At 41.8% G+C, this 144179-nt stretch overlaps 2 protein-coding genes across 4 annotated transcripts; one reads left to right on the plus strand and one right to left on the minus strand.

Moving 5' to 3' along the window:
- The first annotated feature begins 15567 nt into the window (after positions 1-15567).
- Positions 15568-26759, plus strand: LOC139417287 (serine/threonine-protein kinase SBK1). 3 transcript variants are annotated; one of them, XM_071166549.1, is made up of 4 exons: positions 15568-15719; positions 18911-19094; positions 24530-24732; positions 24952-26759. In XM_071166549.1, the coding sequence occupies exons 2-4, from the start codon at positions 18932-18934 to the stop codon at positions 25615-25617; spliced, it is 1032 nt and encodes a 343-aa protein (XP_071022650.1). In that variant the 5' UTR covers positions 15568-15719; positions 18911-18931; the 3' UTR covers positions 25618-26759. The 3 variants fall into 3 exon arrangements, with proteins under 3 accessions (XP_071022650.1, XP_071022649.1, XP_071022651.1); XM_071166548.1 differs by lacking the exon at positions 15568-15719 and adding an exon at positions 15810-15893; XM_071166550.1 differs by lacking the exon at positions 15568-15719 and having other exon boundaries at positions 18973-19094; positions 24517-24732.
- A 22540-nt stretch (positions 26760-49299) lies between these two features.
- LOC139417288 (A-type voltage-gated potassium channel KCND1-like) lies at positions 49300-109412 on the minus strand. The gene is made up of 7 exons (XM_071166551.1): positions 109242-109412; positions 106235-108131; positions 57191-57353; positions 56827-56910; positions 51905-52000; positions 51101-51348; positions 49300-50537 (listed from the first exon to the last, which is right to left on the minus strand). The coding sequence occupies exons 2-7, from the start codon at positions 107347-107349 to the stop codon at positions 50336-50338; spliced, it is 1908 nt and encodes a 635-aa protein (XP_071022652.1). The 5' UTR covers positions 107350-108131; positions 109242-109412; the 3' UTR covers positions 49300-50335.
- Positions 109413-144179: the final 34767 nt, after the last annotated feature.

Below are 144179 nucleotides of genomic sequence, written 5' to 3' on the forward strand. Positions count from 1 at the left end.
CAGAGCAGTATTTGTATTCTTTCGTTGTCCATTTCAAAAGTGCTCAACACACATATATATTGACTACGCCCATCTTAGCTTGCTCATTAATGTCTTAATCGAAATTACAGAATGCCTCTTATCCGGGCATCATTCCCTTACACCATAAGGTGTATGTTTGTACATCTCAATTATCAGTAGAAGCTACATTTGTTTAAGCAAGTCAGCCATATCAGCTATGTTTTTTAATAAGGCAGGAAAACGAGGCTGAATGAATTGTTTCGCTGCCAGACAAGGCTCCGCTGATAGCCAGGTGTACGGTGGTAAGGATTCACTCCATGATGCTGAAATGAAAGCTCTGCTGAAGGGACAGCTTTATGTAGGCCCTAACAGTTTGTGGGAACCGCTTGTTGCCATTATAGTGCAAGTAATGTATTATTTAGTGTTGTGTTGTTTTGTGGCTTTGCTGGCATGCATCTAAAAAAAAACAATGTTTTGTTTGCCCCACCAAGATTTGCTTGCTAAAATCGACTGTCACAGACTTTGTTTGCTGAAATGAATAAAAGGTAGCAGTGGAGTGGTTTAATAAAGAGAAGGTTGTAAAGAGAAGATAAACTCTTGTGAAAACTTCCTAGTTCACTTCCTTGGCTGTGACCCTGTTGAATCCCACCCACAATGCCTTGTTGGAATGCTTGACGGGTGGGCGGAACTCTGCTGCCAGCAGCATTCCTTGGTTGGGATGGTTAGGCAGGCAGCCCTGAGAGATGAAAGGTGGAGGGGGAGGTGCTTCTGGGCTGGGTTTCATACATCTTCTCATGGCCTCTCTGGACACGGGAGCCCACCAGGCCCCACACTCACACGCATTGGAGAGACCATCCGTCACTACCCATTACTGGTGATGGGGGGTTCCCAAAGAAAGCTAGATTGCAGGATGAAATTGGGGTCACAGTGAATTTAGAAGCATGTGGTGAAGGCCATGAGGTTATGGAGTATATTGTAGTGCACAAGACTACTGGAGACTGTCTGTCTATTGCAATGGCACTTGTAACGAAACCTTGTGCTGTAGCATATGAATTAGCTTGACAACATTATATTTCAGATGAAGCATTTTGAAAAGGAGCTTTTTTTTAAAGGCTTTGGTACATCGCTTCCATGAAGCTTAGCACATTAAGTTCAGTTTGTTTCCTAAAATACAAATGATATCAGAATCGGAAGGCTGTTATTTTTTTAAGCCCTCAGAAAGCAAAGCCAGCAGAGGAGAAAGACATGTGTCTTAGGCGCAGTTTGGGTAAGGGGGGCCTCCTGCACGTGGGGGCGACCATGTGGCTGCTATCTTCTTCCCTGCAGAGCATGGCTGCAGACTTGAGGAGACTTCAAAAAGCTCTCCAGAAGAGACAGGCCTCACAAAAGAGCAAAGCTCACATTCAAACGGAATACCAAATCATCCTTAGCGTTACACATTTTTAAGATCTCAGAGGCACTATGATGTTTTTAGAATGGTAATAGATTAGTAACAGGGTGTATTGTGGTATGCTATAGCACTAAGGCAGTCCCAGAAACTACAGTGTTTCTGGGCAATTAATGCTCAGTCGACTCAGGGGACTTTCCCTGCTATGGGCCTCACTCGCAAGGTTTACAAAAGGTTGTGAAACCACATAATGCACAATCTGAGGTGGATATGCATCCATGGCCATCAATGCTTTAAATTACACGTCCTAATTCATGTTTGTAGCCAAAACCCTGCACAATTCCATGCATCATCTATCCATAGATAGCAGAAACAGAACCCATGACAGAAATCTACAAGGTGGTTACATTAATTAAACATTCACAATGAAGAGAAGACATGTTATGTCGTTTGTACTTTTTAATTCCTTTACTCAGGCAGTGGCACCACAACTGTAGGCTAGGTAAAAAATGTTTTATTTTGGGCTGTCCATATTCAAAATTAATTAATGATGCTAACTCACGCTGCGTGGCAATCTGACTCCAGCTATGGCATCAGCAGCACACAACCCCACAACCCCAGACCTTCATTGCCCCAGATATTATAATTACTCCCTGTGTCCGCTACATTATTTTATATCATATAAATTATGATGTCTGGACCACACAAGATGAGAAGAATGCATAAAGTGTGTGTGTGCGTGTGTGTGTGTGTGTGTGTGTGTGTGTGTGTGTGTGTGTGTGTGTGTGTGTGTGTGTGTGTGTGTGTGTGTGTGTGTGTGTGTGTGTGTGTGTGTGTGTGTGTGTGTGTGTGTGGTTGATAATGGATGTGAATGTGTTACGTTGAAGTAAAGTGTGTGGGGATATATTTAAGCTGGTTTCTATGCAGTGGCACTCTGCACTGCAGGGTCTGGTTTCAAGCCAAACTCCTCTGTTACCTTGGAAACATGCTGAAGCATGGCATCAGTGGAGATCAACCCAATTTTAAATAAAATGTGAGTCTGGCTCTGACTCCAAAGCACATCACAGAGCACTCTCCCTACTACACAGCCAATCCTATTAGTACTGCTCTGCTTACCTTACAAATCAAAGTATGTCATTATGTCATTGTAAGTGGATCAATTCAACAAATCAATTCCTTGCTAATTTCCTTAATTTTTCATCCTTTGCCAACCCCCCTTAACCGCTTGTACCTACAATGGAATGTGTTATTTTGTCCATGGGGATGCACATTGGAAACAAGTTTTCAATTAATAAGGGAACAGACTTCTATGTAAAGACAACTGACTTGGAGAAGACTACCATTTAAATTGTATTTTATAGATCAGGAAGTTCTGTCTCCACCAAAACACCCCGGATCTCAGTGCAGAAAAAGAGTTACCATTATCAGTGTTAACGATACAGACAACTGAGTTGCAGACATTATAGTTTTTAGTTCAAAGCCCTGTGGCAAAATGTATGGTCAGAATGAGTTCCTAGAAAATAATGTGACCAGTCCTATGGCTAAATAGGAAGCACATTGCTGACCTTTTAAACAACAGTGACTGCTGTAGCCACTGAATGAGTGATAAGAGGCAAGTTGTAAGGACAGTGGTGTTGCTGACTTCCACAACATGACAGAAAGAGTGGATCACAAGATAATTGGATAGAATCAAATCATATGATGTCCTCAATAAGTCTGCTATTGTAATGGTTTTGATTAAAATGTTGATGATTATGTTACATTCATGGGGTGTATTTTGTAAGGGGGAGACCAATTAGACCTGACTGCACACTGGTTTATGTTGTTAATGAATGATCTATTAATGCCCCCTACTGGCTACATTTGACTTCCACACAGCCCCACACAGCCCCACACAGCCCCATAGCATTTTTTTCTTGTTCATACAAATGTTTGATAGAGGAAATCCTACTGAAAGTTATTCTGGTCTTTGGTTTTATGAATGTACTAAGTACAAGAAAATAACAAAAAAAGAGGCACTATGAGGAAGCAGGCAGACCCTTTCCAGTAACCGGCTCCAGGACTTCCTCATTCTTGTTAAGACAACCCCTCATATTTCACTTTCCAAACATGAGCAACCTACTTCCTATTTTTGCAATGTCTCACGCAAACACACACACACACACGCACGCACACACACACACACACACACACACACACACACACGGAAGGTCAGTACAGGTTAACTGTTAAAGATGATTGTGGTGAGGTGATAGTGGCAAATGCTGCACCACCCATAAAGCTGTCACACCGTAGTCCATGTGTCAGGGAACTGAATGACAGTCCATTAGTCAGGGAACTGAAGGACAGTCCATTAGTCAGGGAACTGAATGACAGTCCATGTGTCAGGGAACTGAATGATAGTCCATGTGTCGGGGAACTGAATGATAGTCCATGTGTCAGGGAACTGAATGACAGTCCATGTGTCAGGGAACTGAATGACAGTCCATGTGTCAGGGAACTGAATGACAGTCCATGTGTCAGGGAACTGAATGATAGTCCATGTGTCAGGGAACTGAATGACAGTCCATGTGCCAGGGAACTGAATGATAGTCCATGTGTCAGGGAACTGAATGACAGTCCATGTGCCAGGGAACTGAATGATAGTACATGTGTCAGGGAACTGAATGACAGTCCATGTGTCAGGGAACTGAATGACAGTCCATGTGTCAGGGAACTGAATGACACATGTGTCAGGGAACATGTGTCAGGGAACTGAATGACAGTCCATGTGTCAGGGAACTGAATGATAGTCCATGTGTCAGGGAACTGAATGACAGTCCATGTGTCAGGGAACTGAATGACAGTCCATGTGTCAGGGAACTGAATGACAGTCCATTAGTCAGGGAACTGAATGACAGTCCATGTGTCAGGGAACTGAATGACAGTCCATTAGTCAGGGAACTGAATGATAGTCCATTAGTCAGGGAACTGAATGACAGTCCATGTGTCAGGGAACTGAATGACAGTCCATGTGTCAGGGAACTGAATGATAGTCCATGTGTCAGGGAACTGAATGACAGTCCATGTGCCAGGGAACTGAATGATAGTACATGTGTCAGGGAACTGAATGACAGTCCATGTGTCAGGGAACTGAATGACAGTCCATGTGTCAGGGAACTGAATGATAGTCCATTAGTCAGGGAACTGAATGACAGTCCATGTGTCAGGGAACTGAATGACAGTCCATGTGTCAGGGAACTGAATGATAGTCTATGTGTCAGGGAACTGAATGACAGTCCATGTGTCAGGGAACTGAATGACAGTCCATGTGTCAGGGAACTGAATGACAGTCCATGTGCCAGGGAACTGAATGACAGTCCATGTGTCAGGGAACTGAATGACAGTCCATGTGTCAGGGAACTGAATGACAGTCCATGTGTCAGGGAACTGAATGATAGTCCATTAGTCAGGGAACTGAATGATAGTCCATTAGTCAGGGAACTGAATGACAGTCCATTAGTCAGGGAACTGAATGACAGTCCATGTGTCAGGGAACTGAATGACAGTCCATGTGTCAGGGAACTGAATGACAGTCCATGTGTCAGGGAACTGAATGACAGTCCATGTGTCAGGGAACTGAATGACAGTCCATGTGTCAGGGAACTGAATGACAATCCATGTGTCAGGGAACTGAATGACAGTCCATGTGTCAGGGAACTGAATGACAGTCCAGGTGTCAGGGAACTGAATGACAGTCCATGTGCCAGGGAACTGAATGACAGTCCATGTGTCAGGGAACTGAATGACAGTCCATGTGTCAGGGAACTGAATGACAGTCCATGTGTCAGGGAACTGAATGACAGTCCATGTGTCAGGGAACTGAATGACAGTCCATGTGTCAGGGAACTGAATGATAGTCCATGTGCCAGGGAACTGAATGATAGTCCATGTGCCAGGGAACTGAATGATAGTCCATGTGCCAGGGAACTGAATGAAAGTCTGTGTCAGGGTGGGCCTCAGCGAGCCAGTCTTTACCTCTGATCCTCACAGCAGAAGACACAATCAGGGACTAGTCTCCAGCCAAAGCAGAAAAGCTGTTGTTTCACGGGACATCGCCTCAATCAGCTCAGAATGGAACTCAAGAGCCACTCAGTCCCCTGAGCGGAGATGGGATTGTCAAGGAGAAAGGCCTCAAGCAGAGGTGTCTTTGCTGGAGGCAGGGCAAGGCAGCAGGCCGTGTCACTCCCATCACTGTGACTCCTTTTGATTGAGCTGAATATGGGCACCAGCCAACAGACACATGCTGGCACAGCAGCAATTTACCAACTAGGATGGTCCCTTCCAGGGCCCCCTGCCTAGACCTCACTCAGCATGGGGCCTACAGTTTATCATAAGGCTCACTGGTGGTGTGTATGACCTCAGCAACATCAGGGCCAGACAAATGACAGGTCGAAACAGTGGAGTGATTTTTTTTCTTATTTTTTTATTTTTTATTGAACCTTTATTTAACTAGGCAAGTCAGTTAAGAACAAATTCTTATTTACAATGGCGGCCTACCCCGGCCAATCCCGGTCAACACTGTGCGCCGCCCTATGGGACTCCCAATCGCGTCCGGATGTGAAAAAGCCTGGATTCGAACCAGGGACTGTGATAAACAGCACATGTCCACTTTTTATTAACACATAATAAATGTGGATAACATACATCAGAGATGTTATAAGCCATGCAGAGCAAAACATCAAATGTACTTGTACCTAGCACAACAGCCACCTTTTTCAAAGTAAGAAACTATAATTACAGTGTGTAAACTGGTGATTTTTAGGGAATTCAAAGCTGTGGAATGCAGCTGACGAAACAAGACAATGTCGTTGAGCACATCATCACTGGTCATGGAAATAGAGCAGCTAGATAGAAATGTAGACCTATAAGCCTAGAACAAAAAACACACATAGGCCTACTGAATGTACTGTAGGCATAGGCTTCCTGCTTGTTCAGAAGCCTAGAACAAAAAACACACATAGGCCTACTGAATGTACTGTAGGCATAGGCTTCCTGAAGAACATTTTGCTAGGGAACAAGACACTTTTTCAATCTTCAGTTTTTGGACCTCTTGATTCTTGAAGAATATAACTTAGAAATGCCTAATGAACTTAGTAAACTGTGGTCCCATCAGAACACAACATAAAAGCTTGTTTTAATCCAATGTTTGTAAATGAAATAAATGTACACAAACACTATATGGTTAAAACGATCATTTTGACACATGGATGGTCAGCTCTTTTTATGAATTTGAGAGTGATTACATCCTTCCAGCCCCACCCCTCAGTTTTTTACCAAAACAGGGGCAGGAATTGCGCTTGGTTATTGTTTCGATGCGGATTGACCCTTTATGAAATCTCTTTCCACAAATTGGAAAAATATGATATTACCTGCTTATGTCAAGATTCCGTGCCCTGAATCAGTTTAGGCCTAATCAGCTCATTTGATCACTGGGAAGTAGCCTAGCCAATTGAGCCAACGCATATAACCTACTCATTGATTTATCCCCAAAAAATGGAGCATGAATGCACCCTAAATCATACGTTTATTTGGAGCCAATGATGAATTTAAACTTTGACATTGATCCCTATGATACTCTTGTCTCATACTGTGTTGGGGGGTCAGAGAGTGGAACCTCAATTATAATCAAAATGATGACTTAACAGAGGCTGAATACAGGAGCTCATGAAACGTGACTTTGTTCTCTTGAAGAAGTACCATTGCAAACAGTTCACGTGACATGCAGGAATTTATTGACACAGGTCAGACATTAGCCTACCAAATCAATGGTCATCAACTCCAATTTCCACATCATAAAATCCTGTATAGATAGATAGGTCGGTAGCTAAATATCCTACCCACACACCAAATGCTGAGTGCCTGTTATGTGAAAAAGGGTTATATTAGCAGGAAAAATATTAGTGTAGCACAATCTTATGATCAAAACATGTTTCACAGGGTGAGATGATAATCCCTTTAAAAGTGTCCATAACGACACAAATCTTAATGCTGCAGCAGACATTTTTTTTATAGCTATATCTCATTTCTGTTTTAATGCATTGCCGTGTTCAACACGTTAAGGAGTGTAAGAATAGCACACCAACTGCTCCCATTAAAATCATATTACTGTAGTCTTTAAATCAAGGATAGGTTCAATCAAGGGCCTCAAGAGACTAGGGTCAAACAATGATGTATATAAAACAGGGGAGAGTGACTGTCCCCTCTCACTGAAGCCACGGAAGTTCAAGGCCGACCACAGTACTGCAGGCACTGATTTGAAAAACATGATCTCCCGTTACAGTGAATGGAAAAATATCAATGTTCATGTTTTTTGAAGACAATCATGGTACCAATAATTGATTTGAATACACCAGATGTATGTCCTTTATCTGATTATTTTACAATCACATAGAAGAACTTGAAGATAATGATGAAGATAATTTTGTGGCAGCCTGCAGTACCCCGGTTGGCCTTCAACTTGATTTACTTAATAAGACGGGGCAGCACTGAGCTAGCATACAACTTGCTAGAGTAGATCAAACTGCAGATGTTATGTCTCCATGAGACACCATCTTAACTGACTTTTTGACATTTGGCTTCAATGCGCTATTGAGTCTTCACATAGGAATGCATGGTGTCACGTGATAGGCAACAACACATCTGCCACGCTGATCCTCAACACGGGGGCAGCTCAGGGGTGCGTGCTTAGTCCCCTCCTGTACTCCCTGTTCACCCAGGACCAAGCACGACTCCAACACCATCATTAAGTTTGTCAACGTCAAAATGGTGGTAGGCTTGATCACCGACAACGATGAGACAGCCTACAGGGAGAAGATCAGAGACTTGGCAGTGTGGTGCCAGGACAGCAGATCCTCAAAAAGCTATACAGCTGCACCATCGAGAGCTGGTTGTATCCCCGCCTGGTACGGCAACCGCTCAGACTCCGACCTCAAGGCGCTACAAAGGGTAGTGGGTACAGCCCAGGGCCAAGCTTCCTGCCATCCAAGACCTCTATACTAGGCGGTGTTAGGGGAAGGCCCTAAAAATTGCCAAAGACTCCAGCTACCATAGTCATAGACTGTTCTCTCTGCTACTGCACGACAAGTGGTACTGGAGGGCCAAGTCTATGGCCAAAGGCTTCTTAACAGCTTCTACCCCCAAGCCATAAGACTACTGAAAAGCTAATCAACTGGCTACCCAGACTATTTACATTGACCCCCCCCCCCCCCCCCCTCCCCATTTGTACACTGCTGCTCCTCGCTGTTTGTTGTCTATGCATAGTCACTTTCACCTACCTACATGTACATATTACCTCAATTTCCTCAACTAACCTGTACCCCCACACATTGAGTCAGTACCGATAGTCCCTGTATATAGCCCTGTTATTGTTATTTTATTGTTACTCTTTTTTATACTTTAGTTTATTTAGTAAATCTTTTCATAACTCTTATTTTTCTTAAATCTGCATTGTTGGTTATGGGCTTGTAAGTAAGCATCTGTTGTATTGGGCGCATGTGACAAATAAACTTTTATTTTATTTTATTTGACCGATGGCTTTGTCCATTCATATATACAGTCATTGATATAAACCCTGGATTGCTGATGCTATGTATTGACCAATGAGAGAATTTGAAGCCACTCCTCAGAAGAAGTACTCCTCCATAGGAATAAATGGATTTCTACAGTATTTCAATTAAATGTTTCAAGGACAAAACTACAAGTATTTTTTGTTGTTGTTGTAGTACATTAGTACTTTCCAAAAATATATTATATATTTTAACGAAAATGTCTTGAAAAAGTATGCATTGATGTGCCTGTAATGGAATAAACAGATTTAGATAAAGATGTTAATAAATACCTTTCTATAGCTTCCAAAATATGTTTTTCAATGGAGAAGGAGAGTACCAAGATGGAGGCGCTGTGACTTCAAAACAGTGCCCTCTGTCAGTCATCTAGTGTATATATAAATCATTGGGGTCAACATGGTTATTAAGACCACATATATTGAGTGATGTTTTGATCAATAAGTTTTGCCCCAGAATACAGTAATATGTCTTCAGTTGGCACTGTAGAGATTACAAGTTCAAAGAAGGGTTAGTTTCACTAGATGGCAGCATTTACTGGCAGTCTGGCATCGCCAGTCTGACATCGCCTCTAAGCAAGGGGAACTGCCCCTTCCTACCTTCAGGCTATGGTCAAACCCTACACCCCAACCCGAGCTGGTTGGTCTCTTGGCCCTAACACCCAAAGGGCAGTTCCCGCTGGGCCCAGTCAAAGATTTTCTCTGTCCTGGAACCCCAATGGTGGAACAAGCTTCCCCCTGAAGCTAGGACAGCAGAGTCCCTGCCCATCTTCTGAAAATGAGAGTCTTAGACATATTTCATTAGCTTTTCCAACTAGCACTGACTCTGATAATAAAATGTACTTGCTACGACTTTTATATGTTGATGTCTCACCTAGCTATCTTAAGATGAATGCACGAATGTAAGTTGCTCTGGATAAGAGCGTCTGCTAAATTACTCAATTATAAATGTAAGCAAATGCTCCATGAGTTTGTGTTCAAGTGTGTGTGTGTTTGTACTTGTGTTTGTGTGTTGTATCTGTAAGAGAGGGAGGGATGGAGGGAGGTCACTACTTTGCCAATGTCATCTATTCAACAAAGAAAGACTGAGATAAATGCAGGAATCACCACTGTAAGGACTACAGTAAATACCTTTGTTGTCAACATGTCATCATGCCATAGGTTACAGCACTTTGCACATCATTACCAAAGCTTGTAAACTGCAGCAGTCCAATGCTATAAATATTCACTGGAGCCACTGTGCTCTAGAAATGTGGATTCAGTGACTTCACAGTGTAATGACCATGGAGTTTATATGCATATAATGCTTGTACTGTAAGTAATAAAAGCATTTCACAATTGTTTGTGGGCTTTGTAGTAGTGAGGATTGGGGCCGGGGTTGAACAAATTCAGATTCATCTACTGGTGAGCTAAAAATAAAAAGATCTGGAATTGAGAACCAGGAACTTTCAACCCATTCCAGGTATTTAGAAATCTATATGCATGATTTTAAAAGTGTCCTGATACTACAATGGAGCAACTTGGGGAAACTCCAGAATCACCATTACATTTGGATTTGTAAAAATTAGCACGAAGATGAATAATTGTACCCTGCTGTTTTTAACTTACATGAGAGGATTAAAATTGTCTGCTCCACTAGTTTGTAGTACATGTCATTGAACACGTTGAGAGAGTATTGCCAATTTGACAAGCTATTCATAGACAGGCCAGTGGTAAGACAAGTCCCTGCCATAACGCTCTTTGTTGACAAAACAAAACACTGTCTCTGTCACATGGAAGACAGAGAGGAAATGTTTCAGATACCCTCACGCCCCTGAATCCCCCAAGGAATCCTACTGCCACCCTGTTACTCCATTATAGGAATAACTCCACAAGGCCCGGCAGCAGGCAGCCTCATGCCTCACAATTACCCCAATTAACACTGCTGCTACGACTCCGACTGTAGCAGGATTAGGGCTGTGTGGATACTGTAGGGGCTGGTATTAAATAGAAACAGAGCGTGATCACCAGCTACATAGCCTTACTAATACCAATGTCGTGCCATGTGCCACATAACGCAACCCTGGTTCCTGCTCCACTGATATTTTCCTTGGCTGTGCCAGGCAATAATAAAACACACACACTGAGCATTTTGATGACCATTTATTAACCAGCATGGCTAAACCCACCAGTCAACTTTTACCCTCAGTCACCTGCAACTACTGTACAGCTCCATTTCCTACACCAAAAGGTGCAAGGCATTGCCAGACAAATTGATTGGACTAAAATAATGATATCTCATTGATGCATGGACGTACATTACTATTCTAAATGTGTCACATGGGACAGATCCCTCAGATCCCGCATGGGCCATGCTCACTGAGATGAGTGGCATGCCAGGCTGAAACGATATCTCACTCGCCTGTCTTCACCCACTCCATCTGCAGCGGGCACTGTGTAACCCATCTCCTTCAGAATGACTCTTTATTAATCTTTCTATATTAAGCAGCAGTTTCCTCTGTTCATTCCCTTACTTTGTGTCAACCAGCAACAATTTATACTGCAGACAGGTATTACAAATATGCTTTCGTACACGCATGCCCTTGCCTGAGCATGCTGCTCTGCTGCCCTCTTCCAGGAAACACTGTTCGTCAGTCCCCATTAGGCGCTACTTGATAAGTAGCATATTATTTGTCTTTAAGACAAAAGTAATTATGTGTATGGGTATTTGATTATACAACAAAGCATGTATGTGTAAATAAATGTCCCGCAGGCATATTTCAAAAATTGCCAGGAGCTCGATGTCAACATTCGTTGAGGGTTTTTCTCACACTTTGTGTGATGTGATGATGCTGAGGCCTTGGGTTCAGTAGTTCCTGTGGCAGGCAGGCCAGACCAGGCCAGGCAGCAGCTGAGGGCACAGAGCGGTGAGGTGGCTAGTGGAGCTGTCAAGCAGTATGGCCTATATAAGAACATGTGTCACTGAGACTTGGACAGTAAAGCTGCAGTTTATCACGATCAAGATACCTGATACCCTGAATAATTATAAACAATTAATACATATTTTCTCTTAACAGCAGGTGGCCTGGAACGGGTGTGTGTGTGTGTGGTTTGAGATGAATTGTTTCATTCTCTGAATGGAAAGACACTCAGTGATCCCAAGGTTTGTTACCCATGTACAAATCTGATAGCTAGCACACATTGTTGATCTTCTGAAGAATCATGTACTGCATAAGTAAACTCAGTGCGCATGCAAAACTATACCTCTATCTTTCTATGGGACTAATGTCCAGAACAGCTGGGAGTTATTAACTTTTAGTGTAGCACCTATTTGGAAATGTTAGCCTAATTGCAGCTGTGTTGAGCTGGTTGCCTTTCTACACCACTCTGTAATTCCATTCCTGACAGACTCTGGGGACAGGTTGGAAGGGAGGGACACCAGGACCTCTGTCCTACCATGTCATAGTTCCAAAACATGACAGCCTGGGTCAACTCTGACACTGAAATATGATGAGCAACATTTAGACACTACACAATGTACACAAAATCATGCATGGCTCAAAGTAGTTTGTCATGGCCCACAAATGAGCTATTATTGATGCTGTTCAAAATGACAGTACATTTAAATGATAAAACAGTTGTGCAGACAAATAATATTCAGTACCTGACCCAATACACTGATAGGAAATCAGGAATTCACATTGAAATAGACATAACATTAAACATAACCAAACTGAATAGGATGCACAGACACAGTATCTGTATCTGAGCTGGGGCAGCCTGGGACAACATATCGGCCCTGACACTTTATCCACACACATTACTGCATGCTCTGCCAACTCCCTGTCAAAATAGGACTCCATAATTTCCTTATTATTATATATCTTTAATAGAGATTAATTACATACATCTTTATGTACATTAATATCATAGGCTAATTTGTTTGCGGTTCAAAACCTGAGGAAGTGGAAAAAACACATTAACTCGATTGTTAACTGTAAATATAATACCCACTGCTAGTCCTAAAAAACACGTTAACTCGATTGTTAACTGTAAATATAATAGCCACTGCTAGTCCTAAAAAACACGTTAACTCGATTGTTAACTGTAAATATAATAGCCACTGCTAGTCCTAAAAAACACATTAACTCGATAGTTAACTGTAAATATAATAGCCACTGCTAGTCCTAAAAAACACGTTAACTCGATTGTTAACTGTAAATATAATACCCACTGCTAGTCCTAAAAAAAACGTTGCAGTTGTAGGCACAACACTCAATATCTCAAAGCCATATTAAATATTTTGTTTGCAAAATAGTTGCTATTAAGTTGATTATTAAGAGTTGAGAAATAAACATATACCTACAGGAAGCTGAGACCCTCCTCTCTTCAACAGGGACAAAGGGACGAAGCTTTCAAAGCTGTGTTTTTACTTCAATTGCATTTTGAAATGTTATATGTTCAGAACGCATTTCTCTCTCGAACGCATGGGAGGAGAGGAGAGTGGCTCGCTTATCACAGCAGCAGGCCCCAGCGAGGGCACAGGCACAGGCACAGGGGCAGGGGCAGGGTAATGCACCAGATCATGGTCAATTATTTTTAAGTGAGGTGACAATGTAGAATGTGCTTTTTCTACGTTTATAGGCACCCTTTCCATTTCTTACGATCCATGATCTTGATTTTCTGATGACAGAGTCAGAGCAGGTCTCTTTGCTGATGCTGAATTTACATTTGAATTTGAGTTTGTGTGACCTCAGCTCAGAAAACCAGGCTGGCCCATCTTGGTAGGGAGGCCGGCTGTTGCTCCCTGATCAGCCAAAGGCTCATTATAGATTAGTATAGATTAGTAATTGCCCCAAAATGTATCTAAAAACAATCTTAAAAGGCCCATGGGCCACCGGCAATTTCACCTTTTTCATTGTTTTATTTTTTGATATATATAAAAAATATTCTTGTGTGTGGCAATTTCGACCAGCCCATCCAAGCAAAATAATCGTCCAGCCGATCTGGCAATTACCAGAATTGCCAGATAGCCAATCCACCCCTGTATCTGAGCAGCCTATAGACCCCAGAATAACTAGGGTCAGGGGTGATGAGTGAGGACTCTGAAGACCACCACTCTAGTCCAGGTTGCTTCATACATATCCCTGTGGATATGTTTGTGTGTGTGAGTGCCACTGCTTGAGTGCATTCATGGCCGGCACTTCGGGCTCTGCAGATAAGCCCCCTGTTGCACTGGACCTGGATCCATTTCGGCCTGGACAATCTAGTAGTGACCCAGCTGGCCAAAGGTCAATAGAAAGCTGGATGCAACAGGCTGGATGCTGGATGCAACACCAGTAGCTATATATGGTTTGCCAAATTGAGTTTTAAAAATCTGCTTTAGATTCTTTAATGAGATAAAGAATGCTTTCCTGAGTTCTTATGAGTTTTCTTCATCTCAGCTTAACCACATGCTGTTTAACTCAGTTGTGGTGTTGTGTGGTGAGGTAAACGTCATACAAATCTGATCCATAATTATTGGCACAGTTGATAAAGATGAGCAAAAATGACTGTATAAAATCAATACTACAAATACTAAGCTATATTGCATGCAACAAAAAAAGGAAAATTATATTATTTTATACCAATGCAATTGTTCAGAGAAAGAGTTTTTGTTTAACAAGTAATACAAAAAAATACAAAAATGTATAGTGTTTCCAGATCCTTGATGTCCTTCGTCTACCCTTATGGACTTCCCTCTTCAATTCAAACCACAGGTTTTCAATGGGGTCCAAGTCCAGAGACTGAGATGGCCATTTTACTGGACAATTAACATTTCTTTGTGGAGTTTGATGTGTGCTTGCGGCCAAGAGTCAGCCTCCTGGCAGAGGCAACCAGGTTTTTGGCTAAAATGTCCTGGTACTGGGTAAAATGTTTACTTGTTAAACAAAATATATTTCTCTGAGCAATTGTATTAGTATAAAATAATATAATTTCACTTTTTTTTTGGAGCATACAATATACTGTAGCTCAGTTTTTTGTACAATTTATTTTATACAGTCTTTTTGCTCATCTTTATCAAGGGTGCCAATATTTATGGAACTGACTGTATGTGGTGTGTTCAATCAGCACATTCTCAGGGTACATGGGCTTGGTTACAGGGCAAGGAGGACGTAAATACAATGTGGTTGAATTAGGAAATATCAGGAAACAACTTTTATCCCCTTTTACATTTGTGACTGGAGAGATAATACACCATACTACTGTATCTTCACTGTGCTCAACTCTTTATTCAAGATAAGCATGCATGACTGTATGTTTAAACACACCTGCACATTTGTTGTTTAATAGACGCAGTCCTGTTAGCACTGAGAACATTGGGAGGTTGTAGTGGTATTAGCACATGTACTTACTCATAGTTCCCTAGGGGGCTGTATTCGTGTGTATTTGTGTGAGGGTGCGAGCGTGAGTGTGAGTGTGTGGGCATGTGCCCATATTGGTACATCCAATAGTGACAGAACCTTTAATCTTCCAAGAGCAGTTAAGGTGCTTCTGCTTTATAAAGCAGCATGTGTGTCAGTGTGTGTGTCAGTGTGTGTGTCAGTGTGTGTGTAAGAGTGTGAGTGCCCTTTGCAGCAGCCAGTTTTGTAATCAGCTGTCGAAGTGGGCTCCGAGTCTTAGCTGTAGCCGAGTGGTAGCACTCTCCTCTAACCCTGGTCCACTCAGCCAGCCACACAGCCCTGTGATCCACAGCACAGCTGCAGTAAGGTGATGGAAGGACAGAGGGACACTCGCTAAACCTGAGCTTCACCACTACGCTAACTGGCACATGCATGCAACTTGTGCGTATGGGTTTGTGTGTGTGTGTGTGTGTATTGTGTTTGTTGCAACATATGTGTGCATATTTATTGATCGAGACCCTTGTGATACTCTACTATAAAGGTAAGATAACCATCAGTCAGTTCTCTGATCATTTTGGTTGATGCAATGTTTTATGCTTGAGTAAGATCAATGTCGATTCAAATTGTTTTTGTTATGCATGTCATATGGGTATGAGATTTCTATATGTACTTAAACACCAATTGTATAGTTTATGTACACCTACAAAATGTGCATTAATACATATTGCAGAGAAGGCTTGTGGTATTGCAAAAAAATATATATTTGTAATGATAATGCGTGATACATCATATGATGACAAAAAACCCTAAAATTGTTCTAAATTGATCAGTTTACAACTGATCAATATTGAATGTTTACATGGAAAAACAATCAATAGCGATTGTGAAACCCACATTGCTTCCTTTTGCTAACTATTTTATGATTGAACATTTCTGTAAATATAATTACATTGGAAATGAGTTCCAATGTAATTTACTTGTGTAAATTCATAGCGAGATCTCGTTTAATGATGAAAGTTCTCGTTAAAATAAACTACTGTATACATACATCCACTCCAGAATATTATATTATACAGTTATTCCAAATAACTAATTTCGGGAACTAATTTCAAGTCCAAAGGAATTAGATTTTTTTTACTGTAGTAGTTGACGTCATTCAAACAGGAAATTATGAAAGAGGATGTTTAAAATAAATGTTGGAACATTAATTCAATGTAGCCCATCTTTATTGTCAACATTTTAATTATGCATTTACACTATAATGTTACTGCTACAATTACAGCAACATGTTCTGTCACTACACAGTACTTTGTGGGATAATAACACTGATTGGGTATGTTATTAACCCGTGATGTTGTGTTTTTAGCAGTTTGTGTGATTATTTGCTATTTTATTTGACCTCAGCCTACACAAACGTAACAATCTTTGAGAAGTATTTAAGCTGTCACATAATAAGATAACCAGGCCATACAGAATGCATGTTCTGACTCCAAGTAGACCACCTTGCCATACAAATGCGCCACGGATAATTCAAAACACCTGCAACATGTCTACATAACATGTCATCTAATGCCGTCAATGTGTTTCACGCCATGTGATACTGTAAAATGTTTGGTTTTGCAGTGAGTGCTGAGTGTGTCGTATTAGTGTGTATGAATGACCGTGGTACAGAGCGAGTGCTGGGTGGGCCGGTGCTTCTCAGCTGAAACGAGTCGACCGAGGTAGAGGGGCATGCATAAAGTTACAGTAGTAAGACTGGTTATGGATGGATCTCTTTTCTGGAGATTGCGATTGTGATTCACCCTTTATTAACTGTCAGATTCATTATTAGGAATGGCTCGATAAATACATTTGTATTGTGACCACCAAAAACGGTGACCTCAAAATGAAGCTCTGTTGCCTTGGTACAGTATAATGTTGGTACAGTGCATTTGGAAAGTATTCAGACCCCTTCCCTTTTTCCAAATTTTGTTACGTTAATTAAAGCCTTATTCAAAATGTATTAAAAAATTCCAACACCTATCTACACAAAATACCCCATAATGACAAAGCGAAAACAGGTTTTTAGAAATGTGTGCAAATTTACTGAAATACCTTATTTACATAAGTATTCAGACCCTTTGCTATAAGACTCAAAATTGAGCTCAGGTGCATCCTGTTTCCATTTATCAACCTTGAGATGTTTCTACAACTTGACTGGAGTCCACCTGTGGTAAACTTAATTGATTGGACATGATTTGGAAAGGCACACACCTGCCTATATAAGGTCACACAGTTGGCAGCGCATGTCAGAGGAAAAAACAAGTCATGAGATCAAAGGAATTGTCCGTAGAGCTCCGAGACAGGACTATGTCGAGCCACATATCTGGGTACCAAAAAATGTCTGCAGCATTGAAGGTCCCCAAGAACACAGTGGCCTCCATCATTTTTAAATGGAAGAAGTTTGAAACCACCAAGAATCTTCCTAGAGCTGGCCACCCGGCCAAACTGAGCCATTGGGGGAGAAGGGCAATGGTCAGTGAGACGACCAAGAACCCGATGGTCACTCTGACAGAGCTCCAAAGATCCTCTGTGGAGGTGAGAGAACCTTCTAGAAGGACAACCATCTCTGAAGCACTCCACCAACCAGGCCTTTACGGGAGAGTGGCCAGACGGAAGACAATCCTCAGTAAAACAGCCCACTTGGAGTTTGCCAAAAGGCACCTAAAGGATTCTCAGACCATAAGAAACAAGATTCTCAGGTCTGATGAAACTAAGATTGAACTATTTGGCCTGAATGCCAAGTGTCTCGTCTGGAGGAAACCTGGCACCATCCCTACGTGAAGCATTGTGGCGGCAGCATCATGGTGTGGGGATGTTTTTCAGAGGCAGGGACTGGGAGACTAGTCAGGATCGAGGGAAATATTAATGGAGCAAAGTTCAGAGAGATCCTTCATGAAAACTTGCTCCAGAGAGCTCAGGACCTCAGACTGGGGCGAACGTTCACCTTACAGCAGGACAATGACACTAAGCACACACACAATCTCAAGGACAATCTGAATGTCCTTGAGTGGCCCAGCCAGAGCCGGGATTGAACCCGATCAAACATCTCTGGAGAGTCCTTAAAATATGCAGCAACGCTCCCCACCCGACCTGACAGAGCTTGAGTGGCTCTACAAAGAATAATGGAAGAAACTCCCCAAATACAGTTGTGACAACCTTGAAGCGTCATAGCCAAGAAGACTCGAGGCTGTAATCGCTGCCAAAGGTGCTTCAAAAAAGAACTGAGTAAAGGGTCTGAATACTTATGTAAATTTGATATTTGTGCTATTTATTTTAAATACATGCTCTGTTATTATGGGGCGTTGTGTGTAGATTGATGACGGGAAATGAGGCTGTAGAATGAGGCTGTAACGTAACAAAATGTGTAGAAAGTCAAGGGGTCTGAATTCTTTACGAATGCACTGTATAGACTGTATACTGTGTTTGCATCCGTGCATCTCCAATAATTGTTTGTTGTGAAGTGTGCAGAGGCATTGGATCATTACATTCATTAACCCATGTCTTTCTGACTGTCAGATTTGAGACAGAGAGAGAGAGATGATCGAGCTGGGCCTTGCAGATGGCAGTCTGATCGATGAACTGATTGCGCTGACGGCTCAGAGCCTAAGCCACTTGGAGATCAAAGAGCACTTCAACATTATCAAGGAGATCGGCCGGGGGAAGTATGGCAAGGTTCTGCTGGTCACCCATCGCTGCAGGGGTAAGAAGCCAACTCATAGTTTACAAGGCTGAAATACTAAGGGCTTTCCTTTGGTTCAATGACACAATAAAATGTTTTATTGATTTCACGTAGCTTGAAAAGTGTCAGTTTTTGGTATCAAATTACCCTTAGAATTATTATTATTATTATTATTATATTTATTTAACCAGGTAGGCCAGTTGAGAACAAGTTCTCATTTACAACTGCGACCTGGCCAAGATAAAGCAAAGGAGTGCGACAAAAACAACAACACAGAGTTACACATGGTATAAACAAACGTACAGTCAATAACACAATATAAAAATCTATATACAGTGTGTGCAAATGTAGTAAGATTAAGGAGGTAAGGCAATAAATAGGCCATAGTGGCAAAATAATTACAATTTAGCATTAACACTGGAGTGATAGATGTGCAGATGGTGATGTGCAAGTAGAGATACTGGGGTGCAAAATAGCAAAAATAAATATTATATGGGGATGAGGTAATTGGGGCTATTTACAGATGGGCTGTGTACATGTGCAGTGATTGGTAAGCTGCTCTGACAGCTCATGCTTAAAGTTAGTGAGGGAGATATGTCTCCATCTTCAGCTATTTTTGCAATTCGTTCCAGTCATTGGCAGCAGAGAACTGGAAGGAAAGGCGGCCAAAGTAGGAGTTGGCTTTGGGGATGACCAGTGAAATATACCCTCTGCAGCATGTGCTATGGGTGGGTGTTGCTATGGTGAGCTAAAATAAAGCGTGGCTTTACCTAGCAAAGACTGGAGCCAGTCGGTTTGGCGACGAATATGTAGCGAGGACCAGCCAGAGAATACAGGTCACAGTGGTGGGTGGTACATGGGGCTTTGGTGACAAAATTGATGGCACTGTGATAGACTACATCTAATTTGCTGAGTAGAGTGTTGGAGGCTATTTTGTAGATGATATAGCCGAAGTCAAGGATCGGTAGGATAGCCAGTTTTACGAGGGTATGTTTGGCAGCATGAGTGAAAGAGGCTTTGTTGCGAAATAGAAAGCCAATTCTAGATTTAATTTTGGATTGGAGATGCTTAATATGAGTCTGGAAGGAGAGTTTACAGTCTAGTCAGACACGTAGGTACTGTATCTGTAGTTGTCCACATATTCTAAGTCAGAACCGTCCAGAGTAGTGATGCTAGTTGGGCAGGTGGGTGAAGGCAGCGATCGGTTGAAGAGCATGCATTTAGTTTTACTAGCATTTAAGAGCAGTTGGAGGCCACGGAGGGAGTGGTGTATGGCATTGAAGCTCGTCTGGAGGTTTGTTAACACAGTGTCCAAAGAAGGGCCAGAAGTATACAGAATGGTGTTGTCTGCTTAGAGGTGGATTAGAGAATCACCAGCAGCAAGAGCGACATCATTGATATATAGAGAGAAAAGAGTCAGCCCGAGAAATGAACCCTGTGGCACCCCCATAGAGACTGCCAGAGGTCCGGACAAGAGGCCCTCCAATTTGACACACTGAACTCTATCTGAGAAGTAGTTGGTGAACCAGGCGAGGCAGTCATTTGAGAAACCAAGGCTGTTGAGTCTGCTGATAAGAATGTGGTGATTGACAGAGTCGAAAGCCTGGGCCAGGTTAATGAAGACGGCTGCACAGTACTGTCTTTTATCGATGTCGGTTATGATATCGTTTAGGACATTGAGCATGGCAGAGGTGCACCCATGAACAGCTCGGAAACCAGATTGCATAGCGGAGAAGGTACGGTGGGATTCTAAATGGTTGGTGATCTGTTTGTTAACTTGGCTTTCTAAGACTTTAGAAAGGCAGGGCAGGATGGATATAGGTCTACAACAGTTTGGGTCTAGAGTGTCTACCCCTTTGAAGAGGGGGATGACCGCGGACGCTTTCCAATCTTTAGGGATCTCAGACTATAAAAAAGAGAGGTTGAACAGGCTAGTAATAGGGGTTGCAACAATTGCGGCGGATAATTTTAGAAAGAGAGGGTCCAGATTGTCTAGCCCAACTGATTTGTAGGGGTCCAGATTTAGCAGCTCTTTCAGAACATCAGCTGAAAGAGCGTGAAGGGTGAATGAGAAGCAGGGGAGGGGGGCTTGGGCAAGTTGCTGCGGGGGGTGCAGAGCTGTTGGCCAGGGTTGTGTGGTAGCCATTTGGAAAGCATGGCCAGCCGTAGAAAAATGCTTATTGAAATACTCGATTATCATGTATTTATTGGTGGCGACAGTATTTCCTAGCCTCAGTGCAATGGGCAGCTGGGAGGAGGTGCTCTTACTCTCCATGGACTTTACAGTGTCCCAAAACTTTTAGGAATTTCTGCTACAAGATGAACATTTCTGTTTGAAAATGCTAGCCTTTGCTTTCCTAACTGCCTGTGTATATTGGTTCCTAACTTCCCTGTTGCGTTTCACGGGGGCTATTCGATGCTAATGCAGTACGCCACAGGATGTTTTTGTGCTGGTCAAGGTCAGGCAAGTCTGGAGTGAACTAAGGGCTATATTTGTTCTTAGTTCTACATTTTTTTTAATGTGGCATGCCTATTTAAGATGGTGAGGAAGGCACTTTTAAAGAATAACCAGGGTACCCGGGCCAGGTTGATTAGAAAGGCCTCCTCGCTGAAGTGTTTTAGGGAGCGTTTGACAGTGAGGGGTGGTTGTTTGACCGCGGACCCATCACGGACGAAGGCAATGAGGCAGTGATCGCTGAAATCCTGGTTGAAGACAGCAGAGGTGTATTTAGAGGGCAGGTTGGTCAGAATGATATCTATTAGTAGGTAGGTCCTCCCCAGACATCACCGGCAACAACATTGCCTATGGGCACAAACCCACCATCGCTGGACAAGAGGACTGGCAAAAAGTGCTCCTCACTAACGAGTTGCGGTTTTGTCTCACCAGGGGTGATGGTCGGATTTGCGTTTATCATTGAAGGAATAAGCGCTACACCAAGGCCTGTACTCTGGAGCGGGATCGATTTAGAGATGAAGGGTCCATCATGGTCTGGGGCGGTGTGTCACAGCATCCTCGGACTGAGCTTGTTGTCATTGCAGGCAATCTCAACGCTGTGCGTTACAGGGAAGACATCCTCCTCCCTCATGTGGTACCCTTCCTGCAGGCTTATCCTGACATGACCCTCCAGCATGACAATGTCACCAGCCATACTGCTCGTTCTGTGCGTGATTTCCTGCAATACAGGAATGTCAGTGTTCTGCCATGGCCAGCAAAGAGCCCAGATCTCAATCCCATTGAGCACGTCTGGGACCTGTTGGATCGGAGGGTGAGGGCTAGGGCCATTTCCGCCAGAAATGTCCAGGAACTTGCAAGTGCCTTGGTGGAAGAGTGGGGTAACATCTCACAGCAAGAACTGGCAAATCTGATGCAGTCCACGAGGAGGAGATGCAGTGCAGTACTTAATGCAGCTGGTGGCCACACCAGATACAGAATGTTACTTTTGATTAATTATGATCCTCCTTTGTTCAGGGAAACATAGTTCTATTTCTGTTAGTCACATGTCTATGTAACTTGTTCAGTTTATGTCTCAGTTGTTGAATCTTGTTATGTTCATACAAATATTTACACAAGTTAAGTTTGCTGAAAATAAACGCAGTTGACAGTGAGAGGACATTTCTTTTTTTGCTGAGTTTATCTTATATTGTAGGACGGCCGGGGTGTTAAGCATATCCCAGTTTAGGTCACCTAACAGTACGAACTCTGAAGATAAATGGGGGGCAATCAATTCGCATATGGAGTCCAGGGCACAACTGTGAGCGGAAACATTGAGAGACTTATTTCTGGAAAGGTGGATTTTTAAAAGTAGAAGCTCGAACTGTTTGGGCACAGACCTGGATAGCATGACAGAACTCTGCAGGCTATCTCTGCAGTAGATTGCGACCCCGCCCACTTCGGCAGTTCTATGTTGGAGGAAAATGTTGTAGTTGGGGATGGAAATTTCTGAATTTTTGGTGGCCTTCCTAAGCCAGGATTCAGACACGGCTAGGACATCAGGGTTGGCGGAGTGTGCTAAGGCAGTGAAACAAACTTAGGGAGGAGGCTTTTGATGTTAACATGCATGAAACCAAGGCCTTTACAATTACAGAAGTCAACAAATGATAGTGCCTGGGGAATAGGTGTGGTACTGGGGTCTACAGGGCTTGGCTTAACCTCTACATCACCAGAGGAACAGAGGAGGTGTAGGATAATGGTACGGCTAAAGGCTATAAGAACTGGTTGTCTAGTGCACTGGGAATTTCTGGGTGTGGTAGAATACAGTAGATTCAGGGTATGATGTACAGACAAGGGTATGGTAGGATGTGAGTACAGTGGAGGTACACCTAGGCGTTGAGTGACGATGAGAGAGGTTTCGTCTCTGGTGGGACCAGTTTAGCCAGGTGAGGTCTCAGCGTGTGTGGGGGGTGGGACAACAGAGCTATCTAAGGCAAGGTGAGCGGGACTGAGGGCTCTACAGTGAAATAAAACAGTAAGGACTAGCCTAGACAGCAGTAGACAATGCATATTGATTTTAGAGAGAGGCATATTGACATTAGAAAGAGGCAAAAAGCAGTCACAGGTGTTGATCAGGAGAGCTAAGACAACAACGGGTAAATGGTGATAAATGGGCAGAGCGGGTCAGTTAGGAACATACAGGACCTGAGTTTGAGGCTGGGGCCAACAGATAAACAAAATTAGGTACTGTCTTATTGAAACTGTCCAAGGGGCATCATCTGTGTAGACGAGTGATCATAGGGTCCAAAGAATAGCAATATTGGCAAAAGAGATATTGTAGCTCTAGAATTAGCTAGTATATGGGCCTAGCTCGTGGCTAGCTCAACGCTAACTGGTGCCTGCTTCGGGACAGAGGCGTTAGCTAACAGTAGCCACTTGGTAGCAGCTAGTTAGCTGCGATGATCCGGTGTAATGATCCAGAGTGGCAGGAATCCAGTGATGTGGTAGAGAGAAGCAGTCCGATCTGCTCTGGGTTGATATCGTGCTGTGCAGACTGGCATGTATTGTCCGAGTTAAAGCTGGCGGTATCCAAGCTAAAAGGTGAAGACCGCTAGCCGTGTCTAACAAAGACTAGTAGCTAGTTAGCTGGCTAGCTTCTGACGGAGGGTCCAGTTATAAGGAATAGAAATAGCAGATCCGTACCACATTGGGTGAGGAGGGTTGCAGGAAAGTATATTTAGTTCATAGGTAGAAAGTGAGATTAAAATGTATACGGGAAAAAAACAGGCTATTTACACAGGATAAGACATGGGATAAGACAAAGACAAACACAACACACGACCGACTGCTACGTCATCTTGGAACAGCAAATTTCATAGAGTACTGCCAATACTGGATCTAATGCTGCTGCTAATATCATTTATACCGTCTGCTATCTCTTGTGTTTTCTGGTAATAAACATCTCTTATGGTCATAACATTTTGCCAAGTTGTTATAAAACATAACAAATAGGAATGTTTTACAGGAACACCGATGGCTCTTAAAGTGATGCCAAAAGCCTCCACCAAGCTCCAGGGATTCTTACGGGAGTACTGCATCTCCTTGCACCTATCCTGCCACCCCTGCATCGTAGGTCTCTTCGGAATCGCCTTTCAATCTAATGAGCACTATGGCTTTGCCCAGGAGCTTGTTATTGGAAGGGACCTTTTTGCTGTCATCCAACCAAAAGTAAGATTGTGTTTGATTTTGATATAGTAAAACTGTGACCTAAGTACAAAGTGTTTAATCAGAGGATTGGTGAATATTGTCAATCTATACCATTTTGAGTGTCCATAAGCGCAATGTACTGTTAAAAATGCTCCAAATGCACTGTACAGTCTTCTAAGTCACCTTAGACAAGTCTCAGTGACCACAAAGCCTTAACAGTTTCCAATCCTCTGCTCCCAGGTGGGTATCCCAGAGAATGCAGTGAAGCGCTGCGTCCTACAGATTGCCAGTGCCCTGGAGTTCATCCACGAGCACGGCCTGGTCCACCGCGACATCAAACCTGAGAACATCCTACTGCTGGACAGCCACTGCTGCCGGGTAAAGCTGGCTGACTTCGGCCTGGCTCAGACGAGAGGCACTCTGATTCGCTTCATCTCCGGCACGCTGCCCTACATGGCCCCAGAGCTGTGTGCCGTTGCCCTGGAGGAGGGCCAGAAGGAGGTGACGGCGCCCCCGCTCAGCGTGGAGCCCAGCCTGGACACCTGGGCCTTCGGAGTGGTCATCTTTTGCATCCTCACTGGCTACTTCCCCTGGGAGCGCTGCGTGACCTCAGATGACTTCTACCAGGAGTTTGCTGATTGGTGCCAGGCACCCACCGTGGAGGAAGTTCCACCCTTGTGGAAGAGATTCACCCCGGCTGCCATGGAAATGTTCAGAAGGCTGTTGGAGCTCAATGCTAACAACAGAAGCACAGTAGGGGAGGTCAGGTCCTATGTGGAAAAGGACTGGTTGATGCCGACGCTAGTGGACACAAACGGATTGCAACCGGAGAATGGCAAGGTCAGTGCCACCTGCTCCACCCCTAGTGTGTGTAGGAGTAGTCCTGTCCACCAGGAGGTGGAGTAAATGTCTTCAGTGGAACGGTGTCTGAGGTATCTGTCTACACCTCCAGCTCATGGTATCAACTATCCAATTTACAGGGAGCAAGCACAAGGTGTGCATTCGACCCCACTCTTACCATGCACTGATAGGTAGGGTAACTGAATTATACTCAACGTCAGTCCAGAGAGCCACACAAGGGGAAAAAGCTCTGATAGGATACGAGTGTACTGTAAAAGCAGCACTATTTGAGTGTGAGTGAGCTCGTACTATTCTGTGTGTATGTACACAATATTGGTAACCTGATAAATTTAGCAATGTTACGAAAGAGTTTGTATCTACTGTAACACAGGAGCAGCTTATGCTATATTGTGTGTAACTACACAACGTTGGTGACCTGAGAAATATACTGTAACATAGAACTTGTACCTTGCATAGGAGCAGCTATTTTCAGAACAATGATTTATATTCTGTGTTTTAGAATCTCTCACTGCACAGAAGACAAGCATTATAATAATTTCATAGAGGGAGAGTGTGCACTGTGCGTTCAAGCTGGCTTAGTAGCAGTGTTCACTTTGGCAGTGCTCAATGTTCTCTCAAATGTTTTTGTAGTGTGTCACACTGTACAGGCTGTTCCGTGAATGAGGCTACCTCAGTTTGTCTATTTCTGTGCATACTCTCATTGTTCATGAAAGATTCATATTCAAATACAGACATACAGAAATACATTAACTGTATAATGAATGTAATGTAATAGACTGAATATGAAATGGGTATGGGTAAATATCCAGAGTGTAATTTTTAGGTATTCCACAACTGACCCCAGAAAATGACTGTCACACTGAAAGCTGTTTCAAGTTCACATTGTTTCAAATCAACTTAATTTAAAGCAAAGGCAACAAATTGGGAGCTGCTGCATAACAATTAACTCTGTCTCCCTAAATAGAAATTGAAGTTCAAATCATCCTTTTTGTGCACTGTAAAAAAAGAGAAAGGTTGTTTTTACGGTATCTTATTGGCAAACAGGTACAGTATGTTACCGTAAATACCGTAAACTTTACAGTAGTATACTGTTAAACCAAAGTTTCTTTGAAATTTATGGTAACATATTGTAACTTTGTTTTATTCGAATCAAGTACATAATTATTGTGTATAGGATGCACGTAAAGTTTTTGACACAGTGTTTGAGTATGCCTTTTGGTATGAACAAATAAACATAATCCATCTCTTCTGTCTGCTTCTTTTCATCCACTCTCGAGGGCATATCATATTTCCTTCTTTGAAGCTCCGTCCATAAGTGATTCATAGTCGCACCTCTCTCCCTCTCCTAACCCAACCCTCACTCCTCACCACTCTCCCTCTCCTGCCACAACCCTCAACCTTCACCACTCTCCCTTTCCTACCACTCCCTCACCCCTCACCTCTCTCCCTCTCCTCACCTCTCTCCCTCTCCTACCACAACCCTCACTCCTCACCACTCTCCCTCTCCTACCACTCCCTCACCCCTCACCTCTCTCCCTCTCCTACCACTCCCTCACCGCTCAACTCTCTCCCTCTTTTACCAAATTTAATCAAATAAAATGCTATTTGTCACAAGCTTCGTAAAACAATAGGTGTAGACTAACAGTGAAATGCTTACTTACGGGCCCTTCCCAACAATGCAAAGAGTAAGAAAATAGAGAAATAATAGAAAATAAAAACACACATGTGCAGGGGTATGAGGTAATTAAGGTAGATATGTACATATAACTAGGAATAAAGTGACAGACAATAAACAGTAGCAGCAACATATGTGATGAGTCAATGCAAAAAAGTAGCTATTTGGTTAGCTATTTAACTAACTTTATAGTCTTATGTCTTGAGGGTAGAAGCTGTTCAGGGTCCTGTTGGTTCCGGAATAGGTATCCTGGTAATCTGTTTGGCCTTGTGAATGTTAACCTGTTTAAAGGTCTTATTCACATAGGCTATGGAGAGAGTGATCACACAGTCGCCTGGAACAGCTGGTGCTCTCATGCATGGTTCATTGTTGCTTGCCTAGAATTATTAAGTTTGTCTGGTAGGCTCGCTTCACTGGTTAGCTCTCGACTGGGTTTCCTTTTGTAATCTGTGATTGCAAGCCTGCCACATCTGACGAGCATCAGAGTAGGATTCAATCTTAGTCCTGTATTGACGCTTTGCCTGTTTGATGGTTTGTAGTGGGATTTTTTACAAGGGTACAGATAAGTGTCTCGCTCCTTGAAAGTGGCAGCTCTAGCCTTTAGCTCAGTGCAGATTCTTCCTGTAATCCATGGCTTCTGGTTGGGATCTGTACGTACGGTCACTGTGGGGACAAAGTCATCGATGCACTTATAATCAAGCCAGTGACTGATGTGGTAAACCCCTCAATGCCATCGGATGAATCCCGGAAGATATTTCAGTCTGTAGCAAACTAGTCATGTAGCTTAGCATCCGCTTCATCGGACCACTTACACTTTTACTTCCTGTTTGAGTTTTTGCTTGTAAGCAGGAATCAAGAGGATAGAGTTATGGTTAGATTTGCCAAATGGAGGGCGAGGGAGAGCTTTGTATGTGTTTCTGTGTGTGGCGTAAAGGTGATCTAGATGTTTTTTGCTTATTGTTGTACAGGTGAAATTCTGGTAGAAATTTGGTAAAATTGATTTCAGTTTCCCTGCATTAAAATCAATGGTCCCTAGAAGCGCCACCTCTGGATGAGCATTTTCTAGTTTGCTTTTGGCTCTATGCAGCTCGTTGAGTGGGTTCTTAGTGCCAGCATCACTTTTTGGTGGTAAATAGACAGCTACGAAAAATACAGATGAAAACTATCTTGGTAAATATTATGGTCTACAAATATTACAGTTCTTCAGGTTCCGTTCATAAGTTAGTCTCGAATGGAGCTAATCCAGTTTGTTCTCCAGAGATTGTACGTTCTCTTTTACGTTGCCTTTTTTTCCTGAGTCTCGAAGATTAGGGATTACCCCTTAACCACTCACCCCGCTCCTACCACCCCCCCGCCACTCACCACTCACCCCGCTCCTACCACCCCCTCGCCACTCACCACTCACCCCGCTCCTACCACCCCTTCACTCACCCCGCTCCTACCACCCCCTCGCCACTCACCACTCACCCCTCTCCTACCACCCCCTCGCCACTCACCACTCACCCCGCTCCTACCACCCCCTCGCCACTCACCACTCACCCCTCTCCTACCACCCCTTCACTCACCCCGCTCCTACCCCCCCTCACCACTCACCATTCATCCCTCTCCTACCACCCCTTCATTCACCACTCACCACTCATCCCGCTCCTACCACCCCCTCGCCACTCACCACTCACCCCTCTCCTACCACCCCTTCACTCACCCCTCTCCTACCACCCCTTCACTCACCACTCACCACTCATCCCGCTCCTACCACCCCATCGCCACTAACCACTCACCCCTCTCCTACCAACGCTTCACTCACCACTCACCTTTCATCCCTCTCTTACCACCCCTTCACTCACCACTCACCATTCATCCCTCTCCTAACACCCCTTCACTCACCACTCACCCCTCACCTACCACGCCCTCACCACTCACCCCTTTCCTACCACACCCTCACCACTCTCCACTCACCCCTCTCCTACCACCCAGTCACCACTCACCACTCACCCCTACACTCACCCCTCACCTACCACCCTCTCACAACTCACCACTCACCCCTCCACTCACCCCTCTCCTAGCACCCTCTCACCACTCACCACTCACCCCTCCACTCGCCCCTCTCCTACCACATCCTCACCACTCTCCACTCACCCCTCTCCTACCACCCCTTCACTCACCACTCACCATTCATCCCTCTCCTACCACCCCTTCACTCACCACTCATCCCTTTCCTACCACACCCTCACCACTCTCCAATCACCCCTCTCCTACCACCCAGTCACCACTCACCACTCACCCCTCCACTCAACCCTCTCATACCACCCTCTCACCACTCACCACTCACCCCTCCACTCGCCCCTCTCCTACCACACCCTCACCACTCTCCACTCACCCCTCTCCTACCACCCAGTCACCACTCACCACTCACCCCTCCACTCACCCCTCTCCTACCACCCTCTCACCACTCACCGCTCACCCCTCACCTAACACCCCCTCACCAACCACCCCTCTCTAAGCACCCCCTCACCACTCACCCCTCTCTTACCACCCCCTCACCACTCACCAGTCTCCCTCTCCTACCCCCCCTCACCACTCAACACTCACCCCTCTCCCACCACCCCCTCATCACTTACCCCTCTCCTACTCCCCCCCCCCACACCACTCACCCCTCTCCTACTACCCCCTCACCCTTCTCCCTCTCTTACCAGCACCTCACCACTCACCACCATCCCACTCCTGCCCCCCTCTCACCACTTTCCCTTGTCTACCACCCTCTCACCCCTCACTCCTTTACATTGAATAAACCCCTGGCACCTGCTGCAGCTGGCCCTGTACTGACGGACGCCCGGCCTTTGTTAGGTTAAGAGCGGCGGGCGCAAGCACGGCTGTCTCAGGGAGGGAGAATGTGGTGTCCTGTGAGCTGGTGGCAGGAAGTTACTTGGCACTAGGCATGAACCTGCCTGCCCTCATGCTTTGCAGCATATTTAGGGTGTTACACTAACCAGGGTCATCTTTCACCAGATCCCAGGGCCCCTGTCACACAGAAACACGGCCAATGTAAACTCACACTGCGGTGCACGCTATGACATTTGACTCCTAAACAATCCAAGCTGCAATTTTCTTCACACTGAAAAGCCTTTAGAAAAATTCAGCCTTCACATTATATTACATTAGTGGGCAAATTCAGACCTATGTGCCCTAATCTAAATGTTGATTTTACTATTTTAAAACTCAACAGTTTTGATTTTCCTGCACATTACATAGCAACCTGATAGCAACCCATGTGTCTTCAGAATGTTATTTTCAACCTCGCAATCCAACTGGTACAGTAAGTATATATACAGTGCATTCGGAAAGTATTTAGACCCCTTCCCTTTTCTACATTTTGTTATGTTACAGCCGTATTCTAAAATGGATTAAATAAAAAAATGACATTAAAAAATCAGTCTACACACAATACACCATAATGACAATGTGAAAACAGGTTTTTAGACATTTTTCCAAGTATTCAGACCCTCGAAATTGAGCTCAGGTGCATCCAGTTTCCATTGATCATCCTTGAGATGTTTCTACAACTTGATTGGAGTCCAACTGTGGTAAATTCAATTGATTGGACATGATTTGGAAAGGCACACACCTGTCTATATATGGTCCCACAGTTGACAGTGCATGTCAGAACAAAAACCAAGCCATGAGGTTGAAGGAATTGTCCGTAGAGCTCAGAGACAGGATTGTGTCGAGGCACAGATCTGGGGAAGGGTACCAAAGCATTTCTGCAGCATTGAAGGTGGCCTCCATCATTCTTAAATAGAAGAAGTTTGGAATCACCAAGACTCTTCCTAGAGCTGGCTGACAGGCCAAACTGTGCAACTGAGGGAGAAGGGCCTTGGTCAGGGAGGTGACCAAGAACCTGATGGTCATTCTGACAGAGCTCCAGAGTTCCTCTGTGGAGATGGGAGAAACTTCCAGAAGGACAACCATCTCTGCAGCACTCCACCAATCAGACCAGACGAGTGAGACGGAAGCCACTCCTCAGTAAATGGCACATGACAGCCCGCTTGGAGTTTGCCAAAAGGCACCTAAAGGACTCTTTGGTTCATTAGATTCTTTGGTCTGATGAAACCAAGATTGAACGCTTTGGCCTGAATGCCAAGCGTCACGTCTGGAGGAAACCTGGCACCATCCCTACGGTGAAGCATGGTGGTGGCAGCATCATGCTTTGGGGGTATTTTTCAGCGGCAGGGACTGGGAGACCAGTCAGAATCGATGAAAAGATTAACAGAGAAAACTACAGAGAGATCCTTGATGAAAACTTGCTTCAGAGCGCTCAGGACCTCAGACTGGGGTGAAGGTTCACCTTCCCACAGGACAATGACCCTAAGCAAACAGCCAAGACAATGCAGGAGTGGCTTCTGAATGTCCTTGAGTGGCCCAGCCAGAACCCGGACTTGAACCCTATCGAACATCTCTGGAGAGACCTGAGAATAGCTGTGCGGCAAAGCTCCCCATCCAAATTTGACGGAGCTTGAGAGGATCTGCAGAGAAGAATGGGACAAACTCCCCAAATACAGGTGTGCCAAACTTGTAGCTTCATACCCAAGAAGAGTCAAGGCTGTAATCACTGTCAAAGGTGCTTCAACAAAGTACTGAGTAAAGTGTCTGAATACTTATGCAAATGTTTTTTTTTTATAGGCTGAAATTTCATAAAACCTGTTTTTGCTTTGTAATTATGGGGTATTGTGTGTAGATTGATGTGGGGAAGAAACTATTTAACCAATTTTAGAATAAGGCTGTAATGTAACAAAATGTTGACAAAGTCAAGGGCTCTGAATACTTCCTGAATGCACTGTATATTACATGCAAGAACATGAATCTTCGTGGCAAACAAGCTTTGCGGTGTCACTTCCAGGAAACTACAGAGATGAATCATGTCTTTTAATCAAATGACAAGTACCTCAAATGGTATAGGGGTTCATCTGGTATTGATGACACTATGCCCATATATGCGTTCCGATACATTTTATCCAAATGGTTGTCATGTTTGTAGTACTACACAGCATATATAAAACATCATGTGAAATGACTGGTCAGCTCATTTATGTTCTATAATAATTGGATTCTAATGGAGACAAGGCGTTGCAAAAATGTAAAGCGTGTTAAGCCAGTCTTTCCATTTGTCATCTGAACACGACATAACAGTACAAACCATTTGGTCATTCAATACTTTGGCAGATTCCTCAACCATTAGACAACATATATCAATTTACTTTACAGCATGCCACTGATCAATGATTGAACCAAGCAAAAGTTGTAATAGGCAGCAAATGAGGAGTCTTGTCAGGGATATAGTGTAGACATTACTGTAAGTAAGTAGCCTGGCTCGAGCCTTGGCTTGTGTGAGCTGGAACGGCTCATGGGAGCAGGAGCCTATCTCCTGTTTCTGTAGCGTGAGGCAGTTGGATGTAGAAGTACAAACCCTGAACAGAACGCTAGTCTATCGCATGGCCCCAATTCATTTCCTTACTGTAATACTTAATACATTGATATCTGAATACCCATCACTAAAACATGCATATACTCTTAATTAGTTAGTAAACAGTATCTCCTATGATGCCTGGCAACCATTTTTTTATTATTATTACTCCAATGGCATTATCAAGACCATGTGTGAATATGGTAGAAGTCTGTCTGTCATATGATTTGTTACTGCCATGTGTGTGGAAACAAAGGAGGGCTTGCATTAAGATGTCATGTGTTGTTCATTGGAATTACATCATTCTCCAGGGTCCCACTGAACATTCAGTCCAACAGATGCTTTAGATGTACAGTAACACCAGCAGGCCAAGATAGGGAAGATAGGGCCATCTTAATGGAACCAACCACTGGGGAGCAATACCTATTAATACACCTCCGCTGTTGTGGAAAATCACCACAACTGGGCCTTTCCCACAGCTACAGTCTGCCCCATTACACCAATCAAAAGGCACGTGTGTGATGAGGTAAAGAAACATTGGGATTTCACAGCAGTTCGCTCCACCAACCTCGATCCACGGCAAACAAAGCTGTCTGTGAAAACCACAGCAAATGGCCATGGCAGGCTAGTGATGTCAGAGCTGTTGTTTTGAATATCTAGTAGATGAGGTTATGAACATTTGTCCAAGGTTCCAAGGTTAGGTGGTTGACAGTGCCGCAGTCAGTTTTAGAAATGTCAAGTAAAAAGATGAATTGTAATCAAATTCAGGAAAATAAATTATATTTACATTTTTTATAATAGCGTTATTCATAAGTTGAATTATTCAATTCACTCTTGTTATTCAATTCACTCTTGTTATTCAATTCCCTTCCAGACTCTAAATTGACTCTAATCCCCCCCAAAAGTTTGATAAAACACACTGTTGATGTTAGAGCTGTCAGAATGACTATTTACTATCAACAAGATAGTGATAAACCATGTTATCTTGACTATGGCCTCATTGCTGTTAGACAAAGCATTCATTGTAAAGAGATACCCTGCAAACTGTTGATATCTTTAAGAGCATGATTATATTATGCAATCAAAAAAGTCCAATTGAGATCCATGCCAAGATGCATAGGTAACAGGGATTGCTGTAAGATAAATTCCTCTTTGTATTATGGAACCAAAATCAAACCCAGAGTGAACATTTTATCCCCTCTCTTAAATATTGGTATGTACTCTGTTCTATTTATGTCTCCATCCCTGCAGACTTTTTAATCCTGCGTCCCTACCCTTACAAGAGCCTCCTGGTAGAGTGGGAGGCTGGGTGTGAGGTTTACATATAACACTCAAACCACAACTTACAAATTAGTCCCGCTGGGTATATCCTCAGTCCTGGGACCGCAATTGGCCCTGAATAACTCCTGGCAACACATAAAGCTCTCTGAAGGTTGACATTCATGGTCACGGGATGATGCTGTACTGTATGTTTCTCCCGTGAAGGGACATTATATCAGTCTTCTCATAAGAAACAGCATATTTGGAAATATTTTTTTGTTGGTGTCCCATAATTATTTTAGTTTGCCTGAGAGAATGTGATGTGATGGTAAATGGCTTTTATGCTGAATATCAAACTATAGACGTTTAATTACATACAGTTTAATACACAACACAAAAGAAATCTCCTGTGTCTCGAGCAACTGATCCTGTTTGCAGTCAGTGTGCACAGTAGAAAACAATATAAATCTAACACAGATTCATTTATTGTTATTTTTCACAGTATTGTTAAATTGTATTTATTTTATTTATTAACCTTTATTTAACTAGACAAGTCAGTTAAGAACAAATTCTTATTTACAATTATGACCTACACTGGCCAAACGGATGACGCTGGGCCAATTGTGCACAGCCCTATGGAACTCCCAATCACAGCCGGTTGTAACACAGCCTGGATTCAAACCAAGGTGTCTGTAGTGACACCTCTAGCACTGAGATACCGTGCCTTAGACCGCTGTGCCACTTAGGAGCTCTTGGGAGCCCTGGTTAAAGGTCCAATGCAGCCGTTTTTATCTCAATATTAAAATCATTTCTGGTTAACAATTAATCACCTTACTGTCATTGTTTTCAATTAAGAGAGTCTAAAAGAAGCAAAAATTGATTCTTAGCAAAGAGTAATTTCTCAAGCAAAATTTTGCTGTCTGGGAGTGGTCTGAGTGGGGAGGGGAAAACTGAAAAGTAGTTGTTATTGGCAGAGGGGTTGGGAACTCTATGTTATTTAAGTGATAATGATAGAGAAGCCAGTGTTTGGAAGATAGATTGGCACAGGTGTTGTTAGGGCTGAGAAAAAGTCAATTTTTTCATTAAAAACTATATTTTGAAATAGTATGAATATTTTATTCATACTATTTCCTCCTGCCACAAGATATAGTCCCGACACAAATCTAGGGTTGCTACGCAAGCCAGCTGGTCGTTTGTTCTATCGGTTCTGTTGCCATGATGGCTGGCAACGTTCTCATCCCTTCTTTGCTAGCTAGCCAACTTTGGCTAACACCGTCACATCAAAGAGTGCAGCCAGAATAACAGCAAAGTAGCTGCATTTGCGTTTGTTTAAGCTGTTTTATAGTGATTGTTTTGGGACACATCCATAACAATAAGCTAATGATGTGCGATTTCGCCTGGCATAGAACATTTGCCTTCTCGTCAGGACACTGTTGTTCAGAAGAGATAGCCAACTACACAGCTAACACAATCACTTCAAGCTGAAGTTGGAATGACTGCAAACTAGCTGCATTTAGTGTTTTTCTATTGAAATTTCTTTGTATATATCCATAAAATGATGCTGATTCATGATTTCGACAGGCTGAGAAAAGCTGCCAGCCTGTCTGTCTCATCCTGACTCCTGACACGTTCATTACCACATAGGACAGCTGGAGATTGAATGAGAGACAGCAAAGTTATTGCTGTTATGCTGTTGAAAACCAAATGCTAGTCTAAAAGAAATGGGAGAAAAGGTCTAAATGCTTTTCATAGTGTAGATCAAGTTTATAAATTGCCTGGCTGAGCTGATGAGACAATGGATTGCTCAGTCAGATGGAACAGAGTAAATAGGCATTTCAACATCATAGATTTAGCCGGTGGTAACTTGTGGTATAGACAAAGGCTGGAATGCGGTTTTAACCAATCAGCATCCAGGATTAGACCCACCCGTTGTGTAATGATGTCACCATGCTGGCTATAACTCCATCCCACCAAAACAGGCAGACATTTCAGGCAGTTCTTACACTAAAAGGGCATTATCATAATTTTCACTATTTCACAGTATTGTTCCAAACTCATAGTGTGAAAATATATATAAAACACAGGAAAATCACATTTTTGATTGCACTGCACTGCATACTGTATGTGCATAGACAGTTTAACCTTCACTGTTTTTACTTGTCTAAAATGTAATATTGTTAGGCATTGTAAACCTTCAAAATATGCAGATCAGTATTATTATTTTTGAATTACCATCATTTGAATAATTTCATAATCTAAAATGCTACATTAACACAACAGCATCAATAGAGCCAATAATTGAGTCTCCTTACAAAAAACATTACTGACAGCACAGTACATTATTAAAGCAGTATATTTTTTATTTTCTTCAATTGCGAATTACATAATAAAGAAAATCTGACACTGTACATCAAATAATCATTGGAAGTATTCTTAATTGTCATTCATTTTATACCTCTCATCATCATCTCAATTTTGTTTCATTTTCCACATTTAAGTTAGTTTTCTAAATTACACTGATTGTTTTCCCCACTATTGACAATATTCTTCAAATTCCAAACACCAAATCTCAAACATGATTTCATAGAGGAAACAAAACTCTAAACAAACATGTTTAAACAAATAAAATACATAGCTATGAGATAAACCCTGTGAACTACTACTTTCATATTTTATAAACCGTCAAATCTAATCAATTCAAAAGGTAAAAAATCTAACATTGAAATTATTATTGTGTAAAATCGGAATAAGAACTTTCATGAACACATAAATACTGAGAAGTTGAAGAGGAGAATAAAAGCAACATCATTTCAGTGCACAATGTTATTGCATTTACAAATAAAAATGTTGCATTTATAAATGGTAAAAGTAGCAACAACAAAAAAAACAAAAAAACAGCTGTTGGCTATGAGCTTTGACGCATAAAGAGCAATTAAGAATGTTCACATGCTGTTCTTTATGGAAGGAACTACCACATAGCAAGATCATGTTTCACTAATACCTGTTGTAAGACAGACACCATTGATTATGTTCTGTGTCAATCAGTTCTGCTTTATACAGGCCATGGCACAACAAACATGTCAAATGGATCAAAACATTTGAAACAGTATCAAATGTTAGAGACAGAAAAGGGTCAAGTAATTGTAATAATTGGATCCTCACATATGAAAAAGAACCAGCAATATTATAAGTGAACCGATGAAAAGGGAACGTGAGGTTCTTAAAGCAGATACCCAGATTTTTGACGCCAACTTTGGGATCCTAAAAAGAGATGTCACAAGACATTTGAAATGGCAAGTTTAATGAATACAAAATATTCGAAATAATTTGATGCGATAACATGTTTTCTCTATTTTGTAAAAATTAATAAACCATACCGTACTAATTTTACATGACATGAAAAAAGTGCCAAATTGCTAGGTAATTACTAGATACGGAAAAACGTGTATTTCTCAAATGCGTGAGAACGGTGCAAAGTGCCAACGTAACAACATCATCAAAACACCCCCTCTCATACTTCTGTTTGACAACAGATCATGTCAAGCCTCCATGTTGCTCACCCCTGTCCATTAGGCTCCAGGTCACCCTCCTCATCATCGTGGACATCCAGGTCCATGGGTTTGGGTCTCTCAGTGACTTCTGCAACCTCCTCTCTGGTCTCCTCAGCTGGCGTGGTCATCGACACCACATCATCGCAGCTCTCCTGTGGATCTTCCTCCACCTCGTAGGTTGCATGTCCTGCAAAACATTTAGTTCAGAGCAGCATAACAAGGAACAACACATTAATGTATGTACTGTATATACACTGCATGTTTGGACCTGAGCTGGGACTTTATCTTACCGTGGTTAGCAGCAGCTCCTGCCTCTGGGCTTCAGGCTACTGGTTCCATATCTTTCACTGGTTAAGGGTTGAGCTGGGACGCTCTCCTCCTCAGCAATGTCATCGTAGGACAGAGAAGACACACAACATCGCTGGCAATTTTCCTTGTCTCCACCACTCTCTGATCCTGTTGGAACGACGATACAAAGAACGTTGTGATGGTACAGTACAGCAAGACTGCCCTGCACAGTGGCCGGGCTGGTCTAGCAGTAATGCCGCAGCCTCCAGCACACGTCTATGGTGTCAGCGTGAGTCCAGCCTACTACCCTTTGACACAACTTCTCTTTATCTTTCCCCACTGTCGTCCACTATCTGTTCAATTAAGTCTGAAAATACCTTTAAAAAAGTGCACTGCACCGACAATTCTTCTCTTCTTATCATTACTATAGTAATACTTTCTGTCATCTATCTATCTATCTTTTGACAGGGTACTCTCTCTGCTACACTAAGCAGTGAATATAAATACTTGATCATGTTTAATTGATATATATATATCGAGTTTTCTTAATAAAAATGTTGATCATTTCAATGGGTGACAAGCACGTTTGTGGTGTTGTTTTAACAAAAAAGGATTGCACTCACTATGTTTATTCAAGTCTCTCGTTTCCGTTGGTCTGAACATTTCATTTCCATTGGTCTCAACATCCTCAGTCTCCACTCTCAAAAGCAGACTCTTTTCTCACTGAGAATCTTGCTGTATCCAAAATATGACTCTACTCAAAACCTTCTCAGTGTCTCTCGTAATGCACACATATTACGAAAACATGAGTGTTTGTTTTCACATATTACGGAACATTTCATTCAATGCCACAGGATGCTACTATTGCTGTCAAAGTGTTCACTGACTGCCCTCTGGTGGCGGCTCAATTGTACAGACACATTTGTCATGTGTTTAGGATCTCCAGGGTATACCACTTTAGGGTAATTTCATATTTTATTTACAAAAAACGTTGTTGCGACATAGACACAGATAATTGCAAGTGTTTACAAAAGTGTCCTTCGATTTGGCTATTGTACCTTAGTGACTTAAGTCCCTACAGTATTATTTGTAGGTGTTGAAATGACATACGTGCAGTTACTCTTGACCCTGTTTACAAAGTGTCCTCGCAGTAAGAGAAAGAGAGCAACAACCATGAGCTGAAATGAACAGAGACAACGCGCCAAGGGACAGACAAACAATCAAGTTGATGTGATGGGGATCTGAGCAATGGGCTGTTTGACTAGATAACCGGCAATCATATTAAATTATTGGGGAGAAATACACTATATATACAAAAGTATGTGGATTAGTAGATTTGGCTATTTCAGTCACACCCGTTGCTGACAGGTGTACAAAATTGAGCACACGGCCATGCAATCTCCCTAGACAAACATTGGCAGTAGAATTGCCTTATCAAAGATCTCAGTGACTTTCAACATGGCACCGTCATAGGATGCCACCTTTCCAACAAGTCAGTTTGTCAAATTTCTGCCCCGGTCAACTGTAAGTGCTGTTATTGTGAAGTGGAAACATCTAGGAGCAACAATGACTAGGTCACACAAGCTCACAGAACGGGACCGCCTAGTGCTGAAGCGCATAAAAATCGTCTGTCCTCGGATGCAACCCTCACTATCAAGTTCCAAACTGCCTCTGGAAGCAATGTCAGCACAATAACTATTCCTCAGGAGTTTCATGAAATGGGTTTCCATGGCCGAGCAGCCGCACACAAGCCTAAGATCACCATGCGTAATGCCAAGCGTTGGCTGAAGTGGTGTAAAGCTCGCCGCCATTGGACTCGGGAGCAGTGGAAATGTGTTCTCTGGAGTGATGAATTATGCTTCACCGTCTGGTAGTCCAACAGACAAATCCGGGTTTGATGGATGCCAGGAGGATGCTACCTGCCTGAATGCATAATGCCAACTGTAAAGTTTGGTGGAGCCGGTATATTGGTCTGGGGCTGTTTTTCATGGTTCAGGCTAGGCCCCTTAGTTCCAGTGAAGGGAAATCTTAACACTCTCTGGACACAAACCTCCAAACAAGCTTCAATGCCATACAACACTCCTTCCGTGGCCTCTAACTGCTTAAACGCTAGTAAACCTAAATGCATGCTCTTCCACCGATCGCTGACCGCACCCGCCTGCCCGACTAGCATCACTAATCTGGACGGTTCTGACTTAGAATATGTGGACAACTACAAATACCTAGGTGTCTGGATAGACTGTAAACTCTCCTTCCCGACTCATATTAAGCATCTCCAATCCAAAATTAAATCTAGAATCGGCTTCCTATTTTGCAAAACAAAGCCTCCTTCACTCACGCTGCCAAACACACCCTCGTAAAACTGACTATCCTACCGATCCTCAACTTCGGCAATGTCATTTACAAAATAGCATCCAACACTCTATCACAGTGCCATCCATTTTGTGACCAAGTCCCATATACTACCCACCAATGCGACCTGTATGCTCTCGTCGGCTGATCCTCGCTACATGTTCGTCGCCAGACCCACTGGCTCCAGGTCATCTATAAGTCTTTGCTAGGTAAAGCTCCACCTTATCTCAGCTCACTGGTCACCATAACAACACCCACCCGTAGCATGCGCTCCAGCAGGTACAGTATATCTCACTGGTCATCCCCAAAGCCAACATCTGCTTTGGCCACCATTCCTTCCAGTTCTCTGCTGCCAATGACTGGAACGAATTGCAAAAATCGCTGAAGTTGGAGACTTATATCTCCCTCACTAACTTTAAGCATCAGATATCTGAGCAGTTTACCGATCGCTGCAGCTGTACACTGTCACGCCCTGACCTTAGAGAACTTTTTATGTCTCTATTTTTGTTTGGTCAGGGTGTGATTTGGGTGGGCATTCTATGTTATTTTTTCTATGTTTTTGCATTTCTTTGTTTTGGCCGGGTATGGTTCTCAATCAGGGACAGCTGTCTATCGTTGTCTCTGATTGGGAACCATACTTTCCCACATGGTTTTTGTGGGTAGTTGTTTTCTGTTTAGTGTTTTGCACCTGACAGGACTGTTTCAGATTCGATTATTCACTTTGTTATTTTTGTTTAGTTTTCAGTTTAAATAAAAAGTAATGAACACTTACCACGCTGCGCTTTGGTCCGATTTCTCTTCTTCAGTATGTAACATACACAGCACATCTGTAAATAGCACATTCAATTACCTACCTCATCCCCATATTGTTTTAATTTACTTTTTTGCTCTTTTGCACACCAGTATTTCTACTTGCACCTCATCATCTGCACATCTATCATTCCAATGTTAATTTGCTAAATTGTAATTACTTCACTACTATGGCCTATTTATTACCTTATCTCCTTACTACATTTGCACACACTGTATATAGATTTTTCTATTGTGTTATTGACTGCACTTTTGTTTATCACATGTGTAACTCTGTTGTTTTTTGTCGCACTGCTTTGCTTTATCTTGGCCAGTTCGCAGTTGTAAATGAGAACTTGTTCCCAACTGGCCTACCTAGTTAAATAAAGGTGAAATTAATAATAAAATACAGCATATAATGACATTCTAGACGATTTGTGCTTCCAACTTTGTGGCAACATTTGGAGAAGGCCATTTCCTGTTTCAGCATGAACATGCCCCCCTGCATAAAGGTCCATACAGAAATGGTTTGTCGAGATCAACCCCATCGAACACCTTTGGGATGATTTGGAACGCCGACTGTGGGCCAGGCCTAATTGCCCAACATCAGTGCCCGACTAATGCTTTTGTGGCTGAGTTGGAAGTAAGACCCTGCAGCAATGTTCCAACATCTAGTGTAAAGCCTTCCCAGAAGAGTGGAAGCCGTTATAGCAGAAAAGGGGGCACCAACTCCATATTAATGCCCATGATTTTAGAATAAGATGTTTGACTAGCTGGTGTCCACATACTTTTGGTCATGTAGTGTATTATAAGACATTGACAGTACACTATTTAAAGTCCGTAGAAAGATTTCAGAAAGATGACAAAAGCATTTCTGCCAAGTGAGAGAAATCTTTTGCTTTTCAATAGCTAGATAGAGCCCCACAGTCAGCAACATATCTGAAAACAAGGTTACCTCACACATCCAGCTATAGCTACTTACAACATGAAACATTGGAAATGAGTACTTTTAACAACTACAGTACCTTCACAATAGATTTCACCAGTTTTGGCCTTCTTATGTACAATGACGGCCTAGGAACAGTGGATTAATGGCCTTGTTCAGAGACAGAACTACATATTTTTACCCTGTCAGCTCGGGGATTCGATCTAGCAACCTTTCGGTTACTGGCCCAACAATCTCACCACTTGGCTACCTGCCGCCCCCATATCATATTCACTACTGTATTAACAGAATGAACATCTTCAAAGTTAACATTTAACTCTTACCTGCACAGGACACAGAAACCAATCCTCCACAACACATTCCCTTTGTTATTTTGCACTGCTGAAGTTTCGACTTGGAGCCTATGCGTCTGGCAAAATGTGTGTCATCAGGACTTATTCTGTTGGTTGCTTTCATTGAGATGCTGTTGCTACACTCCTGCTCTTTACATGCTAAAGAAAGTATTCACACACCTCAACTTTTCCCACACTTTGTTGTGGTATAGCTTGAATTTAAACGGATTAAACTGAGATGTTTTTTTCACTGGCCTACACACAATATCCCATAATCTCAAAGTGTAATTAAGTTTTTCATTAATTTTGGAAATGAGTCAAAAAGGAAGAGCTGAAACATCCTGAGTCAATACGTTTTCAACCCCTTTGCTGTGACAAGCCTAAATAAGTTCAGGAGTAAAAATGTGCTTAACAAGTTGCATAGACTAATAGTGTTTAACAGTTGTTTTTTTTACTACCTCATCTCTGTACCTCACACAAACAATTATCTGTAACGTAACTCTGTCGAGCAGTGAATTTCAAAAACCGATTCAACCACAAAGATGAGGGAGGTTTTCAATTTCCTCGCAAAGAAGGGCACCTATTGGTAGATGGTAAAAATAATGAAAAGCAGACAATGAATATCCCTTTGAGCATGGTGCAGTTATTAATTACACTTCGGGTTGGTGTATCAATACACCCAGTCACTACAAAGATACAGGCGTCCTTTCTAACTAAGTTGCTGGAGAGGAAGGAAACCGCTCAGGGACTTCACCATGAGGCCAATGGTGACTTTAAAACAGTTACAGAGTTTAATGGATGTGATAGGAGAAAACTGAGGATGAATTAATAACATTGTAGTTACTCCACAATACTAACTTAACTGACAGAGTGAAAAGAAGGAAGCTTGTACAGAATACAAATATTCCAAAACATTCATCCTGTTTGCAACAAGGAACTAAAGTAATACTGCAAAAAATGTGGCAAAGCAATTAACGTTTTGTCCTGAATACAAAGTGTTATGCTTGGGTAAAATCCAATATAACACATTACTGAGTACCACTCTCCATATTTTCAAGCATAGTGGTGGCTGCATCATGTTATCGGTATACTTGTAACCATTAAGGACTGGAGGGAGGGTACAGGGTAAATCCTAGACAAAATCCTAGACGATCAGTCTGATTTCCACCAGACACTGGGAGATACATTTTCCTTTCAGCAGGACAATAACCTGAAACACAAGGCCACATCTACACTGGAGTTGTTTACCAAGAAGACAATGAATGTTCCTGACTGGCTGAGTTACAGCTTTGACTTAAATCTACTTTAAAATCTATGGCAAGACATGAAAATGGTTGTCTTGCAATGATCAACAATCAATTTGACAGAGCTTGAAGAATTTAAAAAATAATAATAGGTAAGTGTTCCACAATCAAGGTGTGGAAAACACTTAGAGACTTACCCAGGAAGACTCACAGCTGTAATTGCTTCCAAAGCTGCTTCTACAAAGTATTGACTGAACAAAGTCACTTATATATGATTATAGTCAACTAAATCATGGATTGCTGTTATATCTTGTCCATAGACTGCTTACAAGGCAGGGAAACCAATATGTAATCTTGTAATTTGGCTGAACTATCGTTTTAATGTTGGGGAAATTAACTACAATTTTAGCATGACTTTTTTTAATGTATTGGCATTTTGCTCTAGTTAAGGACAAACTTAATTGTTAAAAGCTTCTAGAAACGGGTTAGGATTAGTCCCCAAAACCAAGCTTTGATAACAAAATCCAATACAATAACTCAAGAACTATTAATAACATAACTTTAGAAAAATAGAATATATTTACAAATTTAGAACTAGACCCAGAGACATTTGTGATATTTACACAAATACATTGTAGGTCTATGAAGGGATATTTATTGTGTGACAATTTACTTCCAGTAATGACTAAAGTTAAACCATGGTTTTCATATGCTCATAAAATCTGTTTTTCATGACTGTTTCATGACTGCAATGTAAGATGTAGTATAGCAAGGTTAATATATTTACAGTAAAGGCACATGTATTAATGTCACATCGCTTGTAGCTACTAAAAGAAGAATTAGAAGAGTACAGGTTATTATCACGTTTCGTAAATACCAAATACAACTAATATTATTCTCAATAACTGTTAACACACACTTGACATATACAGTAACAAATGGCAACCTTCAACATGGTATCATATATACACTAAATTAGTTGTACTTAACAACTATGTTTTCCATGAGCAAGAAGTTGTTCTGATGCCTGCAGCTAGATGACAGTGTTGGCAGTCTGTGGCTGAGATAGGAGATCTGCCAGCTTAGCGGAAAAGTTGAGAGAGCTGTCTGTGGCTTTGTGGTCTGTACACTTACTGAGAAAGATGCAGCATGTTGTCTTATCTCCCACCATCTCAGGAGAGAGAAGGGTAGGGCCACTTATATAAAGTTAATCTTTGCATAGGCATTTTCAGTAGTACACACTATCTGGATTTCTTGGTATCCGACTGCAAGACTCTTCAGGGGGTAATGTGTATGGCCCAGTACATCACTCCCATCACTCCCACTCCCTGCCATCCAGGACCTCTATACCAGGAGGTGTCAGAGAAAGGCCCTAAACATTTTCAAAGACCACACACTCACAAATACTACACTGACACTCCAACACACACACACACACACACATACACACACACACACACACACACACACACACACACACACACACACACACACACACACACACACACACACACACACACACACACACACACACACACACACACACTCTGTCACTTACTTTTACTCCTATCTACATGTACATACACTCTGTGTACAAAACATTTGGAACACCCCTTTTGCCCTCAGAACAGCCTCATTTGGTTGAGGCATTTGACTCTCTATAAGGTGTCGAAAGTGTTCCACAGGGTGCTGGCCCACGTTGACTCCAATGCTTACCATATTTGTGTCACGTTGGCTGGATGTCCTTTGGGTGGTGGACCATTCTTGACACACACCGGAAACTGTTGAGCATCAGCGTTGCAGTTCTTGACACACTCAAACCGGTGCGCCTGGTACCTACTACCATACCCCAAAGGCACTTAAATCTTTTGTCTTGCCCATTCACCCTCTGAATGGCACACATGCACAATCCATGTTTCAATTGTCTCAAGGCTTAAAAGTCCTTCTTTAACCCGTCTCCTCCCCTTCATCTACACTGATAGAAGTGGATTTAACAAGTGATATCAATAAGGGATCATAGCTTTCACCTGGATTCACATTGTCAGTCTATGTCATGGAAAGAGCAGGTGTTCCTAATGTTTTATACACTGTGTATTACCTCAATCACCTCAACTACCTCGTACCCCCATCACATTGACTCAGTACCGGTACTCCTTTTATATAGCCTTGTTATTGTTATTTTACTGTGTTACTACTTCTTTTTTTTGCGTGCAAATGTTCTTATTTTTTAACTCTGCATTGTTGGGAAAGTGCTTATAATTTAGAATTTCATGGTAAAGTCTACACCTGTTATGTTTGGCGCATGTGACAAATACAATTTGATTTGATTTGGAAGGGGAAATTTGACCTTTCTGAAGAGGGGCCCACTGGGCACAGATGCCAATTCAATGTCTATTCCATGTTGGTTCAACGTCATTTCATTGAAATTACGTGGAAACCACGTTGATTCAACCAGTGTGTGCCCAGTGGGAGGACACGTCATCAGATTATGGGTAGGCCTATCAGTCATCAAGTGTACTTTTAAAGAACAGATGAACTCTGCAACTTTCCCCTTTTGCAATCAGGTGATTGATGATTTCAATGAATGCATCATGAGTACGTTAATTCATTATTCACTTTTGATGTAACATAGTGGCCAACGTGTGTAAGAGAAATGCTTGGACGTCTACTTGGATGATTATCTTAGTACTCTTGTGCAATGAACAGTTTGCTTACATTTGATGAGAAAACACAGACCACAGAGGGATATCTTTGCTAACAGAAAGCATAGCTTCCATCTTAGTAAGCCGACGTACTGACAGTTTATTTCACATACACTACCGTTCAAAATTTTGTGATCACTTAGGAATGTCCTTGTTTTTTGAAAAAAAGCAATTTTTTTGTCCATTAAAATAACATCAAATTGATCAGAAATACAGTGTAGACATAATGTTGTAAATGACTAGTGTAGCTGGAAACGGCAGATTTTTTATGGAATATCTACATAGGCGTAAAGAGGCACATTATCAACAACCTTCACTCCTGTGGTCCAATGGCACGTTGTGTTAGCTAATTGGGGCGGCAGGGTAGCCTAGTGGTTAGAGCGTTGGATTAGTAACTGGAAGGTTGCAAGTTAAACCCCCGAGCTGACAAGGTACAAATCTGTTGTTCTGCCCCTGAACAGGCAGTGTTCCTAGGCCGTCATTGATAATAAGAATTTGTTCTTAACTGATTTGCCTAGTTAAATAAAAATCCAAGTTTGTCATTTTAAAAGGCCGATTGATCATTAGAAAACCTTTTTGCAATTAAGTTAGCACAGCTGAAAACTGTTGTTCTGATTAAAGAAGCAATAAAACTGGCCTTCTTTAGACTAGTTGAGTATCTGGAGCATCAACTTTTGTGGGTTTGTTTACAGGCTCAAAATGGCCAGAAAGAAAGACCTTCTTCTGAAACTCGTCAGTCTATTCTTGTTCTGAGAAAATGCTATACCATGCGAGAAATTGCCAAGAAACTGAAGATCTCATACAACGCTGTGTACAATTCCCTTCACAGAACAGGGCAAACTGACTCTAACCAGAATAAAAAGAGGAGTGGGAGGCCCCGGTGCACAACTGAACAAGAGGACAAGTAAATTAGAGTGTCTGGTTTGACAAGTCCTCAACTGGCAGCGTCATTAAATAGTACCTACAAAACACCAGTCTCTTTGTCAACAGCGAAGAGTCAACTCCGGGATGCTAGCCTTCTAGGCAAAGTTCCTCTGTCCAGTGTTTGTGTTCTTTTGCCCATCTTAATCTCTTATTTTTATTGGCCAGTCTGAGATATGGCTTTTTCTTTGCGACTCTGCCTAGACTCTGCCTTTTCACTGTTGACATTGAGACTGGTGTTTTTCTTTTAAAAACAAGGACATTTCTATGTGACCCCAAACTTTTGAACGTTGGTGTAAGTATTGTAAGTCCATAAATTGAACTTGTAGTTTAGATGAACTCTTATAATAAATATGTGATACGTCTCGATCTTTCCATGTCTTTTTTGTTTGTTATTGATTTACTTCATTTAAAAGGTTTAGGTGTAATATGAAATATGAGGATATATAAAATAGGCTATACTGACACCACAGTAAATATGGTGGCACTGAGAGTCTAGTTGTTAAGAGCGTTGGGCCAATAATCCTGATTGCTTCAGTAAATCGCTCTGCATCTGCTAAAATGTTTATGTAACGAGGGCTGACTTTAGGGATAAGAACTTGAGGCTTAGACTCTAGCTATTGTGAGGGCTAATACTGTGGAGCAAGTGCAATATGAGTGAAGCCGTAAATCCCATTCAGCCATTCTCTAGCTAGCTATCCTCTGATGTCAATACCACAAATCAGATGAATGATGTCATTTTACACAGGTTAGTGCCACTACAAAGGTCAGATTCAATGTCAGGAGGATTAAGTCAGACAGACATATTAAACATACAGAGACAGAACGCTGTTCCGGTCCATACACGCAGAGATGGACAGGGTTACTCAACACAAGTCATGTATTGGTCAGATCACACAGTGGGCTAAAACTAAGCATACCGTACTTGAGATTTTCACCGCAATGTATTTATTCTGCACTATCTATGAAAACAGACTGTTGATAATTGAAATGAATCAATTAGAAATAAAAACATTGCGGTAATGTCATCATTGTCTACCGTCATTTGAGTGTAAAGGTGAAAGGGGATATTTTACGTCATATGTTGTAGCCTCCCCTACTGGTGACTTCTCAAATGAAATCTTACCATAGAGGGGATTATGGATAACATAGAAAAACACCACCATTATTCAGGGGAAGAAGCACCGGAACAAAGCGTCTATCCCTTCTCTTTTTGGGAGACTGAAAATAAAAGGCGACACAATTGTCTGAATTCTAATTGCTTTATTTGTGGAATAGAATATAGACAACTGTGCTTTTGATCTGTTCTGCTCGTCGTCCTCTAGGGAATCAGTGCATCTCTATCGCTGACTGAGTACCGGCTGGCGCCACCTCTCCTGAGCCTACACATCCGGTCACTTATCATTGGGTCAGGTAAACACTTCATTAGGAGTGGTATGTATAAGCTTCTTATAATTACTATATAATCTTCCCATCAAACGTGTGTTGTATTCATACAGCATACACGTATAAAGCATATGACACGACTTTACTCATCTGTTGTCACTTCCATGAGAAAACGACATTGTGTAAATAATGTGAATCATATCGCTATATATGTTTGGAAATGAATGTCAGCAAGTATGTGTGAGGTCGACATAGTGGTCATTCTACTCCTATCGGCATTATATGAATAAATACTAAAGTAACTTTAGAACAGCTGTAGTGCACAGTTACAGGGAAGTCTTTCATTGCAATATTATGCAAATAATAATCATCAGAGAAAAAAAGTAGGATTTGCCAAAGTTTGCGGTAAAATAATTACAACGGTTATTGCAAACACCAGATCTCATAAACAGAACTGGAGCCATGACAACAGTAAAGTCCAATGAAGTACAGTAGCAGCACCGATATGTTAGCATGTTTAACAAAAAACGTTGTTTGTTAATTACACAGCCATCAACGGGCTTGCATACACTTAACCCTGTAACACAATATTACAATAAGAGAAGTCAACGAAAGGTAACTGTGAACTTTTCTTACTGGTAACCTCTTCTCCCGAATATCTTTCTCATTGACAATGGATGCTGTTGAATCCCTCCTCTACATTTTATTTCCCAAAAGAAACAGGTAAAATACCTACAACGGTATCCATGCATATTTGTGATCAATAAACACAAGTCCTCCCAACCTACCACACACAGACCACACAATCATACTCACCCACTTCGCATTCTGGTGAGGAACATGCCTCAATATTTTTATTTCATTCATTTTATTTTTTTTTACCTAATGTACACTTCTGGTGCAGCACGTGACATCATTATTACTTCACAATGTTGTCAGGAGAAAGAAATAAAACTAACTGTTCTGCGGGAAAGAATAAGGTACCATGCAAAAAACCTATGAGCTCGTCATATCTGACACCACTAATATCAGCAGTTCTATTCTCCACCATCTACTGTACAGGAACATGCATAGCTGTAGTAAGCTCGTCATTACACTGACATTTTTTGGTAAGGTTTGAAGATGCATGTGATTTAGAGACGTATGATACAAAATATGTTACATATACACTACCATCTAACAATCACTCCTTTATTTTCATCCGAGTTTGTGTGAAGAAATCTATTGCAGAATGCAGAACTAATATTTCTCTCTCTAAAGGTGTATTTATGTATCAATATAATTTTGTCATTATTCATCATCTGTATAATCTCTCCCTGCAATATTTTTTGACACACATTATGTACTGTATATTCGTTTTTCCTGCTTGTTCTAACGTTGCATATCTTGAAAAGTAAAAAGGCCTTCGATGCCACGGTGGGTATATTATTGTTGAAAAACACTCTTACCAACCACACCATCCATATGTGTCCGTTCTCTGAGTCCAAGAGGCATGTAGATTCCTGTTTCACACGCTGTCATCTGTTCCTGCTCAGCTCACAGTCTCCGTGAGTCTCTGTGATACTCACTCAATTTACTAACTCCCCCACCCCCCGTAACTCCCTGGACCAAAAGGTCAACCAGTAACAGTAACTTCCCCAGCACGTCACATGGATGGTTCAAATCAAATGAATGAATAAATGAAAAAGATTCTCGCTAGCCCTACCTCTATTCAGTAGACATTACGTTGGTATTGGAGTGAAGCATTTGCAAAGAGTGTGTGGTATCATCCTTGAATGTCCTTCTTTCCCATGTTCTTCTCTGATGGGCCCCCTTCCTCTTCTTTTGTGCAATGGGTCAAGGTCCTGTGCTTCAGGGGGTTATAAAGAGGAGATCTTGACAGTTTCCTGGGTGTTGAAGGTACTGGAGCGAGAGTTGCGTAGGATGCCAGGGATGGCGGGGGAGTTAGGTAGGCTCTCATCAGGAGTGTTGGCTGGGGGAGTGGGGATACTGATGATGGCTGCCGTGTAGTCATCACAGTTCAGCTTCAGGTTTTCAGTCCTGGCATTTAGACTGGAGCGACTGCTCAGACACATACACATAGATCAAGTTAGACAATGCACGCCAATATTCCTTTTAATAGCCCAACTTGTTAATTTTGTGTGGACTTATGTGTAATCATTGTAAGTAGATCAGTGTATTCTAGACAGGTAATTTGTTCTTCCACTCTCTGTAAAGTGATACATCCATCTACAACAACTATGTATAAAAATGCAAGTGCAATCTCACCATGATCAAATGTTTCTCTAAACAATAAACTATCATTAGTCATGCTACAGTGACAAATGTAAAATATTTTTTTGCATGGTTTTAGGCTTCTGGTACATTTATCATTAAACCCACGGAGGTTGTTTTGACAAACATCAACAGCATCAAAATAGTTAGAGGCAACAGAGCTTGAACAACTTTGCCTCAGCTCGTAATTCAGGATCAGCAGAAGGTTATTTTCAATGAATCAGACAGAGTAAAATATACTAAAACATCAACAGCCTCTACAGGTGATTTAGTGGTGGGGCAAAGATAGAAAGGGAGGGGTGGGCTCCTTGGATCAGGTGGACAGGTGGATGGTGTGTGCGGTACAGTACCTCTGTGGGTACTGGGTACCAGCAGGAGTCTTGGTGACGTGCAGCGTGTCCAGCTCCTGCACACTGCCCCGGCTGACAGAGACAGTGGAGTTGGCAAGGCGGAAGGCCCTCCTCTTGGCCCGGTGGGAGCAGCAGGTTGTGGTGGCCCCCTGCTGGCTGGACAGAGAAGTGCTGCGGCTGGTGCGGAAGCCCAATGAGTCGGTCACACACACCTCGCTGTAGGTGACTTCATCGGTGAACTCGTGATTCTGTCGAAACATACAATAAATAAAAATGTCTATCATGTCCCTCAGTGAGTTTAAAACTCTGGGGCAAAGATGTTCAGGAGGAGTGTAAATGTTTCCTGCAGGCTGGATTGTGTTACTTTGTTGTACATTTTGATAATGTATTGACTACTGCTGCCTTCTTGGCCAGATCACCCTTGTAAAAGAGACTCTGTGTCTCAATGGGATTCTCCTGGTTAAGTAAAGAAAGAAAGAAAGAACAGGCCTCTGATCAGCCTCACAGCTTTGAACTAGCTGTAGGTTTCTGCATGCTATAGCTCCAGGATGATGTTCTCCTGATGGTGTTTAATGTCTGTTTTTAAGTGGTGAAGCCCAAAGACAAATTTCCACATTGCGTGGACAATAAAGTTTTTGTAATTCTGTGATCGCTGCTCATAACTGCTGAAAGTGTGAAACATCATGAGTGTAACACTGCTGAGTGTGCATAAAGTACATCAAAGTGAGTGATCACCTTGAACAAAAAGTTATATCAGACAAAATGATCCATGAGATAGTTAACAGGCAAAAAAGGAGCACTCACTGTGGTTTTCTCCAAGCAGTGCAATAGGTGATGATGTTGGTGCTCAAAGGCGGACCTGTTCTTCACACAAAGAGGTGTGCTGTCACCATCACCATCCTGAGGGACAGAGCAAGAGAGCAAATCACTTAGCACATGGCACCACATGAAAATATATTGTAAGTGAAAATACAATGACATTAATAGTTGAATTAGTAGCTGGTAATGTATTGCTGTGATAAGCAAACTTAACATTGTAAACACATGTGAGATTTGATTTTGCCCGACAAACAATGTAGAATGAGTTCTTATTGATACAATAATACCATACACAGTACTACTGAGTAGACCGTATGCCTCCACAGGGCTAAGGAAATACATCTGAGTGACTGTCCTTGACTGTCTGATTGTACAGTAAGTGACCGTTCATGGTCTCTCTCTCCAGTGATGTTCACCCGGACACACAGAACCCCAGAGGACCAGTGCCCCCTCTGATGCTTCCTAAAAAGCATTTCTTTTGTGGTTTGTTAAACATATGGCTGTGAAGCTGAGATTTCTAGGTCAAGGTGGTTGATCGCTATCATTATTGCAATAGACGGCGAACAGCCTGTCAAAGTCATCTACATTGAGATGATCTTATCTGTTAGACTGAGAGAGAGTGTGTCAGAGTGGGAGGGAGGGAGGGAGGGAGGGAGGGAGGGAGGGAGGGAGGGAGGGAGGGAGCAGGGAAACAGCTATGTTAGTCACAAAGCCCGTCTGGAGACCTGCTGCAGTGTCAGCGGGCTAAGGGACATCTGTTTGATTCACTACAGACATGTCCGATAAGATCGTCCCTAAGTAGAAACAAAAACAATTAGCTTTGGCCCTTTGGAAGTCGTGCTCTATTGGGTCACTGAATAACAGAGGAGATGGATTAAGTGAGTAGTGTGTTCTTTAGTTCATGGTTTTGCTGTTCTGCACCAGTCTATATGTTGCCGTGTACAACAGCACAAAACACTGCACTGCGGTGACATTGCATGAGTGGTTGAACATTTCATGTTAGCTATTGGAAATATGAGAGAATGTTTTGCATTACATTACATTACATCACATCAAGTAGAAAACAGACTGCTAGCTATCCCTCATACAGTAGATTAAAATGAATGTTAATCACGGTCATTTGGAATAGGATTATGCAGTCCTCATGATAGAGTTCAATCCTAGGTTATTTGTTTTGCAATATATGACAGAATTGGCTATATTTGTCCTAATTTATCAAAAGAGGAACATACTGTAAATAGAAATACTGTGGGAGATAGCATTGCAAATCATGATTCATAGATTAAGTTTGGTTATGGCTGGAAGCCATGCATTCTTTATGCTAATGTTTTTGTAAAGATCCATATTACGGGAAACAGTGAGGTGTCAAATTGGGGAGATGGTTCTATAGGTGTTTGTGGGGGGGACTCTGGTATAGAGACTATACTGCAGGCAAGACTAAGAGGACCAGGAAAATATACAATGCTGTGATAGAGCTGGGAGAAAAAACAACCCCTCTAGGTTTATAAATAGCTCTGCAGTCCTGTTAGTAATGGGTTTATAGATCCGTGCTGAAAAAATACCCTCTCACTCTGGGATTGTAAATATTGGATTATAGTAGCTTTCAGCTGCTGATAAGAAATAAAGACTACTCTGGAATCAACCTGGTGCATAGTAAAGATGAGAATTCAATCCCTTCCCATCTGTGCCTCCTCCTCCTCCTCTCCCACCTCTACTCGTTACATCAGCAGAATGGGCATCTTCTTATATCCCTCTCTCCTCCTTTGGTGAAGCAAGATTAGTATACTGAAATATGTCTGGGAGGGAGCCCTTCTTTAATTCCCTGCACTGGCTATGGCTATTAAGGAATGTTACTGGAGATACTTCCAGTTGCATTGCTGTCTTCAATCATCTTTGGCATCATAGAGAGTATGATATAACACACAGTTACTAACTACACTAGTCTGCCATGCACATAGTACTGTATGTCAACCTGGTCACAGAGCATTTAGTATTATTCTGTACGTAAATCTGAGACTCTCCATTTAGTATGATATGTTACGTTTCATATGGTATGTATTAATTTGTGGATATCCATTACCCATGATGTATGATATGTATGATATGTTACGAATTACAATTCATATTATATGTTATGAATTGGCAAAACATACTATACAGTATGTTACAAATTTACAAAGCGTATATTATATGTTACGAATTCTAGTTAATTGGCTAACGTTAGCAAGATGGCTAACGTTAGCTAGGCTAGGGGTTAGGGTGAGGGGTTACGGGTTACGGGTTAAGGTTAGGGTTAAGTTTAGGAGTTAGGTTAAAGGGTTAAGCTTATGGTTAGGGGAAGGTTTAGCTAACATGCTACGTAGTTGCAAAAGTAGCTAAAAAAGTAGTAAGTCTTTGAAAAGTGGCTAATTAGCTAAAATGAAAAAATGTCAGTCCAAGTCAAGCACTGATGATTACATGGAGTAAAACCTCTGTGAGGAGGTTATGCATGTTACATGCAATGATGACAACATTAGAATAGTTACCTAATGCCTAGATTCCCTATAAGACAGGGCGTTTCAAAATAGGATACGGACAATATATATATATATGAGTGTACAAAACATTAGCAACACCTTCCTAATATTGAGTTGCAACCATTTTTGGCTCCAGAACAGCCTCAATTCACCGGGGCATGGACTCTACAAGGTGTCGAAAGCATTCAACAGGGATGCTGGCCCATGTTGACTCCAATGCTTCCCACAGCTGTGTCAAGTTGGCCAGATGTCCTTTGGGTGGTGGACCATTCTTGATACACACGGGAAACTGTTGAGTGTGGAAAAACCGAGCAGTGTTGCAGTTCTTGACACACTCAAACCGGTGCGCCTGGCACCTACTAACATACCCCATTCAAAGGCACTTAAACCTTACAAGAGATACAAAAGTACAAGTAATTGCCAAAATAAAGGAAACACCAACATAAAGTGTCTTAATAGGGTGTTAGGCCACCACAAGCCAGAACAGTTTAAATACACCTTGGCATAGATTCTACAAGTGTCTGGAAATCTATTGAAAGGATGCAACACCATTCTTCAACAAAAAATTCCATCGTTTGGTGTTTTGTCGATGGTGGTGGAAAATGGTGTCTCAGGCGAAGACCAGAATCTCCCATAAGTATTCACTTGTGTTGAGATCTGGTGACTGAGACGGCCATGGCATATGGTTTACATCATTTTAATGCTCATCAAACCATTCAGTGACCACTCGTGCCCTGCTGATGGCGAAATTGCCATCTTATGGGGGCATAGCTATGGTAGCCAAAATAATGCCCTTCCCAGCATTTTTACCCTAAGCATGATGGGATTTTAATTGCTTAATCAACTCAGGAACCACACCTGTGTGGAACCACCTGCTTTGAATATACTTTGTATCCCATATTTACTGAAGTGTTTACATTATTTTGGCAGTTACCTGTAGATACGCTATGTTAGAATGTTTATTTAGGTGAAGTCTGAGGTAATACAACTGAGGCAAAACATTTTTTCACTGCTTTAAAGATGAACAGCTCAGGATGGATGGTGAATCAGGAGACTAGTGAATTGCTACTCATCCTCTAGTAACTATTTTGTGGCCCCTGTTGCCAACACCATTACCTATGTGTGTCCATAAACCGCCTGTCTACAACCTCTGCTTTCTGTTCTCTGACTCCCTGATCTCTCAATACATTCTTAGAAAAAAGGGTTCCAAATGGGTTCTGCGGCTGTCCCCATAGGATAACCCTTTTTGAATGCAGACAGAACTCTTTTGGGTTCCATGTAGAACCCTCTGGGGAAAGGGTTCTACATGGAACCCAAAAGGGTTATACCTGGAACCAAAAGGGGTTATTCAAAGGTTCTCCTATGGAGACAACCGAAGACCCCTTTTTGTTTTTAGATAGCACCTTTTTTTCTAAGGGTGTAGGATCATTGGTTGAAACAATTTATTTGCATACTGTGAATGAGATTCATTCTGAGGGGAAAATAATAGATATTTGGTGTAGCAAGTCATCCTTCATTATTACAGGACTATTGGTGCTGACTGATAGATTTAATCAAAGGAAAGTTTGGGATTAAATATTAATGACTGTCAACGTGGCATTCGGTTATTTTAAATGTCATTGAAACTGAAGCTGACTGATTCTTACAATGTGCTTGATGTTCCCGGCCAGCAGATTAATTCATCTTTCTTTTAAATGTAAATATATGTTTTTCAAATTGGCAATCATAATGACATGAGATTATTATGCAGATAAGGCCAGCAGGCTAGTCTCTTTTTATTGGTTTGTAACTGTTATGAAAGTTGTATTGTCAATTTGTTTTGTAATTAAACACCTCTTTAAACGTGTACATGACACTGCAACAACATTTCCCCATGGGGACAATAAAGTCAGTAAAGTAATGTAAAGATTAGCTAGGTGAAACTACAGCAGAAAATGTTGGTGTCGGGGAGGTGTTCCAGAATTGAGAGAGAGATAGGGGGGGGGAAGAGAGAACAGCAATCTGTCTGATTCTGAAGTAAATCCAGTTATTATTGGCCAAGAATAAGCTACAGTTAAAGGAACAATTAATGATGCCATGGCAACAAAACTATCTCCAGAAAAGAGAAAAGCTTTAGTGCCATTTTGTTTTGTCACAAAGCTGAACTCCAAATGCTTTATCTTATCAGTCCAGAACCTCTGCTAAAAGCATTAAAGTAGGAAATCACCCTTTTGCCATGGACTCTTCCCTACTTTGCTCAGACCCTGATGAGTGTGTGCTACTATATATATTTAAACATACTTTAGTTGAAATACTGTATGCTGTACATGTGAAATCCAAACATACCCCAGTGAAATAACTATGATTCTCCATATGAGCATAAGGAAACATTTGCTCATGTGTATCGCTTACCTGCAATCCCCCATCCTCTTTGTGCTGCAAGAATGCATTGGTGGCCCCTTTTTTAGCCATTCGAATCCTTGCCTGGCGCACTTTCTGGAGAATGGAAAAGAATTGGATAGAAATGCCTGTGTCAGCATTTGCTCCACATACAACCCAGTGAGCAATATCTGGGGAATAAATACAAAACGGACATTTCACAAGACAGTGTGAATTCTTGTAGCTTTCCAATCGTCATTTGCCTGACAAGCACACCTAGTAAGGATAGAACCCTATCATACATAGGATACATTACAGCAAAGGGTCTGTCGACCTTCACAACAAACTGACATGCAGATGATGAGAATGACATCACGCCTCTCTCTCTCTCTCTTACCTGCTGTGCCCTCATCTTATCTGCCCTTTGGTTCTGGTGGTAGATCCTTGCGAAGTTGGAGACTATAACAGGCACAGGTAGAGCAATCACCAGCACGCCACTGAGGGAGCAGATGGAGCCAAATATCTTGCCCGCTATGGAGTCTGGAACCATGTCTCCATATCTGCAAACAGCAACAACACGCCAGTGGGGGATTAATGTGAGGAACGCTCCTCTCAGGTCATTACTGTGACTAGTGAGACAGAACAGTTATATCTCAGCATCGCAGTGTACACAGGCAGAGACACAAAATAATGGTTGTGAGTGTAAACGTGTCAATCATCCTGTCTTGGACTTTAGAATGGCTCTGAAATCAAAAAAGAAATATGCCTGAAATAGATGACAGGTAGAGCACTCTAACACCTGTGAAAAAACTCATAGGGTGACAAGAAAATGAAATCAACACAATTACTCTCACTTCACTAGTAAGACTTCAATAAATCCATTGTGACAAGTCTTCATTGTGCTTGTGTGAACATTTGATTATATCATACATTACTTGTCAAAACTCAGAAACTCATCTTTGCAACTGAACACCTCATTTAAGAAAGACTGATTGCCATGACTGAGAGGGATCACGCCAGAGCAATTAAGTAGACCATTTGTGTCTCTCTCCTTCACTCTCACTGAACACACACATACTGTACATGCACACACGCACGTGCACAGTCGCGCACATACACGCACATACGCAAGTTGCTGGTGGTTGCCTCATATAGAGTATTACACCATCTCACCTCTGATTGGCCTAGCTTACTCCATAATTCACTGGTGCTGAGCTGAATGACTGTTACAAAGCAATAATAGGGGAGTGATGTCAGAAGCCAGACAGGTGTGGTGGAGCCAACATTTCCCACTTTCATCATGGCCATTGGAATATGCCGCCTGCCTCCTGATCAGCAAGCTTTCCCATTACAATAAGGCCTACATAGACATGCTGTGTCCCAACATGGCAGGGGGCTACTGTCAGAGATAAACACTACAAACCTGTTAGCATCATTCACTCATGGAACGTTTGTCTTTCAAATCATGTAAAGACCAAAAGGTTTGTTTTGTTTTGCCCATCTGGCTGTCACTGTCACTGGATAGATTTCTTGAAGGGGCTATTTACATAAATGATAAATGCACAACAAACTTCCCTGCTGTAAGACACATACAGTATGGCAGCTGTGGCACTGTCTGCACTTTGGACCACCAACAATACAAGTGCATAGTGGTACTACTGTATGTACTCTATTCACAACGGGTTGCCTTTTTGACGACATTCTGCAGGTACAAAAACAAGCATGAAGATACTGTGATCCGCATGCATTAATAGTCAGTCACTGTTAGAGTAGAATATTGATCGGAGAAACATTGATACGCATATAACCCATAAGGGAAAAGGGAAAAATATGAATTTTCTGTCTTAAAAACAGATTTGATTTACTGCTTTAATTTGAAGCTACTGATGGACTCCTCAAGCCATACAGTTGAAATTAGTTCTGGATAATTACAGGGGGAAACTGAGAAAGATTACTGTACAGTTGATGGGAAAGGTAATAGAGTTTCTCTGGACTGGGGACATTTGTAAACCACTCAAGTCATTTAGATCAGCACCATTTTGAGCAATTGTTTGTGCCTCATACTGTAGTTACTGCAGCACACCATCATAGTGCTGAGGGAGCATCAGCTAGTTCCAACCATCCAAGTAGCTGCAATAGCTCTGTTAAAGTAGAGCTGTAGTGAACATGGTGGTTGTAGTAGTATTAGTACTAGTGTTTGGTTTAGTATGTTGATACTGTACTTACATACGGTATGTCTTCATTCATGACAGAATTGACATGCTCATAATGAGACTTACATTTCTTATTATACAAGTTCAATGATATATCATAAGCAAATGCCTAAGGGACATTTTTTTCCTACCATATCATTCAAATTCATTCTAGGTCTGATCCTAATACATTTTACAGCCAACTGTTTCCCCTTTGAATTTAAAAATGGATTAATGTTAGCAACGTTTTATCCGATTGCAAGTTAGCTAGGAGGCAAGACGGCTATCTCAAACCCGGCAGAATAAGGAGGGGGAACATTAAAAAAAAGCACTCATCGAGACCATAAGACAAAGTGTTTGATAAAATTCTACCTGCTGCCTTCTTTTTATGTGAAGATGTTGTCTATTGTTGTGTTCCCTGCTTCCCTCCGTTCAATAGCCCATAAGGGGCTCTGTGCTCCCTGGACCAATCTACATCAACTCCAGCCTCTAATCTAGTTTCGCATTGGAAAACGTCCAAATGATTGAATGGCAGGATCTCTGCAGATGGCCCTCGGTTCAAAGATAAGCAAGAGAACAAGTTATATACAGTACCAGTCAAAAGTTTGGACACACCTACTCATTCAAGGGTTTTCTTTATTTTTACTATTACTACATTGTAGAATAATAGTAAAGACATCACAACTATGCAATAACACATATGGAATCATGTAGCAACCAAAAAAGTATTAATCAAATCAAAATATATTTTACATTTGAGATTCTTCAAAGTTTGCCTTTTGCCTTGATGACAGCTTTGCACACTCATGGCATTCTCTCAACCAGCTTCACAAGGTAGTCACCTGGAATGAATTTCAATTAACAGGTGTGCATTGTTAAAAGTTAATTTATGGAATTTCTTTCCTTCTTAATGCATTTGAGCCAATCAGTTGGGTTGTGACAAGGTAGGGGTGGTATACAGAAGATAGCTCTATTTGATAAAATAGCAATTATATTATATTATGGCAAGAACAGCTCAAATAAGCAAAGACAAATGACAGTCCATTGTTACTTTAAGACATGAAGGTCAGTCAATGCAGAAAATGTCAAGAACTTTGAAAGTATCTTCAAGTGTAGTCGCAAAAACCATCAAGCGCTATGATGAAAGTGGCTCTCAAGAGGACAGCCACAGGAAAGGAAGACCCAGAGTTACCTCTGCTGCAGAGGATGAGTTCATTAGAGTTAACTGCACCTCAGATTGCTTCACAGAGTTCAAGTAACAGACACAACATCAACTGTTCAGAGGAGACTGCAAAAATCAGGCATTCATGGTCGAATTTCTTCAAAGAAACCAATACTAAAGGACACCACCAGAAGAAACTTGCTTGGTCCAAGAAACACGATAAATGGACATTAGACCGTTAGAAATCTGTCCTTTGGTCTGATGAGTCCAAATTTGCAATTTTTGGTTCCAACAGCTGTGTCTTTGTGAGACGCAGAGTAGGTGAACGGATGATCTCTGCATATGTGGTTCCCATCATGAAGCATGGAGGAGGAGTTGTGATGGTGTGTGAGGTGACACTGTGAGTGATTTATTTAGAATTCAAGGCACAGTTAACCAGCATGGCTACCACAGCATTCTGCAGCGACACGCCATCCCATCTGGTTTGCACTTAGCAGGACCATCATTTGTTTTTCATTAGGACAATGACTCAAACCACACCTCCAGGCTGTGTAAGGTATATTTGACCAAGAAGGAGAGTGATGGAGTATTGCATCAGATAACCTGGCTTCCACAATCACCCGACCTCCACCCAATTGAGATGGTTTGGGATGAGTTGGACCGCAGAGTGAAGGAAAAGTAGCCAAGTGCTCAGCATATGTGGGAACTCCTTCAAGACTGTTGGAAAAGCATTCCTCACGAAGCTGGTTGAGAGAATGCCAAGAGTGTGCAAAGCTGTCATCATTGCAAAGGGTGGCTACGTTGAAGAATCTCAAATATAAAATATATGTAGAAAATAGTAAAAATATAGAAAAACCCTTGAATGAGTAGGTGTGTCCAAACTTTTGACTGGTACTGTATGTTAATGCTCATTGATATCATGCTATGAAAGCTATACTATATAATTAGAATTGTTATATATTTTAACAATGACACATTTACAGTAGATTGAACACAGGAATTAATAGAATACAAATGAAATGTTTGAGACAAAAACAGAATACTACTGTGCACAGGTCAGTTCAGTGTCAGTGTCTCCATGTTTTCTTATGCAGTGATATCCATGCATTTCTCATCAGCATTATGAAGAGCTTCCTAGCTCTTTAATTTGCCCATAATAGAATAATGTCTTAGACAGATGCCCGTGGGGGAGAGCGAGAGAGAGGCAGCCTGGCCTAGATGTGGGTACTGAAAGGGGTCAAGGAGTGTTGTCAGTAGTTCACAGGGATATTGAGTAGAGAGAGAATAGTGAACTGAGAAATCGCAGAAAACTGTTAACTCTTCTTTTTTTCCTTTTTTTTTCACAGCCTTCATGGAAAATGCTTCACATGATTAATCAGCTATTATTTATATGGCTACCTTATATTCTTGGCAGTCATGTGAATGCAGTACAATGCTCTTCATATGAATCACCATCAGCACTACAGACACTGTACCACTTTATTCCGGCCTCTTCACAATTCTGTCTCTACAATCAAGGCTTGATTTTGGCTGCTCACATTTTTGAAAGAGAGGTTTTGTACATGATCCTTGTATCCAGCCCAAAGGCTATGTTTTTGTGTCTAATAACAGTGCAATATGTTGCACTTCAAGCTTGAGGAAAATGATCAACTGTGTCCAAAAGGTCTGATTCAAACGAGACAAATCATTCCAATCCAGCATTCTCATACTGGAGGATAATCCTCTCTGAAAAAATGTTCGGGGAAAAGCCAATGAAAATCTTAACACTGACCACAAACAAGCCCATTGGAGAATGGAGCATTTTTGCCAGAGTCACCGAAGGTGAACCAACCATCTCAGATTGAAACTCATTGTGAGTCTTACCTACTCATAGCTAGCAGATTGTAACGGGCTAAGGCGATGCTCCATTAGCCGTTACAGGTTAGGTACTGTTGGAGTAGCAGATAATTTTCTACCAACTTTATTTCTTTATTTTATCTTATTTAACTAGGCAAGTCAGTTAAGAACACATTTTTACTTACAATGTCAGCCTACCCCGGTCAAACCCTAACCCGGACGACGCTGGGCCAATTGTGCGCCGCCCTTTTGGCCTCCCAATCAAGGCCGGTTGTGATACAGCCTGGAATCGAATCAGGGTCTGTAGTGACGCCTCTAGCACTGAGATGCAGTGCCTTAGGCGTCTTCGCCACTCGGAGAGACCCCAAATTTTCGACCAACCTTAACTTGGTGACATCCTATTTTCCGGACTTGGAAGACAGCCAATGTCTTCTTATTATCAATGTCTAGTTGGAGGGTTTGCTTGAATATTTTAAACACTCCGTTATTAAATGTTTTGCTAACCAAGCAATCCAACAATGTGTACGCCGCCATCTTTTTCAAATTAAAAAAATATTCTCTAATTTTATTGAGACAGGTGAGTGTCATCATGACATGCGGCACTTTGGGGTGGACACCCACCTGTCTCAATCAATGAGAGAAGATTAGACAAGATGGCGGTGAATACATGGAGCAAAATGTTTAATTTAATAACAGAGCATTTTCTAAATTCAAACAAACCCCCTGCAACTAGACATGAACGTTTCAGGAATTGAGAAAGTATTGTTATGTTTGGTCGAAAATTCTATGTGCTACACCAAACAGTATGTATCTAAACACACCTATTAGCCAGCTGGAACAGAGTAATGGTCTGACTAGGCCATAAATTCAAATTGCTAACCTACTCAATACTGACTATCACATAAGGTGTGTAACTGATATTGACTTGTTGTGAGTGGAGTGGTGATTGTGTCCGGCAGCTCTGATTGGTTAAACACTCATTTGCTGTACATGATAAACAGCTGCTAATGCAAAGTGACAGACCCACAAGCACCACTTGACATGCATCCTATTCAAACCTAATGGGGACAATGAGCTCATCAGTGATTGCATCAGGTAATGACTCATTTGGTAATGAACAGGCAAATGTCAAGTGCCTGGGAATTAAACAGAGGAAGGACTTCCCCTTGGTTAGCTGACAATGTTAATGATTACAGGAGCACACCTGTATCCCACTAAGAGAATGCTCTCTGTTTAGTTACGGTATGACCAATGATTTATTGACAGAAAGTGTCAGCAACTAATAGACCTGCGGTATTCATAGACATTGAAATTGCTGGGATGGGACAACCACCCCCCTCACTTTGATTACAATTGTACAAATTCTATTTGGGTAAGAGAAAAAAAAACTGTTTAATAAACATTTTAAAAATCACTTTGACTTTGAAGTGTGGATCATTGTGGACTTGGATTCCTTCAGTGATGTCCACATGCTGTGTAGTTGAGGTGATTTGCCTCGGACAAAATCTGTTAAAATCGTATTAATAATTCCCAGATATTAACAATAAGTCTGTGACTTATGACCGTCACTCTGTTAAACTTCCAACAGGACTGAAACACAGAAGGGTGCCCTGACAACAGCATTCAGAACAGCAGCATAACATAAATGTATGTATGAGTGATTCCATAAAGACATTCCATAAAACATTAACTTTATCACAGCATTAACATGGGCACTGAAACAGGTAAGGACATTCAATCAGTGTTAGCAGTGAGCAGCACTCTGTGTTGCTGGAGCCTCGAAGGTTGCTGTTGAGATCGGTTGTTTTGTGATGCTGGGTAGAGGGAGAGAGAGAGCAGAGCATGTGTCCCATATAGATAACCAGGCTATTTAATGCTGCCTGTCTACAGCCTGTGCAATTTGCTGGACTGATCATGAAAAGCTGTCACCTTAATACTAACCACAGCCAAGGGTATTAAAGTGTGTTTAGATGTGAATGAGTACATTTGTATTTGTGTTTTCACTGTCTAAAGAAAATTTAAGATTTTTATGGCACATTAAATCCCCATAGTGGTCTGGTGGTTGATTAATGAAAAGATCATGCAATGGAGAATCATTATTCATGGTCTATTTAAAATCGTGATTCACTCAAATAAATGAGAAAGTATTTTCCTCTTTCGATAAACAGCTGTAGTCCTATCTTAGGACAGAGTGGTACATTTAAATTCATCAGCCACCATGGGTACCCTAACCATTCGCAGCACTCTGTAGTAGGAATGACAACATGAGTAACATAGGAATTACAACCCCTACGTGGGAAGTGATACTGTTTGAGAATTGTCTGTTATTGAATCTCTGAACCAATTGTTTTTGGGACATAATACAGAAAAAATTATGACATACAGTACTGGCCTGTTGAGGAGTGACGGACTCCATCCTAGCTGGAGGGGTGCTCTCATCTTATCTACGAACATAGAGAGGGCTCGAACTCCCCTAGCTCCACAATGAGATAGGGTCCAGGCCAGGCAGCAGGCTGTTAGCCAGCCTGCCAGCTTAGTGGAGCCTGCCACTAGCACAGTCAGTGTAGTCAGCTCAGATATCCCCATTGAGACCGTGTCTGTGCCTCGACCTAGGTTGGGCAAAACTAAACATGATGGTGTTCGCCTTAGCAATCTCACTGGAATAAAGACTTCCTCAATTCCTGCCATTATTGAAAGAGAATGTGATACCTGACATCTCAAAATAGGGCTACTTAATGTTAGATCCCTCACTTCCAAGGCAGTTATAGTCAATGAACTAATGACTGATCATAATCTTTATGTGATTGGCCTGACTGAAACTCCATTCCAAAAGGCTTTCAGAGCCATCCTCGACTCAGTGGGTTTTGTCCAACATGTCTCCGGACCTACTCACTGCCACAGTCATACTCTGGACCTAGTTTTGTCCCATGGAATAAATGTTGTGGATCTTAATGTTCTTCCTCATAATCCTGGACTATTGGACAACCATTTTATTACGTTTGCAATCGCAACAAAAAATCTGCTCAGACCCCAACCAAGGATCATCCAAAGTCGTGCTATAAATTCTCAGACAACACAAAGATTCCTTGATGCCCTTCCAGACTCCCTCTGCCTACCCAGGGACATCAGAGGACAAAAATCAGTTAACCACCTAACTGAGGAACTCAATTTAACTTTGCCCAATACCCTAGATGCAGTTGCATCCCTAAAAACTAAAAACATTTAAGAAGAAACTAGCTCCCAGGTATACAGAAAATACCCGAGCTCTGAAGCAAGCTTCCAGAAAATTCGAACGGAAATGGCGCCACACCAAACTGGAAGTCTTCCGACTAGCTTGGAAAGACCGTACCGTGCAGTATCGAAGAGCCCTTACTGCTGCTCGATCATCCTATTTTTCCAACTTAATTGAGGAAAATAAGAACAATCCAACATTTATTTTTGATTTTTGATCCCATTCCTCTCAAAAAAAATTGAAAAAGCTGTAGCACAGCAACTCACTGCCTTCCTGAAGACAAACAATGTATATGAAATGCTTCAGTCTAGTTTTAGACCCCATCATAGCACCGAAACTGCACTTGTAAATTACCTTTTAATGGCATCAGACCGAGGCTCTGCATCTGTCCTCGTGCTCCTAGACTTTAGTGTTGCTTTTGATACCATCGATCACCACATTCTTTTGGAGAGATTGGAAACCCAAATTGGTCTACACGGACAAGTTCTGGCCTGGTTTAGATCTTATGTAACGGAAAGATACAGGTTGTCTCTGTGGATGGTTTGTCGTCTGACAAATCAACTGTAAATTTCGGTGTTCCTCAAGATTCTGTTTTAGGACCACTATTGATTTCACTATATATTTTACCTCTTGGGGATGTCGTTCAAAAACATAATGTTAACTTTCACTGCTATGTGGATGACACACAGCTGTACATTTCGATGAAACATGGTGAAGCCCCAAAATTGCCCTCGCTGGAAGCCTGTGTTTCAGACATAAGGAAGTGGCTGCAAACGTTCTACTTTTAAACTCGGACAAAACAGAGATGCTTGTTCTAGGTCCCAAGAAACAGAGAGATCTTCTGTTGAATCTGACAATTAATCTTGATGGTTGTACAGTCGTCTCAAATAAAACTGTGAAGGACCTTGTCGTTACTTTATCTTTGTGGGCTATACTCGGCCTTGTCTCAGGATGGTAAGTTGGTGGTTGAAGATATCCCTCAAGTGGTGTGGGGGCTGTGCTTTGGCAAAGTGGGTGGGATTATATCCTGCCTGTTTGGCCCTGTCCGGGGGTATCATCGGATGGGGCCACAGTGTCTCCTGACCCCTCCTGTCTCAGCCTCCAGTATTTATGCTGCAGTAGTTTATGTGTCGGGGGGCTAGGGTTAGTCTGTTATATCTGGAGTATTTCTCCTGTCTTATCCAGTGTCCTGTGTGAATTTAAGTATGCTCTCTCTAATTCTCTCTTTCTTTTTTTCTTTCTCTCTTCTTTCTTTCTCTCTCTCTCTCGGAGGACCTGAGCCCTAGGACTACCTGGCATGATGACTCATTGCTGTCCCCAGTCCACCTGGCCATGCTGCTGCTCCAGTTTCAACTGTTCTGCCTGCGGCTATGGAACCCTGACCTGTTCACTGGACGTGCTACCTGTCCCAGACCTGCTTTTTTCAACTCTCTAGAGACGGGAGCGGTAGAGATACTCTCAATGATCGGGTATGAAAAGCCAACTGACATTTACTCCTGAGGTGCTGACCTGTTGCACCCTCAACAACTACTGTGATTATTATAATTTATCATCTTGGCCATGTTCTGTTGTAATCTCCACCCGGCACAGCCAGAAGAGGACTGGCCACACCTCAAAGCCTGGTTCTTCTCTAGGTTTCTTCCTAGATTTTGGCCTTTCAAGGGAGTTTTTCCTAGCCACCGTGCTACTACACCTGCATTGTTTGCTGTTTGGGGTTTTATGTACAGCCAGTCTGCTGTTCCCACATGCTTCAAGAGGGCCACCATTGTTCCTGTTCCCAAGAAAGCTAAGGTAACTGAGCTAAATGACTACCGCCCCGTAGCACTCACATCCGTCATCATGAAGTGCTTTGAGAGACTAGTCAAGGACCATATCACCTCCACCCTACCTGACACCCTAGACCCACTCCAATTTGCTTACCGCCCAAATAGGTCCACAGACGATGCAATCTCAACCACACTGCACACTGCCCTAACCCATCTGGACAAGAGGAATACCTATGTGAGAATGCTGTTCATCGACTACAGCTCGGCATTCAACACCATAGTACCCTCCAAGCTCGTCATCAAGCTCGAGACCCTGGGTCTCGACCCCGCCCTGTGCAACTGGGTACTGGACTTCCTGACGGGCCGCCCCCAGGTGGTGAGGGTAGGCAACAACATCTCCTCCCCGCTGATCCTCAACACTGGGGCCCCACAAGGTTGCGTTCTGAGCCCTCTCCTGTACTCCCTGTTCACCCACGACTGCGTGGCCACGCACGCCTCCAACTCAATCATCAAGTTTGCGGACGACACAACAGTGGTAGGCTTGATTACCAACAACGATGAGACGGCCTACAGGGAGGAGGTGAGGGCCCTCGGAGTGTGGTGTCAGGAAAACAACCTCACACTCAACGTCAACAAAACTAAGGAGATGATTGTGGACTTCAGGAAACAGCAGAGGGAACACCCCCCTATCCACATCGATGGAACAGTAGTGGAGAGGGTAGCAAGTTTTAAGTTCCTCGGCATACACATCACAGACAAACTGAATTGGTCCACTCACACAGACAGCATCGTGAAGAAGGCGCAGCAGCGCCTCTTCAACCTCAGGAGGCTGAAGAAATTCGGCTTGTCACCAAAAGCACTCACAAACTTCTACAGATGCACAATCGAGAGCATCCTGGCGGGCTGTATCACCGCCTGGTATGGCAACTGCACCGCCCTCAACCGTAAGGCTCTCCAGAGGGTAGTGAGGTCTGCACAACGCATCACCGGGGGCAAACTACCTGCCCTCCAGGACACCTACACCACCCGATGTCACAGGAAGGCCATAAAGATCATCAAGGACATCAACCACCCGAGCCACTGCCTGTTCACCCCGCTATCATCCAGAAGGCGAGGTCAGTACAGGTGCATCAAAGCTGGGACCGAGAGACTGAAAAACAGCTTCTATCTCAAGGCCATCAGACTGTTAAACAGCCACCACTAACACTGAGTGGCTGCTGCCAACACACTGACACTGACTCAACTCCAGCCACTTTAATAATGGGAATTGATGGGAAATGATGTAAATATATCACTAGCCACTTTAAACAATGCTACCTTATATAAATGTTACTTACCCTACATTATTCATCTCATACGCATACGTATATACTGTACTCTATATCATCGACGGTATCCTTATGTAATACATGTATCACTAGCCACTTTATACTATACTATGCCACTTTGTTTACATACTCATCTCATTTGTACATACTGTACCCGATACCATCTACTGTATCTTGCCTATGCTGCTCTGTACCATCACTCATTCATATATCCTTATGTACATATTCTTTATCCCCTTACACTGTGTACAAGACAGTAGTTTTGGAATTGTTAGTTAGATTACTTGTTATTACTGCATTGTCGGAACTAGAAGCACAAGCATTTCGCTACACTCGCATTAACATCTGCTAACCATGTGTATGTGACAAATAAAATTTGATTTGATTTGATTTGAGATATCAGCTGATGTAAGAAGGGCTATATAAATACATTTGATTTGATTGACTTTATTGATTGAGATAAGGTGAAGTAAAACCTCTCCGTTCTCTCAGTGAGAAAGTTGTGGATGCAGACGCAGTACTCCTTTAGGCTCGGATGGCGCTGGAATGGAGAACTGCTGTTTTACAGGCTCTTGACCAATTCAGCTATTTATTGTGTTGTTTTGCGCTGATTGTTACCTATGACCGAAAATACCTTCTGGACATTAGAACAGCCATCACTCGATTTTGATGAAGATTTCTACTGCAATGAGTCGGTGGCGCAGGACATAGTGCTCATCCCGGACTTGGCCCAAATCCCGATACTCGGAAGAGAAAGAGACGGTGCAAGAGAGGCCGACAGAGGCCCTATTCTATTGTAGACTATCCTATAAACTGAAGAACTGTAATATCCTATGTTTCTCTGAGTCGTGGCTGAACAAGGACATGGATAATATAAAGTGGGGAGAACAAATATTTGATACACTGCCGATTTTACAGGTTTTCCTACTTACAAAGCATGTAGAGGTCTGTAATTTTTATCATAGGAACACTTCAACTGTGAGAGACAAAAAAAACAAAAATCCAGAAAATCACATTGTATGATTTTTATGTAATTAATTTGCATTTTATTGCATGACATAAGTATTTGATCACCTACCAACCAGTAAGAATTCCGGCTCTCACAGACCTGTTAGTTTTTCTTTAAGAAGCCCTCCTGTTCTCCACTTATTACCTGTATTAACTGCACTTGTTTGAACTCGTTACCTGTATTAAAGACACCTGTTCACACACTCAATCAAACAGACTCCAACCTCTCCACAATGGCCAAGACCAGACAGCTGTGTAAGGACATCAGGGATAAAATTGTAGACCTGCACAAGGCTGGGATGGGGCAACAGGACAATAGGCAAGCAGCTTGGTGAGAAGGCAACAACTGTTGGCGCAATTATTAGAAAATGGAAGAAGTTCAAGCTGACGGTCAATCACCCTCGGTCTGGGGCTCCATGCAAGATCTCACCTCGTGGGGCATCAATGATCATGAGGAAGGTGAGGGATCAGCCCAGAACTACACGGCAGGACCTGGTCAATGATCTGAAGAGAGCCATTAGTCAAAGAAAACCATTAGTAACACACTATGCCGTCATGGATTAAGCCAGCGCATGTCCAGGCCCGTCTGAAGTTTGCCAATGACCATCTGGATGATCCAGAGGAGGAATGGGAGAAGATGAAGAGGATGCTAAGCTAAAGGACTGTTTTGCTAGCACAGACAGGAAGGAATATGTTCCATGAATCATCCGATGCCATCCAGGACCTCTATACCAGGCGGTGTCAGAGGAAGGCTCTAAAAATGATTAGACTCCAGCCACCAGTCATAGGCTGTTCTCTGTGATACTGCATGGGAAGCAGTATCGATGCAACAAGTCTGGAACCAACAGAACACTGAACAGTTTCTACCCCCAAGCCATAAGACTGCTAAATAGTTAGTTAAATAGTTAACAAAATAGCTACCCAGACTCTCTGCATTGACCATTTTTGCACTAACTTTTTTTTAGACTCATCACATAAGCTGCTGCTACTGTTGTCTAGTCACTTAGTCCTAGTTGTATGTAAAGATCTTCCTCAATTACCTTGTACCCCTGCACAGCGACTTGGTAATGGTACCCTGTGTATTTTGCCAAGTTATCGTTGCTCATTGTGTATTTATTATTGTTTTTATTATTAAGTGTTATTACTTTTCTATGATTTATCTATTTTCTTTCTCTCTGCTTTGTTGGGAAGGGCCCGTAAGTAAGCATATCATTGTTAGTTTCCAGGTTGTTTACGAAGCATGTGACGAATAATACAATTTTTAAAGTATTTATTGCCACTGTGGTAAAATACACGAATTCCACACAGGGAGAATTTGTAATTCCTCCCTTGGTAAAATAAAACAATACAGGGAACACCAATGGTGAAGACAGTAATATAAAAAAGCCTCCATTTGATCATCTTAAAATAGAACTGGTCCTCAATGGGTGTGTTCATGTTCTAACAAAGGCAATAATGCATTCACAAGATCTTATCATCACCACTTATCATCCCCCTCCACTTCCTCCATCTACTTATCTTGCAGACTGATTCACCATCTTGTTTCGTCTCAAAATATTATAGCAATATCAGTTTTAGGAACAACTAATGCTTGCCCTTTTTTACGGTATGCTAGTCCAGGTGTAAAACAGTCTTTAACCTTTCCAACTCTAGAGGGGAATTTCCCCGACTATTGAATCATATCACATGCACTGAAGCTAATATCTGCTCCACCGTGCTTATGAATCAGTGCCTACACCCCATTATGGTTCCAATGATTTTAGTGTGCAGAGCTCCAATGTTAAATAATGGATGACACAATGCAGGCAGTTGTAATATATTTGTATGGCTTTTAGCCTTACCCTACATGGTACCTCTGTTTAAAAAGACAATTCAACCCAAATTCAACCCAACCCAACCCAGTGCACTCTTTGATAAAAAGGGTTCCAAAAGGGTTCTTCGGCTGTCCCCATAGGAGAACCCTTTTTGGTTCCAGGTAAAACTCTTGGGTTCCATGTAGAACGCTCTGTGTAAAGGGTTCTACATGGAACTCAAAAAGGTCCGACCTGGAACCAAAAAGGCTTCTTCTATGGGAACAGCCGAAGAAACCTTATAGGTTCTAGATAGGACCTTTTTTATCTTAAAGTGTATGGTTGTAACATACAACTTTTTAATGGAACTTTATTTAAAGGCTGAAATGTGAGGTTTTATTCTCTAACCTTTAATATTTCATGTGAGAAGTTCTACTACCTAACCCAGAGCCTGTAGTCTGTAAAGCAGGCTAACTCTTTTTCAAATTGTTGGGGGGTTTGAAGTAAATATTGAGGAACTGGTAAAAGATACTCAATTGAAATCTAATGACAAAGAAAAAGCCTCCAGAAGAGTTTTGATGGACTGATATTGCGGATAACTAAATATCCCTTTATTCAAAGACATTATTGTGTCTCCTGCAAGATTATTGTCGTGTGGTAGGTTTTCCTTGAGAATTCTGTTCCTGCCTGCCACCCTCCTATCCTCTCCAGCAGACGGTGTTCCTGCCTGTCGCCCTCCTATCCTCTCCAGCAGACGGTGTTCCTGCCTGTCGCCCTCCTATCCTCTCCAGCAGACGGTGTTCCTGCCTGCCGTCCTCCTATCCTCTCCAGCAGACAGTGTTCCTGCCTGTCGCCCTCCTATCCTCTCCAGCACAGTGTTCCTGCCTGTCGCCCTCCTATCTTCTCCAGCAGACGGTGTTCCTGCCTGCCGCCCTCCTATCCTCTCCAGCAGACTGTGTACCTGCATGCCACCCTACCCTCCTCTCCAGACCTCCTGTTCTCACTCTGCTCTGTTTATCCTCGGCTTGTCGATAGAAGACAGCCAAACAGCAGGATGCAAATGAACATTGAAGTCATTATCTGAGTGTGGTATTGAGCCAGAAAGCCATACCATAGTCTAGAGATGGGAGCAGCAAGGGGCAGGGTAGAGAGAGTGAGACAGAGAGAGAGATAGAGAGAGAGAGTACTGAAGGTGAAAAGGAAAGAGGAGAGAGATGGACACCAGGCAAAATTGGAAGGTGCAGTGATAATAAGGGTTACAGACAAAGGTTGGCAAAAATAAGAAAAGAGCTTTGAGTGCTGGCTTGTCAGGGTGCCAAAAGTGGATGAGTGGATAAGATGGGGTAAGGACAAATATGAGGGAAAAGAAGTGGAAGGACATGAGAGGTCAAGGAAACAAGTGGAGTATGGGGGAACGGGCTGACGATCAAGAGGGTACTCCAGTGAATTAGCTGATAGGAGCAAGGACTTGAGATAGAACATAAAACCTGTACACAACCCCAGAGTGTCTGGCTGGCTGGCTGGCTGGGACCATAGAAAAGGGCTCAGATGGAATGTTGTGGTTCACTCATCCACTTTTGAAGTAATAAATGGTGTCGGAAGAAATGGCAGCCGTTTTACGGGCGCCTAACCAATTGTGCTATTATGTGGGGGTTTTTGCGTAAATTGTAATTGTAATTTCTATCAGCTTTGTTAATGTGCAACCATAGGAAAAAAACTCTAGACCACCTTTACACCAAACACAGTGACGCATACAAAGCTCTCCCTCACCCCCCATTTGGCAAATCTGACCATAATTCCATTCTCCTGATTCCTGCTTACAAGCAAAAGCTAAAGCAGGAAGCACCAGTGACTCGGTCCACAATAAAGAAGTGGTTAGATGACGCAGATGCTAAACTACAGGACTGTTTTGCTAGCACAGATATGTTCCGGGATTCCTCCAATGGCATTGAGGAGTAAAAAAAATTCCAGAACCACACCGGGGGACCTAGTGAATGACCTGCAGAGAGCTGGGACCCAAGTAACAAAGCCTACCATCAGTAACACACTACACCGCCATGGACTCAAATTCTGCAGTGCCAGACGTGCCCCCCTGCTTAAGCCAGTACATGTCCAGGCCCGTCTGAAGTTTGCTAGAGAGCATTTGGATGATCCAGAAGAAGATTGGGAGAATGTCATATGGTCAGATGAAACCAAAGTAAAAACTCAACTCGTCCTGTTTGGAGGACAAAGAATGCTGAGTTGCATCCAAAGAACACCATACCTACTGTGAAGCATGGGGGTGGAAACATCATGCTTTGGGGATGTTTTTCTGCAAAGGGACCAGGACTACTGATCCGTGTAAAGGAAAGAATGAATGGGACCATGTATCGTGAGATTTTGAGTGAAAACCTCCTTCCATCAGCAAGGGCATTGAAGATGAAACATGGCTGGGTCTTTCAGCATGACAATGATCCCAAACACACCGCCGGGCAACGAAGGAGTGGCTTCGTAAGAAGCATTTCAAGGTCCTGGAGTGGCCTAGCCAGTCTCCAGATCTCAACCCCATAGAAAATCTTTGGAGGGAGTTGAAAGTCCGTGTTGCCCAGCAACAGCCCCAAAACATCACTGCTCTAGAGGAGATCTGCATGGAGGAATGGGCCAAAATACCAGCAACAGTGTGTGAAAACCTTGTGAAGACTTACAGAAAACGTTTGACCTCTGTCATTACCAACAAAGGGTATATAACAAAGTATTGAGATAAACTTTTGTTATTGACCAAATACTTATTTTCCACCATAATTTGCAAATAAATTCGTTAAAAATCCTACAATGTGATTTTCTGGATTATTTTCCTAATTTTGTCTGTCATAGTTGAAGTGTACCTATGATGAAAATTACAGGCCTCTCTCATCTTTTTAAGTGGGAGAACTTGCACAATTGGTGGCTGACTAAAAACTTTTTTGCCCCACTGTACATATTACCTCTAATATTGTTTACCTGATAACTATTTTTTACTTAAAAACTGCACTGTTGGTTAAGGGCTTGTAAGTAAGCAAGTAAGGTCTACTACACCTGCGGTATTCGGCACACGTGAAAAAATCAACTTTGATTTGATTTGTAAGCAGGAAGTACATTTTACATGCCCCCTCTGCTATTTAGAGGAGTCAGTGTGCCATGGGATCTGAATGTCCTGGATGTACACAATGTAGACAATGTGTACATTAATTACTCATAGCGGTTTAAGCGAATATTCTGATGTGGATTACAGAAAGTCATTAGGCAAGAATAATAATACAATGACTTTTATCTTTGCACGGCACTTAAAGCATTCTCTATAAAATGGAAAACAAGGAAAATCCCCAAATAATGTTCAAGATTGGCACCATTTAATTACTTATAATTAGATGTAGCTAATCTTCCATTTTCATTTTGAGTTTGGGATGAACTGGCCCTTTAAGAAATAACCTTATGAAGAGATATTCTGTTAATTATAGGTAAATTAAACCTGATGGACCAGAGACTCTGGGTTCGAGCCCAGGCTCTGTCGCAGCCGGCCGCGACCGGGAGGTCCATGTGGCGACGCACAATTGGCCTAGCGTCGTCCGGGTTAGGGAGGGTTTGGCCGGTAGGGATATCCTTGTCTCATCGCGCACTAGCGACTCCAGTGACAGGCCGGCGCAGTGCACGCTGACCAGGTCGCTAGGGGCACGGTGTTTCCTCCGACACATTGGTGCGGCTGGCTTCTGGGTTGGATGCTCGCTGTGTTAATAAGCAGTGCGGCTTGGTTGGGTTGTGTTTCGGAGGACGCTTGACTCTCGAACTTCGTCTCTGCCGAGCCCGTACGGGAGTTGTAGCGATGAGACAAGATAGTAACTACTAAAAACAATTGGATACTACGAAATTGTGGTGAAAAAAGGGGTAAAAAAATAAATAATAATAAATTAAACCTGATGGACTTGATACTAAACAGAGGTCAGTAGGCTATATTGTAAAAACAATGAACATCACAATCAGAATCACAGAAAGATTGTCTGCGAGTGGCCCATCAAGGAAGATGTCAAAGAGAGAATACAGAGAGGATCCTTGGCTGGTTGTGTAGAGCCAGATTGAGCAGATATGCGTCCATTTGTGATGACTAAGGCAGAGAAAGGCATTAGATCGTTATCAACAGTATCTAATCTAAACTGATTTAAGAAGGAGAGGAGGAAGGGCAATTCAACTCAATGTTCACTGCAAATAGAGTGACTACACTTGGACTGCTGCTAGTCTTTGTCAACCTTTGTGGTTGTTTGTTTTAGACTAAATATTTTTAGCTAATGCTCATTTCCTGGTTTTATACAATCTATTTAAAAATAGACAGATGATATTGGTCTATCCAAATATTTCAAGTACCCTTGATTTTTGAAAGTTGCAAATTTTTCTGTTGATCATTTTTGCTCACATTTCTCTAGCTTTATGGCCTAAATATGGTAGTTGCCTAATATTTGTTTGTATTGTACAGTATATGCAATGAACAAGACATTTTGTACACAAAAGTAATTTTTCTTAAGATGAATGATCACGGTTGGCCCATTCAATTTACTTAGGCTTAGTTGCTGGTGCAGTGAAATCCAATTATCATAACCTCAACCAACAATATACTGTGCAATTTATCTCCTTAAAAAACACTATGTTAATTCTCTCCTCTGGGTGGCCAATCGGTTCTGCCCTGTGCCCTACAGTAGCTCAATCTTAAGGGGTAATGATATTAATGTAAGATTCTGTACATGTTTAAACATACATTTGGCCTCTGGTTATGTATGAACTGTCTGAGTGCAGGACTTGGCTGGTTAATGGGATTGGGAGGTAAATATTACCCCAGAGAAGAGGTTTCTCTGCAGCATCTGGTTTCTCTAAGAGTATAATAAAAATGCTATACTACTAGAAGCTACATTGAAATATGCATCTCCCTACAGCTTGGGGCACGGGGAGAAATAAAGAACACAATAAAAAACAGAGGTTCACTCTATCTCCCCTCCCTCGCATTACTCCACCATGCAATCTAATACCGAGCCTATAACTTAAATTCAATCCAGTGTACCTCGACAAAGCATGTGCACGATACAAAAGGCAACAGTGACAGATCCACAATGAATTGCAATGAACACATCACTGTGCAGGAATGCACGTCTGCTATACACTTTGAATGGGGGCTTATTTGTTTGTCTAAATATAGCCACGTCCATGCAGAGAGGGTTAATGCAATGAACACAAGGATCACCATCAAATGGGGGGACATTGCAAATAATGTCTCTGGCATTTGTAAATCTACTACAGAAAAATACCTCTTAAAGATACCTCTCAGGCAGATATCTGTAGAGCGTATTGAGTCTAGTAATGCTAAAGAATTAAAGAATGACTCGTTCAAAGTAAGTCCGCATGAACATTTAGAAAGTCTTATTATAACCATTATACTGTAATTTTACGCATGATCAACTACTAACACAATAAAAACACAATTCTATAGGCCGACTATAGGTTCTGGAAAAAGCCTGTATTATATCAGACTACCAGAATAACATACTGTAGACATTATTCTGTCATTGTCACCCAGAACAAGATTTTCCAGTCTTCTGTGAGGGAATTGCATTTAAATCAAGTCTCCCTAACAGCAGATTGCTCAAGTAAAACTAAAAATGACCAACCATAACTCTTATCATCAGGTATTATGCTTATACATTACTGTAAAAATGATGTTAATGCACAATGTTTATGCCATGTAGTAATGATTCAACAAACAGTTACTCAATTCCAAAGGACCTCAGTTTCAGACTATAGAAACAGATCACATTCACAATATAGCTTCTGTACATGATTTCTTTAGCTTTAATTTTGCTAACATCTACAGTTGAAGTCGGAGGTTTACATACACTTAGGTTGGAGACATTAAAACTCGTTTTTCAACCACTCCACAAATTTCTTATTAACAAACTATAGTTTTGGCAAGTCAGTTAGGACATCTACTTTGTGCATGACACAAGTAATTTTTCCAACAATTGTTTACAGACAGATTATTTCACTTAAAATTCACTGTATCACAATTCCAGTGGGAATTGAAGTTTACATATACTAACTTGACTGTGCCTTTAAACAGCTTGGAAAATTCTAGAAAATGATGTCACGGCTTTAGAAGCTTCTGATAAGCTAATTGACATATTTTGAGTCAAGTGGAGGTGTACCTGTGGAAGTATTTCAAGGCCTACCTTCAAACTCAGTGCTTCTTTGCCTGACATCATGGGAAAATCAAAATAAATCAGCCAAGACCTCAGAAAAATAATTCTAGACCTCCACAAGTCTGGTTCATCCTTGGGAGCAATTTCCAAATGCCTGAAGGTACCACGTTCATCTATACAAACAATAGTATGCAAGTATAAACACGATGGGTCCACACAGCCGTCATACTGCTCAGGAAGAAGACGCGTTGTGTCTCCTAGAGGTGAAAGTACTTTGGTGTGAAAAGTGCAAATCAATCCACAAACAACAGCAAAGGACCTTGTGAAGATGCTGGAGGAAACAGGTACAAACGTATCTATATCCACAGTAAAACAAGTCCTATATTGACATAACCTGAAAGGCCGCTCAGCAAGGAAGAAGCCACTGCTCCAAAAACACCATAAAAAAGCCAGGCTGCGGTTTGCAACTGCACATGGGGACAAAGATCGTACTTTGTGGAGAAATGTCCTCTGGTCTGATGAAACAAAACTAGAACTGTTTAGCCATAATGACCATCGTTATGTTTGGAGGAAAAAGGGGGAGGCTTGTAAGCCGAAGAACACCATCCCAACCGTGAAGCACGGGGTGGCAGCATCATGTTGTGGGGGTGCTTTGCTGCAGGAGGGACTGGTGCACTTCACAAAATAGATGGCATCATGAGGCAGGACAATTATGTGGATATATTGAAGCAACATCTCAAGACATCAGTCATGAAGTTAAAGCTTGGTTGCAAATGGGTCTTGCAAATGGACAATGACCCCAAGCATACTTCCAAAGTTGTGGCAAAATGGCTTAAGGAAAACAAAGTCAAGGTATTGGAGTGGCCATCACAAAGCCCTGACCTCAATCCTATAGAACATTTGTGGGCAGAACTGAAAAAGTGTGTGTGAGCAAGGAGGCCTACAAACCTGACTCAGTTACACCAGCTCTGTCAAGAGGAATGGGCCAAAATTCACCCAACGTATTGTGGGAAGCTTGTGGAAGGCTACCCGAAACGTTTGGCCTAAGTTAAACAATTTAAAGGCAATGCTACCAAATACTAACTGAGTGTATGTAAACTTCTGACTCACTGGGAATGTGATGAAAGAAATAAAAGGTTGAATGAATCATTCTCTCTACTATTATTCTGACATTTCACATTCTTAAAATAAAGTGGTGATCCTAACTGACCTAAGACAGGTGATTTTACTAGGATTAAATGTCAGGAATTGTGAAAAACTGAGTTTAAATGTAGTTGGCTAAGGTGTATGTAAACTTCCAACATCAACTGTATGTCATTTTTTTGTACTTTTCAGTACCACATACAGTCGATAAAATAACCTAACAATGCAAGCATAGCTTCTCCCCTTCCAACAATTCATCAAAACAGTGTAATATTCTGCAATTACTTATTGATGAGAAGCATATAAAAGTTGCAGGAGGAAGGATTGGTATTTCGTGTTCCTCTGCTAGTCCCTGATATTTAATTGTTTACACCACCTGCCTTCCCCTTCCTTCAACAATCCCGTAGCATGCAGCTAAAATAGAGCAGCATCCTCATACACACCCTAGTGAGACATGAAGTAGCGAGACATGAGAGCCCTGTGCAATGAAGCTGCTTGTGGATCGTTACTCAACATGTTCACTCCATTCTGCTTCACCGACTTAAATATATACATATTTTTATTACAGTATAAACATCAACTTCGTTCACATGTTTAATGGCTTTGATGTGCTCATCTAGGTGGTCTAAAACTTTAAAATGAAGGAGTAATATAATGGTAATGGTGTGAAGCAGTTTAACCGTATAGGGGTACGAAACCTAAGGATTGTTGGTAGTACAGGTATGTGCATTGATTTATCAGAATCAATCAGTAAAATAAACTGTAAGGGGCTGTGAGCAGCAGAGCCTCCAAAATCATGTTTTTAACATAAATTAGTGTGTACCTGAATGAGACTAGATACAGTGAATGAGACTAGATACAGTGAATGAGACTAGATACAGTGAATGAGACTAGATACAGTGAATGAGACTAGATACAGTGAATGAGACTAGATACAGTGCCAGGGTATTAAGAAGTAAGTATTTCTAGTCATGTTGTACTACTATTTCCCCCTAACCTCTCAGTATGCTCCACCAGTCTCAGTGAAACCACTGCCCTGCCCAGCCTCAGTGTTGAGCCCAGCCCAGCCAAGCCTGGTTCATCCCAGCGATCTTCTGTGATTATTGTTAGAAGTGACTGTTGACATACACTGAGTATACAAAACATTAGGAACACCTTCCTAATATTGCGTTGCACCCCCATTTGACCTCAGAACAACCTCAATTCGTTGGGGCATGTTGAAAGTGTTCCACAGGCATGCTGGCCCATCTTGACTCCAATGCTTCCCACAGTTGTGTAAAGTTGGCTGGATGTCCTTTGGGTGGTGGACCATTCTTGATACACACAGGAAACTCTTGAGTGTGAAAAACCCAGCAGCGTTGCAGTTCTTGACATAAACCAGCATGCCTGGCACCTACTACCATACCCTTTCAATCTTTTGTCTTGCCCATTCACCCTCTGAATGGCACACATACACAATCCATGTCTCAATTTGTCTCAAGGCTTAAAAGTCCATCTTTAACATGTCGCCTCCCCTTCATCTACACTGGTCGAAGTGGATTTAACAGGTGACATCAATAAGGGATCATAGTTTTCACCTGGATTCACCTGGTCAGTCTGTCATGGAAAGAGCAGGTGTTCTTAATGTTTTGTACACTCAGTGTAAATCCCAAACTTACTAACTGTGCATAAAAGGTGGTAATTGGAGAGGCTGTGTTGAAAATGAATGTAAGGCATCAACACTCACAATGGAGTCCTTTGAACACTGCAAATTACATCATTTAAGGAGTAACCTAAAATGTAATTGCCATTTTGCTTCCACTGTACTGTACATGTACTCATTTTCCAAACAAACCAGCCGCATTTAGTCCCACAGAGTGTGTTTGTTGCCCAGAAATAAAGATCACCTGGGCTACAAACAAATATTGTACAGTAAGTTACATGATTTGATGTACAAGACTACAAGAGGCATCTTAAACGACTGTATCTAAGGATTAAAGCAAGTTGAGATTCTGTACGGAGATATAAATAAATGTTATTCAAATACAGTTGCACTGGTTATTAGTTAGTTAATAAGCATACAAAATAGTGGAAATTGCAGATTTTTCTTTAAAATGACAAACGCATATAGCATACATAAAAGCTTCATAAGCACTACAATAAATGCTTCACACATCTATAAGCGTATGTTATACTCAATAAATGGTGTATAAACATACATAGTATGTTATGTCACATTTGGCAATTCACCCAACAGTGGGAATGGTTGTCACCCTTTATACTGTACACCATTTATAGAGGATGGCATAGGCTTATAGATGATTTGTGAAGCCTTTATGTATGCTATATAAAGCCTTTATAAGTTGTGCTTCTTTTAAAGTGGGACCGAAAAGGGACTTAAAGGCACGGCAAAACTGAGATTTACGCAAAAAGAAGACATCTGGGAGATTATGAAGAAATGATCAGAAGATAGATAGGAGTTATAGAATACACAAGATCAAGCGCACACATTTTGAAAGTCATATGTCATTGACAAGCTACAGTAAAAGTGATTTATTGATGACTAGAGCTGTAAACACATCAGATGGCTTCCACAACATGTGAACAATATCAGAAAAAAAAGGGATTGATAGACCTAACAACCAAAATGGGCAGATGTTTTTGAAAGTGGTGTCAGGTGTTGTCACGGGACGTTTCCATGTGTCCCTAAAACTCTCCAAAGTGGCGTAAATTAGATAATTCCAGTGCTTTTACATATTTGCAATCCCTAAATGCTATTTGTTTAGTATAAAAACACAATTTCTACCATATCAACTTCACTCAAACATTGTGGTGGTGTTATGGGTTATCCAACGTACATTCAAGTGTCCTTTCAACCTCTCCAAAGTGTCAGAATGTAGTAATTGCACTGTTTTTACATGCTGGATGTGCCTAAAAGTTATTATTCACTATACAAACAACATTTCTACAACACCAACCTCTCTCAAACATTGTGGTGGTGTCGGGGGACTTGCAGGGGATATCCAAGTGCCTGAACGTTTAGCCTAGGCATATCCAATGTACTGGTCCCACATACAAATGAACTGTTTACAAAAACAATATTAAAGCAAAAGTTATATATAAAAATGTCATATCAATCAAAACTTGGTTACACACCTGTCCTTCACTAAAAAAGGTGCACAAATAGAAATTAGATAAACTATTTACAAATGGCATTCATGTTGGTTTTACATCCCAGGTGTAGATGATTAGACTTCACTTTCAGCATAGCGTGTGCATGTCATGAAAGTCTTTGAAGCAGTCCCTCTCTGCCAGGGAAAAAAAAGCGAACTGGCATTTTGGACAGAAGATCTGGTATTTCCCCCTTTCTTCCCCCCTGTGTTTTGTGCAATGCTTGCAGTTCTTCCTTTTGTCTTTTGGAATATGTGTTAGATAGTGGTGCTCACCTTGAGTGGGGGTCTTGTGATGGTTGTGAGGTTGCTTTGGGCCCCCAATTCAGCCATTTCCAACACCAGCTGTTCTCAGAAGGCCATCTGGGTGAGAGGGGTTTGACCTTTTGCTTTGGCCATGTGCTTGTGGAGAATAAAAGCATTTACTGTAGCGATGTCCACAAGGTGGTAAAAAAAGTATTATACCACTTCCTGGTCTTGTGGAGGACTGGTAGTAGCCTATCAGAGCATCAGATCAACATCCCCCATGCTGGCATTGTAGTCCTTCACATAAAAAGGAATGGGGACATTCTTCCTCACCCAATGGCATTTTTCACCCATGGTCGTTATTGAATGCCTTCTGCTGTGTGGTAAGTATGCTGTGTGGTAAGTAAAATTGTCCACAAAGAGCTTGTACACGCTGCCAAGTAAGGGAATGCCATCAGCTGCATTCCTAGTGGGTGTGATCTCCTTGCCTTCATAGATGAAAAAGTTCTACATGTGGGCAGAGGCTGAATTGGCTAGCACAAAGAGCTTGTAGCCCCATTTGGTCGGCCTATTTTTCATATATTGCTTCAAGCCAATTCAAGCCTTTGAGGCAACCATGCGCTCATCTATAGATAGATTTTGAGCAGACTGAAAGAAAGTTTTGCATGCCTCCACCATTTCATGATAAAGGGGCTTGACTCTTGCAAGACAATCATACCCTGCAGTCCCCTTCTTCTGGTCATTCACCTGATCCGTTTGTGGATCACTCATGTGAAGAGTATGGTTAATGGCCAATAACCTGTTTTCACTCATGATGGAGGTGGGGAACTCGAACCGACAGAGTGGGGACTTGCTCCAGTTGTCAACTAGTCTTGATACCTTCACCAGTCTGATGTAAATCACCAAGGAAATGTAGTTGATCTTGTCACCCTGCTGCTTCTTGACCCATACTTGTTGGTATTACAAATTACTATTACCAGTACAGAAGTGGTGAAGTAGAGCTGAAACAGCTGTAATGTGGTGTATGTTTCATCACTAGCCAACTGTTGGCCTTCAGGTTGTTTGAGTTTAAACCTAAATTGTTCTGGCTCCCCATCATCTTCAAGGACTGTATGCCACCAGTCCTTAGTTTCATCTCCCACTGTTGTGCTGCTTCCACTGTCTCTCCCTCTTCTCTGTTGAGGCCTAGATCTCCTCCCTGCCTCTGCACCTCCAGATGAACTTGCAGAGAGGGGAGTGGTGCCAGGGCCTGCAGTGAGGGTGATTGAAGAGGAGTGGGGCCTTTGTCGAATGGTGGATGTAAAACCATCAGATAGGGTGATTGACATAGCAGTGAGGGGTGAAGATCTTGACCGACTGGGTGCTTGCTGGGGAGGGGTGGCTCCAAAATGTCATCATCCAAATCCTCTGCATCCTCCGCTCTGTGGTGAATAAAATAAAGGGATATATTGTTGTGAGACACACAGAATTACAGTTTAAAAAATTTCAAATTACATTACTGTAAAGTAAAAACACCAAGCCTAAACTTTATCAGTACAGTGACTCACATAGAAGGTGTGAAGCACACACACAATGCAAACACTTTGGAGACAAAGGCAGAGGTGAGAACCACAAATAAACAATGGCCATGAGAGTTTAGTGGCCTCTCCAAAGTTACAAGGATGAAACGTAGAACAACAAACAGTGAACTAGTATGAAACATAGACAATAACTACTTTGTAATTATATAACATTGAAATGACTTGTTACATAGGCATATGTAAATTAATTCCAAAGCACAAAAAGCAGACAACTGAGAAAAAAACAAAATACATGTAGTAAATTAGCTACACAAAGTCATGAAAATAATTTACTTACAGATCTAAAAGTGGATCCAATCCTTCTAGAATGCAATCTTCGTCGGCCAAGTCGAATTCCTCGTTGTCCAAATCGCTCCCCTGATCTGAGTCGGACTCCAGTATTTTATTCAAAGCTTCTATGTTGGTATAATTATTCATAACTACCTTCTTTTTAGGTTCCTGTTCAATATTCTTAGCTTTTACCTTTCTTTTCCACCTTGAGAAGCCATCTTTTATGCTAAAGTGATGAAATTAAAGCGATGAAATCTGTTTACAATGTCATGTAGCGTGCTCGGTGTGTCTTGTCTCTGAGCCAGGTAACAATAGTTCGCATTACGCATAAAAGGTTCTAGGCCTTTGTCCCACCCAGGTCAACTGCATATCCTGTAAAGGTTATCTCATTGGCTACAAGACTGTCAAGGTTACATAGTAGCCAATCCCCTGTGTAATGGATGCGCGTAAGCAGGACACATCATATTTTTGATGCTCATAGATATAGTCACTCAGTGGACATCCAATGTTGCCATTAAGTCATAAATCATCAGATAACATGGCAATAGGCTAGATAGGCTTTGTTCCTACCAACCTAAGAATTAATTTTATACCGCCATGTAGCTATAGCTCAAACACAGACCAAATCGAAGCTTACCATGTGGGCGGTTCAGATGTTTTCAGAAGATGGGCAAGGACTCTGCTGTCCTAGCTTCAGGAGGAAGTTGGTTCCACCATTGGGGTACCAGGACAGAGAAGAGCTTGGACTGGGCTGAGTGGGGGAGGGAGGGCCAAGATACCTTAGGAGGCAAAATGGAGTGCTCAGGTTGGGTGTAGGGTTTGAGCATAGCCTGAAGGTAAGGAGGGGCAGTTCCTCTTGCTGTTCTGTAGGTAAGCACCATGGTCTTGCAGTGGATGCAAGCTTCGATTGGAAGCCAGTGGAGTGTGTGGAGGAGCGGAGTGACATGAACACCAGGCAGGCTGCAGCGTTTTGGATAAGTTGCAGGGGTTTGATGGCACAAGAGGGGAGACTGCCAACCGCAAGATGCAGTAGTCCAGACAGGAGAGGACAACTGCCTGGATTAGGATATGCGCCGCTTCCTGTGTGAGGTAGAGTCGTACTCGACGGATGTTTGCAGAGAACGACAGGGTGTTGTCCATGGTCACGCCAAGGTTCTTTGCCCCCTGGGATGGTGACACTGTGGAGCGGGTAGGCCTTCCCCGGGAGGAAGAGCAGTTCCGTCTTGTTGAGCTTGAGCTTGAGATGGTGGGCCGACATTCAAGTTGAGATATCTGCCAGGCACGCAGAGATGCGTGTTGCCACCTGGGTGTCAGAAGGGGGGAAGGAGAAAAGTAGTTGAGTGTCATCCGCTTAGCAATGGCAATGATCGGAGAGACCATGTGAGGATACGGAGCAGAGTGACTTGGTGTATAGAGAGAAGAGGAGAGGGCCTAGAACTGAGCCCTGTGGGACACCAGTAGTGGGAGTATGTAGTGCAGACACAGATCCTCTCCATGTCACCAGGTAGGAGCGGCCTGCCAGGCAGGATGCAATCCAAGAGTGTGCATAGCCTGAGACGCCCAGCCCTGAGAGGGCGGAGAGGAGGATCTGATGGTTCACGGTGTTGAAGGCAGTGGATAGATCAAGAAGGATAAGAACAGTGGAGAGAGAGTCAGCTTTGGCAGTTCGGAGAGCCTCTGTGACACAGAGAAGTGCAGTCTCGGTTGAGTGACCCGTCTTGAAGCCTGACTGGTTAGGGTCAAGAAGATCATTCTGAGAGAAATAACGAGAAAGTTGATCAGAGACAGCAAGCTCAAGTGTTTTGGAATGAAAAGAAAGAAGGGATAGTTTTTGAAATCAGATGAGTCGAGTGTTGGTTTCTTGAGGAGGGGAGCAACTCAGGCCATTTTGAAGTCAGAGGGGAAGCAGCCAGTGGCCAGGGATGAGTTGATGAGGGAAGTGAGGAATAGGAGAAGGTCTCCAGAGATGTAGGAGGGGATGGGGTTGAGCGATCAAACCTCACTAGTCGCAGGATTTCATCTGGAGAGAGAGGGGAGAAAGAAGTCAAAGCGCAGGGTATTTCTGTATGAGTGAGACCAGTGGACTCAATAGGCTGAGTGAATGAGTAGCAGATGTCTTCCACTTTTTTTTCAAAGTGGTTGACAAAGTTGTCATCAGAGAGGGAGGAGGAAGGAGGAGGGTTGGAGAATTAAGGAGGGAGTAGAAGGTGGAAAATACCAAAATACCAGTGCTGTAGGCTACCTCACCTGTGAGAGTCAGATGGAGAAACACAGGAAGTAATCAGCACCTACGTCACAATGTTGTCCTTTTCTGCACTACACTGTTGTATGCAAGTAAGTTTGTCAAAGAGGATGCCTACTGTAACTGTTGAGAGATATGTCATAACATTCTCTGTTTCCTGTTTGGTTTGCGTGTAGAGAATTGTAAACAGTGTCTCAGACAGAGTCTGTTTGGTTAAATCAACATTGTCCAATAGCTGCAACGTGGGTTGGCAGTATCAGGCATGGTTTAAGGACTGCCAATGTCTTCATCTTATTTACATGAGCAGCAGCGGAAAATAGAGAGGATGATATATGGTGGATTGATCTTGGAAGAAATGTAAAAACATCATCCAATGTGCATATTTCAACTGCCAATTGAGTTACAACTTGACATATGCCACTGTACTGGCTGCTACACATACTCTTCAATGTCCAGGTCATGGCATAAGTGTTGTATCTGTGTATGGTACTGTTGTAAATAGATGTGTACTTGCTTACATGTACTTGTTCTCTGTGTAAGTGGATATGTGAGTCTGTGACTGAATGGGAGTGCATGCTGAGCGATGCAGAGCTGATTGATTTTCTTCCAGCATATTTGAGAGGAAGGCATCTTCTCGTTAATATGTTTACTGACTCTGTGGAAAAGGCGGGGGCAGGACAGGGAGGGAAACTTGCTCAGGCTATCAGGAACATATTTTGGGCAGTACAAAATCTGTTTAAAATGTGTTAACTTTTCACTGTCATCATAAGGAAAGGTTTTAAAGCTTTAAAATATAAACATTTTATCAAAACTTTGAATTCAAAATGGAACAAGTGGTATAATTTCCTTTGATAGATGTTTCTCAGAAGATATGCATTATACAGTATGATGTTTCAATGTAATTACTATGTAATGACTCAGAAAATACCTAGTAACAAAAAGGAAATACATATTTAGTCCCAAACGTACTTACTAGGAACCAAGCAAGTGCGTACTACATATTTAACTAGTAAATACAAACAACATGTAATTATTATATAGTATATTTTTTGTCTCAAAAGTTAATATTGAGAACCTTATAGTTAAGTACAAGGTACTTACTATGTAAATACCTAGTCACAACATACACTACTGTTCAAAAGTTCGAAGACACTTAGAAATGTCCTTGTTTTGAAAGAAAAGCATATTTTTTGTCCATTAAAATAACATAAACTTGATCAGAAATACAGTGTGGACATTGTTAATGTATTAATGACTATTGTACATGGAAACGGCTGATGTTTTATGGAATATCTATATAGTTATACAGAGGCCCATTAGAACAGCGCAGAACTGGCTCTAACAAGAATCGAAAGAGGAGTGGGAGGCCCCGGTGCACAACTGAGCAAGAGGACAGGTACATTAGAGTGTCTAGTTTGAGAAACAGACACCTCACAAAAGTTATTTCTGTTTTTCAGTCCTCAACTGGTAGCTTCATTAAATAGTACCCTCGAAACACCAGACTCAACGTCAACAGCGAAGAGGCAACTCTGTGATGCTGGCATTCTAGGCAGAGTTGCAAAGAAAAAGCCATATCTCAGACTGGCCATCGACTCGGAATCGCCTCTTCAATGTTGAGACTGGTGTTTTGTGGGTACTATTTAATGAAGCTGCCAGTTGAGGACTTGTGAAGCGTCTGTTTGTCAAACTAGACACTCTAATGTACTTATCCTCTTGCTCAGTTGTGCACCGGGGCCTCCCACTCCTCTCTCTATTCTGGTTATAGAGCTAGTTTGCACTGTTCTGTGAAGGGTGTATTACACAGCGCTGTATGAGATCTTCAATTTCTTGGAAATTTCTCGGATGGAATAGCCTTCATTTCTCAGAACAAGAATAGACTGACGAGTTTCAGAAGAAAGGTATTTGTTCCTGTCCATTTTGTGCCTGTAATCAAACCCACAAATGCTGATGCTCCAGATACTCAACTAGTCTAAAGAAGGCCAGTTTTATTGCTTCTTTAATCAGCCCAACAGGTTTCAGCTATACATACTGTAATTGCAAAAGGGTTTTCTAATGATCAAAAAGCATTTTAAAATGATAAACTTGGATTAGCTAACACAACGTGCCATTGGAACACAGGAGTGATGGTTGCTGCTAATGGGCCTCTGTACGCCTATGTAGATATTCCATTAAAAATCAGCTGTTGTCATGCCCTGACCATAGAGAGCCCTTGTTTCTCTATGGTGTAGTAGGTCAGGGCGTGACTAGGGGGTATTCTAGTTTATAATGTCTATGTTGGTGTTTTGTATGATTCCCAATTAAAGGCAGCTGGTAATCATTGTCTCTAATTGGGGATCATATTTAAGTAGCTATTTCCCACCTGCGTTTGTGGGATATTGTTTTGTGTTTGTGCATGTGCACCACGTAGAAACGTTTAGTTGTTCGTTTATTGATATATTTAGTTTTATTTAAGTTTCTCTTTGAATTAAATACAGTGGGACAAAAAAGTATTTAGTCAGCCACCAATTGTGCAAGTTCTCCCACTTAAAAAGATGAGAGAGGCCTGTAATTTTCATCATAGGTACACTTCAACTATGACAGACAAAATGAGAAAGAAAATCCATAAAATCACATTGTAGGAGTTTTTTATGAATTTATTAGCAAATTATGGTGGAAAATAAGTATTTGGTCACCTACAAACAAGCAATATTTCTGGCTCTCACAGACCTGTGACTTCTTCTTTAAGAGGCTCCTCTGTCCTCCACTCGTTACCTGTATTAATGGCACCTGTTTGAACTTGTTATCAGTATAAAAGACACCTGTCCACAACCTCAAACAGTCAAACTCCACTATAGCAAAGGGTCTGAATGCTTATGTAAATAAGGTATTTCTGTTTTTCATTTTAAATCAATTTGCAAACATTTCTAAAAACCTTGTTTTCTCTTTGTTATTATGGGGGATTGTGTGTAGATTGATGAGGAACATTTTTTATTCAATACATTTTCGAATAAGGCTGTAATGTAAAAAAAAATGTGGAAATAGTGTGGAAATAGTGGAGGGGTCTGAATACTGTAAGTAGAAACACATTTGTAGTCATGTACAATCATGTAATCATACAAGCTAGCACAACAAGTAAAGTGAACTGCATTCATTTCTATGTAATTTGAATGGACGGATAATGTGATCATAGATCTATTAACTCTGGTAAAATAAACTCAATAACAACATGTAAATGTTCACATCATGATAGTCAACATACTGTATGTACTCACAAATGATGTCTCTTTAAAGGCTATAAAGAGAAGGATTGCTTTGGCTTGTGGCAGACTTGTACAATCATGGGTAACATTTAAAAGTAGATAGCCTAGTGCAGTGGTTCCCAAACTTTTTATAGTCCCGTACCCCTTCAAACATTCAACCTCCAGCTGCGTACCACCTCTAGCACCAGAGTCAGCGCACTCTCAAATGTTGTTTTTTTGCCATCATTGTTAAGCTTGCCACACACTATATGATACATTTATTAAACATAAGAATGATTGTGAGTTTTTGTCTCAACCTGGCTCGTGGGAAGTGACAAAGAGCTCTTATAGGACCAGGGCACAAATAATAATATAATAATAACCAATCATTATGCTCTTTATTTAACACATCTTGGCCGCCAAAATCCATCTGATGTCACATAGCTGTCCAGTACATTACACATATAATTTCCTGTTGTCCTGGTTTCCAGTGGTTTGCAGAAGCGGATGTCTTCCTTAATTGACCGGTCATATACCAGGAGCTGTGAGTCTGTTGACTCATCCAGCTGTAACGCATAGAATTCAATGGCTTGTATGAGAAGCAGTCATTGTTTCAATACATCTCCTGCCATTGCACTGATGTATCGTGAAACAGTTTTGTTTGATGAAGGCATTGTCTGTATAGTTTTTTGGGCCTTTTCCTCCAGCATTTCCGAGCCATATCCGCAGCAGCAGGAAGAATTAAGTCCTCTACAGTAGTATGAGGCTTGCCTGTCCTAGCCACTCGGTAGCTCGCCATATAAGACGCTTCTAGCACCTTCTTATTAATGGTATCTGTTGCTTTTATACATGTCTTACTACTCAAAAATCTTAATTCTCGCTAAAAAAAGTAATGTGCCTTATTATTCAAATTGCCATGTTTTGTTTCTAAATGTCTGTGCAGGAGTAAAGATTTCATAGAATTGTGAGATAGTACTTTTGCACATATAATGCACTGTGGCTGAGGAAAGGCTCTACTCTCAATATAAGTGAACCCCAAATCAATGCAGTTCTCATCATCTTTACGCCTCTTCGATGTCTGTTGTTCGGTGCTTTCCCGGGTAAGGGGGCAGTAGCTCTTCGGCTGCATCAGATTCACAACTGTCAGTGTCCATGCTAGCTGGGCTAACAACAAACGTAGAATTACCGATGCTTGCATTGGATGTGCTCGTGGATGCAGAACAACTTGTTTCATCGACAGGTGCAGGTGTAGTACTGCTGGTAGAGCTGGTATGTGTGTCTATGGATGCGGGCCTTACTTTTTTTAACCATTTATAATTTTTTGAGCAAACGGAATGAGCAGCAGCTACATTTGGCTACATACGGACTGTTAGTGGAATTTTTGCGAGAGAGTAACGATTAATGTGATTGGATGTTAATTAAATGACTAGGCTACCTGTATTTGACATTGTGTTGTTATTTCGCTGAACACTAGATGGTTTCATTTTATTTTTGGCAGTGAAACGAGGCTACTCAGGCGAGAAGAAAACCTCACCATATGTATAGCCCTGTTGGAAAATATAAATGGACTGTTAGAAAATGTGAAGACATTTTTATTTGTCTTCTAAAATATATATATTTTTATATTTAAAAAAAATGGTGAATCACATTTTTATTTGGCATACCCCCAATGGCATTTGAAAATACCTGGTCTAGTGTATTGCTACTGTAGCAACACTAACTAGTCATTTCTGGGTTAAGTAATTTTCTAAATTTGTCATAGTTGAAAAGTGTCGATCACATAACTTGTGGTAATCATGGCCGAATACCGACCAGGAACGCAGGGCACGTGCCCAGGCCCTGACCTTCAGGGGACCCCTATTGATTTTTTTTAGTAATTCTCACTCAGATATCAATGGGTAGAATTGTAGGAAATTAGCTTTAACGCTCCAATGCAGCTGTTTTATCTCAATATCAAATAATTAATGGTAACAATTAAGTACCTTACTTTGATTGTTTTTAATTAAAATTGTGAAAAAGAAACAAATAGCTATTTAGCAAAGAGCAATTTCTCAAAGAAGAATTTTGGTAGGACTGTCTGGGAGTGGTCTGAGTGGGGAGGAGTAAACTGAAAAATTGCTGTTATTGGCAGAGAGGTTCGGAACTCTCATTCGTATTGGTCTATTAACTAACTAATTTACCGCATGGTGATATCACTATGGAAGGCCAAAACTTCATCCCACCAAAACAAGCTGAAATTTCAGAAGGTCTTTTCAAACAGCTCTTACACTTAAAGGGCATTATCATCATTTTCACAATTAAAGTATTATTCCAACCTCAGTGTGGAAATATCTATAAAACACAAGAAAATCTACTAAAAACTGCAACATTTTCTCTACTCTCTATGTCAAAATGTGTAGAATTGCAGGAAAGGAACTTTAAAACAATAAATATTCTCTCCACTGTCAAGAGGGGGGCCACTGAAATGTTTTGCTGCGAGGTGGGGGGAGGCCCACCCCAAACAAATCACGCCCCAAAAGGTTAGAGTCCTGACTATGAAAGACTGCTTTTAAATTGTTCGTTTGACCTGCTGGCCACAATGAATTCTACAGCAGGATTAATGCACGCTTCTCCGGCTCAGTGGCTCCAGAGACATGCTCTGACCACCACCTGTCTATCATGTGCTCACAGAAAAAAGATCACGCTGCAGGCAGCATAGAGAAGGAAAAGACATGTTTAGAACTGATAAATGATTGCATGGTGCAAGAATGAATGCAATCAATTCATTATTGAATGTTATCGATGGACACAGCTTTGTAGAACCAAAACATACACAGCCTGTCTCTGCTCAACACTCGACCAAAAACGAATCTAGAGAACAAATCGTTTGGGTGGCTGCTGCAGTTAGCAAACGATAGCCTATTGGGCAAATCTCCCTTTGAGCCAGTCAAGCAATTGCATTATGCCAAGAGTCATTCAAAATGGTAGGGATAAAAACACAGCAAAGAGAGGAAATAGAAAGCACAGTATGTGGGTATGTGCGGGTGTATTGTGATGGAAGGTTGGGTGTGTGTTTTGTGTTTGGAAAAGTGAGTGATAAAGGAAAATGGCTGCAAATGCCAGAGCCCATGTGTGTCTATGAGCAGGGGTTGTGACAGAGAGCTTTCCATTTTGTGCAAATAAAATACATTCAAAATATAGTTGATTTATTTATCCTATCATGATGGAACGGTCCCCAACCCTATACCCTAGAAACCCACCTGAACAACCCATACACGAAGTAGAAGTCCTTCTCTGTTTTATAGGCCTACTGCAAGTAGTCTATATGCACCCAAGACAGAAGGATAAATGTGGTCAGAGATCCACTAGAGCAGCACCGCCCCCTCAAGATTCTGAGCCTGCCTGGCAGGGTTGGTCCTACAAAGCCAAAGCCCCCTGATGGGAGAGCATAATATACAAGGAAATTCTCAAAGCTGCTATTGAGAACCTTGACGACCTTGTACCTAGCCGGTGGTGATTCCGGTGGGGTGCCCCCACCCAGGTAGTGGCAGTGCTGGCAACACTAGCTGCAGTAACAAATGGGGAGGGGTCACACTCGGACAATCAGAGAGGGGGAAAATTATTGTGGCTCTGGTGGCACAAAATAATCAAAGGTCTCACTGCACAGAGATGCTTGGGAGAATGGTCACAACAAGGGGACCAGCGTTTGTATGTTTCAGGGGAAGGGGGTGTATCGGAGCTCCACCAGCTAAGACTTGACATTGGTTAAATCAAATCTCCCCATTCTTGCTCAATGTTGCATGCCTTCCCTAACAGTTGTATATGCATTCTCACATCAAGTCTTCTCTTGAGTTGGGCTCGGGGATGGAACAACTTTTGAACGTGGAGGAAGTGTGGGAAGTGTGTATGAATGTGTGTATGTGTGTGTGTGTGTGTGTGTATGTGTGTATGTATCCCACATCTGTTGCTATGGGGTAATGATGTTAGGGACAATATAGGATGAATGAAAATAACCAGGCAATCCTGGTTATAGGTAACAAACCTGGTTAGAGGTAACAATCCTGGTTAGAGGTAACAATCCTGGTTATAGGTAACAATCCTTGTTATAGGTAACAAACCTGGTTAGAGGTAACAATCCTGGTTATAGGTAACAATCCTGGTTATAGGTAACAATCCTGGTTAGAGGTAACAATCCTGGTTATAGGTAACAATCCTTGTTATAGGTAACAATCCTGGTTAGAGGTAACAATCCTGGTTAGAGGTAACAATCCTGGTTAGAGGTAACAATCCTGGTTAGAGGTAACAATCCTTCGCTTGAACTGCCTACATTATTACACATATTATTCGTTAATTCTGGAAATAAAGACATGCAAGATTTTTATATACATTTTAATATATTTTATACATACATGTATATATATATTTTAAATAACTGTATATAATACAATTGAATTGAGGGAAAGGCTTTTGGCGGATTATCTGCTTCTGTTCTGTGAGTGGCACTGTGTGCTCTTTATGAAGAATGGGTCCCGGTCTCTCGGGGGCCCTGGGATCCAGGGGGACGGCGGGTGGTCTGTCGGTCACTGGGACGACAACCCAACTTCGGATGGGGGTAGGTTTTAGTGGGTGGAATAGTGGAGAACAATTAGAGGTTTACTTAGTAGCAATGCAAATATCATGGTACAGTTATATGGACACTCAATCATTATGGTACTTTTAAATGGTAAGTTTACAAACATATATTATGATAAATAGAATAGAAACTTGTATCTCATTATGGTAAATAGAATAGTGAAATAAGTATAGCCAGTTGTAATTGTAATGGCTTAGCAGATAATATGAAAATACGATCAGTATTTACCTGGCTAAAAGAGAAGGAATATAATATCTATTGTTTACAGGAAACTCATTCAACTATTTTAGATGAAGTTGTATGGAAAATGGACTGGGGGGGGGCAAAATATACTTCTCCCATGGGCAAAGAAATTCAAAAGGGGTGATGATATTAATTAACAATAATTTTTATCTGAATGTGCAAATTGTCCAAACCGATCCGGTAGGTAGAAATATGTTATTGGGCCCTACTAAACAGGCACATTTTTCTATACGGTCCAATAATGATGATTCACGCTTCTTTGAAAGTATATTTAATAATTTATCAAACATACAAGCATTACACAACTATATTATTATGGTGGGAGATTATTCTATGGTTTTAAAATACCTCAATGGACCGTAAGGAAATTACACAAAAAATATCACCCTCGTGCACTTAAGGAAATCACGAACATCACAGCTATATTGGAACTAGTGGAACCTTAGCCAAATACATTTAAACTCAGTTTGTCACAATTCCTGACATTTCGTCCTAGTAAAAATTCCTTGTGTTAGGTCAGTTAGGATCACTACTTTATTTTAAGAATGTGAAATGTCAGAATAATAGTAGAGAGAATGATTTATTTCAGCTTTTGTTTCTTTCATCACATTCCCAGTGGGTTAGAAGTTTACATACACTCAATTAGTATTTGGGAGCATTGCCTTTAAATTGTTTAACTTGGGTTAAACGTTTCGGGAAGCATTCTACAAGCTTCACGCAATAAGTTGGGTTAATTTTGGCCCATTCCTCCTGACAGAGCTGGTGTAACTGAATCAGGTTTGTAGGCCTCCTTGCTCACACACGCTTTTTCAATTCTGCCCACACATTTTCTATGGGATTGAGGTCAGGGCTTTGTGATGGCCATTCCAATACCTTGACTTTGTTGTCCTTAAGCCATTTTGCCACAACTTTGGAAGTATGCTTGGGGTCATTGTCCATTTGGAAGACCCAAGCTTTGTCTTGAGATGTTGCTTCAACACATCCACATAATTTTCCTTCCTCATGAGGCCATCTATTTTGTGAAGTGCACCAGTCCCTCCTGCAGCAACGCACCCCCACAACATGATGCTGCCACCCCCGTGCTTCACGGTTGGGATGGTGTTCTTCGGCTTGCAAGCCTCCCCTTTATCCTCCAAACATAATGATGGTCATTAAGGCCAAACAGTTCTATTTTTGTTTCATCAGACCAGAGGACATTTCTACAAAAAATACAATCTTTGTCCCCATCTGCAGTTGCAAACCGTAGTCTGACTTTTTTATGGCGGTTTTGGAGCAGTGGCTTCTTCCTTGCTGAGCGGCCATTCAAATTATTTCGATATAGGACTCGTTTTACTGTGGATAAACATACTTTTGTACCTGTTTCCTCCAGCATCTTCACAAGGTCCTTTGCTGTTGTTCTGGGATTGATTTGAGCTTTCCTCACCAAAGTATGGTCATCTTTAGGAGACAGAAAGCGCCTCCTTCCTGAGCGGTATGATGGCTGCATGGTCTCATGGTGTTTATACTTTCATACTATTGTTTGTACAGATGAATCTGGTACCCTCAGGCTTTTGGAAATTGCTCCCAAGGATGAACAAGACTTGTGGAGGTATACCATTTTTTTCTGAGGTCTTGGCTGATTTATTTTGATTTTCCCATGATGTCAAGCAAAGAGGCACTGAGTTTGAAGGTAGGCCTTGAAATACATCCACAGGTACACCTCCAACTGACTCAAATGATGTCAATTAGCCTTTAAGAAGTTTCTAAAGCCATGACATCATTTTCTGGAATTTCCCAAGTTGTTTAAAGACACAGTCAACTTAGTGTATGTGAACTTCTGACCAACTGGATTGTGATACAGTGAATTATAAGTGAAATAATCTGGCTGTAAACAATTGTTGGGAAAAATACTTGTATCATGCACAAAGTAGATGTCCTAACCGACTTGCCAAAACCATAGTTTGATAACAAGAAATGTGTGGAGTGGTTGAAAAATGAGTTTTAATGACTCCAACCTAAGTGTATGTAAACCTCTGACTTCAACTGTACATGGCGGAGGCTCAATCAAGCTAGTCGTCTTGATTAGTTTCTTATGTCATTCTCGCTGGCACCAAAAGTCTCATAAGTGTTGACAGGGGACAGAATGCTGTCGGACCATCAAGTAATTGGCATATACATTGCTCTTACAGAATTTCTACATGGCAAGGATATTGAACATTTTATCAAAGCCTATTGGATGATAAATTGTTTTTAACTCGGATGGAATAATTTATTACTGACTTTTCCAATCTTCGGTGCATTTGGAAACTCAGACCCTTTTTCAGCATTTTGTTACATTACAGCCTTATTTGAAAATATATATATTTTTAAATTCCCCTCATCTACCTACACACAATACCCCATAACGAAAAAGTGAAAAACTGATTTTTATAAATGTTTTCAATTGTTTTTTAAACCCAACAGAATTAACTTATTTACATAGGTATTCAGACACTTTGCAATGAGACTCGAAATTGAGCTCAGGTGCATCCTCCTTTCATTGATCATCCTTCAGATGTTTCTACAACTGTGGTAAATTAAACTGAATAGACATGATTTAGAAAGGCATACATCTGTCTATATCTGTCTATATATAAGGTCCCACATTTGACAGTGCATGTCAGAGCAAAAACCAAGCAATGACGTTGAAGGAATTGTCCGTAGAGCTCAGAGACAGGATTGTGTCGAGGCACAGATCTGGGGAAGGGTACCCAAAAATGTCTGCAGCATTGAAGGTCCCCAAGAACAGTGGCCTCCATCACTCTTAAATGGAAGAAGTTAGGAATCACCAAGACTCTTCCTAGAGCTGGCCGCCCGGCCAAACTGAGCAATTGGGGGAGAAGGGCCTTGGTCAGGGAGGTGACCAAGAACCCGATGGTCACTCTGACAGAGCTCCAGAGTTCCTCTGTGGAGATGGGAGAACCTTCCAGAAGGACAACCACCTCTGCCGCACTCCACCAATCAGGCCTTTACGGTAGAGTGGCCAGACGGAAGACACTCCTCAGTAGAAGGCACATGACAGCCCGCTTGTAGTTTGCCAAAAGGCACCTATAGGACTCTGACCATGAGAAACAAGATGCTCTGGTCTGATGAAACCAAGATTGAACCAAGATTGTCACGTCTGGGGGAAACCTGGCACCATCCCTACAGTGAAGCAAGGTGGTGGCAGCATCATGCTGTGGGGATGTTTTTCAGTGGCAAGGACTGGGAGAATAGTCAGGATCGAGGGAAAGATATTCGGAGCAAAGTACAGAGAGATCCTTGATGAAAACCAGCTCCAGATCGCTCAGGATCTCAGACTGGGGCGAAGGTTCACCTTCCAACAGGACAAAGACCCTAAGCACACAGCCAAGACAATGCAATAGTGGCTTTGGGACAAGTCTCTAAATGTCCTTGAGAGGCCCAGCCAGAGCCCGGACTTGAACATCTCTGGAGAGACCTGAAAATAGCTGTGCAGCGACACTCCCCATCCAACCTGACAGAGCTTGAGAGCATCTGCAGAGAAGAATGGGAGAAACTCCCTAAATACAGGTGTGCCAAGCTTGTAGCGTCCTACCCAAGAACACTTGAGGCTGTAATTGCTGCCAAAGGTTATTCAACAAAGTACTGAGTAAAGGGTCTAAATACTTATGTAAATGTAATATTTCATTTATTTTTGCATGTATTATTTTTTTGCTTTTTTTCTTTGTCATTGTGGGGTATTATGAGAGGGAAAAAAACAATTTAATCAATTTTTAGAAAATGTTATAACGTAATAAAACGTAGGAAATGTCAAGGGGTCTGAATACTTTCCGAACGCACTGTAATTACATTTGGTTACTTTGTATTTACCAAGTAAGTATGAAGTACTTACTTGCCTTATTCCTAGATAGTACGTTTGGGAGTAAATAGCTACTATACTGTATATTTACTTTTTATTACTAGGTATTTACCTAGTTATTACCGGGCTTTCCCAATCCTTTTCTATCCGATCAAAAAGTTTCAAAATACAACCACTACAATTCCATGGTAGGATAACTAAATTATGGCCTGTGCTAAGATATTTCATAGTGTTTATTATTGTAAACTGTAGTTCCATGCCTTGGGGACAATAACTAGATTCATTATTTTTCCTCCATAAATAAATCCTATTTTTAAATACCTAGGCTATTCCCAAATGAATGGTTCGCTCCCTAATTTTCAAGATAAATCAATATACACGTTCAGTTTTTGATATTTTTTCATTGAGGATATTTATATAGTCCAATAATTTGGATTAACATAATTTCAGGTTGTCCTCCAACAATTCAGATTATCCCCTCTGAATACATGATGAGGATAAAGGCTATGTAAAGTCATCGCCTCTGAAAAGAGAACTGCATTTAAACCTAGTCTACAATACACAATATAAGCCATTTATAAACACAACACACAAAATAAGTAATTTATTGAAATAGCTGTGCAAAAGAAGTCAATGTAAACATTTTGTCATCCAACAAAACCCTCTGAGTAGAGACTAAGAATCTTACTCAAGACGTGATCTCTTGCATCTTCTTACAGTGAAATGGGGTGAAAATGTGGTCTGGGGCTGGTCTGGGGCTGCTGAATAAAGTCATGATTTGAATCCCCTGTATTTACCCCTCAAGACAACAAACAAGCATCATAATAACCATATACATGAAGGATCTTGAACCACAGAATGGGCACAATTAGAGTAAGAGTGTTAAATTGATTAGACACGATCATGGAACTCAACAAGATAAATGGCATGCTTATGCGTCTAATAAACCAGAGCTATCTAGTGTAGTAATATGTGGGTCATATATATTAAACACACAGTAGAGACAGAATGTGAACACTGAACAGAGAATAAAACCATTGCATTGCAGTTTTAGCGTGTTGTGTTATTTATTGGGTACTATGCATAGAGTTAAGAAGCTCCCATTTGAAACAAATTAATATGAATCACTCTATGTGAGGGTCATCCTTGTTATTTTCATCTTAATGTGAAGGTTGAGCTCAGTTATATTCTAATAATAACTCACAATCTCATATTTTGGCTAGGCTACATATGTACTGTATGTGTGCGTGTATGCAAGTGTTATATTCTCAAGTAACACAAAACCATGGAAACAAAAGAATGATAGCTTAGCCAAGTGAGGATTTCAACATACAATATATATACAATATATATACAGTATATAGAGGATTTCAATATTTGAATATACACTTTGAATATACACTGGGGCGCATGACATTCGGAGAGGCACTTAGAATTGCAAGGAAACTTAATGAAAATAATTGATGAGAGTAGAGTATTCGCTGGAGTTTTTTTTTTAGTGGCTGTGTTCTCTGCCTCAGTGAGAGAGATATTCAGAGACAGAGTCTAAGTGGTCCAGCTGTGCAGTGTCTGCCCATTCCTGAGAGTTCCACGGGGAGAGGTGTGGTGTGGACACTATCGAGGCAGATGGGGACTTGGGAAGAAGATAAGTCAGCTTTGTCATCCCACCACATAGCCAGTAAATAGGTCAGCTTGAGAAGGCAGAAGGGCCACAGTGAGAGCCTGTCCAAAATTGTGAGCACCCCAATTACTTAGAGAGGAAGTCAACTCAAAGCTTCATAGAGTACAGGAAGAAGAAAAGGGGAAGAGCAGCATAAGATGTATTTAGTCTACTTAAACAATCCCACATGTGAAGAAGTTGGATGTGGAGGTCCTGGGCTGGCATTGTTACACGTGGTCTACGGTTGTGAGGACAGTTGGACATACTGCCAAATTCTCTAAAATGACATTGGAGGTGGCTTATGGTAGAGAAATGAACATTTAATTATCTAGCAACAGCTCTGTTGGACATTCCTGCAGTCAGCATGCCAATTGCATATTCCCTCAAAACATGAGACATCTGTGTCATTGTGTTGTGTGACAAAACTGCGCATTTTAGAGTGGCCATTTATTGTCCCCAGCACAAGCTGCACCTGTGTAATGACCTTGCTGTTTAATCAGCTTCTTGATATGCCACACGTGTCAGGTGGATGGATTATCTTGGCAAAGGAGAAAATGTTCACAAACATGGATGTAAACAAATTTGTGCACAGCATTTGAGAGAAATAAGCTTTTGTGCGTATGGAACATTTCTGTAATTATATTTTTGTTCAGTACATATAGACAACATAGAGATCACCATTGTGACTGATTTTACAGTATACAGTACGATTAAATAAAAGAAGGCCTCAATGGACTATTCAGTTGATACTTTGTTCAGTAGATGCCTACCCCTCCATCTGTTCAGTCAATGTTAAACTCCCTGAGTGCAGAAGTATACCACTTCATGATATGAAATAAGGCAAGGGCCAATACCTTCAGCCTGTTGTGTTTTGCTTATGTTGCTTTCTTTGGAGTAGAATCCCCTACAGAGCCACGTTTCCTCACTATGTGCTTTATTCTCAATGTTCGTCATAGTCCACAAAACAGCTTTCATTCTCATTCTATTGCTGTGACCTGAGAATGGTCCCTGAAAGAACTCAACTCAGCTTAGCATTTGCACAGTGCACATGGAATATATTCTACAACAACTGGGTTATAACAAGAGTGTTAACCTAACACCAATTATCCTTTCCATTTCCATTGACCAATTTTCTAGACCAGAGAAAGTAGCATACTGTACAGCAGACCATTTGACTCCCAACTTGCAGTTCAGTGTCAATGGGTGGTGCCTTCATGACACTAATCTGCTCAATGCACCCTGTAGACCTTTACGGGTCAACAAATCCAGTTATCTGGAGAAAATCCAGTTGTCTGCTTTTTCCATAGATTATGAATAGCTTGTTATTGTCAAACTGCAGAGTACTGTCAAAATGGCAGCATAAGCATAAACTATAATGGTATATAAAACGGCTTAGGTATGCCTCCATGAAAAATGAACCCTCTCATGCCCTGACAAACAGTCAACGTCTCAGAAAGTAAAATATATAGTGAATGTTAGATTGCTGCTTTGGCACAGGCCTCTCTTTCTCCCTCTGAGAAGTGTTGGCTCCTAGGAACACTTTTTGTCATGCCATCCAGTGAATGAGAGCAGTTTGGGAACAAAAGGTCAGACCAATATGAAACATCATACAACACATGGCACTTGGATGACATGGTTCAAATCAGATTCTTCAACAAAATAAAATAAAACTCATTTCAAGTCAACTAGAATCATTCTCTTCATGGGTCTCCTCGACCTCCAGCAGCAATGTTAATACCACCAGCAGGTAGACAAGGCAGGCCGTCTGGTACAGTACAGTATTTGGCTAGTGGAAGGCAGTTTCTAAGTATCACATCATTCAGAAACTAGGATTAAGCCAGGTTACATCACAAAGATAATACAAGTATTCATAAATACTAAACCCAATCTCATGCACAGGAGCTCATGGTCAAACCTGCACATGCAAATCCAACAATTTGTCACGAATGATATCTGAAGTCAGTTATAAAACACTTTGAGTTATAAAACAGTTGGTGAGCCGTCAGTCAGCCTACTATTGTTCAAGGACAGCGGTGCTCCCAAAAGGCATTTATGTAATATAATAACAGATGGTGACTGAAGTGTATTGGGAGTGAATTACTCAAGAAAGGGGAAAGTGACGCAACGGGAGTAAAGAGGCTTGTCTTTTAACTGAAATTGAGGATTAGGATCAAAGTCAATAAGGTATTTCACATTTTAAAACGTATTTCACCTGTTCCTGATGGGATTGGACAGTTTTCGCTATCAACAAGGTATGCAAGATCTAGAAATACTGTATCAATATTAACTATTTGTTAAGAATATTTGTTGTATTCAAAGTTTAGAAATAATTGCTACATGTTGTGGGCAGGTTTTCACAGCTAGTTATTTCCTCCTACGCTATCTTGAATACTTATTTCCTTTCCTTCTAAACTATTGGCCAATGTGCTGGATGGGAATAGGCCAAGGTCAAAATGGGAATGAAAAAAGCTCGATATGAAGTCCCATTAATGAGGAATCAAGTCGGTTGCCCCAGAGACGGGGTCAAGTAATTGCAAATAGAAACGTGTATTTATTGGAGCATCTTTAAGTCTCAGAGTCTTTTCCCCTATGCTTGGGGAAAAGACTTGCATGACTTGCAATCTTTCTGCTAACTAAGAATAAAGTATAACGTTTAACAAGCTATCATCAGTCTAGCCTGAACAGAATACATTACAGGAGATTGAATAACCATGCCAGCATAACACATGAACAATTTCAATTTTTTTTTTTTATTACCATTGAGAATTACAGTGTACCGTTCTAATCTGAGCAGGAGTGGTTCCTTACACTATTAGGGAATCGTTCCATCTGCCTGTAATTCTGCCAGATCAAACCTCCTTGGCAAGCTGATAACCGTTTTTTGGACCGTATTAAATTCCTCTTCCGTATACATATTCTACTACAGCACAGTGCTGCATTTACATCTGGCTAAGACAAACTAAGGCCAAAATCAGTGTCATTAAGCCACTTCAAAGAAGTCTGAACATCAGTGAGGGATCGATCATCGGTTTGCTCTAACAATGCTAATACCATTATAGGAAACATGTTCCTAAATAGAAGAAAACATGTGTTCTGTAATAGTGTAACAGTCATCATCAGAACACAATTTTCAAATCCTTTTTCTCTTCAATTAAACTAGAATTCAGAGTAAAAACGGCATGAATAAGGGATTTGGGAAAATTATGCATTTTTCCATTTTGGGAGGATAGTGTCATATAACCGTTGACATACTCCAAACCTGAGTGGGTGCAATGATCGGGTTGGCAGAGGCCAATGAAATGTTCTTGTTAAGGTATATTTGGTAAGTAGACTACAGTATAATGCCAAAATGTTAGAATGTATCTTTACTTTCTATATATTTCAATAATTGCACCAAAAAATGCAGCATATATCATAGAATACCGACAGCACAGTAGTCTCCAATCCTGAGTCCCTTACCTCTGAAATGGTCAACACTGCACTGCTATTCACTCCATTAATAAAGGGTCCAGCTATATGGTAACATTTGATCAGAAATACCACAGCAAAATTATTTTCATGCAGTAGTTAGCCACAGTTTTGATAGCTTGTTAGCTAGCTGGCTGAAGCCAGCATCAAAGCTGGGCTGCGTTTCAAACTCAGAAAAGACACAACCTCGTCCACTTACCCTTGCCTTATGCCCTTGAGGGAATCCCCGAGGCCATATTTGTCGTCGGTCCAAATGATTAGCCAAGCAAGGGAAGTTTGCAACGTAAGCCCCACAGCCCTAGTTTTTAATGGAGTTTGCGAGTGTACAATTATGTTCACTTCGGGGCCTGAAACGTCCCATAATTCAATTCACGATGATTATACATCCGCTAAGAAAAGTCAGCCAAAACTTAAAACCTCAACATACATGTGTAAGTAAAAACTAATGTAAATAAGTTAGAAATTGTGCTACTAATGCACAAACACGTCTCGTAAAAGTAATGATGTTTTTGTTTGGTTAGCTTTTGGAAATTGTATAAATAAAATATGTTCCTTCTTCAGAAGTTTCAGCTAGGCAGGCAAATGTTAGTTAGCTAATTAATTTGCTAGCTATCATACAGTATACATATATTAATAATTATATAGTTAATATAAGTAGACATGCAATCATAATTGACTGTAGCGCATATAATGCACGCACAAGCTACCAGTGGCAGAAAACACAATCGTCGCAGGACGAATGAGTGACGAATTTCCGGGCAAGGGCGGTCCATTTAAAATTCACTCCTTCCTCCCTCGCCCCTTGACCTGCAAGTGTAAGCTCGTCAGACATCATGATACGTCATCAGAAGTGTCCACTTAATTTGAGGGTTAAGGTGAGAGGTTGTGTCTGTTAAGTGTTTAGAATGCAGCCCTAGATTACTTATTGGGAAACAATATTTCTGCTAGCTAGCTAAATGTATACGTTTATTACGTTAATTAAGACACCTTATGTTGATGTTTACTTTATTTGGCAGTTACCTGTATATGAATGTTAGCTAACTAGTTGCACGTGTTGTGTCATTCAACAATTTCTTAACTCAAAAATGTTGCTTGCTAGCTAGTATTAGCTATTTGAATGGCAGCCTCATCACATCGATTGGGAATTCACTGACTGGCTATAGCTAGCGAACTAACTACATCATATCTATCTGCATATGAGTGAACATTTTTGTCATAAATGTTTATTCCCCAGATATACGAGGGCCTTCTCACATCATGCCGGTATCATTTCTGTTGTCATTTCTGATCCAGAAAAGGACTCACAAAAACCATGTCTGTAGCTTGTGTTGCTTGCAGTAAGCCATTGTTCTTTTCTTTTTAACCTGAAATGATGTAATTCATGACATCTTCACAAAAAAGTAGCAATGACAGCCAAAATGTAGCGATATACAATGTAGCGATATACAAAAATGCTGTTGAGGCTTATTTAATGAAGCCTAAATTAGCATTGGCATTATGTTTTATAGATTGTGTCCTTTGCCTTTCACCTTTAATCAATTCCTGAAAAGAAGAGAAATGTCACTGCCATACATCTACATTGTTACATCTTCTCAGACTGCCTCCACACAATGCCCGGATCCAAAGTTCAAAACATGCCAAAATGACATCACACCTAAATGTGTCAAGTGGATTCGGGGGAAGGAAACAATAGGCCAAGGGAGCACTCCCTTCTCTCCTCTCCTTGGTTCTTATCGTTTACACACTGACACAGAAAAAGGCTCCACCTCCATCAATCAAATGGAAAGATGATGCTGTTGCAGTGATAAACAGAAACCTCGAGCAGTCCCTCCGACAGAGCTTATTTGTCCATTGATGGCAAGGCTGCTACACTGCTCATCAAGCAGCTCTTGCTACATCATTACCTGAGGGTGAAGCTACATTAATAAGCCAGCATTGGATAATGTAATTCAACATGAGATAAGATGGACACACAGATATATGTTACAAATCCACACCACAGGTGCTACATTAAAAGGCCAAAACCACGCATCTAATCCATTCTAGCAGTGCCAAATGGCCTATCTGAAATTCAAACAGCCATCTTCAAACGCAGATATTTTCCCCCCGGATGACTGTAATTCTACAGAGGAAATCAAGGAGATTGCATGAAGTTGTATGGCGTCATGGTACATTATCTCTCTACTCTACATGTCAATACATTGGATCGTCTCAGACTCCTGTTGGTTTGAAGTAGAAATTATAAAGGGACCAAATGTTGTCAGGCAATATGGAGACGGTAGTAAAAGCATCTGTGCTGCGTTTGAGCCCATTTAGTGCTTGGACACATACTGTTTTGAGTTTAATGGCCTGGGAGATTGCCATCAAAACAAGCCGGATTACTCATGGACGTATTGGAGAAAGAGGCCTGGGAAAACACAGGGGCGAGGACCATGGCTCACTGGGGTACTGTTGTTCCTGTGGCCCAGCTGCACTTGAAATAATCCAACAGATGAGTCCTCAATCAACATAACAACATGTAGTCTCTGCCGCAGTGGTAGTCAGATGAAGGACAGTTTGAAACAGGGTGCAGCTCATCTGAGGTCCCTTAAATATCCCTTTTCCTGCACTCATTCTGCCTATTTAACTACCCTTCATCACAGTAAGATACTCATCTGCAAACCACTGCTTTTATTTCAGGAATTATCTTTGTTAGGATTTTGATGAATTAATAATGATTACATGTTTTCAAACCAAATTAAATGATGCGACATGTTCCCTACATTGGGGAACTGTCATATAAAATTCTGCATCTTTGTACAGCACAGAATACTATTACATAACATTAAACCTTATGTCAAATTAAATAAGGTTACATGATTTTTGTACTACTCGATCTCAAATACAAACTGAAGACAATATTCTTAAACCCTGGTCGTTCACATCAAGTGCATGGAGTGGGCTGTAAAATCTTCTTAACACCATTCATTTCCCATTCACAGTAAACAAGCCATTACTCTCCCATTCATAACACACCTGCAGGGAGAGTGTTGGAGTGTGTGACACCTGAGAGCAGTGTAAAGATGAGGTGACGACAGGGGATTGAACAACTAAAATGACTCATTCACAGTCCAAGATATTTCTCAATTGATTCCACTGAGATTAGTACCACCATTTCATATTCAAGCAACATTGTATGTGGGTGGTAGAAGTTGCTATGGAACTGGTTATGATACTTTTACAGTTTATAAAGGTTAAGTAGTATAACAACATCCAAACACTTACCCCAGTGTTGTCATGGTGACGATGGTGTACCAGAAGGAGGCAGGGATGCTGGAAAACGTGGTTCCCTTGGTGCCTTTCTCAGCGTAGAACATGACGGTGGCAAAGATGATGACGGCCATGGTGAGGGAGAAGAGGAGGAAGCCCAGCTCCGAGGCGCAGGCTTGCAGCGTGCAGCCCAAGATACGCAGCCCCTGAGAGTGACGGGAGAACTTGAAGATACGGAACACCCGGAAGACTCGCAGGGTGACAAAGGCCCCACTGACTTCCTCATTCTCTGGCATGACAAGGCCAATGTAGAAGGGCAAGATGGCCACCACGTCTATCACGCTCATCACCGAACGCGCAAAATCACAGCGGCTGGGGGCAGCATACAGTCTCATGAGGTACTCAAAGGAGAAGATAAGCACACAGGCCGTGTCCAAACAAGAGAAGGCCACTGAAAACTTCTCACCACATGGCAGGTCCTTTATACTCCCTTTGATTGGTCGGCAGGGAACTGTTTCCACAACGTTGGCAATAACAGACACAGCGATGAAGAAGCCAGTGACATAGTAAAAAACCAAGGCCATGGTGCTTGTGTGAGGGTTCTCAAAGGCCCTCCATAGCCTCTCTCGTAATGTGGCGTCTGGGGGCAGGGGAGCGTCTCCGGCATTCTCTGCCTCGGTGTCCTCAGCCAAACGCTCCTGGTTCTCCTTCTTGCGATCCCGGTACTCTTCCATACAGCAGTCACCTATGATCTCCGGTATTATGCCATAGAAAGCCAGCTCTTCCTCAAAAGCCTGAATGCATTCATGTCGGGGGTAATGTAGCTTGCCTGTTCGAAAAAAGTTTAGTATATGGCGGAACATCTCTGGATCCCTGTCAAAGAAATATTCCTGAGTTTCCTCATTGTAGAAAAACTCCTTTTCTGAGCTGCCTAGAAGGGTGTCTGGGTAACGGTCCAAGGTGTTCTTCCATGTCTGAAAGCGTAGTCCACTCACATTTACAAACAAGATCTCATCACTGCGACTCTTTTTGTCCACAGGGGGCTTGGGCATGGTCTTTTGGGCCAGTGGTAGCCAGCCTACGGCTGCTGCCCGAGCAAAGGGCATCCATGTTGCAACTCCAGCAGCCATTTTTGTTTAGTAGCTTTTGTTTCAGGAGTAAGCCGGGATGGTGAGTAAAGATACGGAGTGTGTTTAGGTACTTGAGGGCTATTTCTGGGCCTTTTTCCGGATCAGGAGGAAAAGTATAGGTATATCCGATCTAATCATCCGAACTGAAGGCCTCAACAACCGGGTTGGCTTGCCTCCATTTCCAGTCTGTCAGTTTGTTTGTGCATTGGCTTCAGTAGGAGGGAAATGTAAGGCAGGCAGGGATATGATAGTGTTTACATCATCAAAGAAAAGGGTCAAGATAAGGCAGTTGGGGACTGAACCTAAAGTTCAGGCCATTGGAATAGCTCAGGAAAACTAGGCCTGATTCATAAAACATCAGACTATTGACAGGGTTTGTATAAATAATAGCACAGTAATATTGTAGAACAATACTGTATATGGCTTTTCAGTAGTGTTAAAAATGAAATAAATAATAAGTCTCCGACCTTCGCTCACTGCCTCCCCTTTCTCAGAAGACAGATTAGTTGCAGCGCTGTGGTTTTTCAAATTCGTATTCAATTGTGATGATGGTCGCCGAAGTTGCAAGATAGACACATTGCTTTCTCTCTTTCCCTCTCACTGTTGCTCTCCAGCTTTGATTATGGATGCCTCTCTCTGTCCCTTGGATTCTCTCACCCTCTCTCTCAAATGCACAACCAAACCTTAAGTATAATCGATTTCTTTGGTGTCAGAGGTCTTGTGAAAGGAAACGTTTGAGTCTTAGGCATTTCTATTCCTTGTATGGTCGTCCCTTTTTATACCTGTCAAGAAACACAACACACACAACTTAGATATTCCGCAGCACAAGCTGTAAAGGCATGCTATGTCTCTTTGTGTCACAGCTTGGGTGAACTTAGCATACAGTTTGCGTCAGTCTGTTTAAAAAAGTCTGAGCTTCAATATACAAACAGAGTGGTCCCTCACACAGAGAACTTTCAAGTTGACCACATTTTAATCATATTTAGAACCTAGACCAAACATTTGTACCAATAGAAATACACATGTTCATTTTGCACTGATTGTCAATTTGTACACATCAACCACTCAAAACCATAGGATAATGACATGACAAAATGCTAAAACACAACTGTACCTCTTCAGTATTAATCCACAAAGGGATTATGCTTTAAATGTGCAATAATGTAAACAACGCTAAATTGTATTTCAATATAAAAAGGTTTAACATTAAACGTCGAGATTAAATCAATTCTAAACAAATACAGATGACTGTATGTTCTTGTTCTTTTTATGTCACTCTTCTAAACAAGAGATGTGTGAGGGTGTATCCATGAAACATCTCGTCTGTCTTGTGAGGGGAGCTGGAATGTGCCCCGACCCTAACCAACAGACAGGTGACCCAACCCAGATGCATTACAGTGCACAACATGCTCACCCAATCAAAAATCAATAAGACTCTATAACACAGCAACGCTGCTGCAGTGGACGCAAATTACATCCAAAACAGCTACTTCAGTATATAAAGAAAAACACAGCAATCTCACATATCAGTCGAGCACTAACGGTTAGTTTACAAGTGAAATGAGGCTTTCATGCTGTGTTCACTTAGCCTTCTATGTAAATTGTTACTTCCATGTTCTCGTCATGTTGCTTAAAACCACATGGTCACGCAGTCAATGGAAAATGAAATACGAAATAGTCCTAAGGAAAAGGCATCATTTCAACTACATTATCTTTAGACTTAAATTCAGACAAGGGTCATAAAAAAATGTATGTGTATATGTCAGTGTATAGTAGAGTATGTTATGTGCATGTGTTGACATATGAACAGAAATCTGAATAACTCGTGAAGTTCTGTATTCCATTACTATTAAGGCTTGGGTTGTAGCTAGAGCAATTAAGAGCTTACTTACCATGCATTAAAGCTGCAGACAATGTGGAAGAGAAAGCAAAGGCAATGAGAGAATTATAAGCAGCCCCTCTCCTGGAATCGAACCACATCGCACACCGGAGAGTGAGGGAGTGATTGTCATGCTTAGCCTTAGCTCCTCTCCTGTCCACTCTCTCCTCTCAGTCAGCTCTGTGCCTCCGCTTGCTCTCACTTTCTCTAACTCTACCTCTCATTTGCTTGCACGACCTCCCCCCCCCCCCCCCCCCCCCCCACAACCTCTCTCTCTTTCTCTCTCGCTCTCTCTACTGCGCTCTCCCATCACATACACAATCACATACACACACTCCTTACCTCTTGAAAACACAGAGCATCATACACTGGGAAATAAAGATGATGTTATTTGATACACAGAAATCCCAGACTACTGTTTTTGCATGCACCATGGCTTAAATCTGACTAAGCAATTTTACTGGGGGAATACACTTCACATTTTATACTCAGTCTCAAACCGTTCATAGAGATTCTTTGCGAGCCTGTTTTCCTACAGTTCTTTTAGGGCAGCTTGATTAGGAAGTAGGGGTGGTATTTCAGGCAGTGTTTAAGCTTCAATTACCTACCCAAAAAAGAAAACAACACAGGCCTGCTATTCCCAAAAGCACTTAAGTAGTGTCACATTTGCCGTTCCACTTAGGATAACAAATAGAACGTTCAAATAGTTCTCAACACAACCTACCTGGATACTGTGCCTGGACTACATTTAAAAAAAGACAAATGAACGGCTGAGGAGAGAAGCTTGTGATGATGACAGACACAGCCTGAGGAGGAACATAGGATAAACAGCACCTTAAGAAGAACATAAAGAAACAGCATACAAACACAAGCTCTGGTGAATCTATTCCCTCGCTTGAATTATTCATTTGGGCAAAAGCTGCATTCAGCACTCTAACATTCATTCAACCTACCATTTATAACCAGCCAATGGCCATTGACCGAAACAAACATACAGCACAAACCCACGTTTGTGAATGGGATAAACAGTTCATGCAACTGGTTCATTCTGTATGTATGGGTCTAGATTGTCAGCCTCCATAAAATAAATATATACAGTATGATGCACATCACATAGAAAATAATGTTTCGTATCAAAGAAACCTAAAACTGACAAATCTTGTGAAAGAACTGTACTGAACTGTACAGCTTGCCTTTGAAACCTTTTATGCAAAGGATCTGGAGCTAGATTAATCATTTTGTGGATCACGTGCTTCGTTTTCAATGCCCACTTGTTTATTTTCAATGAAACCATAGCCATCACAGCGCACATGTGACTCTCTTGCTCAAATTTCATGGTGAAAACCTGGAAATGTGTGCCTTGAGGCACTAAGTTATTTTGACTGATACTAAACAAAAGGCCCTAAGACACACAACATGGATTCTTCACTGGCTTAAGCATGGATTTTTATATGGTGTTGGCATTCCTGCATTCAATAGTGAATAAAAACACTACCGATACATTTAACTGCAGTGAAGGGGAAAGCAAGGCAGAGGCGCTTCGTCAAAGGAAGATGGCTGAATTGCATTGAGGTGAATGACTTGATAGTGATAGAGGCTGCATCAAGACTCACTGCTCAAACTAATGTTAATGGTAATCATGGGCATGGCAGTTACTTAAAGGAACAGTTTCTCTCTTCCAATTGGTGAAGTAGTGATATGATATCCAATGGGCTTTGCTTTTCGTTAAAGTCAACTTTGATTGGCTGCTTCTGCAGTATGTATTATCTTATTAATAATTCACCAATCTCAGTGCGGTCAGGTGCAGAGTGGAAGTAATGGGATGGAGAAACATTTCAAGAGTGAATTAATAAATACAATACAAGGAATGATGATGGGAAAAGGAGAAGCTCACTGGTTAGTCTCTACTTGCCCCTGCAGCTGTCTGATGTGTGTGTTTGTGTTCCACTTTAACAGTAACTGTATGACCGTTTTACTTGTTCCATGACTTGCTCTGGTTCGATTCGCCTTGTGTGGGAGGGTGGGGTAAATTGAGCCATTATTATTATTATAATTTTTTTACATTCAACAAAGATATCTACATATATTTCAGGATGTTGTGTATCCCTGAAAAAATATATATATTTCATGTAAACATTACAGTTTTGAAAACATAGCTTGTGCAAAAAAAAAAGTGGTCTCTTGGCACAACTTACCCCTGGTATTGGGTAGGTTGAGCCGCGGGACAGGGTAAGCTAAGCCGCCTACACATTTCTGTACTGAATTAAATATTACCAATACCTTTGAAAAACCATGTCTATGTTTATTTCCCAAACACAATTAATCACAATCACCATTTAAAAACACAGGCTTAACACCTATCTCATATCCCAGCGATAATGCTTTACATTACGCCTGGAATGAAAACACTTACATTTGCTCAACTTGCTATTGGCTCAACTTAAGGCAAGCATTTTGACTATATTAGCCCACACAGCTACAAAGATGCACTTTCATGCTAGGTTTAGGACCTCATATTGAAGGTTAAAGGACCCCAACTGACGTATAGAACAACCTTACAACTATCTACTTTGGTTTAGATACAAGCATCATGAAACTGACAACACAATAAATTCCTTTGACACATTTATTTGGATCTAACTTGCTCACCACTTTTTCCATGTGTTTTTTCCCATAAAATCATGACCTCTTCCTAAATACGATATTTTGTCAAATTATTATTTTTATATGGTTTTTGTAGAAACAAGGCTGGTTCAACTTACCCTTTTGGCTCAACTTACCCCACTCTCCCATATGGTTCACTGAGTTATTTTCACCTCCTGTTCTCCAGGTACATTTGGTGGCTTTACGTTCCTCTTAATTCAGCTAAGAGCCGTCAGCTCTTATCACATCCAACAACACAATTCCACAAAGCTGATTTGAGAGCTTTACAGTATGCTACACTAGATTTCAAGAGAACTGCTTTCTTAGCTATGCAAACATCATCACTGCCACGGTGTCACCATCAAACTTCACGTGGTTAGTAACACATCTACTACAGTTAAAATAGCTACCTACCTCAAATACACTGACCCCCCTTGGGTTGTGCCGTGGCGGAGATCTTTATGGGCTATACTCGGCCTTGTCTCAGGATGGTAAGTTGGTGGTTGAAGATATCCCTTTAGTGGTGTGGGGGCTGTGCTTTGGCAAAGTGGGTGGGGTTATATCCTTCCTGTTTGGCCCTGTCTGGGGGTGTCATCGGATGGGGCCACAGTGTCTCCTGACCCCTCCTGTCTCAGCCTCCAGTATTTATGTGTCGGGGGGCTAGGGTCAGTTTGTTATATCTGGAGTACTTCTCCTGTCCTATCCGGTGTCCTGTGTGAATTTAAGTATGCTCTCTCTAATTCTCTCTTTCTCTCTTTCTTTCTCTATCTTGGAGGACCTGAGCCCTAGGACCATGCCTCAGGACTACCTGACATGATGACTCCTTGCTGTCCCCAGTCCTCCTGGTCGTGCTGCTGCTCCAGTTTCAACTGTTCTGCCTGTGATTATTATTATTTGACCATGCTGGTCATTTATGAACATTTGAACATCTTGGCCATGTTCTGTTACAATCTCCACCCGGCACAGCCAGAAGAGGACTGGCCACCCCAGATAGCCTGGTTCATCTCTAGGTTTCTTCCTAGGTTTTGGCCTTTCTAGGGAGTTTTTCCTAGCCACTGTGCTTCTACACCTGCATTGCTTGCTGTTTGGGGTTTTAGGCTGGGTTTCTGTACAGCACTTTGAGATATCAGCTGATGTACGAAGGGCTATATAAATACATTTGATTTGATTTGATGATCTCATCTATACTGAACAAAAATATAAACACAACAATTTCAAAGATTTTACTGACTTAGAGTGCACATAAGGAAATCAGTCAATTGAAAAATTCATTAGGCCCTAGTCTACGGATTTCACATTATTGGGAATACAGATATGCATCTGTTGGTCACAAATACTGAAAAAAAAGGTAGGGTCGTGGATCAGAAAACCAGTCAGTATCTGCTTTGACCACCATTTGCTTCATGCAGCGCGACACATCTCCTTCACATAGAGTTGATCAGGCTGTTGATTGTGGCCTGTGAAAGGTTGTTCAACTCCTCTTTAATTGCTGTGTGAAGTTGCTGGATATTGGCGGGACCTGGAACACGCTGTCGTACCCGTCAATCCAGAGCATGCCAAAATAGCTCAATGGGTGACATGTCTGGTGAGTATGCAGGCGATGGAAGAACTGGGACATTTTCAGCTTCCAGGAAATGTGTACAGATCCTTGTGACATGGGGCTGTGCATTATCATGTTGAAACATTATCATGTTGAAACATTATCATGTTGAAACATGAGGTGATGGCAGAGGATGAATGGCACCACAATGGGCCTCAGGATCTCGTCACGGTATCTCTGTGCATTCAAATTGCCATCGATAAAATGCAATTCTGTTTATTGTCTGTAGCTTATGCCTGCCGATACCATAACCCCAACACCATCAAGGGGCACTCTGTTCACAACGTTGACATCAGCAAACCGCTCGCCCACACAATGCCATACACGTGGTCTGCGGTTGAGTGGACCGTTGGACGTACTGCCAAATTCTCTAAAACTATGTTGGAGGCGGCTTATGGTAGAGAAATTACAATTAAATTCTCTGGCAACAGCTCTGGTGGACATTCCTGTAGTCAGCATGCCAAAAGCATGCTCCCTCAAAACTTGAGATATCTGTGGCATTGTGCTGTGTGACAAAACTGCACATTTGAGAGTGGCGTTTTATTGTCCCCAGTACAAGGCGCACCTGTGTAATGATCATGCAGTTTAATTAGCTTATTGATATGCCACACTTTTCAGGTGGATGGATTATCTTGGCAAAGGAGAAAGGCTCACTAACAGGGATGTAACATTTGTGCACAAAATATGAGAGAAAGAAGCATTTTGTGCGGATAGAACATTTCTGGGAACTTTTATTTCAGCTCATGAAACATGGGCCCAACACTTTACATTTATATTAGTATATTTTTGTTCAGTGTAGATTACACTTCCTTTAGCAACACCCAAATGGACAATAACAAAAGCCACATAAATCAGAAATCATATATGGACATCAATTGGTGATTTAAACATTACAAAGTTACCATAGTAACTGTATTCCACATTTGGTGAGTTCCTTCCTTCCTACACGCTTAGAAAATAATATGATATCTAGAACCTAAAAGGGTTCTTCAGCTGTCTCCAAAGGAGAACACTTTGAAGAACCCTATTTGGTTCCAGGTAGAAACCTTTTGGTTCCATGTAGAACCCTTTCCACAGAGAGTTCTACATGGAACTCAAAAGGGTTCTACCTGGAACCAAAAAGGGTTCTCCTATGGGGACAGCCAAAGAACCCTTATGGAACACGTTTTTGTAAGTGCACTCCTGATACTCTGAAATGTTAGCAGACTGGCTCACATGAGTCTGGAGAGCAACATCTTACAACCCATTCCTGTAATGTGTAGCAACCTGGTTAGAAATAGGAGACTTTACACTTTTACATTTACCATCCAGTGAAACTTTATGTCCACAATTTGACTCTTAGAGCACTACTACGGTACATGAAGAAGAATCATAATACCTACTTGCCATCTGAGCTCCTTGCATGTTGGCCTGTACTATACTTGAGGGCAGTATATGTTTTGTTTAAATTATCGCTACCTTTCTATGAATGATTACAGAGATGTGTAAAAAGGTTAGCACTTCATTCCAACACTTCAGACGCTCGCACAGCTTCATCTGACTGCAGGCCAATGCTTGACTTGTCATTTCTCATAGACCCCTTTCCAATACACGACACACTGACGTCACGCAGAAATGCGTGCGACTCTTGGCAGCAGTAAGAAAGCCATCGCCATCTGCACCCATTCAACATAGCCTGGATTTATGTTTTTATTACTTGTAAACCAAATAACTTTTTGGGGTTCTCAATGATGTTTTGATTCTTGCTTGAACAGCCGTTAAGATTATATTTGGTTGTGATCTTTTCAAAATAACTATTTTGGATGCAGCAGCTCATTGGTATAGGCTGTAGCAAAAGCCAAAGAGCCATTGTACTGGTTGAAGTTTAAGTGTTTTTTAGAGTATAATGCAGTGTATATGCGATGATGACGCACATATTATATTAAGCAGGACATTCATATGAGCCTTCAAATCCCAAAGTATTGTGTAATGCATTCATAAGCAACATGTAAATATAGGCTTTTTTTGCTGCCCTCTTGTTCTGCCAGCAACTGGCACGCATCGCTCTCGTACGGCAAGGTTTGCAAACACAGAAAGGGTCTATTGGGATGGGCAACTGGCGGCTCTCAGATCAATTCCCCCCAACACACACATTTATTTGTTATAATATTGCGAGTTGCAATAGTAGAACACACAAGGTGCAATTTTGAATTTTGGTTGTGCATCAGCAGTTCTTCTCTTGTATGTCAGTCACTGATAGTCACTCAATTAGCCCATGTCAGCTAACATTTTCATATTGGTAAGTTAGACTAGCAGCCAGCTACAGTTCCTTCAGAAAGTATTCACACCCCTTGACTTATTCCACATTTTGTCGTGTTACAGCCTGAACTCAAAATTGATTAAATATATTTCCTCTCTCACCCATCTACATGCAATACCCCATGACAGTGAAAACATGTTTTTAGAAATGTTTGCAGATTGATTGAAAATGAAATACAGAAATATCTAATTTTCATAAGTATTCACACCCCTGAGTCAACACATGTTCGAGTGATTACAGCTGAGAGTCTTTCTGGATAAGTCTTTAAGAGCTTTGCACACCTGGATTGTACAATATTTTCAGCTCTGTCAAGTTGGTTGTTGATCATTGCTAGACAGCTATTTTCATGTCTTTCCATAGATTTTCATGCCGATTTAAGTCAAAACTGTAACTAGGCCATTCAGGAATATTCAATGTCATCTTGGTAAGCAAATCCAGTGTATATTTGGCTTGTGTTTTAGGTTTTTGTCTTGCTGAAAGGTGAATTTGTCTCCCAGTGTGTGTTGGAAAGCAGACTGAACCAGGTTTTCCTCTAGGTTTTCCTCCCGTGTTGCTCAGTTGGTAGAGCATGGTGCTTGCAACACCAAGGTTTGGGTTCGATTCCCACGGGGGACCAGTACAAAGAAAAGTTGTAAAAATGATGCCCTCATTACTGTAAGTCGTTCTGGATAAGAGCTTCTGCTAAATGACAAAAATGTTAAATGTGTTGCATTTCTTTTTATCTCCCACCATCATGCTTGAAAATAATGAAGAGTGGTATTCAGTCATGTGTTGTGTTGGATTTGTACCAAACATGACACTTTGTTTTCCGGACATCACGTTAATTTCTTTGCCACATTGTTTGTAGTATTACTTTAGTGCCTTGTTGCAAACAGGATGAATGTTTTGGAATATTTTTATTCTCTACAGGCTTCCTTCTTTTCACTCTGTCATTTAGGTTAGTATTGTGGAGTAACTACAGTGTTAATCCACCCTCAGTTTTCTCCTATCACAGTCATTAAACTCCGTAAGTATTTTAAAGTCACCATTGGCCTCATGGTGAAATCCCTGAGTGGTTTCCTTCATCTCCGGCAACTGAGTTAGGAAGGACCCCGGTATCTTTTTAGTGACTGGGTGTATTAAAACACCACCCAAAGAGTAATTAATAACTTCACCATACTTAAAGAGATATTCAATGTCTGTTTTTTTGTTTTTTTTACCCATCTACCAATATCTGCCCTTCTTTGCGAGGCATTGAAAAACCTCCCTGGTCTTTGTGGTTGAATCTGTGTTTGAAATTCACTGCTCAACTGAGGGACCTTACAGATAATTAATTGTATGTTTGGGGTACAGATATGAGGTAGTCATTCAAAAGTCATGTTAAACACTATTACTGCACATAGAGTCCATGCAACTTATTATGTGACAGGTTAAACAAAGTTTAACTACTGAACATATTTAGGCTTGCCAGAACAAAAGGGTTGAATACTTATTGACTCAAGACATTACAGTTTTTCATTTTTAATTAATTTGTAAAAATTCCACTTTGACATTATGGGTATTGTGTGTAGGCCAGTGGCACATGTCAATTTATTCCATTTAAAATTCAGGCTGTAACACAACAAAATGTGGAAAAGGTCAAGGGGTGTGAATACTTTCTGAAGGCATTGTATCTATAAATCTAGTAATCATGGTCAAATTACCGGCCCGGTGGTCCCACATTGATTTTGCTAGTCAGTCTCACTCAGATATCATATTAAAAACTGCAAAAATGTGTAACGTGTACGCTGGGAGTTAGGAAGAAAGTACAGGGAGTGAATAATTTAATAAATAAACGAACATGGAATTATTAGGAAATGGAAGACATACAAGACCATTGATAATCTCCCTCGATCTAGGGCTCCACGCAAGATCTTACCATGTGGGGTCAAAATGATCACAAGAACGCTGAGCAAAAATCCCAGAACCCAACGGGGAGACCTAGTGAATGGCCTGCAGAGAGCTGTGACCAAAGTAACAAAGCCTACCATCAGTAACACACTACGCCGCCAGGGACTCAAATCCTGAAGTGCCAGACGTGTCCCCCTGCTTAAGCCAGTATATGTCCAGGCCCGTCTTTTTATTTTTTCAATTTTTTTATTTCACCTTTATTTAAGCAGGTAGGCAAGTTGAGAACAAGTTCTCATTTACAATTGCGACCTGGCCAAGATAAAGCAAAGCAGTTCGACCCATACAACGACACAGAGTTACACATGGAGTAAAACAAACATCCAGTCAATAATACAGTATAAACAAGTCTATATACGATGTGAGCAAATGAGGTGAGATAAGGGAGGTAAAGGCAAAAAAAGGCCAAGGTGGCAAAGTAAATACAATATAGCAAGTAAAACACTGGAATGGTAGATTTGCGTGGAAGAATGTGCAAAGTAGAAATAAAAAATGATGGGGTGCAAAGGAGCAAAATAAATAAATAAAATAAATACAGTAGGGAAAGAGGTAGTTGTTTGGGCTAAATTATAGGTGGGCTATGTACAGGTGCAGTAATCTGTGAGCTGCTCTGACAGTTGGTGCTTAAAGCTAGTGAGGGAGATAAGTGTTTCCAGTTTCAGAGATTTTTGTAGTTCGTTCCAGTCATTGGCAGCAGAGAACTGGAAGGAGAGGCGGCCAAAGAAAGAATTGGTTTTGGGGGTGACTAGAGAGATATGCCTGCTGGAGCGTGTGCTACAGGTGGGAGATGCTATGGTGACCAGCGAGCTGAGATAAGGGGGGACTTTACCTAGCAGGGTCTTGTAGATGACATAGAGCCAGTGGGTTTGGCGACGAGTATGAAGCGAGGGCCAGTCAACGAGAGCGAACAGGTCGCAATGGTGGGTAGTATATGGGGCTTTGGTGACAAAACGGATAGATAGACTGCATCCAATTTGTTGAGTATGGTATTGGAGGCTATTTTGTAAATGACATCGCCGAAGTCGAGGATTGGTAGGATGGTCAGTTTTACAAGGGTATGTTTGGCAGCATGAGTGAAGGATGCTTTGTTGCGAAATAGAAAGACAATTCTAGATTTAACTTTGGATTGGAGATGTTTGATGTGGGTCTGGAAGGAGAGTTTACAGTCTAACCAGACACCTAGGTATTTGTAGTTGTCCACGTATTCTCAGAACCGTCCAGAGTAGTGATGTTGGACAGGCGGGCAGGTGCAGGCAGCGATCGGTTGAAGAGCATGCATTTAAGAGCAATTGGAGGCCACGGAAGGAGAGTTGTATGGCATTGAAGCTTGCCTGGAGGGTTGTTAACACAGTGTCCAAAGAAGGGCCAGAAGTATACAGAATGGTGTCGTCTGCGTAGAGGTGGATCAGAGACTCACCAGCAGCAAGAGCGACATCATTGATGTATACAGAGAAGAGAGTCGGTCCAAGAATTGAACCCTGTGGCACCCCCATAGAGACTGCCAGAGGTCCGGACAGCAGACCCTCCGATTTGACACACTGAACTCTATCAGAGAAGTAGTTGGTGAACCAGGCGAGGCAATCATTTGAGAAACCAAGGCTGTTGAGTCTGCCGATGAGGATGTGGTGATTGACAGAGTCAAAAGCCTTGGCCAGATCAATGAATACGGCTGCACAATAATGTTTCTTATCGATGGCGGTTAAGATATCGTTTCGGACCTTGAGCGTGGCTGAAGTTTGCTTGAGAGCATTTGGATGATCCAGAAGAAGATTGATCCATGCTTCTACACCTGCATTGCTGGCTGTTTGGGGTTTTAGACTGGGTTTCTGTACAGCACTTTGAGATATCAGCTGATGTACGAAGGGCTACATAAATAAATTTGATTTGATTTGATTTGGAGAATGTCATATGGTCAGATGAAACCAAAATATAACTTTTTGGTAAAAACTCAACTTGTCGTGTTTGGAGGACAAAGAATGCTGAGTTGCATCCAAAGAACACCATACCTACTGTGAAGCATGGGGGTGGAAACATCATGCTTTGGGGCTGTTTTTTCTGCAAAGGGACCAGGATGACTGATCCATGTAAAGGAAATAATGAATGGGGCCATGTATCGTGAGATTTTGAGTGAAAACCTCCTTCCATCAGCAAGGGCATTGAAGATGAAACGTGGCTGGGTCTTTCAGCATGACAATGATCCCAAACACACCGCCCGGGCAACGAAGGAGTGGCTTCGTAAGAAGCATTTCAAGGTCCTGGAGTGGCCTAGCCAGTCTCCAGATCTCAACCCCATATAAAATCTTTGGAGGGAGTTGAAAGTCCGAGTTGCCCAGCAACAGCCCCAAAACATCACTGCTCTAGAGGAGATCTGCATGGAGGAATGGGACAAAATACCAGCAACAGTGTGTGAAAACCTTGTGAAGACTTACAGAAAACGTTTGACCTCTGTCATTGCCAACAAAGGTTATATAACAAAGTATTGAGATAAACTTTTATTATTGACCAAATACTTATTTTTCACCATAATTTGCAAATAAATTCATTAAAAATCCTACAATGTGATTTTCTGGATTTTTTTTCTCATTTTGTCTGTCATAGTTGAAGTGTACCTATGATGAAAATAGGCCTCTCTCATCTTTTTAAATGGGAGAACTTGCACAATTGGTGGCTGACTAAATACTTTTTTGCCCCACTGTACGTGACAAAATGTCTCTACATCCCATAACAAAATGTGTAGAATTGCAGCAAACCTGCGTTTTATTTTTTTCACCCCATGGTGATTTTTTTGTGGCCCCCACCCCCATCAAAGTTGCCCATCCCTGCTCTACACATCCACATTACACTGTATGGCCCGCTATCCAAGAAAGACACAATAGTGAAATATATGCCCACTTGCTTTTCGACCATACAGTTAAATATCCATCACTATCAATCATAGCATTTCCAATTGTTCATAAGTAGGTAGTACAATATGATTTACTATCAAATGAGATTGGCACTTTCCCTTTTATAGGCCCATCTCTATTGCATACTAAACTCAGCAAAAAAAGAAACGTTCCTTTTTCAGGACCCTGTCTTTCAAAGATAATTTGTAACAATCCAAATTACTTCACAGATCTTCATTGTAAAGGGTTTAAACACTGTTTACCATGCTTGTTCAATGAACCATAAACAATTAATGAACATGCACCTGTGGAATTAAGACACTAACAGCTTACAGACGGTAGGCAATTAAGGTCACAGTTATGAAAACTTAGGACACTAAAGAGGCCTTTCTACTGACTCTGAAAAACACCAAAAGAAAGATGCCCAGGGTCCCTGCTCACCTGCGTGAACGTGCCTTAGGCATGCTGCAAGGAGGCATGAGTACAGCAGATGTGGCTAGGGCAATAAATTGCAATGTTCCTACTGTGAGATGCCTAAGACAGCTCTACAGGGAGACAGGATGGACAGCTAGTCGTCCTCGCAGTGGCAGACCACGTGTAACAACACCTGTACAGGATCGGTACATCCGAACATCACACCTGCGGGACAGGTACAGGATGGCAACAACAACTGCCTGAGTTACACCAGGAATGCACAATCCCTCCATCAGTGCTCAGACTGTCTGCAATAGGCTGAGAGAGGCTGGACTGAGGGCTTGTAGGCCTGTTGTAAGGCAGGTCCTCACTAGACATCACCGGCAACAACATTGCCTATGGACACAAACCCACCGTCGCTGGACAAGAAAGGACTGGCAAAAAGTGCTCTTCTCTGACGAGTCGCAGTTTTGTCTCACCAGGGGTGATGGTCAGATTCGCGTTTATCATTGAAGGAATGAGCGTTACACGGAGGCCTGTACTCTGGAGCAGGATCCATTTGGAGGTGGAGGAGCCATCATGGTCTGGGGCGATGTGTCACAGCATCATCGGACTGAGCTTGTTGTCATTTCAGGCCATCTCAATGCTGTGTGTTACAGGGAAGACATCCTCCTCCCTCATGTGGTACCCTTCCTGCAGGCTCATCCTGTCATGACCCTCCAGCATGACAATGCCACCAGACATACTGCTCGTTCTGTGCGTGATTTCCTGCAAGACAGGAATGTCAGTGTTCTGCCATGGCCAGCGAAGAGCCAAGATCTCAATCCCATTGAGCACGTCTGGGACCTGTTGGATCGGAGAGTGACAGCTAGGGCCATTCCCCCCAGAAATGTCCGAGAACTTGCAGGTGCCTTGGTGGAGTGGGGTAACATCTCACAGCAAGAACTGGCAAATCTGGTGCGTGCAGTCCATGAGGAGGAGATGCACTGCAGTACTTAATGCAGCTGGTGGCCACACCAGATACTGACTGTTACTTTTGATTTTGACCCCCCTTTGTTCAGGGACACATTATTCCATTTATGTTAGTCACATGTCTATGGAACTTGTTCAGTTGATGTCTCAGTTGTTGAATCTTATGTTCATACAAATATTTACACATTTTAAGTTTGCTGATAATAAACACAGTTATTTGACAGTGAGAGGACGTTTCTACACAAGGACTAATATTGCAATAGCCACCTGTAATATTAAAACAATGACAGGATGTGTGATGCATACAATGGCAAAGTCAAGGCCTTCGAGCCCTTTATATAACTGTTTTTCCCAGAACATGTTAGTCTAGGTGAAATAGGGACCCATTAATAAAATATGAGGTTTAATTCAGACACAAAGATATGAGTTAAAAGCTATGGAATGGAAATGTGGCTGAAATTGCATTTGACAGCACTCTCCAAAATCCTGAGTGCGACCTCCCAAATGTACTTATCCCTTTTGAGGACATCCAGTGGAACAAAAACATACCATTATTCATAGCAGCCTTCTTTACCTATGCACAGCACAGATCATACCTTACGAAGCATACAGTAGCCTCCAATACAATAACACTATTTTAATTCTGCCTCAAGATTGGTACCACAGAGGTACCAGAGCGACCAGAATAGATAGTGATTTGATCATCAAGATAAGTTAGCAATACAGTTATGCAGTGACTTCTCCATCAAGCCTGACATATCACTTTGATAAGACCAAATCAAATAAGAATGCCTATAATGCTTCCAGAGAAGGCAAGCATCTTAACCACACACAAACCACGGTGCAGTATGGTGTACACTTTCCATATGAAAAGAGTATTCTAATGGGACACTGTAGTATTCATTCGAGTTGAATGTTTACCTAACAGGTGGCAGATTTTTTATTAAACCTTTATTTAACCAGGCAAGTCTATTAATAACAAATTGTTATTTATAATGACGGACTGGCAAGAGGCAAAAGGCCTCCTGTGGGGACAGGGTCGGATAAAAAAGAAAACAATGTAAGACAAAACGGACGACACAGATATAAGACTTTGGCAACAGCACAAATACAACAGAAAACAAACAGTGGATGTGTGTGTCCGTTCTATGGAACGTTCTTCCAAGATAGTAATTACCATGCATTTTATTTCAGAGGGATTCAGAACAAACTTCAAATCATGCAGATTCTGTTAAATGATGTTAAAAGCTTTTTGAGCTTTTTCAAAAGCCAAAGTCAAACTGCTGCTGCCACTTGACTAGAGAACAGTGTCATCCGCATAAAAACATACATCAGCTATCTTAATATGTCTCCCAATGTTGTTGATATAGATAATAAACAGCAGGGGACCTAAAATTGATCGAGGCAGAACTCGGCATAACTCTGCGGTGTCCAACTTACAACCATCTGCCTTAACACTAGGGGTGGAACGGTTCACTAAACCCACAGTTCGGTACGTACTGCGGTTTTGGGGTCACGGTTCAGTTCGGTTTCGGTACAGCAGGAAAATGAAATGCCGTTCACAATGTTCAGCATTCACAATGTTCCTAGCATTGTCTGTTGTGAGAGGATTGTTGGGCCTCTCAAGTTTCCACTCTTATGCTGCTTTTGTAACCATGTGGGAGGTGGGAATTTGCCAGTCGTAAATACCAGTTGGATACATTCATGAGATTTGAACTTGTTTAGAAATGCTGATTGGGGGCCTCCCGAGTGGCACAGCGGTCTAAGGCACTCATTGCAGTGCTTGAGGTGTCACTACAGTCCCATATATGACGGCGCAAAATTGGCCCAGCGTCGTCCGGGTTAGGGGAGGATTTAGCCGGGAGGGCTTTACTGGGCTCATCATGCTCTAGTGACTCCTTGTGGTGAGACGGATGCCTGCAGGCTGACCTCAGTCATCAGTTGAACAATGTTTCCTCCAACACATTGGTGCAGCTAGGTTCTGGGTTAAGCAGGCAGGTGTTAAGAAGAGCGGTTTGGCGGAGGATGCATGACTTGATCTTTGCCTCTCCCGAGCCCGTTGTGGAGTTGCAGCGATGAGGCAAGATCGTAATTGAAATTGGGAGAAAAAATGAAAAATAATAAACATTTAAAAAAATATTGCTGATTGGCTAATGGCCAACAAGCTGCATCAACCATAAACTAAAAGTACATGCTTGTAAAATAAATTACAGAGTTAAAAAACCACAATAATATATTACTTTTTATAAATAATGCTGTTATAGAGGCCATTTCCTTAGTAGGTGACATTAGAGGTCACCATGTGGGAGAAGTGGGTGCTCAGGATGATGGACGAGTTTCCCACTAGTAATTACCAGTTGGAGGTCCACTCAAGGTGATTTTCCCCGTCTTATGTGGTAAATTCCCACTTCCCATTTGCTTCCCATTTGGCCTCCTTCGGTACAAAACGCTCACTTGTGACTCTCATAAAGGGGGCTTGTCTGTAGCACGGTACATCTCCCACTCTGGGGTAATGTGATGGGCTGTCACTTAAGTAAACGCAGAGTGTTGGCCGATTAATAAAAAACATCTGCTTTGACTTGGGTAGTTTCCAATTAATTAAACATTTCTGCTTTGACTTAGGTAGCGGGTACTACCTGTTTGCTGAAATGGGTGCAAGAGGGACGTTGTAAACAATGATGGTTCTGGTTTATCAACCCCACCACCATGATCATACAGAACTAGTTCCCGGCTGCTGCTCACAAAAGGGCAGTTTGAAATGTGGCAATTAAGATTAGAATTTTGATTACAGGCTCAAATTTACTAAGAGGCATAGCCTAGGATCTTCATTTGATCTGTCTTTTGTTGATGTGAATTTAACTGCACAGCAGGAAATGCAAACTTGTAGTGTATTCCAGGTTTAGAAAGATTCTTTAAACCTTTTACTGCAGTGGACTAAATCAGGGGCACAGTGGAATTCTTGGTAGTCAAACAAATCGACTGAAATTCCATTGATTGGACATGATTTGGAAAGGCACACACCTGTCTATATAAGGTCCCACAATTGACAAGCCATGAGGTCGAAGGAATTGTCCGTAGAGCTCTAAGACAGGATTACAGATCTGGGGAAGGGTACTAAAACATTTTTGCAGCATTGAAGGTCCCCAAGAACACAGTGGCCTCCATCATTCTTAAATGGAAGAAGTTTGGAACCACCAAGGCTCTTTCTAGACCTGTCCACCAGGCATAACTAAGCAATCGGGGGAAAAGGGCCTTGGTCAGGATGGTCACTCTGACAGAGCGCCAAAGTTCCTCTGTGGAGATGGGAGAACCATCCAGAAGGACAACCATTTCTGCAGCCCTCCACCATTCAGGACTTCATGGTAGAGTGGCCAGACCGAAGCCACTCCTCAGTAAAAGACACATGACAGCTCACTTGAAGTGAAACAAGAAACAAGATTCTCTTGTCTGATGAGACCAAGATTGAACTCTTTGGCCAACAGCACAACAACCCTAAGCACACAGCCAAGACAATGCAGGAGTGGCTTCAGGACAAGTCTCTGAATGTCCTTGAGTGACCCAGCCAGAGCCCGGACTTTAACCCGATCGAACATCTCTGGAGAGACCTGAAAATAGCTGTGCAGCAACGCTCCCCATCCAACCATCCAACCTGACTGAGCTTGAGAGGATCTGCAGAGAAGAATAAACTCCTCAAATACCAACCTAGTAGAGTCATCGCTGCCAAAGGTTCTTCAACAAAAGTACTGAGTAAAGGCTCTGAATACTTATGTAAATGTGAAATTGAATTTTTTATCTTTTTTTATTATAAATTAGCAAAAATGTATAAAAACCTGTTTGTGCTTTGTCATTATGGGGTATTGTGTGTAGATTGATGAGGGGAAAAAAACAATTTCATCAATTTTAGAATAAGGCTGTTATGTAACAAAATATGGAAAAAGTCACTGGGTCTGAATACTCTCCGAAGGCACTGTAGAGTTGAAACGTATTCGTTTTTGAGTTTGCATCCCGATAAAACACTTTCTATACATCACAGAAGACTGAAATATAACAAAACCGTTTGACATAGGAACACCGGATTTTCGCTCTGATCGTCTGTTTTTTTTCATCTATTAATTATGAAATGATGAAAATATGAATAACATTCCACCCATGAGGCCAAAGAGGCGCTTTTGGTCAATGACTGCAGAATATATTTTGAATCAACCCTTAAACAATGTCCATGAATTATTATCCACATAATAATTAACATTTCCTGTTGCTTCAGGATTACTTTCCTTCTGTAGCAAACCGGCTCAAATTAAGATCATACATCTGTGTAGGCCTAGTGCTTACATTTTGTAAAGAATAAATGGTATTAATTTGGGTTCACAGTGTGGACCAAACCGAGGTCCCTGTACCGAACGGTTCAGTACGAATACGTGTACCGTTACACCCCTTAACACAATGGGTTCAATTTGACAGGTAGTTCACAAACCACTCCAGAACATGACCAGTAATCGCAATACACTTCAATCTCTGCACCAAGACAGTATGGACCACAGTGTTTAACGTATTCGACAAGTCTATGAATACAGATACACAATGCAGCTTCTTATCCAGGGCACAGTGGATATAATCCAAAACCCTCAAAGTTGCTGTGAAACCTGGAACCTGATTGCATACAACTCAAAATATTTTTTCCTGGAGGTATGCCTTAAGCTGCATATTGACTAGGGACTCCATTTTTTTGCCAGAACAGACCATTTAGATATGGGCTGATAGTTATTCAGTAGGGGGATCAACTCCTTTCAAAAGAGGTAGTTTCTCTCACACCCTCCCTTAGCACCCAAGTCCTTGCAATCGCAAAAAATCTCTCCTCACATCTACCCTCAGCACTTAGACGCGTGAGTCTGGGTGTTTATGTGCTGACCTCACGCCTCAACAAGCTTCTGATTGGTCATTGTCAATACTCCTGGCCACCATTGATTGGCAGATCTGTGAAGCAAATGCGCGTGCCAACAGAACAGTTTTTAGAGGTCGAGGGAAGGTCTGAGAGAAACATCCACACGAGCTCAGCCATCCACATAAAGAGAATGCAATTACTGAACTGGAAACATTTTCACGCTGGGAGAAATTTTACAGCATGACGTCACAATCAGAACACAATCAGAACGATTGAGAGCTATTTCATGCTGGGAAAATATTTACATGACAGCTGGCAGTGGGAGAAGAAAGATGGATTTTGGCCAACATTCTGCACATTTCTCTTTAATTAAATATTTAATCTCAATACAGTGTTCTGTTCCCAAAACTAGAATCCGTTATGAACAGAGTGGACAAAGTTTTGTAGAGTTTACTCTTTGTAAAAGTTGAAAAAATAGCATTGTTTAGAAGGAGTGCAAAGGCAAATTGAGTTATTGCATACGCGCACTTCACAGAGTAGGCGTTACCTAATGGGAATATGCAGATGCATGCCAGAACACGCCAATAGGATCTAGCTAGCTTGTGCTTGGCTCTGCCCACCACCTTTCTAGTTCTGCCCACTATGACTAATTTGTTCCCATTGGAAATGACAGGCTGTGGTCTATCCTGGTTTAGTTATACAAATCTTTGATCCTGTATTATTTCAAACAGCAACTATCAGAAAATAACACTGATCACATTTTACCACACATTTAGAGTGTTCATTTCATCAACTGGTGTACAAATATGATAGAAAACACAGAAAAAAAATAATTTTGAGTGCACAGGGCTTTTAAAAGTTGCTAAGGCAGAAACGTTCCATCAACTATTTGACTTGTTTCACATTTAACATTTGACATTTGAGTCATTTACCAGACGCTCTTATCCAGGGCAACTTACAGTTAGTGCGTTCATCTAAGTTAGGTATGAGTTCATACCCGCTGACACTAATGTCTTGTCTCATGCATGGTTTCATTGACTAAACTTTGTTTAGAACAAGGGTTGGAACCAATATTATTTTCCAATCATTTAGTTCTGAGAAAAACAATTCCTTTATCCATCCCGTTCCACTGTTCTGACCAGTGACGGATTATATCATTCCTTCCTGTTCTTTCTCAACCTCTGATAATTGAAACGTTTTAACATTTAGCTCAACATTAAATTACTTCACCAAGCAGAGCAGCTTGCTATGGAGAGGGCAATACACAGTTGAAGTTGGAAGTTAACATGCACATTTATAAAAAATCTAAAACTAAAATATATAATTTACATAAGTATTCAGACCCTTTACTCAGTACTTTGTTGAGCTTCGCACCCCTGTATTAGGGGAGTTTCTCCCATTCTTCTCTGCAGATCCTCTCAAGCTCTGTCAGGTTGGATGGGAAGCGTTGCTGTTCATCGCACAGACAGGAATAAGAATATAAAAATAAATGGATGAGCAATGTCAGAGCAGCATAGAATAAGATACAGTAGAATAGTATAGGATACAGTAGAGTCGGAAGTTTACATACACTTAGGTTGGAGTCATTAAAACTTGTTTTTCAACCACCCTACAAATTTCTTGTTAACAAACTATAGTTTTGGCAAGTCGGTTAGGACATCTACTTTGTGCATGACACAATAACTTTTCCAACAATTGTTTACAGACAGATTATTTATAATTCACAATTCCAGTGGGTCAGAAGTTTACATACACTAAGTTGACTGTGCCTTTAAACAGCTTGGAAAATTCCAGAAAATGATGTCATGGCTTTAGAAACTTCTGAATTGGAGGTGGGCCTGTGGATGTATTTCAAGGCCTACCTTCAAACTCAGTGATTCTTTGCTTGACATCATGGGAAAATCAAAATAAATCAGCCAAGACCTCAGAAAAAGAATTGTAGACCTTCACAAGTCTGGTTCACCTTGGGCGCAATTTCCAAACGCCTGAACATACCACGTTCATCTGTACAAACAATAGTACGCAACTATAAACACCATGGGACCACGCAGCCGTCATACCGCTCAGGAAGGAGACGCGTTCTGTCTCCTAGAGATGAATGTACTTTGGTGCGAAAAGTGCAAATCACTCCCAGAACAACAGCAAAGGACCTTGTGCAGATGCTGGAAACAGGTACAACAGTATCTATAGCCACAGTAAAACGAGTCCTATATCGACATAACCTGAAAGGCCGCTCAGCAAGGAAGAAGCCACTGATCCAAAACCGTCATGAAAAAGCCAGCCTACGGTTTGCAACTGCACATGGGGACAAAGATCGTACTTTTTGGAAAAATGTCCTCTGGTCTGATGAAACAAAAATAGAACTGTTTGGGCATAATGACCATCATTATGTTTGGAGGAAAAACGGGGAGGCTTGCAAGCCGAAGAACCCCATCCCAACCGTGAAGAACGGGGGTGGCAGCATCATGCTGGGGTGTGCTTTGCTGCAGGAGGGACTGGTGCACTTCACAAAATAGATCTCAAGACATCAGTCAGGAAGTTAAAGCTTGGTCGCAAATGGGTCTTCCAAATGGACAATAACACTAGGAATACTTCCAAAGTTGTGGCAAAATGGCTTAAGGACAACAAAGTCAGGATATTGGAGTGGCCATCACAAAGCCCTGACCTCAATCCCACAAAACAATTGTGGGCAGAATTGAAAAAGCGTGTGTGAGCAAGGAGGACTACAAACCTGATTCAGTTATACCAGCTCTGTCAGGAGGAATGGGCCAAAATTCACCCAACTTATTGTGGGAAGATTGTGGAAGGCTAACCAAAACGTTTGACCCAAGTTAAACAATTTAAAGGCAATGCTACCAAATACTAATTGAGTGTATGTAAACTTTTGACCCACTGGGAATGTGATGAAATAAATAAAAGCTGAAATAAATCATTCTCTATGCTATTATTCTGACATTTCACATTCTTAAAGTAAATTGGTGATCCTAACTGACAGGGAATTTTTGATAAACACCATGTGAAGAGTGGCACCAGTTCCCTGAACCGGTTCCAACCCCTGGTGTGAGGGTAGTAGCTGATACGCAGCCTAATGTCTCCTCTCTCTGATGAATGATTGATAGAGCGGTGAGACTGAACTGTAGGTACCCGTCACTCTGTCCTTAATCAGCTCTAGCACTGCAACAAAGTTTCCTGATGAAGAGGTAATTTCAGCTTTTTAGGAGTATCAGAGGGGATGTCATCTGACTTATCAATGATCCCCAGGAGCATGGTTAGACCCAGTATTCTCTCCCTTGGCTAAAGTGTGTAGAGAGCTAAGAGATAGTCTATGAGATGAATATGTGCACTGACAAGGCTATGCTTTAGCAGGATAAGCACCAACTGTGCTGAGGGGAAAGATTACATTAAACAGTGTCATGAGATGAGAAATTAATTCTAGACCGCACTAACGTGACTTCACTTTTATCATTAATCTGAAGACTGTTATTTATCTAATCAAGTAACTATGTTTAATTGTTACCCAATTAAATTAATCATGTAACAATTAACTCATTAGGATCTGGGGCACCACGAGAGCGTTTCTTTAAAGAGTTGCCATCTTCCAAATGAAACTCTAAAGGTCTTTACCAGTCACATCTATAAAAATTAAACTTATTAATCATAACCTTGTATCATATCATCATTCTGAACAGTCGTAACCTCCATGTATCTGCAAAAACCCGGGCCGTACTTATGATTCAGTACTACACGAATTGGTTTCATTATTTATTTACTAGCTAACTAAATGGTAACACAGGATAAACATACACACATAATACATTAAAAACAGTTCCCTAGTGGACTGACAACAATATGGCTGCTTGTTACAAAATTCATGGAGAGGGCAAGAGAGAGAGAGGGACAGGGACACTTAACGTTTTGGGTCTTTTCGCGGCACACTTGTAAGGTTCTGATTGTCCGAAATGGTTCAGACAAGTCTTCTACTGTTGTCCTTTTCTGTAGTTGTCTGGTATCCAGTGACTTGTCATGTAGTCCTGAACAGAGCTACAGAGTTGATTCTCCTTCCATTCACTCTAGAAGACGCCTCTTTGAAGATAGGCTAGCCAGCCGTGTCGATGGTTCCCAGTGGGGTGACGAGATGGTTTGAGCAGAGTTATAGAATGGTCCCACTTAAATTCGCTTTTCTAGATACTTTACTTAGGACAGCTAATCAGCTGTACCTGTGATTGGTCGGTAGGTGAGTTGATTGTCTGTACCTCGTTTTGAGATTTAGAATTCAAACCACTTTAAACATGAGCTGAAGAGCTACGTCTCTCTGGTCTGATATGTTAATTCTTAACCCATCATTTTATACAGTTTGTTAGGAAGGGGCGGTTCCATCAGGCTGACATGCTCTCTGACCTCACTCAAGGGCGTGACTTGCCACTTTTACAAAATTATGTAAAACTATTATCCCTTATGGCTCCTAAAATCATGTCCCTCTCTTATGAAAAACACTTTCCTAATGTTTCATATTTCATTCACAACACATAGGACGGACACTTCGTACATGTGTATGTCCTTTATAACATTTTTTTAATGACAACCAGAAAATAACGCACAATATGACATTAGTGTTCTATAGATCGCCTCTGACCGTTCCATGTTAGCAATATTGTTCCAGTATTCACTTTAGAACATGTTAGAGTTTTGGCGGGAAAAGTCTGTGAAACAAAGGCACATTCCTCTGGTGAACATTGGAGAGGGAGACCTGAATCTTCTCTTCTTGATTTACAACAGGGCGTGAGGTGTTATCCCCCACCAGTTCCCTCCTCCCCCCTCTGCAGGTGAGAGGGGGTCTGGTTGAAGTTATTTATTGCAAAGCTGTTCTGGCCTATTTGGATCCTCACAGGACAGTCATGACAGCACATTGCGGATATTGTTTCAGGGAGTCAAAATAGCCTACATTACCTGTAACAATCCAGGTACCCCAATTTAGAAGAGGCCAAGGAAAATAAATCACTTCATTTTAAGGACTGCATTCCCCAGGTTGGGTCCATAAAGTTGCAGCGATGAGATACATTAGACTCCGTGTGTCATAATGACACAATAGGATATCAACACCACTGCAGGGATGACTGGTGCTGATAGGACAGGCAACAATTCTATACATTGAAAGTCACTTACTGACTCATGTAACTTACTGAAAGCTCTACACTCTGAGGTGTTTCCACTGAGGTAGATTAGTGTAGTGAATGATGATCATCTCATAACAATCAGGGTGCTGAAGTTCTAAAGCTTCGTATCTCCCTTCCATGCAGACTTGATAAATGACAGTGTGACATGTGTCCAGTTAGTGGGGCGGGGTTTTGCATTTAAATGACCAGTGTTTCCAGCAGATCTCTTCTAGGCGTGTACAGGTTGGCGTGCCCTGGGAGGACTAGAGCGGGGACGGTGCGGCATAGTCCACATTCAGTGGAACCGAATCGTGTAAGTGTGCATGGGCTGTGAGTGCCCATCTCCCTCCAGATCAGCTCTCCTTCTCCCAGGGCACTCCCTCCTTGAATTCTTTGCATTTACTGTAGAAAAACTGCTCTAAACTATTTCAAAACTATTTCTATATATTTTTATGCATAGCCTGATGTATGCGCATTAGCGCTGAAGATGATGTTTGAGATGTGCGGAGCGCTCTGATTACTTATTGATGATTGAATGTGATCACATTGCTTTTTATTTACTGCAGCAACGAGAAGCAGCTATCTGTCTTATCATTCCCATGGTCCACCCCTGATGTTTAGAAACTGTATTTTGTTCATGTTTAGTTGTATTTAGTTATTTATCAGAGGACCTTAACTCTATAAAAGCTGGGGCATCGGCGACAACCTTCTCCTCATCACAATAGGAACTTGTGGGGGACTATGGAATTAGCAATATATCAAATCAAATCAAATTGTATTAGTCTCATGTGCCAAATACAACAGGTATTTCACCTTACAGTGAAATGCTTACTTACGAGCCCCTAACCAACAACTCAGTTAAAAACAAATATGGATAAGAATAAGAGATAAAAGTAACAATAATTAAAGAGCAGCAGTAAAATAACAATAGTGAGACTATATACAGGGGGGTACCAATACAGAGTCAATGTGCCGGGGCACAGGTTAGTTGAGGTAGTACATACATGTAGGCCGTGTTATTATAGTTACTATGCATAGATGACAACAGAGAGTATTTTTTTTATTTTATTTTATTTAACTAGGTAGGCTAGTTGAGAACAAGTTCTCATTTGCAACTGCGACCTGGCCAAGATAAAGCATAGCAATTCTACACATACAACAACACAGAGTTACACATGGAATAAACAAAACATACGGTCAATAATACAGTAGAAAAAAAGAAAACAAAAGGTCTATATACAGTGAGTGCAAAGGGAGTTAAGGCAATAAATAGGCCATGGTGGTGAAGTAATTACAATATAGCAATTAAACACTGGAATGGTAGATGTGCAGAAGATGAATGTGCAAGTAGAGATACTGGGGTGCAAAGGAGCAAGATAAATAAATAAATACAGTATGGGGATGAGGTAGATAGATGGGCTGTTTACAGATGGGCATTGTACAGGTGCAGTGATCTGTGAGCTGCTCTGACAGCTGGTGATTAAAGCTAGTGAGGGAGATGTGAGTCTCCAGCTTCAGTGATTTTTGCAGTTCGTTGCAGTCATTGGCAGCAGAGAACTGGAAGGAAAGGCGACCAAAGGAGGAAATGGCTTTGGGGGTGACCAGTGAGATATACAGTGCCTTGCGAAAGTATTCGGCCCCCTTGAACTTTGCGACCTTTTGCCACATTTCAGGCTTCAAACATAAAGATATAAAACTGTATTTTTTGTGAAGAATCAACAACAAGTGGGACACAATCATGAAGTGGAACGACATTTATTGGATATTTCAAACTTTTTTAACAAATCAAAAACTGAAAAATTGGGCGTGCAAAATTATTCAGCCCCTTTACTTTCAGTGCAGCAAACTCTCTCCAGAAGTTCAGTGAGGATCTCTGAATGATCCAATGTTGACCTAAATGACTAATGATGATAAATACAATCCACCTGTGTGTAATCAAGTCTCCGTATAAATGCACCTGCACTGTGATAGTCTCAGAGGTCCGTTAAAAGCGCAGAGAGCATCATGAAGAACAAGGAACACACCAGGCAGGTCCGAGATACTGTTGTGAAGAAGTTTAAAGCCGGATTTGGATACAAAAAGATTTCCCAAGCTTTAAACATCCCAAGGAGCACTGTGCAAGCGATAATATTGAAATGGAAGGAGTATCAGACCACTGCAAATCTACCAAGACCTGGCCGTCCCTCTAAACTTTCAGCTCATACAAGGAGAAGACTGATCAGAGATGCAGCCAAGAGGCCCATGATCACTCTGGATGAACTGCAGAGATCTACAGCTGAGGTGGGAGACTCTGTCCATAGGACAACAATCAGTCGTATATTGCACAAATCTGGCCTTTATGGAAGAGTGGCAAGAAGAAAGCCATTTCTTAAAGATATCCATAAAAAGTGTCGTTTAAAGTTTGCCACAAGCCACCTGGGAGACACACCAAACATGTGGAAGAAGGTGCTCTGGTCAGATGAAACCAAAATTGAACTTTTTGGCAACAATGCAAAACGTTATGTTTGGCGTAAAAGCAACACCCTGAACACACCATCCCCACTGTCAAACATGGTGGTGGCAGCATCATGGTTTGGGCCTGCTTTTCTTCAGCAGGGACAGGGAAGATGGTTAAAATTGATGGGAAGATGGATGGAGCCAAATACAGGACCATTCTGGAAGAAAACCTGATGGAGTCTGCAAAAGACCTGAGACTGGGACGGAGATTTGTCTTCCAACAAGACAATGATCCAAAACATAAAGCAAAATCTACAATGGAATGGTTCAAAAATAAACATATCCAGGTGTTAGAATGGCCAAGTCAAAGTCCAGACCTGAATCCAATCGAGAATCTGTGGAAAGAACTGAAAACTGCTGTTCACAAATGCTCTCCATCCAACCCCACTGAGCTCGAGCTGTTTTGCAAGGAGGAATGGGAAAAAAATTCAGTCTCTCGATGTGCAAAACTGATAGAGACATACCCCAAGCGACTTACAGCTGTAATCGCAGCAAAAGGTGGCGCTACAAAGTATTAACTTAAGGGGGCTGAATAATTTTGCACGCCCAATTTTTCAGTTTTTGATTTGTTAAAAAAGTTTGAAATATCCAATAAATGTCATTCCACTTCATGATTGTGTCCCACTTGTTGTTGATTCTTCACAAAAAAATACAGTTTTATATCTTTATGTTTGAAGCCTGAAATGTGGCAAAAGGTCGCAAAGTTCAAGGGGGTCGAATACTTTCGCAAGGCACTGTACCTGCTGGAGCACGTGCTATGAGTGGGTGCTGCTATGGTGACCAGTGAGCTGAGATAAGGCGGGGCTTTACCTAGCAGAAACTTGTAGATAACCTGTAGCCAGTGGGTTTGGCGACGAGTATGAAGCGAGGGCCAACCAACGAGAGCGTACAAGTCGCAGTGGTGGGAGGCGTATGGGGCTTTGGTGACAAAACGGATGGCACTGTGATAGACTGCATCCAATTTGTTGAGTAGAGTGTTGGAGGCTATTTTATAGATGATATCGCCGAAGTCGAGGATCGGTAGGATGGTCAGTTTTACAAGGGTATGTTTGGCAGCATGAGTGAAGGATGCTTTGTTGCGATATAGAAAGCCGATTCTAGATTTAATTTTGGATTGGAATGGGAGTCTGGAAGGAGAGATTATAGTCTAACCAGACACCTAGGTATTTGTAGTTGTCCACGTATTTTAAGTCAGAGTCGTCCAGAGTAGTGATGCTGGACGGGCAGGCAGGTGCGGGCAGTGATCGATTGAATAGCATGCATTTAGTTTTACTTGCATTTAAGAGCAGTTGGAAGCCACAGAAGGAGAGTTGTATGGCATTGAAGCTCGTCTGGAAGTTAGTTAACACAGAGGGTCCAGAAAGAGGGTCCAGAAGTATACAGAATGGTGTCGTCTGCGTAGAGGTGGATCAGAGAATCACCAGCAGCAAGAGCAACATCATTGATGTATACAGAGAAGAGAATCGGCCCGAGAATTGAACCCTGTGGCACCCGCATAGAGACTGCCAGAGGTCCGGACAACAGGCCTTCCAATTTGGAATGAACTCTATGAGAAGTAGTTGGTAAACCAGGCGAGGAAATCATTTGAGAAACCAAGGCTGTCGAGTCTGCCAATAAGAATGTGGTGATTGACAGAGTCGAAAGCCTTGGCCAGGTCGATGAATACAGCTGCACAGTAATGTCTCTTATTGATGGCGGTTATGATGTCGTTTAGGACCTTGAGCGTGGCTGAGGTGCACCCATGACCAGCTCTGAAACCGGATTGCATAGCGGAGAAGGTACGGTGGGATTCGAAATGGTCGGTAATCTGTTTGTTAACTTGGCTTTCGAAGACCTTAGAAAGACAGGGTAAGATAGATATAGATCTGTAGCAGTTTGGGTCTAGGGTGTCACCCCCTTTGAAGAGGGGGATGACCGCGGCAGCTTTCCAATCTTTGGGAATCTCAGACTACAAGAAAGAGAGGTTGAACAGACTAGTGATAGGAGTTGCAACAATTTCGGCAGATCATTTTAGAAAGAGAGGGTCCAGATTGTCTAGCCCGGCTGATTTGTAGGGGTCCAGATTTTGCAGCTCTTTCAGAACATCAGCTATCTGGATTTGGGTGAAGGAGAAATGGTGGGGGCTTTGGCGGGTTGCTGTGGAGGGTGCCGGGCAGTTGACCAGGGTAGGTGTAGCCAGGTGGAAAGCATGGCCAGCCGTAGAGAAATGCTTATTGAAATTCTCAATTATAGGTGATTTATCGGTGGTAACAGTGTTTCCTAGCCTCAGAGCAGTGGGCAGCTGGGAGGAGGTGCTCTTATTCTCCATGGACTTTACAGTGTCTCAGAACCTTTTTTGAGTTTGTACTACAGGATGCAAATTTATGTTTGAAAAAGCTATCCTTAGCTTTCCTAACTGCCTGTGTACATTTGTTCCGAACTTCCCTGAAAAGTTGCATATCACGGGAATATTCGATGCTAATGCAGAACGCCACAGGATGTTTTTTGTACTGGTCAAGGGCAGACAGGTCTGGAGTGAACCAAGGACTATATCTATTCCTAGTTCAAAATGTTTACAACACAAGAGGAACAGAGGAGAAGTAGGATAAGGGTACGGCTAAAGGCTATACGAACTGGCTTTCTAGCACGTTCAGAACAGAGCGTAAAAGGAGCAGGTTTCTGGGCACGATAGCATAGATTCAAGGCATAGTGTAAAGACAAAGGTAAGGTAGGATGTGAGTACATTGGAGGTAAACCTAGGCATTGAGTAATGCTGAGAGAGATATAGTCTCTAGAGACGTTTAAATCTGTTGATGTCATCGCATATGTAGGAGGTGGAACAACATTGTTTGTTAAGGCATATTGAGTAGGGCTAGAGGCTCTACAGTGAAATAAGACAGTAATCACTAACCAGGACAGTAATGGACGAGGAATATTGATATTAGAGAGAGGCATGCGTAGCCAAGTGAACATTTGTGTCCAGTGAGTGGTTGGGCTGGCTGGGGACACGGCGATTCAGACAGTTAGCAGACCAGGGCTAGCAAGCTAGCAGTTAGCAGACCGGGTTAGCATGCAAGCAGTTAGCAGCCCGGGGCAAGCAAGCTAGCAGTTAGCAGACTGGGGCAAGCAAAGTAGCAGTTAGCAGACCGGGGCAAGCAAGCTAGCAGTTAGCAGACCGGGGCAAGCAAGCTAGCAGTTAGCAGACCAGGGAAAGCAAGCTAGCAGAAGGGCCTTTGGGGGACGTCGCGATGGAGGTAAGTCTGTTTTTGCCTCTTCGTGCGGTGACGTCGATAGACCAGTCGTGGATTAGCAGCGGTGTAAAGAGGGGGGGGGGAGAATGCAAATAGTCTGGGTAGCCATTTGACTAGATTTTCAGGAGTCTTATGGCTTGGGGGTAGAAGCTGTTTAGAGGCCTTTTGAACCTAGACTGGCGCTCCGGTACCGCTTGCCAAGGCCTTCCTCTGACACCACCTGGTATAGAGGTCCTGGATGGCAGGAAGCTTGGCCCCAGTGATGTACTGGGCCGATCGCACTACCCTCTGTAGTGCATTGCAGTCGAAGGCCGAGCAGCTGCCATACCAGGCAGTGATTCAACCAGTCAGGATGCTCTCGATGGTGCAGCTGTAGAACATTTTGAGGATCTGAGGACCCATGACAAATCTTTTCCGTCTCCTGAGGGGGAATAATTATGTCGTGCCCTCTTCACAAATATCTTGGTGTGCTTGCACCATGTTAGTTTGGTGGTGATGTGGACACAAAGGAACCTGAAGCACTCAAACTGATCCACTGCAGCACCGCTGATGAGAAGGGGGAGTGCTCGGTCCTCTTTCAACTGTAATTGGAGTGGGTCTAGGGTTTCTGGGATGATGGTGTTGATGTGAGCCATGATCAGCCTTTCAAAGCACTTCATGGCTACGGACATGAGTGCTACGGGTCGATAGTCATTTAGGCAGGTTACCTTAGTGTTCTTGGGCACAGGCACTATGGTACTTAAAACATGTTGGTATTTCAGACTCGGACAGGGAGAGGTTGAACATGTCAGTGAAGACACTTGCCAGTTGGTCAGCGCATGCTCGCAGTACACGTCTTGGTAATCTGTCTGGCCCTGCGGCCTTGTGAATGTTGACCTTTTTCAAGGTCTTACTCACATCAGCTCAGGAGAGCGTGATCACACAGTCTTCCGTAACAGCTGGTGCTTTCATGCATGTTTCAGTGTTATTTGCCTCGAAGCGAGCATAGAAGTAGTTTAGCTCGTCTGGTAGGCTTGTGACATTGGGCAGCTCTCGGCTGTGCTTCCCTTTGTAGTCTGTAATGGTTTGCAAGCCCTGCCACATCCAACAATCGTCAGAGCCGGTGTAGTACGATTCGATTTTAGTCCTGTATTGACGCTTTGCCTGTTTGATGGTTTGTCGGAGGGAATAGAGGGATTTCTTATTAGCTTCCGGGTTAGAGTCCGGCTCTTTGAAAGCGGCAGCTCTAGCCCTTAGCTCAGTGTGGATGCTACCTGTAATCCATGGCTTCTGGTTGGGGTATGTATGTACGGTCATTGTGGGGATGACGTGATCGATGCACTTATTAGGCCAAAGACTGATGTGGTGTACTCCTCAATGCCATCGGAGGAATCACGGAACATATTCCAGTCTATGCTAGCAAAACAGTCCAGTAGCTTAGCATCTGCTTCATCTGACCACTTTTTTATTGATGTAGTCACTGGTGCTTCCTGCTTTAATGTTTGCTTGTAAGCAGAAATCAGGAGGATAGAATTATGGTAAGATTTTCCAAATGGAGGGCGAGGGAGAGCTTTGTAAGCATCTCTGTGTGTGGAGTATAGGTGGTCTAGAGTTACAGTGGGGCAAAAAAGTATTTAGTCAGCCACCAATTGTGCAAGTTCTCCCACTTAAAAAGATGAGAGAGGCCTGTAATTTTCATCATAGGTACACTTCAACTATGACAGACAAAATTAGAAAAAAATCCAGAAAATCACATTGTAAGATTTTTAATGAATTTATTTACAAATTATGGTGGAAAATAAGTATTTGGTCAATAACAAAAGTTTATCTCAATACTTTGTTATATACCCTTTGTTGGTAATGACAGAGGTCAAACATTTCTGTAAGTCTTCACAAGGTTTTCACACACTGTTGATGGTATTTTGTCCCATTCCTCCATGCAGATCTCCTCTAGAGCAGTGATGTTTTGGGGCTGTTGCTGGGCAACACAGACTTTCAACTCCCTCCAAAGATTTTCTATGGGGTTGAGATCTGGAGACTGACTAGGCCACTCCAGGACCTTGAAATGCTTCTTACAAAGCCACTCCTTTGTTGCCCGGGCGGTGTGTTTGGGATCATTGTCATGCTGAAAGACCCAGCCACGTTTCATCTTCAATGCCCTTGCTGATGGAAGGAGGTTTTCACTCAAAATCTCACGATGCATGGCCCCATTCATTCATTCCTTTACACGGATCAGTCATCCTGGTCCCTTTGCAGAAAAACAGCCCCAAAGCATGATGTTTCCACCCCCATGCTTCACAGTAGGTATGGTGTTCTTTGGATGCAACTCAGCATTCGTTGTCCTCCAAACACAACGAGTTGAGTTTTTACCAAAAAGTTATATTTTGGTTACATCTGACCATATGACATTCTCCCAATCTTCTTCTGGATCATCCAAATGCTCTCTAGCAAACTTCAGACGGTTCTGGACATGTACTGGCTTAAGCAGGGGGACACGTCTGGCACTGCAGGATTTGAGTCCCTGGTGGCGTAGTGTGTTACTGATGGTAGGCTTTGTTACTTTGGTCCCAGCTCTCTGCAGCTCATTCACTAGGTCCCCCCGTGTGGTTCTGGGATTTTTGCTCACCGTTCTTGTGATCATTTTGACCCCACTTGGGTGAGATCTTGCACGGAGCCCCAGATCGAGGGAGATTATCAGTGGACTTGTATGTCTTCCATTTCCTAATAATTGCTCCCACAGTTGATTTCTTCAAACCAAGTTGCTTACCTATTGCAGATTCAGTCTTCCCAGCCTGGTGCAGGTCTACAATTTTGTTTCTGGTGTCCTTTGACAGCTCTTTGGTCTTGGCCATAGTGGAGTTTGGAGTGTGACTGTTTGAGGTTGTGGACAGGTGTCTTTTATACTGATAACAAGTTCAAACAGGTGCCATTAATACAGGTAACGAGTGGAGGACAGAGGAGCCTCTTAAAAGAAGAAGTTACAGGTCTGTGAGAGCCAGAAATCTTGCTCGTTTGTAGGTGACCAAATACTTATTTTCCACCATAATTTGCAAATAAATTCATAAAAAATCCTACAATGTGATTTTCTGGATTTTTTTCCCTAATTTTGTCTGTCATAGTTGAAGTGTACCTATGATGAAAATTACAGGCCTCTCTCATCTTTTTAAGTGCCCCGTCTGGGTGAGCGTTTTCTTGTTTGCTTATGGTGGAATACAGCTCATTCAATGCTGTCTTAGTGCCAGCCTCTGACTGTGGTGGTATGTAAACAGCTACGAAGAATACAGATGAAAACTCTCTCGGTTGGTAGTGTGGTCTACAGCTTATCATGAGATACTCTACCTCAGGCACCAGCTGTTATTTACAAAAATACATAGTCCGCCGCCCCTTATCTTACCGGACACTGCTGTTCTGTCCTGCCGGTACATCGTATAACCAGCCAGCTGTATGTTGATATTGTCGTCGTTCAGCCACGACTCCGTGAAGAATAAGATGTTACAGTTTTTAATGTCCCGTTGGTAGTTTAATCTTCCGCTTAACTCGTCAATTTTATTCTCCAAGGATTGTACGTTTGCTAGCAGAATGGAGAGAAGTGGGAGTTTATTCGATCGCCTACGATTTCTCAGAAGGCAGCCCGCCCTTCGTCCCCTCATTTGTCGCCTCCTCTTCACACAGATCACAGGGATCGGGGCCTGTTCTTAAGGAAGCAGTAAATCCTTTGTGTCCGGCTCGTCAGAGTAGTGAAAGTAAAATAATAATTCTGCTAGTCCGTGGTGAGTAATCGCAGTCCTGATGTCTAGAAGTTATTTTCGGTCATAAGAGACGGTAGTGGCAACATTATGTACAAAATAAGTACAGAAATGTGTTACAAACAATGCAAATAAGCAAACAAATAAATACAATTGGCTGGGGGCAAGTAAAACGTCTGCCTTCTTCTCCGGCGCCATCTTACACTATTAATCAATACCAATCCCTGCTAAAGCAACATGGGAAACATACAAAAAAATCTGTACTGCACTGTACATGCTCTTGAGGGATGTCTAAAACAATTTCAATCTACCTATTACAGAGACATTACACAGACTCATTTACCGATTACAATCTGTCATTCAATGCATTAAGTCTAAACTACAAAACACAATGAACTTCTAACATCTCATCATAATGTAATTACTGAAATATCACTTTGAGCGGATATTATGATAACATATGATTAACTGTCCCAGCCACAGTGATGACTTGAGAAACAGAGATTTCCGGAATGTTGTGGGAATCAGCAACAGTAATCTTAAAAGCCTGGAAAAATACTGTATTATCCATCAATCTTATCTTACTATCATTATAGTACATTCCAGGTCTCTCTTGAAATACAGATGTTTATCTCAATGAGACTAACCTGGTTAAATAAAGGTTAAATAAATAACAATGCCTCTATACTGCTCTGTGTAAGCTTAATGAAATAGGATGCAAGGACCCTTGGAAAGCAAAACTAATAAAGACATGTGACAAGTGTGTGTTTGGTTTTTAATGTGTGTCCTTCACACAGTTGTGGTGCTCTCAGTCAGAGTGCAAATCGTCATTTACCCAGTCTGCTCTTCTTCAAGAATCTCCCTCCCTCCCTCCAGCCATCCAGGATCACACGTCTCCCCAGCTTGCCTCATTGACTCCATTAGATTTCAATTAGGTCTCCCTTTTCCCCCCCTTCTCTTGTAAATTCAGGGAAGTGGAAGAGGAGGAAGAGAAAAGGTGCTGTGTGGGGCATTAATAGAGGACGGGTGAGAGAGAGTAATGTAAAAAGATTGGTGGAGATACAGGGGCAGAAGGAAAGAGGACACATTATTTATTCATGATGCCTCTGTAATGATTTCTATTACCAGATAGATTGCCTTCTGTTAATGGGCACTCTCTTTTATTTCTGTCTATATTTCTTTGTAGTCAGTTTTATGCTCTGGAGTGGAACATCAATGCAGGGCAATGGGGGATCCAAGGCTGTTCTATGTCCTCTGAAGTGGGATCAGTGTGTGAAAAAGGCTGGACTGTGAGTGTCAACTGTGGTTGTACTCTCCCTCACCTCCTGCTTCTAAAGCCAATCTCTTTGTCCCCTGGGTCACATTGTTAGTATTGATGATTGGTGTCCTCTCATAAGCTGTTTCTCTTGACAAAAATAAATAGTTTCACTCCTTCCCATTCATTTTTAATGATCAATGAAACTAGATCATGTGTCCCAATAGAGCTACAAGTAACTGCCAAAATAAAGGAAACACTTAAATGAAGTATATTGAAAGCAGGTGCTTCCGCACAGGTGTGGTTCCTGAGTTAATTAAGCAATTAACATCCCATGCTTAGGGTCATGTATAAAATGCCCAGTTGCCCATTATTTGGCAGCATTTTCCACCCCCATCAACAAAACACCAAATGATGGGATTTCTCATGGAAGAATGGTGTCGCACCCCTCCAATAGAGTTCCAGACACTTGTAGAATCTATGCCACGGCACACCGAAGGTGTTCTGGTGGCTCGTGGTGGCCCAACACCCTATTAAATCAAATCAATTTTATTTGTCAGATGTGCCGAATACAACAGGTGTAGGTAAACCTTACCGTGAAATGCTTAATTACAAGTACTTAATCAACAATGCAGTTCAAGAAATAGAATTAGGAAAATATTTACTAAATAAATTAAAGTAAAAAAAAAAGGTTACAATAAAATAACTATAACGAGGATATATACAGGGGCTGCCGTTACGGAGGTAATTTGTACATGTAGGTACGGGTAAAGTGACTATTCATAGATAATAAACAGCAAGTAATTGTTCAGGAGTCTTATGGCTTGGGGGTAGAAGCTGTTAAGAAGCCTTTTGGACCTAGACTTGGTGCTCCGGTACCGCTTGCCGTGCGGTAGCAAAGAGAACAATCTATGACTACAGTCTTTGACAATTTTATGGGCCTTCCTCTGACACCGCCTAGTATATAGGTCCTGGATGGCAGGAAGCTTGATCCCAGTGATGTACTGGGCCATACGCACTACCTTCTGTAGTGCCTTATGGTCAGATGCCGAGCAGTTGCCATACCAGGCGGTGATGCAACCGGTCAGGATGCTCTCGATGGTGCAGCTGTATAACTTTATGAGGATCTGGGGAACCATGCCAAATCTATTCAGTCTCCTGAGGGGTAAAAAGTGTTGTCGTACCCTTATCACAACTGTCTTGGTGTGTTTGGACCATAATAGTTTGTTGGTGATGTTGACACCAAGTAACTTGAAACTCTCGACCCGCTCCACTACAGCCCCATCGATTATAACGGAGGCCTGTTCAGCCCTCCTTTTCCTGTAGTCCACTGGGAAAGGGCAGTGTGGAGTGCAATAGAGATTGCATCATCTGCGGATCTGTTGGGGCAGGCTGCGTATTGGAGTATGCCTAGGGTTTCCGGGATGATGGTGAGTGCTACGGGGCGGTAGTGATTTAGGAAGGTTACCTT

This window comes from Oncorhynchus clarkii, chromosome 9, assembly GCF_045791955.1.
Source record: "Oncorhynchus clarkii lewisi isolate Uvic-CL-2024 chromosome 9, UVic_Ocla_1.0, whole genome shotgun sequence".
In the NCBI taxonomy this organism is placed as follows: domain Eukaryota; kingdom Metazoa; phylum Chordata; class Actinopteri; order Salmoniformes; family Salmonidae; genus Oncorhynchus; species Oncorhynchus clarkii.

What these genes read in the sequence shown, in the direction of transcription:
- LOC139417288 (XM_071166551.1), bottom strand. Translation starts at nt 107,349, where the DNA reads ATGGCTGCTGGAGTTGCAACATGGATGCCCTTTGCTCGGGCAGCAGCC. An exon ending in GTCACCATGACAACACTGGG is followed by an intron (nt 57,354 to 106,234) that starts GTAAGTGTTTGG and finishes TGCTGTTTGCAG; the next exon opens with ATATGGAGACATGGTTCCAG. An exon ending in ATAAGATGAGGGCACAGCAG is followed by an intron (nt 56,911 to 57,190) that starts GTAAGAGAGAGA and finishes TCCATTCTCCAG; the next exon opens with AAAGTGCGCCAGGCAAGGAT.
- LOC139417287 (XM_071166549.1), top strand. Translation starts at nt 18,932, where the DNA reads ATGATCGAGCTGGGCCTTGCAGATGGCAGTCTGATCGATGAACTGATT. An exon ending in GGTCACCCATCGCTGCAGGG is followed by an intron (nt 19,095 to 24,529) that starts GTAAGAAGCCAA and finishes AATGTTTTACAG; the next exon opens with GAACACCGATGGCTCTTAAA. An exon ending in TTGCTGTCATCCAACCAAAA is followed by an intron (nt 24,733 to 24,951) that starts GTAAGATTGTGT and finishes CTCTGCTCCCAG; the next exon opens with GTGGGTATCCCAGAGAATGC.